This window comes from Cajanus cajan, chromosome 4 (genome assembly GCF_000230855.2).
Source record: "Cajanus cajan strain Asha chromosome 4, NIPB_CcT2T_4, whole genome shotgun sequence".
NCBI classification, from domain to species: Eukaryota; Viridiplantae; Streptophyta; class Magnoliopsida; order Fabales; family Fabaceae; genus Cajanus; species Cajanus cajan.
The window spans coordinates 33,747,256-33,891,434 of NC_138520.1; the positions used below are offsets into that span (position 1 = coordinate 33,747,256).

At 40.1% G+C, this 144,179-nt stretch overlaps 1 protein-coding gene and 1 pseudogene across 1 annotated transcript; both read left to right on the top strand.

Moving 5' to 3' along the window:
- Positions 1-10,983: 10,983 nt before the first annotated feature.
- LOC114915660 (uncharacterized protein At5g03900, chloroplastic-like) lies at positions 10,984-101,602 on the top strand (annotated as a pseudogene).
- A 27,310-nt stretch (positions 101,603-128,912) lies between these two features.
- Positions 128,913-132,949, top strand: LOC145956781 (uncharacterized). Its single transcript, XM_083072465.1, has 2 exons — positions 128,913-129,162; positions 130,588-132,949. The coding sequence occupies exon 2, from the start codon at positions 130,639-130,641 to the stop codon at positions 131,878-131,880; it is 1,242 nt and encodes a 413-aa protein (XP_082928591.1). The 5' UTR covers positions 128,913-129,162; positions 130,588-130,638; the 3' UTR covers positions 131,881-132,949.
- Positions 132,950-144,179: the final 11,230 nt, after the last annotated feature.

Sequence of the window (144,179 nt, forward strand, 5' to 3'; positions counted from 1 at the left end):
GTTAGTTTCGGCTAGCTTCCTTCATTCTCCACCCTTGGAGAGTGAAACCCTAGAGTGGCCTCCACCTACACTTGGAGTGAGCCAACTTGAGCAACCATTCACCAAACACTTCCGCCACCCTACATCCCTTCACGCCTAAAATCCTTTGTCCACCATAAACCTTCCTTTTATCCAACCTTTGGTGAGCCTAGATCAAGGGCAAACCCTTCTCCTTCATTTTCTACGTCAATCATGGAAGGAGGAAGCCATCAGGTTGGGTGAGTCTCCTCTAAGTCCTTAGCTAGTGTTGGAGCAGGGTATGAGGTCGAGGGTTATTCCCTTAACCAAGTACTCGAGAAGGTGTGTGGATCCTTGCGGATAGTCGGTGGGCAAACTCCACAATTGACTTGGTTAATGCATGCCAAGGTCGTGGTAAGCCCGTACCCAGCTGTGCTACACTTGACGGTGGATCTGGACTTCCTGTAGACCCCTAAAATTGTCCGGGTCAGAAATAAGACTCGAAGACTCTCGAAGACCAAAGGAAAGTCAGCCGGAAGGACTCCTGGAAGATCCTGGAAGACCCTAGGATGATTATCTGTAGGTTTAGAGGTCTTAGAGTAGCTTAAAATAAGGATGTGGGAGAATTGAAGCTCAATACGGCCTCCTAGAAGTTCAGTACGGCCGTACTGAACAATTTGAACTACAATACGGCCGTACTGAACCCAATACGGCCATACTGAAGTTTTTGAACTTCAGTACGGCCGTACTGAAACCAATACGGCCGTACTGAAGTTTTTGAAACTTCAGTACGGCCGTACTGAATTCAATACGGCCGTACTGTAGTTCAAATCTTCAGTACGGGCCGTATTGATGTCAGAGGCCGTACTGCGCCTCACTCCTATATATAGGACGTCATTTGGACGTCATTTCACACTTTTCCACACTTCTTGGACTCTCTTCTTGAGTATTCTGGGGTTTTTGAGCAGTGTTCTGCCCTAGAATTCTCTCCGAGAGCCGATCCGACGAAGTTCTTGAGTTCTGAGCATTTAGCTTGAGAATTCGAACTAGTCGAAGGGAAATCTTTTTGATTTCCATAGTAAAGATTAATTTTTAGGGAAGGAGCGAGCAAGCGTGTAGTGGGAAGGAGTGCCAAAAAGCCTCCTATTATTTGAATATATAAAAGCACGCTTCAAAGGTTTCTTCTTCAAAATCCTTCCTTTTACTACTTTCTGATTGTTGCATCGCATGTTTAAATTATTCATCATGTAAATACTCCGCTTATAATTGTTTCTAATAAATAGGGGTAATTTAGTAATTTTACACTGTTATTTATGAAATAATCCGTCATAGGGAACCCGAAAGGGGCGTTGTGGGGTGCTAACACCTTCCTCACACGTAACCGACTCCCTTACCCGACTCTGGTTGTAATGGCCAAAGTTGATTTGTGAAATCAATTGCCTTATCCCTTTTTCCAATGTTTTGAGTAAAACATTGGTGGCGACTCCAAGAACCCTTCTTTTTGCGAAAACCACTAATCCATGGAGGGTCCCGCTTGGGATTAACATGGATTAGTGACTCATTTAATAAAATTGTTAGTTCGACGAGGTCTCAGTTTTGGGAATAAGTCGTTCTAACAATCCATCATTTTCCAAACCATTAAAAAGAGTCCGACCATCGTCGCGAATGCCAAGGTCCGTTTCGGCGGGTGGCGACAGATGGCGACTCTGCTGGGGAAGCCTCGAGAGTCAGTCCCATTTAGTGATGGATTATTTCTAAAATAATAGTTTAAAATTACTTCATTACCCCTCGCTTGTATGATAACATGTTTTATTTATTTGGCTTTAATAACTGTTGTATGTTTAAATTTTGCAATTGTTTGAAATACAAACTGCACACAAACCTTTGCACACAACAGTTCCCTCTATACCCGGGGGCATGAGTGGAAAGCCATAGGGAGTGGATGTTAGTACGGCCGGTTGTCGAATGGGTCTATAGGTGCCCGTAGACCGTTGTCGGAAAGCATCACTCAAGGTGAAAACCATGAACTCAAGTCCGACAGTGCGTTGGAACTTTCCATCGACTTACGACGAGAGGAATTGGGTCCCTATAATGGGGGCACCTTGGGGGCCTCAGACCAGTGAGAACAGTTAGAACCACCTTGAATATGCACTTTTCTGCAGGATACCCCTACCTCGTGATTCGCTCGTGACTGTTCGTGGATGAGTGAATTGTTTGTGCATTGTTTATGTGACATTGTTTGAGCATACATTGCATTCTTTAAACATACAACATTCCCTTTTTAAATAAGAATAAATGGGAATAAGAATCTTCCATTACATGGTGTTAACATCTACCATCATCACATTCATGTAGGTAATTTCCCTTTTCACCCAAAAAAAATAATAATACAAAAAACAAAATACCCAAAAAAAGAAAAAAGGGTTATTTATCCAAACCAAGCAATATCATGCATCATCTTAGGGACATCCTAAAAACATGATAATGCTTAGTTGAATAAACACAATGCATGCATATTCATCGCCATCATCTCATATCATGCATTCTTATCAAAGATCATGGAGGGATCTAGTTTTGCATTTCATACATCCCTCCTAGTAATTCATTAAAAAACATTAATAAAAAGAAAGGATCAATCGATGCGTATGTTCAAAGAATGGATCGCACGCCGTTCGCCAACAACCGTGCCAAGCGAACACACGTCAACTCCGTTGTTGGTAATCAAGACGAACAAAGGGGAAGGTCCAACACCGTTAAGGATCACTACTCCAAGGCCTTTTCCCTACGAATCAAATAAGGCTGTGCCATGGATATACGACATCCATTCTTCTGCCGACAGCGATATCTCTAACATCGCTGGACTTGGGGGCATGACTAGGAGTGGCAGGATCTACACTCCCGAAGATCTTCATGATAAAGCTCCCAAGAATAAAGGGAAAGAAAAAGAAGAGAAAACCGAGGAAAACAAAGAATCCGACGAGGAGACTGATGAGCTGTTAAAGTTTATCCGACAGAGCGAGTACTCCATTGTGGATCAAGACGCCATCAAAGATTACTCTGTTGTCGTTGATCCTATGCCCCGAACCGCATCGGCAAGCTCTGTTAAAAGTCTTGAACGAGGCATATGTGTCGCACACTATCTCCCAAGACAAATTTGACGGGATTGTTAGTCACATCACGGCTAATGATCACCTCACTTTCACCGATGAAGAAATCCCCGCTGGGGGACCAAATCATAACAAGCCCTTGCACATCTCTGTAAAGTGCAAGGAATACCACATCGCTAAAGTCTTGGTGGATAATGGATCTTCCTTGAATATGCCAAAAAGAACGTTCGATCAAATGGCAATCAAGGGAGTCCAAATGCGCCCGAGCAACATGATCGTTCGAGCTTTCGACGGTTCTAAAAGAGAAGTGGTGGGAGAGATCAATCTTCCAATCCAAATTGGACCCACCATCTTTAATGTCGAATTCCAAGTGATGGACATTACTCCCGCATACAGCTGTCTCCTCGACCGACCTTGGATTCATGATGCGAAAGCTGTTCCTTCTACGCTCCACCAGAAAGTCAAATTCATAGTGGGTGACAAGCTGGTGACTGTACAAGCTGAAGATGACATACTCATCAGCAAGCCATCCACCATACCTTACGTGGATGCAGCAGAGGAAGCTCTAGAAACCGCCTTCCAAGCATTGGAGATTGCCAATGTCGAAACGTTTCCCCGAGAAATGAAGAAGGTAGCCTCCATGCTCACCAAGAACGGATACTTGCCGGGACAAGGACTTGGCAAGGATTCCCAAGGAATTCCCGAGCTACCTACTATCAAGGATAATCCGGGGAAACAAGGGTTAGGATACAACCCTAATAAAGATTAAAGAACGAAGAGGAACCAAGATCCTTCTCGACGTTCTTTAAGCCAGATCTTTAGGAAGGCCGGTTCACAAGCGTCAAGGCCGGTCGTCGTCATCAAGTGCTCTTCTCCTTCCGATAGGGACGTATAGACCTGATGACTATTAGAGATTACTCCTCGGGGACAGCCCGACCCCCGAGCCTCGATAGGGCACATCTTTCCATTATGATTATAATAAAATCGTTCTTTATTCTTTCTCATTGCTTCTTTTCTTGCTTGCAATAAAATTCTAGACCACATTATTTTAACCCTGTTTGAATAAGCATGAATGAGGTTAAAATCGTCTTAATAATAATAAACCCGCATCATTTTTATGTGGAAGTGTGTGTGACAACTTGGAGCACCTTTCCTTGGCCTCGACAAGTGCCATCATGGATAAAAAGAAATCCTTTAAAATAAAAGAAGCTCGGCAGGAAACCCAAAAAGGGGGCTGCGCAAAAATAAGAGCAAAAGACCCGCTAGGAATCCCACAAAAGGGTGACCTAGGCAAAAGTTAGGGTTACAAAAATGAACAAAAACAAAAGTCCGCTAAAACGCCACAAAAGGGTGTTTTAGGCAAAAATAAGGACAATCAAAAAACAAAAGAAATCCATGATGGTACCATGAGCCGAATTCAAAAAGAAGGGTTCAAGGGAAGCTATCTAAGTTGTGAAAATCACAACGTCAATAACAAGATTTTCTTAACTTCATAAGTGTTTAATCAAACAAGCCTAAACACATGAGCCTACCTCGGCCAGCCATTCTTACAAAAACCATTTTCAATAAATAATCCCCTCTAAAACACAAACTTCTGAACAAAAAATATCTTTCTTTTCTTTTCTCTCTTGTCCCAAACGATTTTAGAATAATCTAGTGGAAACATGGAGATATAGTGGTCAATAGGAGGGTTGACACGTTTTCTAAAGGAAGGAAAGGATCACTTGGTTGATGACGCCAATCTCGATATCTCACGCATCATTCCTCGGTTACAGAAATCGGCAGCGCACAGCCCGTCTAGAGGAATGGCAAGATCCAAACAAAGAAACGCATCGGTTAATTCTTTTGAAAAAATAAATCAAATAGAATTAGGTGCATCATACCGCATACATGCATACAGATGATAGGTGTACTGGAAGATCACTTATTCTCTGTTTATTGAAAAAACCAAAAAAATCAAAAAAATCTAACTTCAAAAAAAAAAAAAAAAAAAAAACAATGCGCCCGTACCATGTTCAGTACACCCGTACTAAAATCAGGGTTATGAACAAATTTTCAACTCAATACGGGCGTACCGAAATGAATACGGCAGCATTGGCCATAACGTCCACACCAATACGGGCGTATTGAATTCAATACGGCCCGTATTGGCCCATTCTCATTCATCACAACATCTTCATTCCTCTGCATACTTCATCTGTGAGTGTGTTTGAGATCCCTCCAACAGAATAATTGAGCCTGGAGAGGCTTGCCGAAATAATACTCCCTCATCATACAGAATAACTGAGCCTGGAGAGGCTTGCCGAAATAATACTCCCCCATCATACAGAATAACTGAGCCTGGAGAGGCTTGCCGAAATAATACTCCCTCATCATACAGAATAACTGAGCCTGGAGAGGCTTGCCGAAATAATACTCCCCAATTGTACAGAATAACTGAGCCTGGAGAGGCTTGCCGAAATAATACTCCCCAAGAGACATCTCAACTTGCACTCTTGGGCTGAAGAGAAAATCCAAAAATTATACAGAATAATTGAGCCTGGAGAGGCTTGCCGAAATAATACTCCCCAGAGACTTCTCAGCTCACACTCTTGGACCAAATCCCCAGTAAGAGCTATCAAAGCAAGATCAGTAAAATTCCCCAATGGAAGCAATGATCCCCCAAATGAAATATCCGAGTCAAAAGACTCAGACTTCCTCAGTGGAAGGTAGCTTTCCAACTCAAGCGATGCGTGAAGCTGAGCCTACAGAGGCTTCCTAAATAATACTCTGGGATACATAAAATCCTCAATCCACATTTGCCTACTCAGAGGCACTCCTTCAAAAAGAAGAAAAATCAAAAAGATTAATAATCATTCCCCAAGCGGAATCCGGCACTCGGAACATCAAGATCATTCGCCTACTCAGAGGCACTCTTTCAAAAAAGAGAAAAATCGAAAAGATCAATAATCATTCCCCAAGCGGAATTCGGCATCGAGCCAATCATACCGAACGTCAAGATGATCCGCCTAACAGAAGAGGCCAGTCAAAACCAATACGACAGAATCCCTCAGCGGATAATAGCCTACACAGAGGCAACAAAAATCAGAAAATCAAAAAGAGTCACCCGAATAAGGATAACCGGGATACTCCACCAACGTCGAAAAGACGTCAGCCAATCATAAGGCATCGCTCACCTCAGGAAGAGCATCTTTGTGTCTGCATCCCCACGGAAACAGAATTTCCCAATGGGCACCAACTACACAATGAAAAGTTGGGACACAAGAACCTATGAGTAACTGCACATCCCCTAGACGGATCCCTGCGTTATCCAGCCCTCAGCGGCATCAAAATAAAAAAACAACCGTCGAAGCAGCATCGTGGACTGTGGAGACAAAATCATACGACAGAATCCCCTAGTGGATAACAGCCTACGCAGAGGCAATAAAACCAGAAAATCAAAAAGAGTCACCCGAATAAGGATAACCGGGATACTCCACCACCGTCGAAAGGACGTCAGCCAACCATAAGGCACCGCTCACATCAGAAAGAGCATCTTTGTGTCTGCACCCCCAAGGAATCAGAAATTCCCCAGTGGGCACCAACTACGCAATGGAAAGTTGGGACACAAGAACCTATGAGTAACTGCACATCCCCTAGACGGATCCCTACGTTATCCAGCCCTCAGTGGCACAAAAATCAAAAACAATCGTCGAAGCAGCATCGTGGACTGTGGAGACAAAATCATCACAAATCCCTGGAGAGGGCAAACTCACACTGCCACCGTCGTCACAAACACGGAGGTATGCAGCTTCTGGCTCGGGCGTCGAGCGAAGCTAACCCTGGAGAGGGCAAACTCACACTGCCACTGTCGTCACAAACACGGAGGTATGCAGCTTCTGGCTCGGGCGTCGAGCGAAGCTAACCCTGGAGAGGGCAAACTCACACTGCCACCGTCGTCACAAACACGGAGGTATGCAGCTTCTGGCTCGGGCGTCGAGCGAAGCTAAGCCTGGAGAGGTGGTACTCACGCTACCCCGTCGTCACAAACTCGGAGGTATGCAGCTTCTGGCTCGGGCGTCGAGCAAAGCTAAGCCTGGAGAGGCAGTACTCACGCTACCCCCGTCGTCACAAACACGGAGGTATGCATGAGCCTGGAGAGGCGACGACTAATACTCAACCTGGAGAGGCTACTCAACAATTTTCCACCGGAAGACACTGCAAGTCAGAAGGATGGCCTACTCCCCGGACAATTGGGTCAACTCCTTTACTTGTCAACCGGTACACCAAAAAGCTGTTTGACTAAGTAAAGGGGGGGCAGCTGTAGACCCCTAAAATTGTCCGGGTCGGAAATAAGACTCGAAGACTCTCGAAGACCAAAGGAAAGTCAGCCGGAAGGACTCCTGGAAGATCCTGGAAGACCCTAGGATGATTATCTGTAGGTTTAGAGGTCTTAGAGTAGCTTAAAATAAGGATGTGGGAGAATTGAAGCTCAATACGGCCTCCTAGAAGTTCAGTACGGCCGTACTGAACAATTTGAACTACAATACGGCCGTACTGAACCCAATACGGCCATACTGAAGTTTTTGAACTTCAGTACGGTCGTACTGAAACCAATACGGCCGTACTGAAGTTTTTGAAACTTCAGTACGGCCGTACTGAATTCAATACGGCCGTACTGAATTCAATACGGCCGTACTGTAGTTCAAATCTTCACTACGGGCCGTATTGATGTCAGAGGCCGTACTGCGCCTCACTCCTATATATAGGACGTCATTTGGACGTCATTTCACACTTTTCCACACTTCTTGGACTCTCTTCTTGAGTATTCTGGGGTTTTTGAGCAGTGTTCTGCCCTAGAATTCTCTCCGAGAGCCGATCCGATGAAGTTCTTGAGTTCTGAGCATTTAGCTTGAGAATTCGAACTAGTCGAAGGGAAATCTTTTTGATTTCCATAGTAAAGATTAATTTTTAGGGAAAGAGCGAGCAAGCGTGTAGTGGGAAGGAGTGCCAAAAAGCCTCCTATTATTTGAATATATAAAAGCACGCTTCAAAGGTTTCTTCTTCAAAATCCTTCCTTTTACTGCTTTCTGATTGTTGCATCGCATGTTTAAATTATTCATCATGTAAATACTCCGCTTATAATCGTTTCTAATAAATAGGGGTAATTTAGTAATTTTACACTGTTATTTATGAAATAATCCGTCATAGGGAACCCGAAAGGGGCGTTGTGGGGTGCTAACACCTTCCTCACACGTAACCGACTCCCTTACCCGACTCTGGTTGTAATGGCCAAAGTTGATTTGTGAAATCAATTGCCTTATCCATTTTTCCAATGTTTTGAGTAAAACATTGGTGGCGACTCCAAGAACCCTTCTTTTTGCGAAAACCACTAATCCATGGAGGGTCCCGCTTGGGATTAACATGGATTAGTGACTCATTTAATAAAATTGTTAGTTCGACGAGGTCTCAGTTTTGGGAATAAGTCGTTCTAACAATCCATCATTTTCCAAACCATTAAAAAGAGTCCGACCATCGTCGCGAATGCCAAGGTCCGTTTCGGCGGGTGGCGACACTTCCAAGTGTGTAAGTGACATCATCCGAGTAAACCCGAGTGAGGATTATATATCCTGTTTAGCTGTGACCGAGCGGGCGCATTGGGCGTGAAAACGGTTGGGGTGGTTCCGGTAGGATGTAATGTCACTTATACAACTCTATGGTTACGGAGATCTCCTGGGTGTATGCGTGACGATGCATTAGATGATTGATATGCATTGATATCTGTCATGAGATGCATTTATTGCATGATTATTAATATGATGAAGTGTGATGTTTGACTTCATGATTTGTGAGTTGTGTTTTATGCATGAGTAGTATTGGATAGAGTGTATGGTGTGACTCTATGAGTATGATTGATGGTTGGATGATTGTGTAGTATAGATTATTGTTCTATACTTGTATGACTGATTTGTGAATTCTAGCTTACCCTTCTGTTTTCATGTGGTGGAACTGCGATGATCATACTTGGTATGGGAGCAGGTCAGGGCTAGCTTGGAGTTGAGGTGACCGCTGCGAGACGGGGAGTTCGATCCTCGTGTTAGGGTTACCATTGTAGGTAACGGTTTTGTCCGTGCTTGACCGGCACTAGGGACTAGGGAATATTATTTTTGGGATGACTGTACATATATGACTTTTTATTTTGTATTTAAGAAATTTAGTTATTTTTTTTATTCTTATATATACTTATATGTATGAGTTATCCAACTTAATATTTTTCTTAGTTCACTAGTAGTAGTGCGATTCCATCAAGTGTAGAGACCATGGCGGGTCGTTACACTTTTATGGTATTAGAGCCGGTCGAGTCTTTTGGGATACTCTGTGGGGAATGATCCTTCTAGGTTTTTATTATGTCATATCTCTTATATGTATTAGTTGTGATATATGGTGGTATAGTGTTAGTAAAAGAATGTTTGAATTCTTTTAGTATGGTGAGGCCTCAGTTTGATCAGATCGCTAAGGCTATGGAGATGATGGCCATGGCGATGCAGCAACAGAGTGCTCACTTTGCTCAGATGGAGGCAGGTAGAGCTGTGGCTGAGGTAGTTAGACTGGTGGTCTCTCAGGATGAGAGAGATTTAGCAGAGTTCAGGAGATGTTAGCCTTCTCCATTCAGGGGGGATTCAGATTTTGATGTGGCAGATTAGTGGTTGTGTAAAATGGAGAAGATCTTCAATGTTTTGAGGTCTTCTGAGGAGAGAAAGTTGGCCTATGCATTTTACATGCTAGTAGGCGAGGTTGAATACTGGTGAAGAGACACCAGGCAGATGATGGAGAGCAGAGGTGTGGTTGTAGATTGGGATTGCTTCAATAGAATTTTCTTGGAGAATTATTTCTTGGACAACATTAGATATGCTAAGGAGGCTGAGTTTTTGAGACTACATCAGGGGAGCTTATCTGTTTCTGAGTATGTTATGAGGTTTGAGCGTCTGGCTCGTTTCTACTCTCAGGGCGTATCTAAGGCTTGGAGATGTAGGAGGTTTGCAGAGGGATTGAGGCATGAGCTGAAGAGGGTCATACTCCCTATGTCCATAGTGGAGTTTCGTGCCTTGGTTGAGAAGGCAAAGACTGTTGAGAGATTGGAGGGTGGTGGTAGCAACGGTAAGGCTACTAGAGTTCAAGAGGGATCATCTAGATCTAGGAGGGGAGGTCAGCAGAGGGGTCCCTATGACGGGCTTGTTCAGTCCCAAAGAGAAGCTGTTAGTAAGGGACCTTGTCCTGCTACTCCTTAAGGTGGAACACAGTTGGTGCAGTGTTATAGATGTGGAGGAGCACATGTTTTTTTTAGAGATTGATTCCATCCGGGGAATGTTTGTTTCAGATGTGGCAAGCCAGGCCACCTTTCCAGAGATTGTCAGATGCCATCGACTTCATCTAGGAGTGCCCCGGCCAGTCAGGCCTACGATTGAGGGGAGAGTAATTTTACTTTATCAGGTGTAGAGACTTCCACTTCATCAGATTTGGTGAAGAGGAAGGGGAAAGTAGTAGGTGAGGATGTTTTGTTCCTATTTGATTCTGGTGCCACACATTCATTTATTTTTCTGTTGAATTGTGTGGGGAGATTGGGTTGTCGGTGTCTGCATGGCACGTTGATTTGTATGTATCTACTCCAGCTTTAATTTCTTTGGTGACATCGGAGATGTGTGAGAGATGCCCGATAGGGGTGTTTAGTAAGAGGTTTCGAGTGAACCTGATTGTGTTGCTCAAGGTGGATATCGATATAATTTTAGGGATGGATTGGTTATCTGCCCATCACATCCTTATAGACTGTGCTCGAAGAGAGTTGGTATTTCCTCAATTGTAGGATGAGGTGTTGTTGTCAGCAGGTCAGGCTGAGTAGTTGATGAGAGATGGAGCTGAGTGTTTCATGTTGTTTGTCGCCTTGAATGTTGAGACGGAGAGGGCCATCACTGGGATTGAGATTGTCAGTAAGTTTCCTGAGGTGTTCCCAGATGATGTGTTAGGATTATCACTTGTGCGTGATGTTGTGTTTAGCATTGATCTGGTACTAGGTGTAAAACCGGTATTAGTGGTTCCTTATAGGATGGCTCTAGTTGAGTTGGTAGAGCTGAAGAGACAGATTGATGATTTGTTGGAGAAACAGGTGGTCAGGCCTAGTGTTTCTTCTTGGGGTGCCCGATATTGTTAGTAAAAAAGAAGGATGGTGGGGCCGTTTGTGTGTTGATTATTGGCAACTGAATAAGTTGACGATAAAGAATAAGTATCCACTTCCAAGGATTGATGGTTTGATGGATCAACTGAGGGGAGCTTCGATGTTTTTGATGATTGATTTGAGATCCAGATACCATCAGATCAGGATAAAGGAGAGTGACATACCGAAGATTACTTTCAGGACTAGGTATGGTCGCTGTGAGTACGTAGTGATGCGTTTCGGTGTCACTAATGCTCCAACAGTGTTCATGGATTACATGAACAGGATTTTTTTTGGTCATTCTTGGACAGGTTGTGGACAGGTTTGTGGTGGTCTTCATTGATGATATATTGGTGTATTCTAGATCTTTGGAGGATCACCGTGAGCATCTGAGGTTGGTTTTAGAGGTGCTGAGGGAGAGGTAGTTGTATGCCAAGTTGTCCAAGTATGAGTTTTAGTTGTCTGAGGTGAAGTTTTTGGGCATGTGATATCGACAGAGGGGATTGCAGTGGATCCAGCCAAGGTAGAGGCTGTGATTCAGTGGGAGCGTTCGAGGACTGTTACGAAGATTCTGAGTTTTGTTGGGTTAACGGGTTACTATCAAAGATTCATAGAGGGTTTCTCTCGAATAGTAATGCCTTTAACTTAACTGATTCGGAAGGATCAACTTTTTGTTTGGGTGAACGCTTGTGAACAGAGTTTTCAGGAATTAAAGAGGTGATTGACTACTTCTCCAATTTTGGTGTTACCTGACATTGGTGAGTATTTTGATGTTCTGTTATGCTTCTCACCAGGGGTTGGACTGTGTGTTGATGCAGGAAGGGAGAGTAGTGTCGCCACCCGCCGAAACGGACCTTGGCATTCGCGACGATGGTTGGACTTTTTTTAAGTTTTGAAAAATGATGGATTGTTAGAACGACTTATTCTCAAACTGAGACCTCATCGAACTAACAATTTTATTAAATGATTTCACCAATCCATGTTAATCCCAAGCGGGACCCTCCATGGATTAGTGGTTTTCGCAAAAAGAAGGGTTCTTGGAGTCGCCACCAATGTTTTACTCAAAACATTGGAAAAAGGGATAAGGCAATTGATTTTCGCAAATCAACCTTGGCCATTACAACCAGAGTTGGGTAAGGGAGTCGGTTACGTGCGGGGAAGGTGTTAGCACCCCACAACGCCCCTTTCGGGTTCCCTATGACGGATTATTTCATAAATAACAGTGTAAAATTACTAAATTACCCCTATTTATTAGAAACGATTATAAGCGGAATATTTACATGATGAAAATTCTAAATATGCAATGCAACAATCAGAAAGCGGTAAAAGAAGGGATTTGGAAAAGAAACCTTTGAAGCGTGCTTTTATATATTTAAACAGACGTTAGGAGGCTTTTTGGCGCTCCTTCCCACTACACGCTTGCTCGTTCCTTCCCTAAAAATTAATTTTTACTATGGAAATCAAAAAGATTTCCCTTCGACTAGTTCGAATCCTCAAGCTAAATACTCAGAACTCAAGAACTTTGTCGGATCGGCTCTCGGAGAGACTTCTAGGGCAGAACACTGCTCAAAAACCCCAGAATACTCAGCAAGAAGGTCCAAAAGTATGGAAAAAGTGTCCAAATGTGTGGAAATGTGTGGAATGACGTCCAAATGACGTCCTATATATAGGAGTGAGGCGCAGTACGACCTCTGACATCAATACGGCCCGTACTGAAGATTTGAACTACAGTACAGCCGTATTGAATTCAGTACGGCCGTACTGAAGTTTCAAAAACTTCAGTACGGCCGTATTGGTTTCAGTACGGCCGTACTGAAGTTCAAAAACTTCAGTATGGCCGTATTGGTTTCAGTACGGCCGTATTGTAGTTTAAATTGTTCAGTACGGCCGTACTGAACTTCTAGGAGGCCGTATTGAGCTTCAATCCTCCCACATCTTTATTTTAAGCTACTCTAAGACTTCTAAACCTACGAATAATCATCCTAGAGTCTTCCAGGGTCTTCTAGGAGTCCTTCCGGCTGACTTTCCTTCGGTCTTTGAGAGTCTTCGAGTCTTATTTCCGACCCGGACAATTTTAGGGGTCTACAGCTGCCCCCCCTTTACTTAGTCAAACGGCTTTTTGGTGTACCGGTTGACAAGTAAAGGAGTTGACCCAATTGTCCGGGGAATAAGCCATCCTTCCGACTTGTAGTGTCTTCCGGTGGAAAATTGTTGAGTAGCCTCTCCAGGTTGAGTATTAGTCGTCGCCTCTCCACGCTCGTGCATACCTCGGTGTTTCTGACAACCTCGGTAGCTGAGTACCACCTCTCCAGGCTCTGCCTCCGTGTTTCTGACGACGTTAGCAGTTGCACACCTCCGTGTTTCTGACGACGTTGGTGGCTGAGTACCGCCTCTCCAGGCTCTGCCTCTGTGTTTCTGACGACATTGGCAGTTGCATACCTCCGTTGTTTCTGACGACGGGGTAGCTGAGTATTAGTCGTCGCCTCTCCAGGCTCGTCGCGTACCTCGGTGTTTCTGACAACCTTGGTAGCGTGAGTTTGCCCTCTCCAGGGTCTGCGGTTACCGTGTTTCTGACGACGTTGGCCGCTGCATACCTCCGTGTTTCTGACGACGGGGTAGCTGAGTACCGCCTCTCCAGGCTCTGCCTCTGTGTTTCTGACGACATTGGCAGTTGCATACCTCCGTTGTTTCTGACGATGGGGTAGCTGAGTATTAGTCGTCGCCTCTCCAGGCTCGTTGCATACCTCAGTGTTTCTGATCACAGTTTGCCCTCTCCAGGGTCTGCGGTTTGCCCTCCCCAGGGTTGCATACCTCCGTGCTTCTGGTCACTTTGGTAGCGTGAGTTTGCCCTCTCCAGGGTCTGTCTCGGTGTTTCTGACAACCTTGACAGCTGAGTTTGCCCTCTCCAGGGTCTGCGGTTTGCCCTCCCCAGGGTTGCTTACCTCCGTGCTTCTAGTCACTTTGGTAGCGTGAGTTTGCCCTCTCCAGGGTCTGCGGTTTGCCCTCCCCAGGGTTGCGTACCTCCGTGCTTCTGGTCACTTTGGTAGAGTGAGTTTGCCCTCTCCAGGGTCTGCGGTTTGCCCTCCCTAGGGATGCATACCTCCGTGCTTCTGGTCACTTTGGTAGCGTGAGTTTGCCCTCTCCAGGGTCTGCGGTTTGCCCTCCCCAGGGTTGCGTACCTCCGTGCTTCTGGTCACTTTTGTAGCGTGAGTTTGCCCTCTCCAGGGTCTGCGGTTTGCCCTCCCCAGGGTTGCGTACCTCCGTGCTTCTGGTCACTTTGGTAGCGTGAGTTTGCCCTCTCCAGGGTCTATGGTTTGCCCTCCCCAGGGTCTGCCTCTGTGTTTCTGACGACGTTGGCAGTGGGAGTTTGCCCTCTCCAGGGTCTGTGGTTTGCCCCCCCCAGGGTTTGCCTCCGTGTTTCTGACGACGTTGGCAGTGTGAGTTTGCCCTCTCCAGGGATTTGTGATGATTTTGTCTCCATAGTCCACGATGCTGCTTCGACAATTGTTTTTGATTTTTGTGCCACTGAGGGCTGGATAACGCAGGGATCCGTCTATGGGATGTGCAGTTACTCATAGGTTCTTGTGTCCCAACTTTCCATTGCGTAGTTGGTGCCCACTGGGGAATTTCTGATTCCTTAGGGACGCAGACACAAAAATGCTCTTTCCGAAGTGAGCGGTGCCTTATGATTGGCTGACGTCCTTTCGACGTTGGTGGAGTATCCCGGTTATCCTTATTCGGGTGACTCTTTTTGATTTTCTTGGTTTTGTTACCTCTGCGTAGGCTGTTATCCGCTGGGGGATTCTGTCGTTAATTTTGATTAGCCTCTTCTGTTAGGCGGATCATCTTGACGTTCAATGATTGGCTGAATGCCGAATTCCGCTTGGGGAATGATTATTGATCTTTTTGGATTTTCTCTTTTTGAAGGAGTGCCTCTGAGTAGGCGAATTATCTTGATGTTTGGTGTTCGGCTGAGTGCCGGATTCCGCTTGGGGAATGGTTGTTGATGTTTTTTATTTTTTCTCTTTTTGAAGGAGTGCCTCTGAGTAGGCGAATGATCTTGATGTTCAGTGTTCGGCTGAGTGCCGGATTCTGCTTGGGGAATGGTTATTGATCTTTTTGATTTTTCTCTTTTTGAAGGGGTGCCTCTGAGTAGGCGAATGGGGATTGAGGATCTTATGTATCCCAGAGTATTATTTAGAAAGCCTCTTCAGGCTTAGCTTCACTCGTCGCTCAAGTTGGAAAGCTATCTTCCACTGAGGAAGTCAAAGTCCTTTGACTCGGATATTCTGTTCGGATGATCATGCTTCCATTGGGGAATCTTACTGATCTTACTTTGATAGCTCTTACTGGGGATTTGGTCCAAGAGTGTGAGCTGAGAAGTCTCTGGGGAGTATTATTTCAGCAAGCCTCTCCAGGCTCAATTATTCTGTACGATTTATTGATTTTCTGTTCAGCCCAAGAGTGCAAGCTGAGATGTCTCTTGGGGAGTATTATTTCGGCAAGCCTCTCCAGGCTCAGTTATTCTGTATGATTGGGGAGTATTATTTCGGCAAGCCTCTCCAGGCTCAGTTATTCTGTATGACGAGGGAGTATTATTTCGGCAAGCCTCTCCAGGCTTAGTTATTCTGTATGATGAGGGAGTATTATTTCGGCAAGCCTCTCCAGGCTCAGTTATTCTGTACGATGGGGGAGTATTATTTCGGCAAGCCTCTCCAGGCTCAGTTATTCTGTATGATGAGGTAGTATTATTTCGGCAAGCCTCTCCAGGCTCAGTTATTCTGTATGATGCGGTTGATTTTCTGAATTTTTGCCTTTTTTGTCGTTTTTTGGCTTTTTCTGTTGGCTGCTGTCATACACAAGCAATTTTTTTGCTATTTTTCTATTTTATGCGATTGCCTCATGATAAGGTCTTTAAATGTGTAACTAAAGGCCAATACGGCTGTATCCATTTCAGTACGCCTGTATTGAGTTAAAAATTTGTTCATAACCCTAATTTTAGTACGGGCGTACTGAACATGGTACGGGCGCATTGTTTTTTCTGAAGTTTATATTTTTTTTGTTTTTTGTTTTTTTGTTTGTTTTTTCAATAAACAGAGAATAAGTGATCTTCCAGTACACCTATCATCTGTATGCATGTATGCGGTATGATGCACCTAATTCTATTTGATTTATTTTTCAAAAGAATTAACCGATGCGTTTCTTTGCTTGGATTTTTGCCATTCCTCTAGACGGGCTGTGCGCTGCCGATTTCTGTAACCGAGGAATGATGCGCGTTATATTGAGATGGGAGTCATCAACCCAGTGATCCTTTCCTTCCTTTAGAAAACGTGTCAACCCTCCTATTGACCACTATATCTCCATGTTTCCACTAGATTACTCTAAAATCTTTTGGGACAAGAGAAAAGAAAGGAAAGATATTCTTTTTTCAAAAGTTTGTGTTTTAGAGGGGATTATTTATTGAAAATTGTTTTTGTAAGAATGGCTGGCCAAGGTAGGCTCATGTGTTTAGGCTTGTTTGATTAAACACTTATGAAGTTAAGAAAGTCCTGTTATTGACGTTGTGATTTGACAACTTAGATAACTTCCCTTGAACCTTTCTTTTTGAATTCGGCTCATGGTACCATCATGGATTTATTTTCGCTTTTTGATTGTCCTTATTTTTGCCTAAAACACCCTTTCGTGGCGTCTTAGCAGACCTTTGTTTTTGTTTATTTTTGTAACCCTAACTTTTGCCTAGGTCACCCTTTTGTGGGATTCCTAGCGGGTTCTTTGCTCTTATTTTTGCGCAGCCCCCTTTTTGGGTTTCCTGCCGAGCTTTTTGTTTTTAGGATTTCTTTTTTATCCATGATGGCACCTGTCGAGGCCAAGGAAAGGTGCTCCAAGTTGTCACACACTTCCACATAAAAAATGATGCGGGTTTATTGTTATTAAGACGATTTTAACCTCATTTATGCTTATTCAAACAGGGTTAAAAAATAATGTGGCTTAGAGATTTATTGTAAGCAAGAAAAGAAGCAATAAGAAATAATAAAGAATGATTTTATTATAATCATAATGGAAACATGTGCCCTATCGAGGCTCGGGGGTCGGGCTGTCCCCGAGGAGTAATCTCTAATAGTCATCAGGTCTATACATCCCTATCGGAAGGAGAAGAGCACTTGATGACGACGACCGGCCTTAACGCTTGTGAACCGGCCTTCCTAAAGATCTGGCTTAAAGAACGTCGAGAAGGATCTTGGTTCCTCTTCGTCCTTTGATCTTTATTAGGGTTGTATCCTAACCCTTGTTTCCCCGGATTATTCTTGATAACGGGTAGCTCGGGAATTCCTTGGGAAACCTTGCCAAGTCCTTGTCCTGGCAAGTATCCGTTCTTGGTGAGCATGGAGGCTACCTTTTTCATTTCTCGGGGAAACGTTTCAACATTGGCAATCTCCAATGCTTGGAAGGCGGTTTCTAAAGCTTCCTCTGCTGCATCCACGTAAGGTATGGTGGATGGCTTGCTGATGAGTATGTCATCTTCAGCTTGTACAGTCACCAGCTTGTCACCCACTATGAATTTGACTTTCTGGTGGAGCGTAGAAGGAACAGCTTTCGCATCATGAATCCAAGGTCGGCCGAGGAGACAGCTGTATGCGGGAGTAATGTCCATCACTTGAAATTCGACGTTGAAGATGGTGGGTCCAATTTGGATTGGGAGATTGACTTCTCCCACCACTTCTCTTTTAGAACCGTCGAAAGCTCGAACGATCATGTTGCTCGGGCGCATTTGGATTCCCTTGATTGCCACTTGCTCGAGCGTTCTTTTTGGCATCACATTCAAGGAAGATCCATTATCTACCAAGACTTTAGCGATCTGATACTCCTTGCACTTTACAGAGATGTGCAAGGGCTTGTTGTGATTTGGTCCCCCAGCGGGGATTTCTTCATCGGTGAAAGTGAGGTGATCATTAGCCGTGATGTGACTAACAATCCCCTCAAATTTGTCTTGGGAGATAGTGTGCGACACATATGCCTCGTTCAAGACTTTCAACAGAGCTTGTCGATGCGGTTCGGAGCTTAGGATCAACGACAATAGGGTAATCTTTGCTGGCATCCTATGAAGTTGATCCACGATGGAGTACTCGCTCTGTTGGATATATTTTAACAGCTCGTCTGTCTCCTCCTCGGATTCTTTATTTTCCTCGGTTTTCTCCTTTTCTTTTTCTTTTCCTTTATTCTTGGGAGCTTTATCATGAAGATCTTCGGGAGTGTAGATCCTGCCACTCCTAGTCATGCCCCCAAGTCCAGCGATGTTGGAGATATCGCTGTCGGCAGAAAAATGGATGTCGTATATCCATGGCACAGCCTTATTTGATTCGTAGGGAAAAGGCCTTGGAGTAGTGATCCTTAACGGTGTTGGACCTTCCCCTTTGTTTGTCTTGATTACCAACAACGGAGTTGACGTGTGTTCGCTTGACGCGGTTGTTGGCTTGCATTTAATAACAAATGGCGTGCGATCCATTCTGAACATACGCATCGGTTAATCCTTTCTTTTTATTACTATTATTAATGAATTACTAGGAGGGATGTATGAAATGCAAACCTAGATCCCTCCATGATCTTTGATAAGAATGCATGATATGAGATGATGACGTTGAATATGCATGCATTGTGTTTATTCAACTAAGCATTATCATGTTTTCGGGATGCTCCTAAGATGATGCATGATATTGCTTGGTTTGGATAAATAATTTTTTTTTTTTTTTGGGTATTTTGTTTTTGTATTTTTTGGGTGAAAAGGGAAACTACCTATATGAATGTGATGAAGGTAGATGTTAACACCATGTAATGGAAGATTCTTATTCCTATTTATTCTTATTTTAAAAGGAAATGTTGTATGTTTAAAGAATGCAATGTATGCTTAAACAATGTCACATAAACAATGCACAAACAATTCACTCATCCACGAACAGTCACGAGCGAATCACGAGGTAGGGGTATCCTGCAGAAAAGTGCATATTCAAGGAGGTTCTAACTGTTCTCACTGGTCTGAGGCCCCCAAGGTGCCCCCATTATAGGGACCCAATCCCTCTCGTCGTAAGTCGATGGAAAGTTCCAACGCATTGTCGGACTTGAGTTCATGGTTATCACCTTGAGTGATGCTTTCCGACAACGGTCTACGGGCACCTATAGACCCATTCGACAACCGGCCGTACTAACATCCACTCCCTATGGCTTTCCACTCATGCCCCCGGGTATAGAGGGAACTGTTGTGTGCAAAGGTTTGTGTGCAGTTTTTATTTCAAACAATTGCAAAAATTTAAACATTCAACAGTTATTAAAAGCCACATAGATAAAACATATTATCATACAAGCGAGGGGTAATGAAGTAATTTTAAACTATTATTTTAGAAATAATCCATCACTAAATGGGACTGACTCTCGAGGCTTCCCCAGTGGAGTCGCCATCTGTCGCCACCCACCGAAACGGACCTTGGCATTCGCGACGATGGTTGGACTCTTTTTAAGTTTTGAAAAATGATGGATTGTTAGAACGACTTATTCTCAAACTGAGACCTCATCGAACTAACAATTTTATTAAATGATTTCACCAATCCATGTTAATCCCAAGCGGGACCCTCCATGGATTAGTGGTTTTCGCAAAAAGAAGGGTTCTTGGAGTCGCTACCAATGTTTTACTCAAAACATTGGAAAAAGGGATAAGGCAATTGATTTTCGCAAATCAACCTTGGCCATTACAACCAGAGTTGGGTAAGGGAGTCGGTTATGTGCGGGGAAGGTGTTAGCACCCCACAACGCCCCTTTCGGGTTCCCTATGACGGATTATTTCATAAATAACAGTGTAAAATTACTAAATTACCCCTATTTATTAGAAACGATTATAAGCGGAATATTTACATGATGAAAATTCTAAATATGCAATGCAACAATCAGAAAGCGGTAAAAGAAGGGATTTGGAAAAGAAACCTTTGAAGCGTGCTTTTATATATTTAAATAGACGTTAGGAGGCTTTTTGGCGCTCCTTCCCACTACACGCTCGCTCGTTCCTTCCCTAAAAATTAATTTTTACTATGGAAATCAAAAAGATTTCCCTTCGACTAGTTCGAATCCTCAAGCTAAATACTCAGAACTCAAGAACTTTGTCGGATCGGCTCTCGGAGAGACTTCTAGGGCAGAACACTGCTCAAAAACCCCAGAATACTCAGCAAGAGGGTCCAAAAGTATGGAAAAAGTGTCCAAATGTGTGGAAATGTGTGGAATGACGTCCAAATGACGTCCTATATATAGGAGTGAGGCGCAGTACGGCCTCTGACATCAATACTGCCCGTACTGAAGATTTGAACTACAGTACGGCCGTATTGAATTCAGTACGGCCGTACTGAAGTTTCAAAAACTTCAGTACGGCCGTATTGGTTTCAGTACGGCCGTACTGAAGTTCAAAAACTTCAGTATGGCCGTATTGGTTTCAGTACGGCCGTATTGTAGTTTAAATTGTTCAGTACGGCCGTACTGAACTTCTAGGAGGCCGTATTGAGCTTCAATCCTCCCACATCTTTATTTTAAGCTACTCTAAGACTTCTAAACCTACGAATAATCATCCTAGGGTCTTCCAGGGTCTTCCAGGAGTCCTTTCGGCTGACTTTCCTTCGGTCTTTGAGAGTCTTCGAGTCTTATTTCTGACCCGGACAATTTTAGGGGTCTACAAGTAGTAGCATATGTTTCAAGGCAACTTAAGACTTATGAGAGGAATTATCCTACTCATGATTTGGAGCTTGCAGTTGTGGTGTTTGCCTTGAAGTCGTGGAGGCACTATCTGTATGGTGCGAGATTCAGTGTATTTAGTAATCAGAAGGAGTTGAATATGAGACAGAGAAGGTGGATGGAATTCCTAAAGAACTTTGATTTCCAGTTGATGTATCATCCTGGGAAGGCGAGTGTGGTAGCAGATGTATTGAGTAGGAAATCCATTCATGTGTCGGTTATGATGATTAGGGAGTTGCAACTGATTAAGCAGTACAGAGATTTGAGACTAGAGGTGGAGGTTGTGCAAGACCACATTAGTTGTGGTATGATCACCATAACTAATGAGTTCTTGAGACAGATGGGAACTAAGCAATTACAGGATCCAAATTTGTTGAGGATTTTGGGGTTGCTTGGTACCGAGAGGGCAGTTGGTTTTGAGCTTCATGCTGATGAAGATTCTCGAGTAGAAGTGTGATAGTGTCACTAAGGACTTTGTGGTTGGGTTGCCTAGGACAGCTAGGAACATTGACTCTATTTGGGTGATTGTTGTTAGGTTGACAAAGTGTGCGCACTTTCTTCCTGTCAAGAGGTGGTCCTTGGAGAGGCTTGCACAGTTGTATATTAGAGAGATAGTACGGTTGCATGGAGTGTTTTCTAGTATTATCTTTGACAGAGATCCAAGGTTTACGTCCAGGTTGGCAGACTCTGCATCAGGCTTTGAGGATGAGGTTGAGGTTAAGCTCCGCTTATCATCCACAAACAGATGATCAGTCGGAGAGGTCAATTCAGTCATTGGAGAATCTCTTGAGAATTTGTGTGTTGGATCATCTGGGTAGCTGGGAGGAGGTGTTACCATTGGTAAAGTTCACTTATAATAACAGTTATCATTTGAGTATTGGCATGGCTCCTTTTGAGGCTTTGTATGGTAAGAGGTGTATGACTCCATTATGTTGGAATCAGGAGGGTGAGTCAGTAGTGGTTGGTCCAGAGTTAGTTCTTTAGACTACTGAGATGGTGAGATAGATTCAGGAAAGGTTGAGGGCTACCCAGAGTTGATGAAAGTCCTATGCTGATAGGAGGAGGAGACCTCTAGAATTTGAAGAGGGAGAGCATGTGTTTCACGTTTCACAGTTGAGGAACTACATTAGAGACCAGAGTCATGTGGTAGAGTTGGATGAGGTGCAAGTTAGAGAAAAATTGACCTATGATAAGAGACCGGTAGCTGTGGTTGATCACAAGTTGAAAAAGCTTCGTGGCAAGTCCATCAGCTTGGTGAGAATTGTTTGGGATGCAACTACTGGTGAGGTTACCTAGGAGGTGGAGAGTCAGTTCAAGGAACAGTATCCATTCCACTTTTCAGGTAGACCTATTTTCGGGGACAAAAATTGATGGCAACCCTCCTTGCATGGATTGAGTTAAGAGCTTGAAAGAGGGATGACCGGACTCCTTGGATCATGGAACTCCAGGTTTCTAGCCTTGGAGATGGAGATGGGCGAATGGTGTTTATGGAGGCTAGGTGTTTGATGAAATGCTAAGGTGGTACTCTAGGGTTTTGGCTCACTTCATTGATGGATGAAGGCCACTCCTAAAGGTGAGAACACTCACGGTGAAGATGAGAAGGATAGGTGGCCGAAATGACCAAGGGGACTAAGGAAGAATATTAAGGCACAAAGGCTCTCTTAATATCATAAATTCCAAAGTATTTACAAGGTGTGGGGTGTTGGATATTTATAGGAGGGGAGGCATCTAGGGTTGCATTTGGAGTAGGCAAATGAATTCCAAATGAAATGCAAATGAACCCTAGATGCAACTTGGTGGCCAAGGATGGAATCTTTGGGTTTAGATTGGCTATATCTAGGTGCATGATAAGACCATGCAACCTTTGCCCTCCACTTGGGCCTAAGCCTTTCTAACACCAAAAATAGACCCAATGACACCAAAAACATGCGTCACCCTCTAATTAACACCCTAGCCCAAAATTAAAAACCTAATTATCTAGAGCACCCCATAATACAAGGGAAAAATGGGAAATACAAGGGAAAATAAATTCTAAGTCCTAAGCACCCCAAAATACAAGGGTAAAATTGGAAAATAAAATAAAAATAAATGCTATAAAAACTTAGGAGCTAAGGCCCAAAAGTAGGCTTACTCCTCCTATGATTTTTCAACACTAACCCATTCCTCTTGCCTCCTTCAATATATCACCTCTTAGACTTCTCGGGCTTAGTGTTATTTCATCAAAAATTCCTGTTTGTTGGGGAGTATTGTAAAGTATATAAAAAAATAAAATAAAATAAAATAAAATAAAAAAAATTCAATAGCAAGAACGGGCCGTTCCCAAATTGGAACGGGCCGTTCCAAACTACTAAAGGAGAACGGGCCGTTCCGAAGGGAGAACGGGTCGTTTTGGATGAGTCCCGGAACGGGCCGTTCTGCTTTCAGAACGGGTCATTCTGGGCGTGAATTTTGTGCGTGATTTGGGAGTTCGGAACGGGCCGTTCCGAACTTGGTACAGGCCGTTCTGGGGCAATCCGAAAGTCTATAAATAGGGGTTGGGGGCCTTCAGGAAAATGTGAGTTTTTAGAGAGAAGCTTTGGAGAGAAGGTCTCTGGGTTAGTGAGCTCCTTTCTTTCCCAAATTTCTCTGTTTGACTCCTTTTCTCCTCTAGATCACTAACTCCTTCTGACTTTTCTTGAAATTCAGATTAGAAAGCTTACTTTGGGAGGATTGAAGTTCCGGGTTGAGCTTTGGAAAGGAATTCTGTTTCGTCACAATTGTTGGCTTTTTGAGCCGATCTTCAGGTAAGGGAAGCTAGAATGTTTGTTATTTAAGTTGCATGTGAGATTAGAAATTCAATTGATGCATGAAAGTTGAGGATCCATGGCTGGATTGGAGAATTCACTCATTTTTCGAGGTTTTGGAAAGAAATGGGATTTTCGGGTGGAATTGATGCATCGGATGGGTGCATGTAGATTTGGAGTTTGTTTTTGAGTCGTATGGAGTCTATGCATTGTGTTTTGTGTTTGCATGTGGTTGAATTTGTTAGTTTGGATGAGAGTTTTGAACTCTCTGACTGGGATTTAGGCCGAGCGCAGGTTGAGCGCACCGGGCATGGAAGAGCTTAGGGCTCTCGGGTTGGATGTTGGGCCAGGCGTAATTTGGCTGTGTCAGGCGTGGAGACTCTTAGGAGTCTCTGTCTAAAGGAAACCGAGCGTGAGTTGAACGCACCGGGTATGGATGATTTTTAGGACTCTCAGGTTGGGATTAGGCTGGGCGAACTCAGGCTGCGCCGAGCGTGAATATGTTTATAAATAATTGATGCTTATGCATGTTTAAAGTTGAAGATTTGGATCATGTATGTATGATATATGGTGTATGGTGAGGTGTGATTCATATGTTTGAATATGATATGACATGTGTATATGTTCATATGGTATGTTTATTGATCATAATGGTGGTAAACCATGTATGATGTATGATGCATTATTGCATGTGATGTCTTATGACATGTGTATGATTATTGATCATTATGGTGGGCAGACCATATATGATGTATGATGCATAATTGCATGTGATGCCTTATGGCATGAGTCTAGCCTAGGACTTGAGGAGAGGAAAAATCTTTTCGAACTGGAAGAGCTCACATAGAGTCTCTTGAGAGTGGTGCTTGGATAGGCCAGTTATATATGAGAGTGGTGCTCAGGGAGGCCACTGGATTTGGGATAGTGGTGCTTAGATAGGCCACTGGGTTGGGTGAGTCTCCTCTAAGTCCTTAGCTAGTGTTGGAGCAGGGTATGAGGTCGAGGGTTATTCCCTTAACCAAGTACTCGGGAAGATACGTGGATCCTTGCGGATAGTCGGTGGGCGAACTCCACAATTGACTTGGTTAATGCATGCCAAGGTCGTGGTAAGCCCGTACCCAGCTGTGCTATACCTGACGGTGGATCTGGACTTCCAAGTGTGTAAGTGACATCATCCGAGTAAACCCGAGTGAGGATTATATATTCTGTTTAGTTGTGACCGAGCGGACATATTAGGCGTGAAAACGGTTGGGGTGATTTCGGTAGGATGTAATGTCACTTATACAGCTCTATGGTTACGGAGATCTCCTAGGTGTATGCGTGAAGATGCATTAGATGATTGATATGCATTGATATCTGTCATGAGATATATTTATTGCATGATTATTAATATGATGAAGTGTGATGTTTGACTTCATGATTTGTGAATTGTGTTTTATGCATGAGTAGTATTGGATAGAGTGTATGGTGTGACTCTATGAGTATGATTGATGGTTGGATGATTGTGTAGTATAGATTATTGTTCTATACTTGTATGACTAATTTGTGAATTCTAGCTTACCCTTCTGTTTTCATGTGGTGGAACTGCGATGATCATACTTGGTATGGGAGCAGGTCAGGGCTAGCTTGGTGTTGAGGTGACCACTGCGAGACGGGGAGTTCGATCCTCGTGTTAGCGTTACCATTTTAGGTAATGGTTTTGTCCGTGCTTGACCGGCACTAAGGACTAGGGAATATTATTTTTGGGATGACTATACATATATGACGTTTTATTTTGTATTTAAGAAATTTAGTTATTTTTTTTATTCTTATATATACTTGTATGTATGAGTTATCCAACTTAATATTTTTCTTAGTTCACTAGTAGTAGTGCGATTCCATCAAGTGTAGAGACCATGGCGAGTCGTTACACAAAAAAAAGTTACAAAAAGAATCACAAAGAAAGAGTACAAGAAAAAGAAGGAGTAGAAAATTGTGTTTGAATTGCTCTCGGTTTTTGACCTTGTGTATGCTTGCCTTTTTTTAATTTTCTGTCCAGCTGCACATTGATTGCTTTGAGTCTTATTTTGTTTTGTAATCTTAGGTTTTATTTTGTAATCTACTCTAGTGTCATTGATAGGTTTTCCTTTGTGTGCTAGCCTTTCTTTGATACCTTAATTTTTGCTTGTTATTTTATTGGAATTCTTTCTAGTCTTGTCTCATCTCTTTCCACCATTTGGTGTAGCTTCTCCTAATTGTTCCTTTTCAATTTTAGCATTAATATTCCAGCAACTTAAGGTGTGTTGAGTGCTTCTTGAAGGATTGGAAGGCCAAGTTACAAAGAAAGCCAACATTGGAAGGTTTTGTGGTGGCCTAGGAAGCTTGCTTCTCCATTGGAGGAATGCTTTGGAAGTCCAAACACCTAGGAATAACCAACATCAAGGTTATTCCTAAGAGAGGAGTGACACACTTGTGAGGGCTGCAAGGATTGGTGGCTGAAATTGGAGATAAAGGAGCAACAAAATTTTTAGAAAATTTTTGTGAAAAACTAGTGACTAGTTTAGAGACGGAAATTTGTTTGTCACAAAATTTTCCTTGATAAATCTGTCTCTAAATTTGTCACTAATTTAGTGGCTGAATTTTGTTTTCTAAAATTTGGTGCAGCCACTACATTTCATTTAGTGTGAATTTACATTTCATTTGAGTGTGAATTTACATTTCATTTGGTGTGAATTTACATTTCATTTTGTGTAAATTTACATTTCATTTCTTATAATTTTCATTACTTTCATTTCTTGTACAAGGCCTTTTTAGGAGTGTCTTGGAGTGCCTTTGGTGCATTTCCATCTCTCCTTAGTGTTTTCAAGTTAGGGTAATATGTATAGTACTTGTGAGAGTGGTCCTTGGAAGTCTTTGGTACTTTCCAAGCTCTCACCTAGGTTTATAGCTTTATATGCCTAGTTTATATTTTCTTGTCTTTAAGTTTTCATGCAATTTATGTTTTAAGCAATTTATGTCTTCATGCCATTTATGTTTTCAAGTCTTGATTGCATTGCTTGATTATACACATTAGGCACTTGCTTATTATTTTCTTTTTGAAAGGATCTTTGTGAAAATTGCTTTGTGCAAGACAAAAGTACAAGGGGGTTTAGAGATTTTTACTTGAAGAGGCTTGGTTATTAAGTGGCTCTTTGTAGCTCACCTCCCTCCATAGTTCAATTTGTACTCTTAGACCTCTAAGTGCCAAGTCTAGTACTTTACAAAAATATTATTTTATTAAAAACTATTTTTGTGTGAAAATACCTTTTTGTTTAAAATGTCTCAAGACTCTGACCCTAGTGAAAGTGATGGCTCTCCAAAAAGTTTTTCTTACTTAAACAAAGAGCTTAAATCACTTAAACTATGGAGAAAACAAGAGGCCTTTCAAAGAGAGAAGGACAAAATTAAAAGAGAAGGTCAACTTTCTTATCTTGAAGAGGAATTGAGGCTTCTTAAACAAGAAGAGGAAAAACTCAAAGAAAGCATGAAAAAGAATAAAAGAAGGAGTAAAAGCTAACACTCCCAATACACATCCCCAAATGAAAGCATGAATCTAGGGGATCACTACCAACCCGCACCTAAGAGAACTATTAAGCCTAGCGAAGTCAAAGTTGACCTCCCACAATTCTTTGGAAATGATGATGTGGAGTTATACTTAGATTGGGAGATGAAGGTTGAGCAACTCTTTGCTTGTCATAAGGTGAGCGGAGAGAGGAAAGTCCCTCTAACTACCCTTAGCTTCCAAGGGCATGTCATGTATTGGTGGACTGCCTTAAAAAGGGAAAGGCGCCTCTGTAACACCCCAGTTTTCAATAAAGTTATTATTATTATTATTATAATTATTATTATTATTATATGGTATTTGGTCATAATTATTTTAATAATTATAGAAGAATATTATTTTCTACGTTTTAAATAATTATTGTTTTGGACAATTATTTTGTACGTATTAAATAAGTATTTTTTATTAGCATATTTAAATAAATATTTATATGTTTTAAGAGAAGGTTGATTTTATATGATATTTTGTTATTGAAATTATATTATTATATTTTGGGTCAGAAATATATTATTATTATAGAGGAAAAATATTTTATAATATACATGTATTTATTTTATTTAATTATTTTGAGGAAAAAGAGAAATGGGTTAGAAGAGAAGGAAAATGGGTTGGGTTGACCTGGCCCAATGGATTAATTTTAAGGAGTCACGTAGCCTATCTACCTCATTTGCGTTCTGAAGGGTTAGGAAAAAAATAAGGAGAAACAAAGAGCTCTAAGGAAGAGTACTCAGGAACGACCTTAGATCACACCTTTGTCTTCTGCTCATCCAGGTAAGGGGGGAGTGAGAAACCTCGCTCTGGGTGTGGGATTGTATGTTGGGTAGTGGGATTGGCCCCCAATCCTGTGTTTGCTGTATTTTTATGTATGCTCATGTATGAGGGATTTCTCCCAATTGTATCTGTTTTGCTTATTATTTTTCTTATATGCAATTAATTGTAAGACTTGAGATCTCTATGGGTTCCTATGGGAAACCCTATGAGAAAACGGGCAAAATATGAATGTTTTCTATTTTGCCTTCTGATTACTTTGTTGTGTTCCTTGTTGGATGTGATGCATGAGTATGTGGTTAATTTTGAAAATAAATATGTTTTAATATGATCTAGAGTGCTCTATGGGTTTCTGCGGGAAACCCTATGAGAAATAGGCAAAATATGAAATATTTTCTGTTTTGATTTCTGATTTTTCTGTTATATTCCTTGTTTGATGAGATATAAAAATATGTATTTAATTTTATAAATAAACGAGTTTTGATATAAATTAAAGTGCTCTGTGGAAGCTTTGTGAATATGATGATGTAAAGTGAAATGTGATTGAGACATGGGATATGAAATGTGATAATGAAATATGATGACGAAATGTGATATGTGATATGACCATGGGAAATGATAATGTGATATGAGAATGCATAGAGTCTTGATTGACATGCATCATTTGCATAAGTGTTTTAAGGGTACGATATGGAATACACCGCCAGAGAAGGCCCCCTAGTGTAAAAGCTTTGGGGATTAGTCCTTGGGGATAGCTCGGTTTGGAAGTCCCAGTCTCGCCCATTGTGTGCATGGGATGTATCTTGCGCAGCTTAGCTACCCTGACGAGACTTTGGTAGTATATCCTTCTAGTGAGAGTGCGCAGAGGGTGTGACCCGGCATGTACTCCTAGACTACTCTTCGTGTATTGCTAGCGGCAATATGCCATGTGATGTTTTACTGGCGCCACATGCATGATAATGTGAAGTCCGTGTCCATGCATGTGCATCCTTATTATTAAATGATGATAAATTACTAGTGATATAAAATGTTTCAAGTGTCTAGGGAGAGGCCACATTTCTTCTCAATGCCCTACAAAGAAAGTCATGATCTTAAGGGGGCATGACACCTATAGTAGTCAAGAAGAGACTACTACCTCTTCTTCAAGTGAGAGTGAGGATGAAACAAAGCTTCAAGTGTCCAAAGTGGAGTCAGTTTATCCTTATGAAGGAGAACTCCTATTGCTTAGGAGAATCCTTAATAGTCAACCTAGGGGTACCCTATCACAAAGAGATAACATTTTTCATACAAGATGTAATGTTTTAAATAATGCTTGTTATCTCATTGTTGATAGTGGTTCATGGTGCAATTGTTATAGCACTATGTTGGTTAACAAGTTGAGTTTAATTACTATGTCACATCGTCAACCTTATCACTTACAATGGCTCAATAAGGATGGAGACATAGTAGTTAACCAACAAGTGAAAGTTAAGTTTTCCATTGGAAAGTATGAGGATCAAGTTTTATGTGATATAGTACCAAAGGAAGCTTGTCATATTTTGTTAGGAAGACCATGGCAATTTGAAAAGAAAATTACACACAATGGTCTTACTAATGAAATCACCTTCACTCATAAGGAAAAGAAATTTGTTCTTTATCCTCTCTCACCTCAACAAGTGGTTGAGAATCAAGCACAAATGAAAATCAAAAGAAAAGAAGAAAAAGAAAAAAAGAAATCACTTTTAGGGAAGAGTAAAGAGGAAGATGTATCCTCTAAGGGAGTTATGACTAAAGAGAATTGTTTTATCACTAAAACTCCTATGAAAAATATTCTCTTTATTCATAAAGACCTTAACTCTTTCCCTCATGCTGCCACTAGTCTTGAAGAGGAGATTCATAAGTCCATTATTTTTAAAGAAAAAGAATCTCTACTTCAAGATTTAGTAAAGAAGAAGTGGACTTCACTTAGTCCTACTTCTTGTGCTACTTCTTTGGTGGTGCCCAAGGTAGATAGCCCTCCTTTGTGTAGGACTCTTCCTACCTTAGTTGTTTTAATAAAACACCCAATTCTTGGAATATATTATTTGTTGGATACAACATATGAACCTTCAAGGTTCCTTATGACAAATCCTTTTCATAACTATCCAACAAATAATATAATCCAAAATTGCTTAGGAAATTTTTTAGTTGTAATTTTCTTATTTTCTAGGAAATGCCTAGGTTACCACTTACGGTATTTTAGGCAAGATGTTCTAGTTTTTAGGATTAAGTTTTTAGTGTGTTATAGTCTTAGTTTTAGCACTATTTTTAGGATTTAGTAATATACATAGACTATGTTTAGGAGAGGATCCTATTCATTATTTTAGAAGGTCTAGTATCATTAATTTCTTTAGGTTCTATGAAAGGATTCCTCTTAGGATATACCTTTCACATTTATTGATTGACAATATCAGCTCTAATGAATGGTATTATATATTTGTAGGTGTGGATAACTATCATGAAGACCCTCGAGATTTGAGGTCAAATCCTTTTCAAGAGGGAGGGGATGATAGAAACATGCTAAGGCCAAGGAATCCAAGAGGTGATACTTTAAAAGAACCAAGAGGAATGGGATGATTTTGAAGACCTTTTCTTATATTGTATATAAACTTGTACATATTTCCCTTGTATAGGCTTATTTTTGTCTTTATATTTGTGAGGCACTTTGTTTCCTTTTATTAGTCATTGTATATTGTTTTTAGGGTGGGTTACTTGGAGACTTTAACTCCATTTAACCTCATCTTTTGATACACTCATTTTTTTATTTTTTCAGTAGTAGAAGTGGGGTGGCATTTAGCGATGCTTGAGGGTGTGACTAGTAATTGGGCTAAAATTGGGCCTAGGCAAAATTTTACATATTGGACTCATTTTGCTCCTAATTTTTCATAGATTTGATTTAGCTAGGTCTCATCATTTTTGGATGAACCTAACTAAACCAAATCAAACATTTTTGAAAATAATTCATGGAGTCAAAATGACCAAGGTCGCCTAGCTCCCATCCATGGCCGGAATTTCTTTCACACTTGGAAGCTTTGAGAAGCTTGTGCTACAAGCTTCTCCTTAGCTTTCTTCCCAAGCAAGATAAGTGAGAAGCTTGCTCCACAAGCCTCTTAATTAGCTTGGATGGTCAAGCCAACCAAATCATGGTTCACTTGAACCATGGTTAAGGTTAGCTTGCTCCATAACCTACCTACTTCTATAAATTTGTAAACCTTTCATTTTCCCTCACTTTGGATGAATGAAATCAGAATTTCTAAAAGAATTCTCTCTTCTCAAAGTCTCAAAACCGTGGAGAACAAGTTCTCCCTAGTTCCTTCACAAAGGTTTCCACCTTTGTGCCTTAGAGCCTCCATCTTCTACTTCTTCAAAGAGTAACCGAGCTCCTTAGTGATGGGTTCCTTCTCCATGAAATGATGTAGGGATGAAGGAGAGGAAGCCTTGCCCTTGATCTAGGTTCAACAAGGTGGACAAAAGGAGGATATATGGTGAAGGAAAGGAGGTTGGCGTGAAAAGGGAGGTGTTTGGGCGGAAGCTATTTAGGAGATGGTGTTTGGTGATTTAGGTTGGCTCACTCCAAGGTAGGTGGAGGCCACTCTAGGTATCACTCTCCAAGGGTGGAGAATGAAGGAAGGCTAGCCGAAGCAACCTAGGGACTAAGGATAGGATTTGAGGCAAAGAAATGCTCTGTCAAATTCATATAATCCAAAGTGTTTACAAGTGGTGGGGTGTGGGGTTTTTATAGGAGGAGTTGCATTTAGGGTTGCATTTAGGGTTGCATGGCCGAAAATGCCAAGGCCAAATGCACTCCAAATGCAATCCCAAATTAACCCTAGATGCAACTTGGTGGCCAAGTTTGGAATCTATGGGTTTAGATTGGCTATAACAAGGTGCATGATAAGACCATGCAACCTTTGCCCTCCACTTGGGCCTAAGCCTTTCTAACACCAAAAATAGGTCCAAACTTTGCCAAAAATTGCGTCACCTCCTCTAAAACACCCTAGCCCAAAAATTGAAAACCCTAATTATCTAAAGCACCCCATAATACAAGGGTAAAATAGGAAATACAAAGAAAATAAATCCTATGACTAAAATACCCCAAAATACAAGGGTAAAATTGGAATAAACCAAATAAATCCTACACTACTCAAAATTAGTCATAGCATTGGACCATGTGATGGGTTTCACATGAAGTACCATGGATGGTCCTCCATCATACCCTCCTTCTTGAGAAGGATTTGACCACAAATCTTCAAGCTCTTCCACTCTATTGATCCTTCAAAAGAAGTGAAACCACAATTAGGGGAGTAAAATATTAAAACTTAACTATGCAATCCTTAAGTACACAATTTGTTGAATGAAAGTGCTTAGGGCAAAGGGGAGAGCCAAAGAGGCATCACCATTTAAATTATTGGCCCCATGCAATTCATTAACCAAATTATCGATCTTAGGGATTGGGTGCCTTTTATGCAATGATGGCTTTTAAAAAGGTGCTCATCCTCCATTGCCATCTTTCTTTGGCACCAAAAGAAGGAGGATGGCACAAGGGTTAAGGTTCACTTGAACCTAGCCCTTTTTCTTCAAAGGAAAAATTCTTTTTTTCTTTTCTTTTCTTTTTGTTTTTGTTTTTGCTTTTCTCTTCATCATCTTTCTTAGCCTTTAGTTTGAGTTGGTCCTCATTCACTCGAGAGGGTGATAGAGGACACCACACAAACTTCTTACCTAAGTGTTGGAAACTTATTTTATTGGTGAGGCCATCATGGATTATGTGCTTGTCAAATTGCCATGGCCTCCCAAGCAAGACATGACTAACCTCTAATGGCACTATGTCACACAAAACATTTTCTTTATAGTTGCCAATAGAGATTGGTATGCTTGCTTGTTGGTTAACTACAACACCTCTTTCTTCATTGATCCATTGCATTTTGTAAGGTTTAGGATGAGGTTTTGTAGTTAAGGCTAGCTTATCAACCAATCTAGTACTACAACAATTAGAAGTAGACCCACTATCGACAATGAGAGAACAAGTACTTTTTAAGACCTTGCATTTTGTTTGAAACAAGTTCTCTCTTTGTGATTGATCAATTTCACTAGATTGATTGTTAAGGAGCCTTCTGACCAACAATAGGTCTCCTTCACAAGGTAAAATTTCTTCCTCGGAATCTATGGCTTCTCCTTCACTACTAGAGGAAGAAGAAGTAGCTTCATCAAGGCTACTATAGTGGTCTTGGGCTTTTAAAACCATATTTTTCTTTGTAGGACATTGGGAAGCAATATGTCCTCTTCCAAGACACTTGAAGCACTTGATTTCACTTGACTTAGACTCTTTGGAAGGTGCTTTAAAAGATGATTTTTCTTTTTCTTTTTCTTTTTCTTTTTCTTCCTTGGGATAAGGTAGGGAAGAGTAGCCCTCCTTCTTAAAATTCTTGGAATAAGAGGGAGTGGATTCTTTTCGAAAAGTTTTTCTTGTAAGTTGATGCTCCACTCTTGAACAAAGTTGAACTAGTTCGTTTAAATCCCTATAAGGTAAAAGTTCAACTTTGTCTCTTATCTCAAGATTAAGACCACTTTGAAATCTAGAGATTGTGGTCCTCTCTTCCTCCCTAATCCCAGCCCTCATCATTAGCAACTCCACAGATTGCCTATATTCTTCCACACTAGAGGACCCTTGTTTCAATCTTTGAAGCTTATCCATAAGCTCTCGGTCATAGTATGGAGGAATATGCCTCCTTCTTAAGGCACTACGGAGCTCATTCCAATATTGGATTGGGGGCTCATGATTTATTCTCCTTTCTTTTTCTAAGGAGGTCCACCAATACATAGCATGCCCTTGGAAGCTAAGGGTTGCTAAAGAAACCTTCCTATCTTCACTTATTCCATGGCAAGAGAAAAGTTGCTCAACTTTCATTTCCCAATCTAAATAATTTTCAACATTATCCTTGCCATGAAATGGGGGAAGATTGATGTTAGGTTCCCTATTGGAGGACTCCCTATTTCTATGATGTCTTGGGGGCCTTTGATAGTAATCATCATTGTGATGACTACTAAAGAAGATATCACTTGGAGGTTGGGTATGATGCCCTTCCTCCTCATGAGCACTTGCATACATGTGCCCCTTTCCTCTTGAGGGTTGAGGAGAAGTGACTTTTGGTCTTGAACCACTAGCCTCTCCTCCCACAACTAATCTTTCAAGTAATCTTTTTATTTCCTCATTGTTTCTTTCAAACTCTTTTTCTTTCCTTTTCAATTCTTCTTCTCTTTTTATATTTTCCTCTTCTTTTTTTCTTAGGTACTCTTTCAATTCCCTAAGTTCATCCCTAACACTAGACCTAGTGCTACGAGAATTATGACCATGGACACTAGAATGATCACTCATCTTTGATCAAGAAAAAGGTTTTCACAAATTGTTTTTCAAAAAAAAGGATTGAAAATGGTTTTCACAAAGAGTGAGTGATAAAAGGTTTTCACAAAAAGGTTTTTCAAGGTGCAAGATAGGTAGGAAAGGCCTAAGTGCACAAAGTGAACTTTCAAGGGGAGGTGGACTACAATGAATCACTTAATAACCAAGCCCTATCAAGTAAAAATCACTAAGCCTTTTGCTACTTTTCTTACAAAAACGAATTGGCACAATCAAAGGTGAGTGTGTGCACGTTACCCCTAGTAGGCAAAACAAGCCTTCTAAACGTAATTGCACAAAGATAAAGTCCTAAGTAATTATACTACTAAAAGCTTTAAAACATGCAAAAGGAAAGCACTTAAAACATGTTCTAGTCGAGGTCCTAGGTGAAGGTTTTCAAATCACCTTCAACTACACGAACTAAAACCAAGTTGAAGAGGTTTAATAATGGCCAAATTACAAACCAAAATAAAGAAGCTAAGGCCAAAAACACAAAGAGGCCGAGAGAGAAAAATTAAGCAAAAATCAAGTAAAACAAAGATTCAAGTCTTCAAACTCCTCCAAATGGGTTCCTTCACAATGAACAAACGTGTTAGACCTCTCCAAGTGTTTGTTCACTCCTTTATGTGTGGTGTAAGTCCCTCCAAAGGCTAGGCTTGGATTAGGTTCACCCCTCCACTCAAATCCACCAAAGGTGTGAAAAATGACTAGAGTGGGTTTTGACCTACAATGAAATTAAAACCAACCCAAAGCAAGAGTCCAAGAAATAAAAAAATGAAAAGCACAATTAAGAAAGGCTAAACTCAAAGAGAATTTAAGATGACAAAACAAAAGAGGCCAAGAAAGACAAGCAAAAAATTAAGACTCAATCAAAGAAAGGAAGCACACAAAGAGTAATCCTAGAAAGGCACTAGAATTAGGTTAGTGTTTAGTCCACTTGATTAAGTTCTTTTTGTTTTTCGGTCCAGCCAAAGGAAAGTCCCAAAAATAAGGTCAAATTGTCATAAGTCCAACTCCCAAATGCATAGGTATTTGTCCAAGTCCACAAGTCTAGCAACAAGTCCTTTTTGGTCCAAGAATTTTTTTTTTTGTTCTAGTCTTTTTCTTTCTTTTCACGGCAATTTTTCTTTTATATGTCTTGGGTCCGAATTTTTTTTTGTTAAATTAAGCCCAAATGTTGCTTAGGTTTTGCACTTGTGGATGGTCAAAAATTAGGTTAAACTTTAGGAGAGAAAGAGTAGGACAAGTGGCGTGAATTTAGAGGTCCTTAGGGAATATTTTTGAGTGGAATTGGTTTTGTTCTTTTTAGCACAAGTTGTTATACACCAAATTTCATCACACCTCTTAAATTCTTTTAGGGTTTCTTTTGGCATAGAAAGACAACCAAATCAAGTGAGAATGCAAGGGAGAGTGGGCGGTTATGCATGTGCAAGGAAATGTTTACACATGGAAATCACAAAATCACTTAGAACATGCTAGGACTAAATAGCATGCATGAATGACTCCTAGATGGTTCATATATGTCACGCCCACTATGTAATGCAAGATGGCATATTTTGTTGATGTGTTTCATGCAAAGTGTTTGGCACATACATAGAATTTATATGGACAAAATATAGGAAACATACAAAGACAAAACTTTAGGTGGATTCAAAAATCAAAAAGCATGTTCATGGCATTTTCATATGAGACTCAAGAAAAATGAAAAACATGGCAACCCTAAAAACATGGAAACCTAAAATTGCAAGGAAGGCTCACAAAGAACAAGGTGTGAACCCCAAAGCTATTCGGCCACACAAAGAAAGCAAGGAGGAAGAAAGTGACCGAAAGCAAAAATAACAAAGAGAAGACTCAAAGAAGACACAAAAAGATTAGATGTTACCCTTTGTAGACCCCTAAAATTGTCCGGGTCGGAAATAAAGCTTGAAGACTCTCGAAGACTGAAGGAAGATCAGCCAGAAGGACTCCTGGAAGGCCCTAGGAGGGTTCTCTGTAGGTCTAGAGGTCTTAGAATAGCTCAAAATAAGGAAGTGGAGGGAATGAAGCCCAATACGGCCGTACTGAACTTAATACGGCCGTATTGAAGCTTCAATACGGCCGCAGTGAACTCAATACGGCGTATTGAAGTTTCTGAAACTTCAATACGGCCGTACTGAAATCAATACGGCCGTATTGAAGCTTCAATACAGCCGTATTGAATTTAATACGGCCGTATTGAAATTTCTGAATTTCAATACGGCCGTATTGAACTCAATACGGCCGTATTGAAGTTCAAAAATTTCAATACGGCCGTATTGCTTCTGTAGGCCGTATTGCGCCTATTCCCTATAAATATGACGTCAATTGGACGTCATTCCACACTTTCACACTCAGTTTTGACTCCCTCCTTGAGTATTCTGGGGTTTTTGAGCAGTGTTCTGCCCTAGAAATCACTCGGAGAGTTGATCCGACAAAGTTCTGGAATTCCGAGCACTTAGCTTGGAGATTCGAACCTAGTCGAAGGGAAATCCTCCGGATTTCCATAGTCAAAATTTTATAGGAAGGAGTGAGCGAGCTTGTAGAGCGAGGGAACGCCAAAAAGCTTCCCAGTTTTACTCAATATATAAAAGCACGCTTCAAGAGGTTTCTTCTTAAATCCATCCTTTTACTGCTTTCTGTGTGCATATTTAAACTGTCATCATGTAGATAGTTAATTTATAATTGCTTAGAATAAATAGGGGTAATTTAGTAATTTTACGCTGTTATTTTAGAAAATAATCTGTCATAGGGAACCCGAAAGGGGCGCTGTGGGGTGCTAACACCTTCCCCACGCGTAACCGACTCCCTTACCCAACTCTGGTTGTAATGGTCAAAGTTGATTTATAAAATCAATTGCCTTATCCCTTTTTCCAATGTTTTGAGTAAAACATTGGTGGCGACTCCACGAACCCTCTTTTTGCGAAAACCACTAATCCATGGAGGGTCCCGCTTGGGATTAATATGGATTGGTGAGATATTCAATAAATAAATTGGATAAGATCGACAAGGTCTCAGTTTGAGAACAAGTCGTTCTAAAAATCCAATACATTTTCAAAACCAAAATAATAAGCGAGCTCGACCGTCTTCGCGACCGCCGAGGCCCGTTTGGGCCGGTGGCGACAGATGGCGACTCCACTGGGGAAGCTTCGAGAGTCAGTCCCATTTAGTGACAGATTGTTTTTAACAAATAATAGTTAAAAATTACTTCATTACCCCTTGATTGTATGATAATATGATTTATTTTGTGGCTTTAAATAACTGTTGTATGTTTAAATTCCGCAATTGTTTGAAATACAAACTGTACACAAACCTTTGCACACAACAGTTCCCTCTATACCCGGGGGCATGAGTGATTAACCATAGGGAGTGGATGTTAGTACGGCCGGTTGTCGAATGGGTCTATAGGTGCCCGTAGACCGTTGTCGGAAAACATCACTCAAGGTGATAACCATGAACTTGAGTCCGACGGTGCGTTGGAGCTTTCCATCGACCTACGATGAGAGGAATTGGGTCCCTATAATGGGGGCACCTTGGGGGCCTTTGACCAAGTGAGAACAGTTAGATCCTCCTTGAATATGCACTTTTCTGCAGGAGACCCCTACCTCGTGATTCGCTCGTGACTGTTCGTGGATGAGTGAATTGTTTGTGCATTCGTTATGTGACATTGTTTGTGCATTAATAAATAACCTCGTGATAAGGTCTAAAGAATAATCCCCATGCATGAAAAAACCATGACATGAGAGGAAAGACCATGTGTAAAAATATAATAAAAATGAGGAGCATGTGCATCATTACCAATAAAGATATCATGCATCCTCATAAACCATGCATTTTAGGTTCACCAATACCTCTTGACATGAGTAAAAGTGACCCATAATTATCGAGATTCTCCGTTGAGGAGAGATCATAAGTCAAGGAGGGTGGTAACACTCTGTTTTAAAAAGGCAGCGCCTTAAAAATGGAGGGTTATCAAGCTCATGTCAAGAGCGTATTCATTCCATAAATTAATTAGATTAAATATTCATTTTTAGAAAGTGGCTGGTCATCTCTCTGTCCTCACACGCGCAAAGAAGATCAAGAAAATGGAAGCATTGGAGGAGCAAAACAAAAAGCTCACAACCGAGCTTTCACAACTTAAAGACCAAATGGCGCAAATGATGGAACTCATGCGTCATCACAACATCCATGAATCTCATCACAGTGATCATGGGTCCCATCATGAGGGAGAGGAGGAAGAGCATGAAAAAGATCCTCCACACGCTGTACACCTTGGGGCTGGAATTATGATTAAAGAGCCCGAAGTATCAAAGGAACAATTCCACGCCCTCGAGGATCGGCTAAGGGCTATGGAGGGGCATGATTTTGACATCAAAGATGCCGCCGACATGTGCTTAGTGAGGGACATTCAATTCCCTCCTAAATTTAAAGTGCCAGATTTCCCGAAATATGTGGGATCGACTTGCCCCAAGAGTCATCTCACCATGTACTGTCGCAAGATGGCTGCATATGCCACCAATGAAAAGCTCTTAATTCATTGCTTTCAAGAGAGCTTGGCTGAAACTGCACTCAACTGGTATATGCAGCTAGATGGAAATCTAGTACACACATGGAGGCAGTTGGCTGACGCCTTTCTCAAGCGCTACAAATACAACATCGACCTAACACCTGATAGGTCAGATCTTCAAGCCTTGAGTAAGAAAAATGATGAATCTTTCAAGGCGTACGCCCAACGATGGAGGGAGTTGGCGGCACAGATAGAGCCCCCGCTGTCAGATAAGGAGATGGTGTCCTTATTCATCAACTCGTTGACTGGTCCCTATTACGATAAAATGATAGGGAACACAACGACACTCTTCTCAGACATCATCACCATTGGGGAGAGAGTGGAACAAGGACTTAAAAGTGGGAAGCTGGCTAAGCCTTCCCAATCATATGAAGCTAAGAAGGTCTTCGGGAAGAAGAAAGAGGGAGAAGTCAATGCTATAACCATACCCTCGGCTACTTCCACTTCGAAGTCGGGAAGATCGCAATTCACCCCTGTGAAGAAGTTTGATAAACTTCCGACCACTTATAGCGATCTCCTGCTGAAGCTAGTAGAAGCCAAACTTCTAGCTCATGTTCCACCAAGGAAGATCGACCCACCTTACCCCGATTGGTACAAGCCACAAGACAAATGTTTATACCATTCAGGGGCACCAGGGCATTCAACAGAGAAATGCCTAGCTCTCAAATACAAGGTCCAAAACCTTATTGATGCCGGGTGGGTCACCTTCGATTCGACAGCGCCCGACGTGAGCAAGAATCCTCTGCCAAAGCAGGAGTAGAGAGAAGAACAAGCCACGATAGGGCCCCTTCATATTTCTCTTTTAGGGACTCATGATCAGTACCCGAGATCATGAGAACCTTTTCATGTAAATAAGGGTTTTTGTACAGTTTTAATACATATCAATAAAGAGGCATTTTTCACATTATTCTCTTTTTTGTTCTTTTCTCTCTTTCCTCATTAACATTAATAATTCTAAACCTAAACAGAACCAATAAAATAATTATGTCTGTAATTGTTCGCTCTGACCGGGATCCAAAAGTTGAGGATGAATGGGTTGAGTTGGACAGTGATGAGGAAACCATTTCTCCGGATCTGCAAAGATTGCTAGATCAAGAAGCTCGTCAAGAGAAATTGGAGACTATAAATTTGGGGCATGGCCGAGAGATAAAAGAGGTCAACATTAGGACCCATACCAGTGATGAAATAAGGACACATGTTTCCGCTATGATTATAATAAAATCATTCTTCATTGCTTCTTTTCTTGCTTATAATAAAATTCTAAACCACATTATCTTTAACCCTGTTTGAATAAACATGAATGAGGTTAAAATCATCTTAATAATAATAAACCCACATCATTTTTATGTGGAGGTGTGTGTGACGACTTGGAGCACCTTCCATTGGCCTCGACAAGTGCCATCATGGGTAAAAAGAAATCTTTCAAAATAAAAGAAGCTCGGCAGGAAACCCAAAAAGGGGACTGCGCAAAAATAAGAGCAAAAGACCCGCTAGGAATCCCACGAAAGGGTGACCTAGGCAAAAGTTAGGGTTACAAAAATAAACAAAATCAAAGGTCCGCTAAAACGCCACAAAAGGGTGTTTTAGGCAAAAATAAGGACAATCAAAAAACAAAATAAATCCATGATGGTACCATCAATTGAATTCAACAAGGGGCTCAAGAAAAGCTATCCAAGTTGTCAAAGCACAATCATTAATAACAAAGATGTGCTTAACCTCATAAGTGTTTAATCGAACAAGCCTAAACACATAAGCCTACCTTGGCCATCCATTCTTACAAAAACCATTTTTGAAAAATAATCCCCTCTAAAACACAAACTTTTGAAAAATATACCCTTTCCTTCTTTTCTCTCTTATCCCAACGATTTTAGAATAATCTAGTGGAAGCATGGAGAAATAAATCATCACTGATAATGGATCTAATCTGAACAACAAAATGGTGGAAGAACTGTGCCAAGAATTCAAGATCCAACACCACAACTGTAATACCCATTTTATTATTATGGCATTTTCGTAAATTTTCAAAGGTATAGGGGTATTTTTGTAATCTTATTATTGGATGGCATTTTAGTAATTATCGGTGGCATTTTCGTAATTTTATTAAAATTTTTTTGGGTATTTTCGGATTTTGGAACGGGCTGTTCCAAAAGCGGAACGGGCCGTTCCAAAAGAGAAAAATATGTGTTCTGTGTTTGTGCAGAACAGGACCGGAACGGGCCGTTCTCCAAAGGAGAACGGGCCGTTCTGCTTGGAGAACGGGGCGTTCCCCTTGCAGAACGGGCCGTTCTGCTTGGAGAACGGGGCGTTCTCCTTGCAGAACGGGCCGTTCCGAAAGGAGAACGGGCCGTTCTGCTGGGTTTCGAAACGGGCCGTTCCGGGGCCGTTCCAGTCGAAAATTTTACGTTGTTCTGAAGGGTTCAGAACGGGCGTTCCGTTTTCGGAACGGGCCGTTCTAGGTTAGGTGGCGAAAATTGCTATAAATAGGGGCCTTGGGGTGTTGGAAATGCATGCCTTGAGAGAGAAGAATTCCTAGAGAGAGAAAGAGAGAAGAGGGGAAAGAAAAGAGGAAAGAGAGGAAGAGGAATCCAGTAGAGGAGGTTCTGCCAGGAGAAAGAAAAGAGGAGAGAGAGGAGGAGGTTCTGCCCGAGTTTCAGTTCAGGTTTATACAAGTAAGGGTGGCATTTATAAAATTAATCTAGTATGCTAAGTAAGGGTAGTGCTTATAAAATTAATCTAGTGCGTATGACCATGATAGGAATAGTATAATTTTAATATGCTATTTTATGTGGAGATTTTCATTTCATATAGTATAATTTGGATCAATTGATGGTTGTTTTGGATATTTATATTATTATTATATTGACAAATTGGCATGGTTATGGTTATGTTTGATTATGGAATATGCTGTGTATGTGGTTTGGAAAAGTAAATAGGACTTAAAGGAGTAAGGTTATGGTATGGATTAGATCTCTTGGTGAGATCAGGATATAATCTTTGGAAAAATATGAAATTGGGAATCCCATGGTAAGGATTCCAATGTGGAATTTTTCCAAAGGTTATATGATAAACCACTTCAGATGTTAGGTGGATTCTGAAGTACTCCTTTAAGTATTCTATTTGCTACCGGTATGGGGGCCAGGCCGAGTCATACCGATGGATGAAGTGGCCATGATCACCAGGGTTACGTGACGACGTAATTCCAGCTGTATAATTCCATGAGAGGTCAGGTGTGATTCCTGGGTTGCTGATATGTTTCAGCGTGCGTGTCAACACTTGGTGGATGGTGTTGAGGCCAACATTGTGAGGATATGTTGGTGTGAGATCATGGAATAATTATACAGTGGTGTGACTTTGTTTCTGGATGTGGAATATGTATACAAATGGTGTGGATTGTATGCATTGGATTTTAGATTTGATTTATATTTGGCATGGAAATAACTATTTATAAGGTTTATTTCCTTGGTGCGGATATATATATATATTGGATAAATATCTGTTTAATGATATTTTATCATGTACTATGGTTGGTTTTATATGTGCTAACCCTTGCATGTTTCCATGTGGTTTGGACTGTGATGATCTCACTTTGTGGGGGAGCAGATCAGGTGTGAGGCTTTGGGTTAGCAAGGAGTCTTTTGGATAGCTACTTTGAGGAGTGGCTAGGTTTAGAGCTTGACCAGCACCTAGGGTGTCTTATTTTAATGTTTTCATGACATTGTAATTATATTATCTTTTGGATTACTGTATAACTTTACTAAGGATGATGACTCTGCTATAGCAGATTATATTATATATTTTGGAAACAATTTATATGTTATTGTATAATTACACTCTAGCGTAGCTGGCTTATGCTCTATTTTTTTTATTATAAATGCTCTTTTATTTTGGTTGGTTATTGATGTGACGGCCTAGGGTGGGTCGTTACAATTTTGGTATCAGAGCTGGTCAAGTCTCTTTAGGGTTTGTGGGAAATGGTCTTGTTGCATTTCCGTTGTGTGGAAATGAAAGGAACTTCATGAGTAACTCATGAGTTTCTTAATCTTGATTAGGAATTTCTTATGAGTTTCGTGTAAACTCATAAAGTTCTTTGACCTTTTTAGGATGGTTGGTAGGGGAAACAATTCTAATCCTTCTTCAGGCGTGGATGCGCAACAGATTGCTCAAGCTATGGAGCAAATTGCTGCTGCTATTGGACAACAGAATACCTTGTTGGCTCAGATGGAGACTAACCGGGCTGCAGCTGAAGCAGCTAGGACTGAGGTACCTGATGAGTATAGGGGCTTGTCAGAATTCAGAAAAGGGAATCCTCCTCAATTTACAGGTGTTGATGGACCTGAAGTTGCTGACCAGTGGATTGAGGAGATGGAGAAAATCTTCATGGTGATGCAGTGTCCAGAGGAGAGGAAGCTAAATTATGCTGTTTATATGTTGGTGGGTGAGGCTAGTTTCTGGTGGAAAGGTGCTCAAGCTATGATGGAAGCTAGAGGGGAGGTGATAAATTGGAAAAATTTCAAAAAGGTATTTCTAGAGAAATATTTTCCAGATAGCGCCAGATATGCTAAGGAAGCTGAATTTTTGAGATTGCAACAAGGAAATATGTCAGTACAAGAGTATGTGGTCAAGTTTGAACATTTGGCTAGGTATTATTCTCAAGCTATCACTGAAGCCTGGAGATGCAGGAAGTTTAGTGAGGGTTTAAGATTTAAGCTGAAAAAGACTATTGTCCCTATGGGAATTATGGAGTTTCCAATTTTAGTTGAAAAGGCAAAAACAGTTGAGAGATTTGAAGGAGGAAATAAAATGGCAAAGGGTTCAGAGGGATCATCTGGATTTGGTAGGGGAAAACATCCTCAAAAGAGACCATCTCAGTTTCAAATTGGAAATGCTAATAAGAAACCGATGGGGACTACTACCACAAGAGATGTTCAGAGTATTAGATGTTATAGATGTGGAGGTCCACATATGATAAGGGATTGTCCTACAAAGAATTATGCTTGTTTTAAATGTGGCAAGGTGGGTCACATGGCTAAAGATTGCAATGTCAAAAATATTCCAGCTAGAGAGAACCAGAAAGTGGATCGGCCTACTGCAGCAGGTCGTGTCTTTGCTTTAACAGGTGCTGAAGCTGAAACGTCATCTGAACTGGTAAAAGGAAAGGGCAAAGCTAATGGTAATGATATTTTTATTCTATTTGATTCTGGTGCTTCACATTCTTTTATTTCTTATGAATGTGTGAGAAGGTTAAATTTGGTTGTGAGTTTCTTGTGTGTGGATCTAGTTGTTTCTACCCCAGCTTCAGGGTCTGTTTTGACTTCTGAAGTTTGTTTGAGATGTCCAGTGGAGGTGGAAGGGCGTTGTTATAAAGTGAATTTGTTTTGTTTACCTCTATCCGATTTGGATGTGATTTTAGGGATGGATTGGCTTTCTGCCAATAGGATTTTGATAGATTGTTCAGAGAAGAAATTAATCTTTCCTACTGATGAACAGGAGAGATTTATTTCTAATAGACAGGTGGATGGGTTGTTGAAGAATGGAGCTCTTGGGTTTATGATCTTATCTTTTATTAGTATAGAGAATGAAAAGTTGTTGAATAGTATTGATGTTGTTAGAGAATTTCCAGAGGTTTTTCCGGATGATGTTCCGGGATTACCACCAAAGCGAGAGTTAGAGTTTAGTATTGATCTTATACCAGGGGCGGGACCAGTGTCCATTTCTCCTTATAGAATGGCACCAGCGGAGTTGTTTGAATTGAAAAAGCAGGTTGAGGAGCTTTTGGAGAAGCAGATGATCAGACCAAGTGTCTCTCCGTGGGGAGCACCAGTGTTATTGGTAAAGAAGAAGGATGGTGGTGTGAGGTTATGTGTGGATTACAGGCAGTTAAATAAATTGACAATCAAGAATAAGTATCCTTTGCCAAGGATAGATGATTTGATGGACCAATTGAGGGGAGCTTCTGTTTTCTCCAAGATTGATTTGAGGTCTGGGTATCACCAGATACGGGTTAAGGAGGAGGACATACCGAAGACTGCTTTTAGGACTCGGTATGGTCATTATGAGTATGTTGTCATGCCTTTTGGAGTGACGAATGCTCCAGCTATTTTCATGGATTATATGAACAGGATTTTCAGACCCTTTCTGGATAAGTTTGTGGTGGTGTTCATTGATGATATTCTGGTTTATTCTAAATCTATGGAAGAACATAGAGAACATTTGAGGGTAGTTTTGCAGGTATTGAAAGAGAAACAATTATTTGCAAAGTTGTCAAAATGTGAGTTTTGGCTATCTAAAGTTAAGTTCTTGGGTCATGTGATTTCTGCACAAGGAATTGCAGTTGATCCTACTAAGGTGGAAGCGATTTTGAGGTGGGAGCGTCCAAAATCAGTTACTGAAATTAGAGGTTTTGTGGGATTGGCTGGCTATTATAGAAGATTTATAGAAGGATTTTCTAAAATAGTTATGCCTTTGACACAGCTGACCAGGAAGGATCATCCTTTTATATGGACGGAGGAGTGTGAAAGGAGTTTTCAAGAGTTAAAGGAAAAGTTGACTTCGTCTCCAGTGTTGATTCTGCCAGATCCTAATAAATCTTTTGAGGTTTATTGTGATGCATCTCATCAAGGTTTAGGATGTGTTCTTATGCAAGATAGGCAGGTTGTGGCCTATGCATCTAGGCAGTTAAAGACTCATGAACGAAATTATCCTACGCATGATCTAGAGTTGGCTGCGGTGGTTTTTGCTTTGAAAATTTGGAGACATTATCTCTATGGAGCAAAGTTTGATGTGTTCAGTGATCATAAGAGTTTGAAATATTTGTTTGATCAGAAAGAGTTAAATATGAGGCAAAGGAGGTGGATTGAGTTTTTGAAAGATTATGATTTTCAGTTAATGTACCATCCAGGTAAAGCAAATGTGGTGGCAGATGCTTTGAGTAGAAAATCTCTTCATATGTCTTACATGATGATTAAAGAGATGGAGTTGGTAGAGAAATTCAGGGATATGAATTTTAATGTTGTGGTTGCCTCAGATTTTATTAGTTGTGGTATGACTACCATTACTAGTGATTTCTTGGAGATGGTGAAACAAAAACAAGTTCAGGATGCTGGTTTGAATAAGGTTAGAGAGTTGTTGGGTTCTGAGAAAGCTGAAGGATTTGAACAAGATATGGATGGAGTTTTGAGATACAAGGGCAGAATTTGTATTCCACAAGATGAGGAGTTGAAGAAATTAATACTTGAGGAAGGTCATAAGAGCAAGTTGAGTGTACATCCAGGTATGACAAAAATGTATCAAGATTTGAAGAAAATGTTTTGGTGGAATGGTATGAAGAGGGAGGTAACCGAGTATGTCGCATCTTGCATTGTATGTCAGAAAGCTAAGGTAGAACATCAAAAACTAGGAGGTTTGTTACAGATGATGGAAGTGCCAGAATGGAAATGGGATAGTATAACCATGGATTTTGTTGTTGGATTACCAAGGTCTGCTAAGAATTGTGATTCTATTTGGGTGATCGTGGATAGATTAACTAAGTGTGCTCATTTTCTTCCGGTGAATATAAAGTGGTCCTTAGAAAGGTTAACTCAATTGTATATTAAGGAGATTGTTAGATTACATGGTGTGCCCTCCAGTATCATCTCTGATAGGGATCCTCGTTTTACATCCCGATTTTGGCAGAGTTTGCATCAGGCGTTAGGAACTAAGTTGAGACTCAGTTCTGCTTATCACCCACAAACTGATGGGCAGTCTGAGAGGACTATCCAATCTTTGGAGGACTTGTTGAGGGCTTGTATTTTGGATCATCTAGGGAATTGGGAAGAGATGTTGCCTTTGGTCGAGTTCACTTATAATAACAGTTTTCATGCAAGTATAGGAATGGCACCGTTTGAGGCTCTGTATGGGAGGAAATGTCGAACACCTTTGTGTTGGTTTAAAGAGGGAGAATCAGTGATGGTGGGGCCAGAGATTATCTTACAGACTACTGAAAAGGTGAAACAAATTCAGGAAAGAATGAGAGCTGCTCAGAGTCGGCAAAAGTCTTATGCAGACAAAAGGAGGAAACCTTTGGAATTTTCAGAAGGAGAACATGTGTTTTTGAAAGTAACTCCTACCACAGGTGTGGGAAGAGCTATCAAAGCTAAGAAATTGAATCCTAAGTTTATTGGACCGTATCAAATTCTCAAGAGGATTGGACTAGTGGCATATCAGATTGCATTACCTCCATTCCTTTCTAATCTGCATGATGTGTTCCATGTTTCACAGTTGAGAAAGTATATTCACGATCCGAGTCATGTCTTGGAATCAGAGGCAGTACAAGTTAAGGAAAATTTAACTTTTGAGAAACAGCCAGTTTCAGTGGCAGATAAGAAAGTTAAACAGTTGCGAGGTAAATCTATCAATTTGGTGAAAGTTATTTGGGATGAGATTACTAATGAAGCTACTTGGGAGTTGGAAGAAAGGATGAAGGATCAATACCCATATCTCTTTTAGAGTAAGTGAATTTTCGAGGACGAAAATTTTTGTTGTTGGAGAGAATTGTAATACCCATTTTATTATTATGGCATTTTCGTAAATTTTCAAAGGTATAGGGGTATTTTTGTAATCTTATTATTGGATGGCATTTTAGTAATTATCGGTGGCATTTTCGTAATTTTATTAAAATTTTTTTGGGTATTTTCGGATTTTGGAACGGGCTGTTCCAAAAGCGGAACGGGCCGTTCCAAAAGAGAAAAATATGTGTTCTGTGTTTGTGCAGAACAGGACCGGAACGGGCCGTTCTCCAAAGGAGAACGGGCCGTTCTGCTTGGAGAACGGGGCGTTCCCCTTGCAGAACGGGCCGTTCTGCTTGGAGAACGGGGCGTTCTCCTTGCAGAACGGGCCGTTCCGAAAGGAGAACGGGCCGTTCTGCTGGGTTTCGAAACGGGCCGTTCCGGGGCCGTTCCAGTCGAAAATTTTACGTTGTTCTGAAGGGTTCAGAACGGGCGTTCCGTTTTCGGAACGGGCCGTTCTGGGTTAGGTGGCGAAAATTGCTATAAATAGGGGCCTTGGGGTGTTGGAAATGCATGCCTTGAGAGAGAAGAATTCCTAGAGAGAGAAAGAGAGAAGAGGGGAAAGAAAAGAGGAAAGAGAGGAAGAGGAATCCAGTAGAGGAGGTTCTGCCAGGAGAAAGAAAAGAGGAGAGAGAGGAGGAGGTTCTGCCCGAGTTTCAGTTCAGGTTTATACAAGTAAGGGTGGCATTTATAAAATTAATCTAGTATGCTAAGTAAGGGTAGTGCTTATAAAATTAATCTAGTGCGTATGACCATGATAGGAATAGTATAATTTTAATATGCTATTTTATGTGGAGATTTTCATTTCATATAGTATAATTTGGATCAATTGATGGTTGTTTTGGATATTTATATTATTATTATATTGACAAATTGGCATGGTTATGGTTATGTTTGATTATGGAATATGCTGTGTATGTGGTTTGGAAAAGTAAATAGGACTTAAAGGAGTAAGGTTATATGGATTAGATCTCTTGGTGAGATCAGGATATAATCTTTGGAAAAATATGAAATTGGGAATCCCATGGTGAGGATTCCAATGTGGAATTTTTCCAAAGGTTATATGATAAACCACTTCAGATGTTAGGTGGATTCTGAAGTACTCCTTTAAGTATTCTATTTGCTACCGGTATGGGGGCCAGGCCGAGTCATACCGATGGATGAAGTGGCCATGATCACCAGGGTTACGTGACGACGTAATTCCAGCTGTATAATTCCATGAGAGGTCAGGTGTGATTCCTGGGTTGCTGATATGTTTCAGCGTGCGTGTCAACACTTGGTGGATGGTGTTGAGGCCAACATTGTGAGGATATGTTGGTGTGAGATCATGGAATAATTATACAGTGGTGTGACTTTGTTTCTGGATGTGGAATATGTATACAAATGGTGTGGATTGTATGCATTGGATTTTAGATTTGATTTATATTTGGCATGGAAATAACTATTTATAAGGTTTATTTCCTTGGTGCGGATATATATATATATTGGATAAATATCTGTTTAATGATATTTTATCATGTACTATGGTTGGTTTTATATGTGCTAACCCTTGCATGTTTCCATGTGGTTTGGACTGTGATGATCTCACTTTGTGGGGGAGCAGATCAGGTGTGAGGCTTTGGGTTAGCAAGGAGTCTTTTGGATAGCTACTTTGAGGAGTGGCTAGGTTTAGAGCTTGACCAGCACCTAGGGTGTCTTATTTTAATGTTTTCATGACATTGTAATTATATTATCTTTTGGATTACTGTATAACTTTACTAAGGATGATGACTCTGCTATAGCAGATTATATTATATATTTTGGAAACAATTTATATGTTATTGTATAATTACACTCTAGCGTAGCTGGCTTATGCTCTATTTTTTTTATTATAAATGCTCTTTTATTTTGGTTGGTTATTGATGTGACGGCCTAGGGTGGGTCGTTACAACAACTCTTCCCCATATCGGCCAAAGATGAATGGGGCAGTCGAGGCAACCAATAAGAACATCAAAAAATAGTGCAAAAGACGGTTGTCTCATTTAAAGACTGACACGAGATGTTACCCTTCGCTCCTCATGGCTATAGGACTTCAGTACGTCCATTTACAGGAGCTATTCCATTCTCACTCGTTTATGGGGTGGAGGCAGTTCTACCCATCGAAGTCGAGATATTCTATCTAAGGGTAATCATGGAAACAAAACTTTCCGAGGCAGAATGGGTTCAAAGCCAATATGACCAGTTGAACCCTATCAAAAAGAAACGGCTGAACGCCATATGCCATGGTCAAGCCTATCAGAGGAAGATCAAAAAGGCTTTTGACAAGAAAGTCCACCCTCGAGTCTACCATGAGGGAGAGTTGGTAATGAAGAAATTACTACCAACTCAAAAAGGGCAAAATCGGAAAGTGTGCCCCAAATCACGGAGGACCATACGTGGTAAAACGAGCCTTCTCAGGAGAAGCATTGATTCTCACAAACATGGACGGAGAAGAACTTCGATACCCAGTCAACGCTGACGTGGTAAAGAAGTATTATGCTTGAAGACGTTGCTTGCATCAGCCCGTTAGGATGAAAACCCAAAAAGGGCATCCTAGGCAAAAGTTAGGGCAAAACAAAAAGCCCGCCAGTACAAGGGTACTAGGCAAAACAAAGGCAAAATTATCCCCGCTAGGACATGTCCTAGGCAAAAATTAGGGGCAAAAGAATAAGATGCAAAAAGTAAAGCAAGCAACGATCACTTGAACCGAAAACCGAAAGGCGGTTCAAGTGATAATCTTCTAGAAGCAAGCGTCTTGCAGTATCTACACTCCTGGCTCAGGCATCTCACCCGAAACAACTAGGGAAACGGGAAGAGCAGCAATCACAGATATAATTGTTTAAGCCAAAAATGTATAGCCCACCTCGGCCAGCCATTCTTCAGAAATTCCCTTTGTAAACCTTTCTGTAAAAAACACTTGTGAATATCAATAAAATATCCATTTGTTTCTTTTCTTTCTTGACCATGTGATTATGCCTCTGAATTGGTTTTTCATAAATTGTACGAAATTCCATTAATAATCGGTCAATAAAAGAAAATTGGAAGGGTTCCTGTAAAATCCATAATCTCCTGCATAAAGGCTCACAAAAATACTCCCTCGCGTCAATGACAGAAAGTCCTCCAAGAAGAAGAGGATAGGGAGAGCCACTCACTTTTCTAAATAAATGAACAAAAATAAAAAATTGTATTGCATTTGTGCATCACACACACATTAGTTGTACATTCAAAGACCTTATCATGAGGCAACCGCATAAAATAGAAAAATAGAAAATTGCTTGTGTATGACAGCAGCAAGCAAAATGCAAAGATTCAGAAAATCAACAGCATCATACAGAATAACTGAGCCTGGAGAGGCTTGCCGAAAGAATACTCTCAGAATAACTGAGCCTGGAGAGGCTTGCCGAAAGAATACTCTCAGAATAACTGAGCCTGGAGAGGCTTGCCGAAAGAATACTCTCAGAATAACTGAGCCTGGAGAGGCTTGCCGAAAAAAATATACTCTTAGAATAATTGAGCCTGGAGAGGCTTGCCGAAAGAATACTCTCAGAATAACTGAGCCTGGAGAGGCTTGCCGAAATAATACTCTCTCATAATAACTGAATTTAATTTCTTTAGCACTTTTAATTTCTGTACAGCAAAAGCCAAAAACATAAAAAAGGCAAAATACAGAAAAAGCCAAATCAGAAGAAAAGGCAAAATACAGAAAAAGCCGAAAATAAAAAAGGCAAGGATACAGAAAATCCAACAAACAGTTTGTACAGAATAACTGAGCCTGGAGAGGCTTACCAAAATACTCCTCATCCCCCAACTGTACAGAGTAAATGAGCCTGGAGAGGCTCGCAGAAATAATACTCCCCAGAGAAAACCTCAACTCAAGCTCATGGAACGAATCCCCAGCAAGAGCTATCAAAGCAAAATCGACGCAATCCCCAATGGAAGTGCGATCATCCAAACAGTATATACAAGTCAAAGGACTTAACACTTCCTTAGTGGAAGATAGCTCTCCGACTCAAAGCGCTGAGTGAGGCTAAGCCTGCAGAGGCTTCCTAAATAATACTCTGGGATACATAAGATCCCTCATTCCCCAATCGCCTACTCAGAGGCATCCCTGCAAAAGGAAAAAAAATCAAAAAAAATCAATAAATATTTCCCAAGCGGAATTCGGCATTCAGCCAATCATCAAACATCAAGATAATTCGCCTACTCAGAGGCATCCCTGCAAAAGGAGAAAAATCAAAAAAAAAACATCAATAACTATTCCCCAAGCGGAATTTGGCACTCAGCCGAACACTGAACTCCAATTCCTCAGTCGCCTACATAAGAGGCACTCCTTCAAAAGGAAAAATCATAAAAAGATCAATAATCATTCCCCAAGCGGAATCCGGCTCTCAGCCTATCATTGAATATCAAGATGATCTGCCTAACAGAAGAGGCCAATCACAACCAATGACAAAATCCCCTGGCGGATAACAGCCTACACAGAGGCAACAAAATCCAAAAATTAAAAAGAGTTACCCGAATAAGGATAACCGGGATACTCCACCAACGTCAAAAGGACGTCAGCCAAACATAAGGCATCGCTCAACTCAGAGAGAAAGAGCATCTGTGTCTATACCCCAAGGAGTCAGAAATTCCCCAAGGGTACCAACAATGCAATGCAAGTTGGGGCACAGGAACCTGTGAATGACTGCACATCCCCTAGATGGATCCCTGCGTTATCCAGCCCTCAGTGGCACAAAATCAAAAAACAACCGTCGAAGCAGCATCGTGGACTGTGGAGACAAAATCATCACAAATCCCTGAAAAGGAGATATTCACACTACCCCGTCGTCACAAACACGGAGGTACACAGCTTCCGGCTCGAGCAATGAGCGAAGCTATCTCTGGAAAGGAGGCACTCACTGCTTACCGTCGTCACAAAGGTACTTAGCTTCCGGCTCGAACAAAGAGTGAAGCTAAGCCTGGAGAGGCGGTACTCACAGCTTCCAGCTTGGGCAGCAAGCAAAGCAAAGCCTGGAGAGGCGAAACTCACACTGCTCACCGTCGTCACAAAGGTGCTTAGTTTCCGGCTCGAACAAAGAGCGAGACTAAGCCTGGAGAGGCGAAACTCACACTGCTACCGTTGTCACAAGGGTACTTAGCTTCCGGCTCGAACAAAGAGTGAAGCTAAGCCTGGAGAGGCGGTATTCACAGCTTCCAGCTTGGGCAGCAAGCAAAGCAAAACCTGGAGAGGCTACTCGACAATTTTCCACCGGAAGACACTACAAGTCAGAAGGTTGGCTTATTACCCGGACAATTGGGTCAACTCCTTTACTTGTCAATCGATGCACTAAAAAGACCGTTTGACTAAGTAAAGGGGGGGCAGCTGTAGACCCCTAAAATTGTCCGGGTCGGAAATAAAGCTTGAAGACTCTCGAAGACTGAAGGAAGATCAGCCAGAAGGACTCCTGGAAGGCCCTAGGAGGGTTCTCTGTAGGTCTAGAGGTCTTAGAATAGCTCAAAATAAGGAAGTGGAGGGAATGAAGCCCAATACGGCCATACTGAACTTAATACGGCCGTATTGAAGCTTCAATATGGCCGCAGTGAACTCAATACGGCGTATTGAAGTTTCTGAAACTTCAATACGGCCGTACTGAAATCAATACGGCCGTATTGAAGCTTCAATACAGCCGTATTGAATTTAATACGGCCGTATTGAAATTTCTGAATTTCAATACGGCCGTATTGAACTCAATACGGCCGTATTGAAGTTCAAAAATTTCAATACGGCCGTATTGCTTCTGTAGGCCGTATTGCGCCTATTCCCTATAAATATGACGTCAATTGGACGTCATTCCACACTTTCACACTCAGTTTTGACTCCCTCCTTGAGTATTCTGGGGTTTTTGAGCAGTGTTCTGCCCTAGAAATCACTCGGAGAGTTGATCCGACAAAGTTCTGGAATTCCGAGCACTTAGCTTGGAGATTCGAACCTAGTCGAAGGGAAATCCTCCGGATTTCCATAGTCAAAATTTTATAGGAAGGAGTGAGCGAGCTTGTAGAGCGAGGGAACGCCAAAAAGCTTCCCAGTTTTACTCAATATATAAAAGCACGCTTCAAGAGGTTTCTTCTTAAATCCATCCTTTTACTGCTTTCTGTGTGCATATTTAAACTGTCATCATGTAGATAGTTAATTTATAATTGCTTAGAATAAATAGGGGTAATTTAGTAATTTTACGCTGTTATTTTAGAAAATAATCTGTCATAGGGAACCCGAAAGGGGCGCTGTGGGGTGCTAACACCTTCCCCACGCGTAACCGACTCCCTTACCCAACTCTGGTTGTAATGGCCAAAGTTGATTTATAAAATCAATTGCCTTATCCCTTTTTCCAATGTTTTGAGTAAAACATTGGTGGCGACTCCACGAACCCTCTTTTTGCGAAAACCACTAATCCATGGAGGGTCCCGCTTGGGATTAATATGGATTGGTGAGATATTCAATAAATAAATTGGATAAGATCGACAAGGTCTCAGTTTGAGAACAAGTCGTTCTAAAAATCCAATACATTTTCAAAACCAAAATAATAAGCGAGCTCGACCGTCTTCGCGACCGCCGAGGCCCGTTTGGGCCGGTGGCGACACCCTTGTAGAACCTTGGCTCTTGATACCACTTGATGGGTTCCTTCTCCATGAAATGATGTAGGGATGAAGAAGAGGAAGCCTTGCCCTTGATCTAGGTTCAACAAGGTGGACAAAAGGAGGATATATGGTGAAGGAAAGGAGGTTGGCGTCAAAAGGGAGGTGTTTGGGCGGAAGCTATTTAGGAGATGGTGTTTGGTGATTTAGGTTGGCTCACTCCAAGGTAGGTGGAGGCCACTCTAGGTATCACTCTCCAAGGGTGGAGAATGAAGGAAGGCTAGCCGAAGCAACCTAGGGACTAAGGATAGGATTTGAGGCAAAGAAATGCTCTGTCAAATTCATATAATCCAAAGTGTTTACAAGTGGTGGGGTGTGGGGTTTTTATAGGAGGAGTTGCATTTAGGGTTGCATTTAGGGTTGCATGGCCGAAAATGCCAAGGCCAAATGCACTCCAAATGCAATGCCAAATTAACCCTAGATGCAACTTGGTGGCCAAGTTTGGAATCTATGGGTTTAGATTGGCTATAACAAGGTGCATGATAAGACCATGCAACCTTTGCCCTCCACTTGGGCCTAAGCCTTTCTAACACCAAAAATAGGTCCAAACTTTGCCAAAAATTGCGTCACCTCCTCTAAAACACCCTAGCCCAAAAATTGAAAACCCTAATTATCTAAAGCACCCCATAATACAAGGGTAAAATAGGAAATACAAAGAAAATAAATCCTATGACTAAAATACCCCAAAATACAAGGGTAAAATTGGAATAAACCAAATAAATCCTACACTACTCAAAATTAGTCATAGCATTGGACCATGTGATGGGTTTCACATGAAGTACCATGGATGGTCCTCCATCACTTAGTGCTGCTTCACCATTGGAGCTTCTTCAAAGGTGATTCTTCATCATTGGCGTGTCTAACCTCAAGAGAAGAAAAGGATTGAAGGTGGAACTTGAAGAATCATCAACCGTTCTTCAAGCTTGTTCCATCAGCATACAACCCAACACTCAGTTGCTCTAAGGGGCAAGGATACCAGTAAACAAGATCTACCCGAAGGAAACAACGTGGAGGTATCTAATGTCAAAACAAGAGAGAAGACCCAAATCTCCACCTCACTATCATAAGAGAAACAATGAAGCATCAGCACCAAAGAGATGAGGAGAAGACCCAAATGAAATTTCTACATCTTTACTTGCCTTTGGAAAAGTAACACATCTATTCCAAAGGGAAAGTAAAGAAGAGCAACTGTAGACACCCAATTTCGTCCGGGGGCATACAAACAAGGAAATGGAATTTCATTATCAAAGAAATGGAGCTCCCAAGCATGGAAATAACAGGACATGACATCAGAAGGCCTAAAAGCCCAAACAAACTAGTTTTAGTAGCCAAGAAAGGGCTGTTGCAAAACCAGAACAATTTGTTCCCAATTTGGAACGGATCGTTCCAAGTTCCTAAAGGGGCCTAAAACCCTATTTTGGAATGGGCCATTCCTAAACTAGAACGGGTTGTTCCAAGTTCCTAAAAAGGGGCTAAAACCTAAGTTTGGAACGGTTCGTTCCTAAACTGGAACAAGCCGTTCTAAGTTATTCAAAAGGCCTAAAAACCCTTGTTTGAAATGATCGTTCCAATGTAGTCTGTTATGTGTTAAACTCATCTCTGGAATGGGCCGTTTTAGTTTAAGAACGGGTCATTCCAGTTACAAAATTAACACATAACAGTCAGATCCAAAATGGGCCGTTCCAATTTTGGAATGGGTTGTTCTGGCCACTTTCTGATGTCTATAAATAAAAGACTTAGTCATTGTTATCAGGGCCACAAAATTTCGTCCAAGACTCCTTAGAGCTTGAAATTTCTCTCTCTCTCCCTCCTATTGTATTTCTTGAGTTTTATGAGGCATATTGTAGTGTGAAAGGTAGCCAAAAAGCACCTAAAAGTCTCCATAGTGGAAGATCTAATAAAGCTTGCTACGAGGTATTGTTCATCAATCTCTTGCTCCATCTTTCACTTCTTTTATTTTAAATAGTTATAATAAAAGTAGCCATGTAGACATTTTAGGGTCAATCGCTTAATTTAAATTTAAGCATGTAAATAAAAATTCATAAAGGGGACTAAATATTTAAATTATTAATTCTTATTGTGTTATCTTCATCATAGGGTACAGATTTAGGGCGTTGTAGGGGTGCTTAATACCTTCCCTACACGTAACCAACCCCCGAACCCAATTCTGGTTATCAAGGCCATTATTGGACTTTTAAAAAAACCTTTTCTTTTTCCAATGTTTTGAGTAAAACATTGGTAGTGACTCCATGAATCTATTTTCAAAACCATTAATTAAGGATTAGTCTGATGTCTGGGCATTCCTTAATTGATGAGATTTTCAAAAAGGATGTTTAAACCATAGATCGCAAGATCAGAAATTTTTGGGTTGCGACAATTTCCCCCAAAAATCTTCTTATACCCTTGGCTTTTGGGAGATTTTCCTATCTTCCCACTTTTTAGACCTTGCTCGACTCTTTCCCCGATAGTGACTATGTCGGTAAAGAGAGTCGAAGTGTTCCCTATCATCTTGTCATAATAAGGTCCACTTAAGGAGTTGATGAACATTGTCACCATCTCCTTATCAGATAATGAAGGCTCTACTTGCGCAACCATTTATCTCCATCTCTATGCATAGGTTTTGAAGGACTCGTCGCCCTTCTTGCTCATGCTTTGTAAATCAGACCTATTAGGAATTAGGTCGATGTTGTACTTGTACCGACGGAAAAAAGCGTCGGCTAACTGTTTCCATGTCTGAATCTTTCCTTCATTCAGTTGCATGTACCAGTTGAGAGCAACATCTAAATTATGATATTTAAGTATATAAGTTGATATTATGTTGCTTTTAATTTAGTTTTGTTGCTTGTTATTTTTTTTTTCTGTTTTCTTTGTATATAATATATATAAATACTTTTTTATTATTTTTTTTTGGCCGCCATGACGTCTGCCATAGGCCGCCATGGCATCCGCCATAGAGTTATAAAGGATTTTTAGCCTCACCGCCATAGACCGTTATCCTCCATCGATAACCTTGTTCCCATGAATGCTCACAAGAAGGAATATGCTCCCATCGGATGAGGACTTCTACTGCTCCCACATTGATGGAGGCCCATGGGCCAAAGGCCCAACTACTAGGGCTATGGCCAAGAGGATGCATGAAGAATGGGCCAATGCTCAAGAGAATCCCATAGTACTCTTTAGTTGGGCTTTAACTCAAGCCCAAGTAGAATAGGTTGTAGTATAGGTTTGGGCCTTTGGGTTTGTATTGTGTTTTTGGGCCTTGTATTTTGGCCACCTAGATTAGGAATTTCATTTCATTACCATGTGAATTTAGGGTTAATTTAGGTTAGCATGTGCATTTCAATTTGCATGTAATTAGTATTCCATTTAGTAGGCATTTCGGCCATATGCACAGATGCACATAGTGTGACCGAAATGATTCCTAAATGAATACCAAATTACATGTAGATGTGAGGCACACATGGTGGTGACCGGATTTGGCACCAAAATTTGAATTTAAACATTCAAATTTTGGCGCCTAAGGTTAGTTAAACCATGGTATGGTTTAACTTAACCTTGGGTCAAGCCAAACTTGCTCACTACACTTTCTTCCCTATAAGTTCACCTTGGCCGGATTTGTAGTCACTCTTGGAAATATATGAGAATTCATTCTTGCAAATTCTCTCCCACCGAAAGTCACCTCTATGATCCTTTCTCCTTCTCTACTTGAGCTTCTCTCTTTGTAGAGCTAGGTTAGCTTTGCTTCTAATAGGAATTGGAAGCTCACTCTCGGCTACACTTGCTTCTCTTCATTGCTTTCTACTCCTTGCATCAACCACAAGGAACCGAGGAGAAGTTTTTGAAGCATTCATGGAGCTTTCTCACTTGAAGGTTCCATCAAGTGGTATCTAGAGCCGGATCATCAAGAGACAAGTCCTCCATCTTTTGGTGATTGGTTGTTTTGTGGTCCGTTCAAATTTTTGTGTCATTTTGCCTTGATTGAAGTCTCCTTTTCTAGATCTAATTTCTTGTGACTTAAAATTGAGAGATCTAGTTTCGGTTGCTTCTATGATTCATAAATGCTTTTGATCTTATTGTTATCCTATGAATCATGCTTCTAAATGTGCCTTAGGAATTCAGCTTATGTGTTTCTTCTTTCTTTGAGTCTTGATTAAAATTTTCGGTCATATGCTTGTTTGAGTCTTTTAAATTTTTGAATCCATATGTCTAGTGTCATGTTTAGTCATTTGTATGTCATAATTCCCTAGCTATGCTTGTTTTACTTTTAATTTTGTATCATTTGAATTGCATATTGGACTTGGCCGAATCCATTAAGTTTGGTAGTGCTTCCTATTTTTGATTTTAAATTGAGTTCATGAATTGCTATTAGTTCATTAGTAATTCTCTTAGATTTAAGTTTCCTTTGTGTCAACTTGTCTCCTAAATTTTCTTTTGAAATTCCGTGATGAATCTTTGAAAGTGTAAGAAAACTAGTTGCTGGAAATTTGATTGAAAATTTGAATTCAAATTTTGGGAACGAAAACTGTGACATGTGGTGGGAGTAAAAACAAATGAGAAAAACATGATCTAGTGATTTTTCATTTCAGCATAATTTGCATCTCATTTGTTTCAATTTGTTCAAACCGGTTTTGGTGCAATATTAAGAATGACCGAGAGTTATGATTTCAAAATTCAAAAGAAAAGAAAAAAAAAGGCATCTCCTAAAAAGAAAATGATATATATATAAAAAAAAGAATCAAATCAAAATCAAAAGAAAAATTCAAAAAGAACTTTGATTAAAAAAAATACATACATAATTTCAAGCAAAAGCCAAAAGGAGATTGAATTGTATTTGAATGCTTCTCGGTTTAAATGTGTGGCATGAAATATGTGAGATGATTTTTTAGCCTTACTCCTTGAGTTTATTTTGATTTGTAATTCTAAATCTAGAACCTATCTAGGAGAATTCTTTCTTGAGCTAGCCTTATTGTCATCATTGATCATCTATCTCTTCAACTCTATTCCCTGTCTTTGAGTTCACTAAAATGTCTTGATTGTTTGTGCTTGAAATTGAACTCTAAGTGTGGCCTAGTGTTGATCTAACACATTTCTTTAGAAGCTAGTTCTACAAGGGTCATCAAAAGAGAACTAAGAAAGATTTGTGGAAAGGTGACAAGTGGAGGGGACTTTTGGCTAGTTACAAAGCAAAACCATCAAACACTTCAAACACCTGGATTTTTGGCTGCTGCATCTCCTTCAAATCTGTGGACTTCAACTTGGAAGAAACATTCAAAATTGTGTTATTTTTTTTTTATAAAAAAAAGAGTACTAGAGACAGAATTAGAGACGGAATTTCCGTCACAAAATTTGTTTCCCTTACAAAATCAGTCTCTAATTCCCTCACTAGTTTCGGTGGCTGTTTTATTTTAATTGCTAAGCCACTTTGAATTCATTTTCTGTTTTAGCATTTGTTCATTAATTGTAATTGGCCATTTGGAGTGTCTTGGAAGTGTCTTTGGTACACAACCATCTCTCCATAGAACCTTAATTGCGTTAGACTTGGTGAAAGTGGTCCTTGAAGGTCTTTGGTACCTATCAAGCTTTCACCTTAGGAATCCGTTTACTTAGCTTTAAAATTCTGCCATTTACTTTGTCTTTAATTACTTGTTCGTCTAGATAAGTCACTACATCAAAACAACAAAAATATTTTCATTAAAAATGATTTTAGGTGAAGATTAATTACAAGGGGATTAATAATTTTTACTTGAAGAGGCTTGGTTATTAAGTGGCTCTTAGTAGTTCATCTCCCTCCAAAGTTTAATTTGTATACTTAGTCTTCCAAGTACTTAGTCTAAACCTTCAAAAATTGCTTTCAAAAAGTCTTTTATTAAAGAAAAACTTTCGCCTATAATGGAAGAATATTCTCCTCATCAAAGTGATACTGATTCAAGTGCCTACAAAGATCTTTCAAAGGTGGCACATGAATTGAAATCACTAAAACTTTGGAGAGAGCAAGAGGCCAAACAAAGACTTAAAGAGAAAATTGAAAGAGAGGCCCAACTTGCACTCTTAGAGGAGGAAATTTGGATATTAAAGCAAAAGGAAGAAAATCTACACAACAAGCACCGAAGTAGACATAGTAGTTCTCAATTCCATAGTTCAGCCCTAGGAGAGTCTATGCATGATGATAGCCTAGCTTTAGGAGATCATTATCAACCATCTCCTAGAAGAACTCATAGGACCCCCAAAAATAGGGAACCCAACTCCCTTATTTACATGGAAAAGATGATGTGGAGGGGGGGTACCTTGATTGGGAAATGAAGGTTGAACAAATCTTCACTTGCCATCAAGTGTGTGAAGATAGAAAAGTGTCTCTTGCTACCCTAAGTTTTCAAAGCCACGCCATGTATTGGTGGACATCCCTTGTTAGGGATAGGCGTCTTCATAATGATCCTCCAATTCAGTATTGGAATAAGTTAAGGAGTGCCTTAAGTAGGAGACACATACTCTCATATTATACTAGGGAGCTTATGAATAAGCTCCAAAGACTCCATCAAAGAAACATGAGTGTTGAGGAATATAGACAAACAATGAAGTTATATTTGATGAGGGCTGGAATTAGAGAAGAGGAAGACATTACCATTTCTAGGTTTTTGAGTGGTCTTAATTTGGAAATAAGAGATAAAGTTGAGCTTTTACCATACAGAGATTTAAATGATTTGGTTCAACTTTGTATCAAGGTTGAACAACAAGTTTTGAGAAAAAGTTTCAAGAAAGAAAGTTCATTTTCATCTTCTTATTCCAAGAAAGACTACAAGAGGGAAGGTAAAAATTTTGAAAAGAAAAACACTTTTGATTCCTCCAAAAACCTAGACAAAGGTAAGGAAAAAGAAAGAGAAAAAAAATACACCTCACACGCTAGCACCAAGTCTAGTGAGATAAAGTGTTTTAAATGTCTTGGGAGAGGCCATATTGCTTCTCAATGCCCTAACAAGAAGGTCATGATATTAAGGGGCCAAGACATTTATAGTAGCCAAGATGAAGCTACTACTTCTTCATCTTCAAGTGAAGATAAAGAGGAAGCAAGTGAGGAAGAACAATGTGAGGTCACTTACCCTTACAATGGTGAACTTCTTATGATGAGAAGGGTCCTCAATAACCAATCTAGTGATACACAATCCCGAAGAGAGAACATTTTCCACACAAGGTGTAATATTTCAAATAAAGCTTGTTCTCTAATTGTGGATAGTGGATCTTAGTGCAATTGTTGTAGCACTAGGATGATTGAAAAGTTGGGATTAACTACCACACCCCATCCAAAACCTTATCAACTTCATTGGCTCAATGATGATGGGGACATGGTGGTTAACCAACAAGTGGAAGTAGAGTTTTCCATTGGGAACTATCAAGATAAAGTTAAATGTGATGTAGTTTCCATGGAAGCTTGTCATATTTTGTTGGGAAGGCCATGACAATTTGATAAACAAACACATCATGATGGCTTCTCTAACAAGATAACTTTCACTCATAAGGGTAAAAAGTTTGTACTTCATCCTCTTACACCTTCACAAGTAGTAGAGGATCAAGTACAAATGAAGACCAAACATGATCAAGAAAAAGAAAACAAAAAAATGTCGCCACCGGCCCGAACGGGCTTTCGGCATTCGCGAAGGATGGTTGGACTCGTTTATTTTGTTTAAAAAATAGTGGATTGCTAGAATGACTTATTCTCAAACTGAGACCTCGTCAAACGAGCAATTTTTATTAAAAGGCTCACTAATCCATATTAATCCCAAGCGGGACCCTCCATGGATTAGTGGTTTTCATGAAAGGAGGGTTCGTGGAGTCGCCACCAATGTTTTACTCAAAACATTGGAAAAAGGGATAAGGCAATTGATTTAAAAATCAACTTTGGCCACTACAACCAGAGTTGGGTAAGGGAGTCGGTTACGCGTGGGGAAGGTGTTAGCACCCCACAGCGCCCCTTTCGGGTTCCCTATGACAGATTATTTTCTAAAATAACAGCGTAAAATTACTAAATTACCCCTATTTATTCTAAACAATTATGATTTGACTATCTACATGATGACAGTTTAAATATGCACACAGAAAGCAGTAAAAGGAAGGATTGAAGGGAAACCTCTTGAAGCGTGCTTTTTATAAAAAATGAACTGGGAAGCGTTTTGGCGTTCCCTCGCTCTACAAGCCCGCTCCTCGCTCTCCTAGAACAAAATTTTAACTAAGGGAATCAAAGAGATTTCCCCTCGACTAGGTTCGGATCTCCAAGCTAAGTGCTCGGAATTCCAGAACTTCGTCGGATCGACTCCCAGAGAGATTTCTAGGGCAGAACACTGCTCAAAAACCCCAGAATACTCAAGGAGGGAGTCAAAACTGAGTGAAAAAGTGTGGAATGACGTCCAATTGACGTCATATTTATAGGGAATAGGCGCAGTACGGCCTATAGGGCCAATACGGCCGTATTGAAATTTTTGAACTTCAATACGGTCGTATTGGGGTTCAATACGGTCGTATTGAAAGTCAGAAATTTCAATACGCCCGTATTGAGTTCGCAGCGGTCGTATTGAAGTGTCAATACGGTCGTACTGACTTCAGTATGACCGTATTGAAGCTTCAATACGGCCGTATTGAGTTCAGTACGGCCGTATTGGGCTTTTTCCCTCCACTTCCTTATTTTTTAGCTATTCTAAGACCTCTAGACCTACAGAGAACCCTCCTAGGGCTTTCCAGGAGTCCTTCTGGCTGGTTATCCTTCAGTCTTCGAGAATCTTCAAGCTTTTATTTCCGACCCGGACAATTTTAGGGGTCTACAGCTGCCCCCCCTTTACTTAGTCGGACGGCCTTTTGGTGTATCGGCTGACAAGTAAAGGAGTTGACCCAATAGTCCGGGTATTGTGCCGACCTTCTGACTTGTAGCGTCTTCCGGTGGAAAAATGTTGAGTAGCCTCTCCAGGTGGGTGCATACCTCGGCGCTTTTGACATCCTCGGTAGCTGAGTTTACCTTCTCCAAGGTCAACTTCACTCGACGCCCGAGCCGGAAGTTGGACATCAACGCGCCTCTGATGACGCTGATGGTTGAGTACCGCCTCTCCAGGCTTAGCTTCACTCTTTGTTCGAGCCGGAAGCTAAGTATCCTTGTGACGACGGTGAGCAGTGCGAGTTTCGCCTCTCCAGGCTTAGTCTCGCTCTTTGTTCGAGCCGGAAACCAAGCACCTTTGGGACGACAGTGAGCAGTGTGAGTTTTGCCTCTCCAGGCCTTGCTTTGCTTGTTGCCCAAGCTGGAAGCTGTGAGTACCGTCTCTCCAGGCTTAACTTCACTCTTTGTTCGAGCCGGAAGCTAAGTACCCTTGTGACGACGGTGAGCAGTATGAGTTTTGCCTCTCCAGGCCTTGCTTTGCTTGTTGCCCAAGCTGGAAGCTGTGAGTACCGTCTCTCCAGGCTTAACTTCACTCTTTGTTCGAGCCGGAAGCTAAGTACCCTTGTGACAACGGTAAGCAGTGTGAGTTTTGCCTCTCCAGGCCTTGCTTTGCTTGTTGCCCAAGCTGGAAGCTGTAAGTACCGTCTCTCCAGGCTTAACTTCACTCTTTGTTCGAGCCGGAAGCTAAACACCTTTGTGACGACGGTAGGCGGTGAGTACCCTTTTTCAGAGATAGCTTCGCTCATTGTCCGAGCCGGAAGCTGCATACCTCCGTGTTTGTGACGACAGGGTAGCGTGAATATCTCCTTTCCAGGGATTCGTGATGATTTTGTCTCCACAGTCCACGATGCTGCTTCGACGGTTGTTTTTTGATTTTGTGCCACTAAGGGCTGGATAACGCAGGGATCCGTCTAGGGGATGTGCAGTCATTCACAGGTTCCTGTGCCCCAACTTGCATTGCATTGTTGGTACCCTTGAGGAATTTCTGACTCCTTGGGGTATAGACACAAAGATGCTCTTTCTGATGTGAGCGGTGCCTTATGATTGGCTGACGTCCTTTCGACGTTGGTGGAGTATCCCGGTTATCCTTGTTCGGGTGTCTCTTTTGGTTTTCTGATTTTGCTGCCTCTGTGTAGGCTGTTATCCACTGGGGGATATTGTCGTTGATTTTGATTAGCCTCTTCTGTTAGGCATATCAGCTTGTCGTTCAATGATTGGCTGAGAGCCAGATTCCACTTGGGGAATGATCATTGATTTTTATTTTCTTCTCCTTCTGCAGGGATGCCTCTTGAGTAGGCGACTGGGGATTTGGGGATCTTATGTATCCCAGAGTATTATTTAGGAAGCCTCTACAGGCTTAGCCTCACTCGACACTCGAGTTGGAGAGCTATCTTCACTGAGGAAGTTTAAGTCCTTTGACTTGGATATTCTGCTTGGGTGATCGTACTTCCATTGGGAATGTCGTCGATCTTGTTTTGATAGCTCTTGCTGGGGATTTTGAGTCCAAGAGCGTGAGTTGAGGTTTCTCTGGGGAGTATTATTTCTGCGAGCCTCTCCAGGCTCAATTATTTTGAGATGTGGGGGATGAGGAGTATTGTTTCGGCGAGCCTCTCCAGGCTCAGTTATTTTGAGAGTATTCTTTCGGCAAGCCTCTCCAGGCTCAATTATTCTGTATGATGCTGCTGATTTTCTGAATCTTTGTATTTTGCTTGCTGCTGTCATACACAAGCAATTTTCTATTTTTCTATTTTATGCAGTTGCCTCATGATAAGGTCTTGGAATGTGCAACTCATGTGTGTGATGCACAAATGTAATACAATTTTTATTTTTGTTCATTTATTTAGAAAAGTGAGTGGCTCTCCCTATCCTCTTCTTCTTGGAGGACTTTCTGTCATTGACGCGAGGGAGTATTTTTGTGAGCCTTTATGCAGGAGATTATGGATTTTACGGGAACCCCTCCAATTTTCTTTTATTGGCCGATTATTAAGAGTTTCGTACAATTTTTAGAAACATCAATTTAAAGGCATAATCACATGGTCAAGAGAGAAAAGAAACAAATGGATATTTTATTGATATTCACAAATGTTCATACAGAAAGATTTACAAGAGGAATTTCTGAAGAATGGCTGGCCAAGGTAGGCTATACATTTTTGGCTTAAACAATTATATCTGTAATTGTTGCTTTTCTCGTTCCCCTAATCGTTTTGGGTGAGATGCCTAAGCCAGGAGTGTAGATACTGCAAGACGCTTGCTTCTAGAAGATTATCACTTGAACCGCCTTTCGGTTTTCGGTTCAAGTGATCGTTGCTTGCTTTGTTTTTATATCTTATTCTTTTGCCCCTAATTTTTGCCTAGGACATGTCCTAGCGGGGATAATTTTGCCTTTGTTTTGCCTAGTACCCTTGTACTGGCGGGCTTTTTGTCTTGCCCTAACTTTTGCCTAGGATGCCCTTTTTGGGTTTTCATCCTAGCGGGCTGATGCAAGCAACGTCTTCAAGCATAATACTTCTTTACCACGTCAGCGTTGACTGGGTATCGAAGTTCTTCTCCATCCATGTCTGTGAGAATCAATGCTCCTCCGGAGAAAGCTCGTTTCACCACATATGGTCCTTCGTAATTTGGGGCCCACTTTCCGATTTTGTCCTTTTGAGCTGGTAGCAATTTCTTCATCACCAGCTCTCCCTCATGGTAGATTCGAGGATGGACTTTTTTGTCGAAAGCCTTTTTGATCTTCCTTTGATAGGCTTGACCGTGGCATATGGCGTTCAGTCGTTTTTCTTCGATAAGGTTCAATTGGTTGTATCGACTTTGAACCCATTCTGCCTCGGAAAGTTTTGCTTCCATGATTACTCTCAGAGACGGTATCTCGACTTCAACCGGCAGAACTGCCTCCATTCCATAAACAAGGGAGAATGGAGTAGCTCCTGTGGATGTACGTACTGAAGTCCTATAACCATGGAGAGCGAAGGGTAGCATCTCATGCCAGTCTTTGAATGAGACAACCATCTTTTGTACTATCTTCTTGATATTCTTATTGGCTGCCTCGACTGCCCCATTCATCTTTGGTCGATATGGGGAAGAGTTATGGTGCTGGATTTTGAACTCTTTGCACAACTCTTCCACCATCTTATTGTTCAAATTGGATCCATTATCAGTGATGATTTTTTCGGGAATACCGTATCTGCATATGATATTTTTTCTGATGAAGGATGTTACCACCTTTCGGGTCACATGAGCATACGATGCCGCTTCTACCCATTTGGTGAAATAGTCAATGGCCACAAGGATGAACCTATGTCCATTGGATGCCTTTGGCTCGATGGGTCCAATAACATCCATGCCCCACATTGCAAATGGCCATGGTGAAGCCAGAACATTGAGTGGCGTTGGTGGGACATGAATATTGTCGGCATATGCTTGACACTTGTGGCATTTCCGGACGTATTGGTAACAATCCTTTTCAATGGTCGACCAATAATATCCTGCTCTGAGGATTTTCTTAGCCATTGCAGGCCCGGGAATATGGGTACCAAAAACCCCCTCATGTATTTCTTTGATTACATTTTGAGCTTCGACTTGGTCTATACATCTCAACAAGACCGAGTCATAATTCTTTTTGTAGAGGGTTTCTCCAATCAACAGAAATCCCATGGCCCTTCTTCGGATATGCTTTTTATCATTATCGCTGGCCATATCAGGATATTCCCCTTTTGACAGATATTGTTTGATGTCATGGAACCATGGATGATCGTCAACAGTTTCATCTATCAGTAGGCAAAACGCTTGCTTATCGTGCCGCCGGATATTGATGATGGGCATTTCATGCTCCTTATCCAAGGCGAACATCGATGATAGTGTAGCAAGGGCGTCAGCGAACTGATTCTCCTCCCTTGGAATGTATTCAAAGATGACACTTTGGAAGAATTGTGTCAAATCTTTGATATGCTCAACATATGGTATCAGTTTAGGATTTCGGACTTCCCAGTCTCCTCGTAGCTGATGGATGACTAAAGCCGAATCTCCAAATACTTTGAGTTTGAGGATACCATTATTGATAGCCGCTTGGATTCCTAACGCGCAAGCCTCGTATTCGGCCATATTATTTGTACAGTCGAAATTGAGTCTTGCTGTTAGAGGGATATGCTTTCCTTGTGGGGAGATTAATACTGTTCCAATCCCCTGTCCAAGCATGTTGGAGGCTCCATCAAAATACATGGTCCACGCATCGTCCTTAGGATCTTCATGTTGTATACTCATTATATGTTCATCGGGGAAATCGTCCTGAAGGGATTGATAGTCATTGGTCGGCCCGTGTGCTAGGTAATCAGCTAAGGTACTACCCTTGATGGCCTTTTGTGTGACATGTATGATGTCAAATTCTGATAATTGCACTTGCCATCGGGCAATCTTCCCAGTGATTATTGGTTTGTCGAACACGTACTTAATTGGGTCCATTTTGGAAACCAACCAAGTAGTATGCCTTATCATGTACTGCCTGAGCCTTTGTGTTGCCCACGCTAACGCACAGCAAGTCTTTTCTAATGGCGTGTAGCGGGTTTCATAATCAAGGAACTTTTTGCTCAGGTAGTAGATGGCTTGTTCTTTCTTTCCAGTTTCGTCCTGTTGCCCTAGCACGGCTCCCATGGACTCATCAAGCACTGTTAGATAGAGGATTAATGGCCTTCCCTCGACAGGTGGCACCAATACTGGTGGATTGGCCAAGCACTGTTTGATTTTGTCAAAAGCTCGTTGACAATTCTCGTCCCAAGTTTCGGAATGATTCTTGCGCAACAGCTTGAATATTGGTTTGCACGTGTCAGTCAACTGTGCGATGAACCTTGCGACGTAGTTCACCCTGCCGAGGAATCCTCTAATTTCTTTCTCAGTTTTAGGAGGAGGCATTTCCATTATTGCCTTTATTTTATCGGGGTCCACCTCTATGCCTTTTTCACTGACGATGAACCCAAGAAGCTTACCCGACCGAACTCCGAAAGTACACTTAGCCGGGTTTAGCTTAAGCTGATACTTACGAAGCCGATTGAATAATTTTCTCAAATATTGGATGTGGTCCATTTCGTCTTTTGACTTTGCGATCATGTCATCCACGTATACTTCAATTTCTTTGTGGATCATATCGTGGAATAGAGTCACCATCGCTCGTTGGTAGGTGGCCCCCGCATTTTTAAGTCCGAAAGGCATCACCCTGTAGCAGAAAGTTCCCCAGGGTGTAATGAAAGAAGTTTTCTCGCGGTCTTCTATATTCATCTTGATTTGATTATACCCCGAGTATCCATCCATAAAGGAATAGAGTGTGTTTGTGGCGGTGTGATCCACAAGTGTATCGATGTGGGGCAAGGGAAAATCGTCCTTTGGACTGGCACGATTCAAATCCCTATAATCAACACACACTCTAACCTTCCCATTCTTTTTGACGACTGGCACAATGTTAGCCAGCCATTCGGGATACTGGGATACAACCAAGAATCCCGCGTCCAATTGTTTTTCTACCTCCTCCTTAATCTTTAACGACCACTCGGGCTTGATTCGTCGAAGCTTTTGCTTAATAGGTCGAAACCCCTCTTTTAAGGGCAACTTGTGTTCGACAATGTTGGAGTCCAACCCGGGCATATCATGGTACGACCATGCAAATACGTCCTTGTATTCCCTCAATAATTGAATTAATTGCGTTTTTATTCCATCACTGATACGGGTCCCAATGTTGACCTCTTTCAATTCTTGACCCTGCCCCAAATTCACGGTCTCCAATTCTTCTTGATTTGGTTGGAGTAGACGAGCTTCTTGATCTAGCAATCTTTGCAGATCCGGAGAGATGGTCTCCTCATCACTGTCCAACTCAACCCATTCACCCTCGGCTTTCGGATCCCGGTCAGAGCGAGCAATCACAGACATAATTATTTATTGGTTCTGTTTAGGTTTAGAATTTATTAATATTTATGAGAGAGAGAGAATAGAACAAAATGAGAGAATAATGTGTGAAAAATGCCTTTTTATTGATATATGAGTGTAAAACTGTACAAAACCCTTTATTTACATGAAAAGGTCCTCATGATCTCGGGTACTGATCATGAGTCCCTAAAAGAAAAATGTGGAGGGGCCCTATCATGGCTTGCCCTTCTCTCTACTCCTGCTGCGGTAGAGGATTCTTGCTCACGTCGGGCGCCGTCGAATCGAAAGTGACCCACCCAGCGTCGATAAGGTCTTGGACCTTGTACTTGAGAGCTCGGCAGTTCTCCGTTGAGTGCCCCTGTGCCCCCGAATGGTATAGACATTTGTCTTGTGGATTGTACCAATCGGGGTAGGGTGGATTCACCTTCTTTGGTGGAATGTAAGCTATAAGGCGCGCCTCCACTAGCTTCGGCAGGAGATCGCTGTAAGTGGTCGGAAGTCTATCAAACTTCTTCACAGAGTTGTTTTGCGATTTGCCTGACTTCGAAGCGGAAGAAGACGGAGCAATGGTTACAGCGTTGACTCCTCCTTCTTTCTTCTTCCCAAAGGCCTTCTTAGCTTCATATGATTGGGAAGGCTTAGCCAGCTTCCCACTTTTAAGTCCTTGTTCCACCCTTTCTCCTATGGTGATGATGTCCGAGAAGAGTGTCGTTGTGTTCCCTATCATTTTATCGTAATAGGGACCAGTCAACGAGTTGATGAATAAGGACACCGTCTCCTTATCCGACAGCGGGGGCTCTATCTGTGCCGCCAACTCCCTCCAACGTTGGGCGTACGCCTTGAAGGATTCATCGTTCTTTTTACTCAAGGCTTGAAGATCAGACCTATCGGGTGTTAGGTCGATGTTGTATTTGTAGCGCTTGAGGAAGGCGTCAGCCAACTGCCTCCATGTGTGTACTAGATTTCCATCTAGCTGCATATACCAGTTGAGTGCAGTTTCAGCTAAGCTCTCTTGAAAGCAGTGGATCAAGAGCTTTTCATTTGTGGCATATGCAGCCATCTTGCGACAGTACATGGTGAGATGACTTTTAGGGCAAGTCGATCCCACGTACTTTGGGAAATCTGGCACTTTAAATTTAGGAGGGAATTGAATATCCCTCACCAAACACATGTCGGCGGCATCTTTAATGTCAAAGTCATGCCCCTCCATAGCCCTTAGCCGATCCTCGAGGGCATGGAATTGTTCCTTTGAGACCTCGGGCTCTTTTATTATAATTCCTGCCCCAAGGGGTACGGCGTTTGGAGGATCTTTTTCATGCTCTTCCTCCTCTCCCTCATGATGGGACCCATGATCACTATGATGAGAATCATGGATGTTGTGATGACGCATGAGTTCCATCATTTGCGCCATCTGCTCTTTAAGCTGTGAAAGCTCGGTTGTGAGCTTCTTGTTTTGCTCCTCCAATGCTTCCATTTTCTTGATTTTCCGTGCGCGCGTAAGGATAGAGAGATGACCAGCCACTTTCTAAAATGAATGTTTAGTTAGTTTATTTTATGGAATGAATACACTCTTTAACACGAGCTTGATAAACCTCCATCTTTAAGGCGCTGCCTTTTTAAGACGGAAGTTTACCACCCTTCTTTATCTATGATTTCTCCCCAACGGAGAATCTCTATAGTCATGGGTCTCTTTCACTCATGTCAAGAGGTATTGGTGATCCTAAAATGTATGTTTTCATGAGGATGCATGATGTCTTATTGGTAATGATGTACATGCTCCTCACTTTTATTATATTTTCACACATGGTCTTTCCTCTCATGTCATGGTTTTTTATGCATGGGGATTATTTTTAGACCTTATCACGAGGTTATTTATTAATGCACAAACAATGTCACATAACGAATGCACAAACAATTCACTCATCCACGAACAGTCACGAGCGAATTACGAGGTAGGGGTCTCCTGCAGAAAAGTGCATATTCAAGGAGGATCTAACTGTTCTCACTTGGTCAAAGGCCCCCAAGGTGCCCCCATTATAGGGACCCAATTCCTCTCGTCGTAGGTCGATGGAAAGCTCCAACGCACCGTCGGACTCAAGTTCATGGTTATCACCTTGAGTGATGCTTTTCGACAACGGTCTCATAGGCTCCTATAAACCCATCAACCGGCCGTACTAACATCCACTCCCTATGGATTACCACTCATGCCCCCGGGTATAGAGGGAACTGTTGTGTGCAAAGGTTTGTGTGCAGTTTTTATTTCAAACAATTGCGGAATTTAAGCATACAACAGTTATTTAAAGCCATATAATAAAACATATTATAATACAAGCAAGGGGTAATGAAGTAATTTTAACTATTATTTGTTAAAAATAATCTGTCACTAAATGGGACTGACTCTCAAGGCTTCCCCAGTGAAGTCGCCATCTGTCGCCACCGGCCCGAACGGGCTTTCGGCATTCGCGAAGGATGGTTGGACTCGTTTATTTTGTTTAAAAAATAGTGGATTGCTAGAATGACTTATTCTCAAACTGAGACCTCGTCAAACGAGCAATTTTTATTAAAAGGCTCACTAATCCATATTAATCCCAAGCGGGACCCTCCATGGATTAGTGGTTTTCATGAAAGGAGGGTTCGTGGAGTCGCCACCAATGTTTTACTCAAAACATTGGAAAAAGGGATAAGGCAATTGATTTAAAAATCAACTTTGGCCACTACAACCAGAGTTGGGTAAGGGAGTCGGTTACGCGTGGGGAAGGTGTTAGCACCCCACAGCGCCCCTTTCGGGTTCCCTATGACAGATTATTTTCTAAAATAACAGCGTAAAATTACTAAATTACCCCTATTTATTCTAAACAATTATGATTTGACTATCTACATGATGACAGTTTAAATATGCACACAGAAAGCAGTAAAAGGAAGGATTGAAGGGAAACCTCTTGAAGCGTGCTTTTTATAAAAAATGAACTGGGAAGCGTTTTGGCGTTCCCTCGCTCTACAAGCCCGCTCCTCGCTCTCCTAGAACAAAATTTTAACTAAGGGAATCAAAGAGATTTCCCCTCGACTAGGTTCGGATCTCCAAGCTAAGTGCTCGGAATTCCAGAACTTCGTCGGATCGACTCCCAGAGAGATTTCTAGGGCAGAACACTGCTCAAAAACCCCAGAATACTCAAGGAGGGAGTCAAAACTGAGTGAAAAAGTGTGGAATGACGTCCAATTGACGTCATATTTATAGGGAATAGGCGCAGTACGGCCTATAGGGCCAATACGGCCGTATTGAAATTTTTGAACTTCAATACGGTCGTATTGGGGTTCAATACGGTCGTATTGAAAGTCAGAAATTTCAATACGCCCGTATTGAGTTCGCAGCGGTCGTATTGAAGTGTCAATACGGTCGTACTGACTTCAGTATGACCGTATTGAAGCTTCAATACGGCCGTATTGAGTTCAGTACGGCCGTATTGGGCTTTTTCCCTCCACTTCCTTATTTTTTAGCTATTCTAAGACCTCTAGACCTACAGAGAACCCTCCTAGGGCTTTCCAGGAGTCCTTCTGGCTGGTTATCCTTCAGTCTTCGAGAATCTTCAAGCTTTTATTTCCGACCCGGACAATTTTAGGGGTCTACAAAAAAAAGGAAAGTAAAAAAAAAAATCTCAAAAAATTTGGAAACAAGAGGAATCTAGAGAGACTAGTGTTCCCTCTCTAGAGATAGTTCAAGAAGAGAAGCTTGAAACAAAAACCTTGCAAAAAACATCTCTCTTACTTGAACCATCTTCTTATATCCTCATGTGTAGAGGAACACTCACATGCACTGCCACAAAATTTATGGAACTTTCTCTACCTCTTGAGATTCAAAATCTTTTGATAGAATTTGATGATGTATTTCCCAGTGAAGGCCCTATGGGACTTCCACCTTTTAGGGGAATAGAGCATCAAATAGATTTTGTACCTGGAGCTAGTCTACCCAATAGACCAGCTTATAGAATAAATCCTCAAGAAACAAAAGAGATAGAGAAACAAGTACAATATTTGTTGGATAAGGGTTGGATTCAAAAGAGTTTAAGCTCTTGTGCTGTGCCTGTTTTATTGGTGCCCAAAAAGGATGGAAAATGGAGGATGTGTTGTGACTGTAAAGCCATCAACATCACCATTAATTATAGGCACCCAATTCCTAGGCTTGATGACATTCCTGATGAATTGCATGGGTCATCCATATTTTCCAAAATAGATTTTAAAAGTGAATATCACCAAATTCGGATTAAGGAAGGTGATGAGTGGAAGATTGCTTTTAAGACTAAGTTTGGATTATATGAATAGTTAGTAATGCCATTTGGGCTTACTAATGCACCTAGTACATTCATGAGGTTAATGAATCATGTCCTTAGGGATTGCATTGGTAGGTTTGTAGTTGTTTATTTTGATGATATATTAATCTATAGCAAAAGTTTAAGTGATCATGTGGATCACCTAAGACAAGTGTTGCTTGTATTTAGAGACAATCACTTGTTTGCTAATGTAGACAAGTGCACCTTTTGTGTTGATAATGTTATATTCTTAGGATTTGTGGTGAGCAAACAAGGGGTTCATGTGGACCCCGAGAAAATCAAAGCCATTCAAAAATGTCCTATTCCTACTAATGTAAGTGAAGTTAGGAGCTTCCATGGATTGACAAGCTTTTATAGACGTTTTGTTCCTAACTTCTCTACATTAGCTTCATCTCTCAATGAGCTGGTGAAGAAGGATGTGGTCTTTCTTTAAAGAAAACAAACTTTGTATTCCCCAATGATCTATTAGGAAACTTTTGGTAAAGGAGAGCCATGAGAGTGGGCTCATGGGGCATTTTTGAATTGAGAAAACTCTTACTTTTAAAAGAGAAATTCTTTTGGCCTCATATGAAAAGAGATGATCAAAGATTTTGTACTAGATGCATAGCTTGTCTTCAAGCTAAATCTACAACAAAACCTCATGGACTATACACTCCCTTGCCCATATCCAATGCTCCTTGGGTTGTTTAGAACCCAAAGAGGAAAGGATTTCATCTTTGTGGTAGTGGACCGTTTTAGTAAAATGGCACATTTTATCCCATGCCACAAAGTGGATGATGCAAGCAAAATTGCTAAGTTATTCTTTGAAGAAGTAGTGAGACTTCATGGGTTACCTAAAACTATAGTCTCTGATAGAGATGTTAAGTTCCTTAGCCACTTTTGGAAAACCTTGTGGGCAAGGCTAGGAACTAAACTTCTATTTTCTACCACATGTCACCCACAAACTGATGGGCAAACTGAGGTAGTGGTCCAGGTTTTGTTTAAGTTGCTGCAACATATTATCTCTTTCCAGTTTCCAATTGAAGTCGAATAACATCTACCTTTGAGGGAAAAGTGTCTCCCTTAAATAATACCGGAGGGGTGCGACCATATAAAATTTGATAATGTGACATCTTTTGTTTTAAAAGTTTAATCCAAGTAAATTGAGTATAAACATCTACAAAAGTAATATAATATAACAAACCAGAAGTAGATTTGATGGTCTGGATCCCCATAAGTCGCTGACCATGCCCAACTAATCATCTTCTCTTCATCAGAGCCAATCAGTGAATATTCCCAAATAATGGTTTTGTTTCCTAAAATATTCATGCCATCCTTCTCTACCCCCGGTCCTTGTGGCTGCTTCTAAACACCAAGCAGACAAAAGGCACTGAGCAGTATAACATATGCAGAAGCAGGGTTAAGTGGTGGTCCCTTCTAGTAACTGTTTTTTGGTTCTTCCTTTTCTATATAATGATCTAAAAATTGGAACGCTACTAAAGAGCGTGTTGGGGTCACAAACAACCCACAATTGGAAATGAATGTTTCAAAATGTGGTATGGGAGATATATTATTAACGAACAATGTAACACTGTTATATACCGTAAAAGCTTAACATTTTTCTGAGCCTATGTAATTGATGTGGGAAGTGTAGGGGAAGTTGAATTTCTTTTAATTTTTAATTGAATTACATATATTTTCATTCCTCTAGTTTCATGCAACTTAAAAAAAACACATTGCTTTGAGAGAAATGTTTGGTGACATCATTTATTCTTATACCATGGAAGGTACTGGGATCCATATTATTATAGGAGGCGAAGGCGACAAGCTGATGATGACAAGATGAACTTCATTGAATCGGTGTGTGATGCAAATGATATTTTTTGCTCCCTTTTTTTTTTTTTTTACTGTTTCTAATAAAGATAAGGCTTTTTACCTTTGGTAGGTCTTCTCCTTTGTATTTGGAGATGGTGATCCCAATCAAGGAATTGAAGAAGAGAGATGGAAGTTGGTAATAATTGAGGACTGAATTCAGTGGTCCGTTGCCTTTGATGATTTTTTAGTTTGTTTCATATTTGGTACCATTTTTCACATTGCTGGTTAAAATGCTGTGCGTCTTTCTTCTTTTAAACTTTCCATTATCTTCACACGTCTTTTTTCCTTTGACCCACTTATATTGTCTTATGTACAGATTGGACAATACATAGCATCTAATGGTGGTGTTGTTGCAGCTGAAGAACTTGCTCCATATCTTGATATAGATTCTACTGAGGGACTTAAGGTAATTTATTTGTTTAAGGTGGGGTATTTATCAAATTAAAGAAATTGTATTTTTCTTTGCTATTAAAAAAGTTTGTTGTTGTGCCCATGGATTTGTCCAACCTACTTATTTGTAGCACATTTCGGTAGGTATTGAACTTCCATTACATATTTTACGTACATTTTCTTTGGCTTTTATTCTATTATTTCTCAGTTCCTTGCTTCATTGGTAGCTATCAATAATATAAATAAAGAAAATATTTATCTATTTTTAGCTTGTGGATACTGAATTAGCAGCTTAATATCAAATTGCTGTTTTATCAACTGATGTTCACTTGAAGAAATTATTGAATTCCTGGGTAAATGTTGCCTTTACAGGGTAATGGTTTTAGTTTAGTTTTAAAGTAATTCATGAAAATTTCTGTTTTCATTGTTAGATTTAATTTATGGGAAATTACATTAATGTCAAGCATTATTTCTCTGCGTGCCATCTTTCAGGCCACTGCACTCCAAATCCAATTGACCATGTAGACTAATGGCATTAACAGAATCAAAGTTTGAACTAACTGTAACTAAACATTGCAAACTCCTCTCTCTCTCTCTCTCTCTCTCCCCCTTTTACACTCAAATCAAAACCAGCAAAAATGATCCTATCACTCCCATAAAGTGTGGACACATAATTTTGGTGCTTTCTATTTGTGTTTTGGACTTTCGGTCACATTTCAAACACACTGACAATGCCTGTCTGACATGCTCTTTTGGCTCCAAATTTTAAAATTATTTTTCAGCTCAGGCTTGAGACATGACAACATACTTTAGCTTGGAATATCAAGTCAGGATTGGTACATTCATAGTTTAACATGATCATTTATGGGTTTGGATGACCTATTTTTGATGATGTTCATATGTTGGAAGGTCCCATATCACCTACCTCAACTCTTGGGGTGCAACTTATATATCTGTTGTGCAATTTCATTTAATGTCAATTGGTTTAAGATGAAATTTTGCATGGTATCATAGCTTAAGTCCAGGTTGGCAAATTGCCTATTGATAGAGCTAGAATTCAAGGATATGGAAGCCTCCTACTACTAATGAAAAAAAAGAAATATATTCTGAATTCTTCTGCCATTCTTATTTATTGTAATGGTATTTATAAGGATTACAATTGCTGCAAATGATGGAAACAGAAAATGGAATCTAATAACCAAAAGCAAAAGCAGTAATAGTGAATGGCAATCCTAACAAACTCTTGCAATGATATCTATCAATGACACCTAAGAGTGCAGCAAAATAATCCTCTAAATGTGATTCACAATAGCTACTCAAAGTCATTCATATAATTAGGCCTCCTTGTGTTTTCTCTTGGGCCGAGCATCTTGGGCTGGGGTGGCACTAAGGATTGGGTTGCTATCATTGCCCTTTGCTAGGAAAAGCAACTTGTCCTCAAGTTGAAAAGTGGATTGGAGGTCATCCCATTTTTCCCAACTTGTATCCTCCGAGGCCAAACCAAACCATTGAATATCAACACCAACTTGGTCGGAGGAAAAGTGGAGGTCTCCATTTTACTGTCTAGTATGGAGAGGGGTTCCTCCAAAGGGTGATTGTCTGTAGCATATGGAGGGAGAGGAACAAGTTGAAGCGTTATAGGACCCTTGTGTGTAGAAAAACTAAGAGAGACGAGTAACACTAAAATTGTGGGTGATCGTAGCAACTCACTGTGATTTTTATTGAATAAGAGATGGCCTTTAAATAGCCATTGTACAACGTACTGAATTAACAAGAAGATAATAAAATATCTTATCAAATCAAAACTTACCAAAAAAACTATCTTATCTAATCTGAAACCAAATAACTCAAAATCAAATAATTCCAGATAACTAAATCGGATATCCCGGATATCTTGGATATCTCGAATATCTCGGATATCTCGGATATCTCTAGAAATTTAAGATTATCCAACAAAACTCCCCCATAATCTTAAATTTCTCCTTCTTCTTTCATTTCGATGCTTCTTCCACCAGAGCGCGATACTCCTCTGTGTACCATGGCCCCGCGAGCCATGCAACGTCCAGCACCCCCTGCGTCGAGGTGGCCGATGCCTCTTTTGGGACACAAAAATACCCGTTGCTCTTTGGTCCACCTTTAAACCCAGAAAGTACTTCATGATGTCCAAATCGGTCATCACAAACTCCCTCTTCACTTCTTTAAACTCCTCAACTAGCTCAGCTTTACTTCCCATCTCACTCTTCTCAATTGATCCGATCTCCTCATCCGTTGCTTTCTTCCATCTTTCATCAAGTACCACCTCTTTAGATTTTATGTCTTCTGTTCTTGTCAATAGACATACTACATGTAACTCGTCAGTGGAGTTGTAGATGTCTTGCAAGCTCCGAGTTCTAAGTTGCTCAGGTTCATCATCTTCCTCGGAATGCTCATTGGTCCTATCCGAGCTTCTCCCTATTATCTCCGAGTTCTCCCTTTCAGAGTTCGAGCTCCCCGAGGTCGTTTCCGAGTTACTCCAACTCCACTCACTTTCCTCATCTACTTGGACATCTCGGCTTACCAGAATTTTACCTGTAACAGGGTTATACAATTTGTAGGCTTTTGCCTTTTCATCATACCCGATCAAAATGTACTTCTTGCTCCTATCATCAAGCTTCGTTCTGAGCTGAGCTGGAACATGACCGTAAGCAAGGCTTCCAAAGATCCTGAAGTGACGTATACTCGGTTTTTGTCCACTCCATGCTTCTTGAGGTGTCACATCATCCAATTTTGAATGTGGGCACCTGTTCTGTATATATATAGCACACTGTACTGCCTCTGCCCAAAACTTCTCAGGCATATTCTTCCCTTTAAGCATGGTTCGGACCATTTCAAGAATAGTACGATTCTTTCTTTCAGCTACTCCATTTTGTTGTGGTGAATATGGAGCTGTGAGAAGACGCTTTATACCTTGCTCTTCACAGTATTCCATAAACTCTGCCGATGTGAATTCTCCACCTCTGTCCGACCTCGAAGCACTGAAAGATGCTGGAGAGATTGGTCCACACAAGTCAGTGTGTATCAGCCCAAGTTGCTCCTTCGCTTTGTGCTCGGACGAGCTCGGAAAACTTGTCCTTGTATGCTTTCCAAGTACACACGCTTCACAAAACTTCTTGTCAAACTCAACACCACGTAGTCCGAGTACCAACTCCTTCCTTGATAGCTCGGCCAAGCCTCCAAAGTTTAAATGCCCAAAACGAAAATGCCACATCATGGCTTCATCCTTCACGTCTAGCTTTAAGCACTTATTTTGAATGATGTTCAGCCCCAGTTTATACATCCTATTCTTTTTCATCTCCACTCGGGCTATCAAACGATCATGCTTGTCCTTCAAATAAAGCACTCGATCCTTCATCAGAACCGAGTTTCCTTTCTCCATCATCTGCCCCATGCTTAAGATGTTATTCTTAAGCTCGGGAACGTAGTAGACATTCCTTATTTCTCCAACTCGTCCATCCTTCTGCATAAACTTGATGGTTCCACGCCCTTTTACTGCCACCTTGGAATCATCCCCAAATGACACGAATCCAGCCTTTACCTTGATGAGTTCATTGAAGAAACTTTCTTCTCCACACATATGATTGCTCGCTCCAGTGTCCAAATACCAGACCGAGTTGTTTAGGCAACTTGAATCAAGCTCGGCTTCTGACTTCTCATATGAGCTTGGAGGCTCAATTATTGATCTCTCGACGCAACTCAAGTTTAGCTGGACCTCGGAGGCAGAACTCGGACGTAGCTTGGTCTCCGAGCTCTGCGTCATCATCAAAATTCCTGCTTCCTCGTCCTCTTCTTCTGTGAGAAGATTCTTCCCTTTTTCTTCACTTCGGCTTTTAGCTCGGCAATACTTTGCTATGTGACCGTATTTGCCACAGTTGTAGCAATTTGCCGATCTGCATTCCTTTGCGTAGTGGCCGAGTTTGCCACACTTATAACATTCCACCTCGGACCTCGGCTGACTTCCTTGGCTACGATCACCTCGTCCTTGTCCACCTCCATGGTCACCTCGTCCTCGACCTCGTCCTTGATCACCTCCATGATCACCTCGTCCTTTGCCTCGTCCTCCATGATCACCTCGTCCTTGTCCTCCTGATCTTCGGCCTTGAGTGTTCCGAGTTTCATTCAAATCAAGTTGCGCCTGTAATGCTTGATCAAGTGTATTCTTCATCTTCCTCCTCCTTTGTTCGTGGGCTTCGAGTGACCCAGCGAGCTCTTCCACTGAGAGAACTGACAAGTCCTTTGACTCCTCAATTACGCATGCAATACTCTCGAAATCATCTGTTAATGATCTCAAGATTTTCTCCACAATTCTACTTGCTGGCATTGGCTCCCCATTCCTTCCTAGTTGGTTAGCCACCTTCTCCACCCGAGTTATGTACTCGGATACTTGTTCCTTATCCTCCATCTTCAAACTCTCAAACTCTCCTCGGAGAGTTTGAAGTCGGATCTGTCTGACACGGTGGTTACCTCTGTGCGCAACCTCTAAGATCTTCCATGCTTCCTTTGAAGATGCAGCGTTTGCAATCTTCTCGAAACCTGACTCATCCACGGCATTGTACAAAAAATACAAAGCCGATTTGTCCTTCACTCGTGTCTTTTCCAATGTGGCAATCTGAGCCACAGATTGGTCTTCGTCCTCCTCGGGTTCTTGGAACCCCTTCTCCACTATGTCCCATAGACTTTGGGAACCCAACAGGGTCTTCATTTGTAAACACCAATTATCATAATTGGTTTTCTTTGACAGTTGTGGTACGGTCATTCCATTCACAACCTTTGCCATTACTCTCTCTTTCTTCTTTCTTCCCCCTTCACAGGCGCACACTGTTTTCCCCTCACACTCGGCACTCAGAGCATATAGCTCTGATACCAATTTGTAGAAAAACTAAGAGAGACGAGTAACACTAAAATTGTGGGTGATCGTAGCAACTCACTGTGATTTTTATTGAATAAGAGATGGCCTTTAAATAGCCATTGTACAACGTACTGAATTAACAAGAAGATAATAAAATATCTTATCAAATCAAAACTTACCAAAAAACTATCTTATCTAATCTGAAACCAAATAACTCAAAATCAAATAATTCCAGATAACTAAATCGGATATCCCGGATATCTTGGATATCTCGAATATCTCGGATATCTCGGATATCTCTAGAAATTTAAGATTATCCAACATTGTGAGGTTTGAGTAAAGAGCAATGGAACACTGGGTTAATTTTGGAGGACATTGGTAATTGAAGGCGATAAGCAACAACTCCAATGCGCTTGAGAATTTAAAACAGACCATAAAAATGCTTGGATAATTTGTGAAAATGAGAGCCCGAAATAGAATGTTGGCGATAAGGTTGAAGTTTGACATAGACCCAATCACCCACAGAGTAAGATACATCACGCCTCTTGGTATAAGCAATGAGCTTCATGGCAGTTTGAGCCTTAGTAAGGCGACACTACAATAAAGAATGGATCGCCTCTCACGTTGCAAGGAGAGTATCCACTGCTTCCATTGAAGATGAGCCCAAAAGATAATGGGGAATAGTAGGTGGTGGCTTGCCATAGGTGACTTCATATGGAGTGAGACCTGTGCTCGAATGTACAGAGGTGTTATATGACCATTCTGCAAATGCAAGGAAATTAGACCATTGGGAGGGGTGGTCATGCACAAATAAATTAAGATATTGTTCCAGCACACAATTGATCACTTTGGTCTGCTCTTGAGTCTCAAGGTGATAGGAAGTACTCATTCAAAGCAAAATAATCCTCTAAATGTGATTCACAATAGCTACTCAAAGTCATTCATATAATTAGGCCTCCTTGTGTTTCTCTTGGGCTGGGGTGGCACTAAGGACTAGGTTGCTATCACCTATTCTGGTAGGTTCACATATTCTGGCCAGGCATATGTGATGTTAGAAGGTCCCACGCCACCTGTCTCAACTCTTGGGGTGCATATTATATATCTGTTAGGAAACTTCACTTAATGTCGATTACTGTTAAGATGAAATCTAACATGCTATCATAGCCTATAGCCCATCTCAGTAATTATCTATTTTGGTAGGCTCACCTGTTTTGGCAGACATCAATGGAGGGGGGTATTGGAAGGTCCTACATCGCCTACCTCAACTCTTGGGGTTCCCCTTATAATCTGCTGGGCAACTTCACTTAATGTCAATTGGTTTTAAGATGAAATCTAACGAGATAAATTCTTAGATGTATTTTTCACTTTTTTTAAGCCTATCTTCAAGTAGTGCACCATAATGATTATTTTGTAGTCTATTTTTCAATTGCAATATCATTAAGATTAAATTAAAAATTTGGTCCCTACATGGAAAAACTCTACATTTTAGTTCCTACATGGAAAAATATTTACATATTGATCCCTGCTATTTCCAAAGTTAATAACAGCATTGAATTTGGTACTTATACTTGACACTTTTTCATTTTAGTCCCACTCAAATATTTTTCACTTTGTTATGGTTATTACATAAAAACTTGTCCATTTTATTTCTGCTGTCTACACTTGACATATTGTTTTCTGTTTTAGTCCTTGTGTGATGAAAAGTTCTAACATCATTATAACTTTAATAAATGGTATGGACTAACTTGTTAACAATTTTTCATGTAGGCACCAAAATATAGAGTTTTTTTTTTTCATGTAGGGACTAAATCACAAACAAAAAAGTCAGACATAGGGACTGAATTTATAATTTAGTCTTATAAAAACAAAAAATAGCAGTCCATCTGAGTATTTGGGGGCTGGTGTATTAATTGCTTCAGTAGTGTTGAATCTGTTGATAATTTATTGTCTCATTTGGGATGTTTTATGAATGAGCTATTTGGCTATTTTTTAAGTGAATTCACGGGTCTTGTTGAAATTATAGGGATTTAGGTGGAAAAGAGAGGACAAACTCTAAATAAGAATGCACTATCCCTTATTTATCTTAATACTAGACACCTATTCCTAATTATGTAGGGGCACGAATCATGAAATATAAAAATCACCCCGTAGGTAGTCAAAATTCAGATCCTATAGATCCAGAGGGGGGTGAAAATCGAAATTAATTAGATTATAACATGGATTGTAAGATCCTGAACTACAAATTATTTTCAAACATGTATGCATAAAATATAACATAAATAAGGCTCTTAAAATCACTACAAAATTTTTGTAAACTTAGATTGAAAATACATATGAAGGTCAATACAACTCATAAACTTACAAGTCACTACTTAACAATTCCAAATATGAAATGCATCCTCATTACCCTTGGCAGCACTATCCAGTTTGAAGACATTTTGAACCAACACAACTCTGCAAACCAAAATACAGGAGTTGTTTTAACAGAGTAATTGGAACACAGCAAACTAGAAGGCTGAAACTGAGCAGAAAAACCACCCAAAGGCAGTCAAACATAAACAGAGAAGCAGAACAAGAAAGAAAAATCTGAGGAATATTCTGTTATATTAGAGTTGCTACTGACTAGCACAATTATCGAAGTGTAATATCTATCAAAGAATTGGTACAATGTTATATTGCAACAGCTTAAGAGGGGGAGACTGTAAGTTACCCTTTAGTTATGAATTGTAATCAAAATTCATGTCCTGATGTCCCTGATTGATACTTTTAAACTGTAAACCCTATTATTTTGTATTAAGAACCAGAGAATAGAGAAGAATAATTGACTGAAACCATGTGTCTCAATACACACTGGATGAATGTTAATATTGATTTATTTCATAGATTATACATGAATATAAAAGATATGATTTTCTATAATCTCTAAGATATTATCTCTACATACTATATTTAAAATCAAGATAAGATAATATCAAGATAAGATGATATCTAAGATTCTTAACATTTTTTTTTTAAAATTAGCTAATTTTATTTGTAAACTGCTCATAATGAATCTTGCATGAGGGTGCCAAAATTATGTGTTGTGTTTGGCTAAATTAAACTAAATGAAGGCATAAATTATTGTCCTTGTGGTTTACTGTATTTTCTTATTCATTATTTGATACTTTCCGATATTGTTTACAGAGTGCTTCTCTCATCTTTTGGGGTTAAATATGTTTTTGGTCTTTGTAAAATGAGCTATTTTGGTTTTGATTCCTAGAACATTTTATTCTTTATTTTTCATACCTTTAAAATTCAAAATCATAGTTCATAGTCCTTGTAAAATGAGCAAAGTTTTGGTTTTAGTCCTTGTAATTTTTTTCTGTAGTTTTCACCCCTCCAAAGTTTGAAATAATATTTTTTATTTCCTAGCATTCATTGTAGGACAGATAAATAACATTTATTTTAGGGTCCAATTTTTTTTGTCACATATGGACATGGCACCACATGCGCATTATTGGGTGCTATTTGAGATGATCACATGACTTGCCAATAAGACACAAGCAATTAATTGATGGCATATGATGGCATGGGCTAGAAGTATTGGATTTAGATTTTAGAGTGAAAACCTAAGAAAATATTATAAGGAGCAAAACCAAAATTTGTTCATTTTATATGAACTAGAAACATATTTAACCCATTTTTTTAAAATATTATTTTATCTTCTGCTTTTATATCTACTTTTAAACCTTATGTTTTTGGATGGTTATAGGATGATGAATCCTATATCTTACCTGTGCTTTTACGATTTGATGGTCAGCCTGAAGTTGATGAGGAGGTATATTGAGACAATAACTTCTGCCCTTGTTTCCTCTCAAATGGTATTTTATGAGATGATCTTGTATTTTAGTCCTTAGAAATGCTTTGTTGCCACTCTGTAGTTGGCATATATAACTTACCTAATTTCTTTAAGGATATAACATACAATTGTTACCAGTTGCTTTGTTTTTGGGAAAGGCTTTAATTTCTTGCACATACATAATAATGCCTTCTGCCATGAATTTTCCTTGGTTTCAGCTATGAATTATTTTGTTTCCCCTTATTTCCCTCTTTTTATATATACTTGCAGATTGCTTGTTATGCAGGGAAATATTTTGTATAGGTTTCCATCTCTGCAGAGAACAGCTTCTCAAAAGACTAAGAGGAAAGAATATGTTGGAAGGAGATGGTGATGGAAGTAAGTAGGGAGAAGTGATGGATGTTCTTCTCCTTAGCTCCTCCTAGCCACGGATCCTCTTGAAGGAGATAACACCGAATGGAAATGAAGCTTGAAGGATGATTGAACACGGATGATGAAGGCTAAAGCCTTGGATGGAAGTATCCAAGCTCAAGTTGCAAGAGAAAGCTCACACTCAAAGAGAAGGAAAATTCTAATGAATTCCTAAAGGTGAAGCTCACTCTCTCTCTAGAAGACTTTGAAGAAACTCGGCACTTGGCTCTCAAATTTCAATAATGTTCAAAGTGAATACAAATGGTGAATGAAACACTTAAGTAAGCATGGTCTTGCACACTTTGGGCGCCTAAATCAAAAGGTGACATGTGGCGCCCAAAATTTGAATTCAAATTTGAAATTTGAATTCAAATTTTGGCTTCCATGTGCTACTCCGAAAATTCAGGTACCTAAGGTGCATCTAAGTGTAATTTGGAGTGTCATTTAGGGTTAATTTGAGGTCACATGCTCAGCCACCAAAGGTGCAAAACATGTGACTCAAATGTAACTTAAATGGCTTCCAAATTAAACCTAATTTAACCTAATTAGCCTACTTTAGTATTCCTTGTATTTTCCTAATCTAATGACCTAAATACAATGGTCAAACAAATACAATGGAAAGGAAAAATTACAAGAATGAAAATGAGCCCAATATTGGGTACCAAAAGCCCAAAGGCCCATGAAGCCCAAAACTAGGCCCAATAAGCCTAAAACCTAAAATGCTACTCTATGTGGTCCAAAATACAAGACCAAAATATATGATACCTATACTAACATGATGTATACAAAACATATGAAAATAGCTATAACAAAATATGGCCCATGAAAAGTTCAACTTGGGCTTTCCTAGGCCCAATGGGCCCGATGGGCCCTGACAGGCCCAAACCTTCATGTCTAGCCAACTCCTCTTGGATCTTTGAGTATGTCACCTCTTGCACTCCAAAGCATGATTCCATCATCCCCTCCCTCTTGAAAAGGATTTGTCCTCAAATCTCGAGGATGAATGGAAGAAAAATTAACACCTACATATAAAACATGCAAGGAATAAGAAGTAACATGGTAAGAGAAAAGATCATGGATCCTAAGAGGAGTCCTAGTATCTAACCTAACAAAGAAAGATAAAATATTAGACTCTCTAAAAATAGGCTCCTCTTCTAAGCATAACCTAGAAGTAAAACCTAAAAATGTAAGAACACTATGGCTAAGACAATGAAAAAAACTGATTTTTAAACACTACAAAATCTTGCCTAAAGTACCCTAAATGGTATCCTAGGCTTTTCCTAAAAAATAAAGAAAATACTACTAAAAAACGTCCTAAACAATTTTGGATTTGATTGTTTATTAGATACTCATAGTCATATATTCTATTTTTGTCTTGTAGGGAAGGAAACATATTAAGTTCAAAAAAATAAGAACTTCCCATAAGATCAAACATAGAATATAGATTATTACAAGTTAGATCTACTAAACAATGTAAACAGAAAATTGGGTGCTTTAGAAAATCCAAAGAAATACTTCCTTCCTTGTGCACCTTCAAGGAAGTAGTATAAGGAGTAACACTAGGAATAGTCCACTCCTTCTTCACTATATCTCTAAGTTGAGAATTCTTGGTTTGAAATTTATTTTGTTTTTCATTCTCAACTCTAAGATAAGTGGCAGCATTAGGACAAGAGTCAAAACTTTTATGAATAAAGAGAGTTCTTTTCAAGTCTTGTTTGGTCATAAAATAACTATCTTTTGTCACAAATGTCTTAGTGGAGTCCCCTTTTTCCACACTCTGTCCTTCTTTCTTTTCTTTGTTTCTTTTCTTTTTCATTTGCTTTTGATCCTCAAACACTTGGGGTGGTGTTAAAGGATTAAAAACAATTTCCTTATTTTTATGAATGAAGGATATTTTGTTAGTGAGACCATCATGTATAGTTTGTTTATCAAATTGCCATGGCCTACCAAGCAAAATATGACAAGCTTCCATAGGGATCACATCACATAAAACTTTATCTTTATAATCCTCTATAGAAAACTTGACCTTCACTTGTTGATTCACCTCCAATTCCTCACCTTCATTGAGCCAATGAAGTTTGTAAGGGTGAGGGTGAGGAATGGTGGTAAGGGCTAACTTGTTAATCAACCTTGTACTACAACAATTTGAACATGATCCACTATCAACAATGAGAGAACAAGTTCTTTTGGAAACTAAACATCTTGTGTGAAAGATGTTCTCTCTTTGTAATAGTGAAGTGGGACAAGGTTGACTTCCAAGAAGCCTTTTGACCATAAGAAGATCACCATCAACAGGATATAGCTTTTCAATTTGAGGATCTTCCTTACTAGTCTCACTATCACTTGAAGTGGTAGAACTAGATTCATGAAGACTACTATAAATGTCTTGTCCTCTCAAAATCATGACCTTTTTAGTTGGACATTCAGAAGCTATATGGCCTCTCCCAAGACATTTAAAGCATTTGATGTCACTAGTTTTACTACTAGAAGTGACAACATTTTTATTTTCTTTTTCTTTTTCTTGACCCTTACTAGAGCTTTTAGAAGAGTCATATTGACCCTCCCTCTTGTAGTCATTCTTGATATAAGAGTTAGCTTGAGTTTTTCCTTTTAAAGAATTTTTCCTTAAATTTTGTTGTTCCACCCTTATACAAAGTTGGACCAAATCATCAAGGTCCCTATAAGGGAGTAACTCAACTCTATCTCTTATATCAAAATTTAGACCACTTAAAAACCTAGCAATGGTCAATCTTTCCTCTTCCCTTATGCCAGCCCTCATGAGATACAACTCCATCTTTTGTCTATACTCCTCAACACTCATATTCTTTTGTTGGAGTCTTTGGAGCTTATCCATAAGTTCCCTACTATAATAAGAAGGTATGTGCCTTCTTCTCATAGCACTCCTCAACTCATTCCAATAAGTGATTGGAGGGTCATTGTGAAGTCTTCTCTCTCTCTCTAAGGAGGTCCACCAATACATAGCTTGTCCTTGGAAAGCTAAGGTGGCCAATGGAACTTTTCTTTCTTCACCTACTTGGTGACAAGTGAAAATTTGCTCCACTTTCATTTCCCAATCCAAGTAGGCATCCACATCTTCTTTTCCATGAAAGTAAGGGAGATCAACCCTTGATTCCCTCACTTTGTGTTCTTTAATGACTCTCCTAGGTGTTGGTTGATAGTAAGCATCCATATGCATACTACCATCATTATCTTGGCTTTGAGAATCATTGGAGCTCTTGGTTGAGCTCCTAGAAGAACCTTTTGGACTTTTATTTTTATTTAATCTTTTTAAAAGTTTTTCTTCCCTTTGCTTAATCTTTTGGATTTCTTGTTCCAAAGCCATGATTTGTACTTCTTTTTCAAGTTTCTCTTTTTGTTTTTGAAGCATCTCATCATTTTTCCAAAGTTTTAGTGCTTCAACCTCCTTGACAATTCTTTCAAAACTTTTAGGAGTATCAAAGTCACTACTACCTTGAGTATGATGACTCATGGTTAAGCAAAAAGAATTTGTATGCTATGCAAAAAGTTATAAAATGTTTTTGGTATTTTCTAGGAATGAAAATAGCACTTGGAAGTCTAAGTGTACAAGTTGCACTATCAAGGGAGGTGAGCTACAAAGAGCCACTTAATAACCAAGCCTTTTCAAGTGGAAATCACTAAACTCCTTTGTGGTATTTCCAATTCCCCAAAACTTTTCACAAAAATTTTGTATGCTTTTTACAACTTTGTTTGTTTTTGACACTTAACTAAGCGTGAGCAAATAAAACTACACAATTCTAGACGTTTATAGGCAACAAAGTAAAGCAATTAAGTACAAGAAAACTTAAAAAGAAGCAAGTTAAGCAACTAGTCGGATATCCTAAGTGGAAGCTTGAAACATATGAAATTTCCAAGCCACTTCCACTAGTACTACACGTGAGAGTCTATCAAGGATGTAGATATACCTGACCAGCTTCTTAATACTCCCTCCAAGCTTTACAAATTGGTTTAAAAATACAAGAGAATTGACAAAAATTAAACTAGCCTAAAAAGCAATAAAGTGGCGGCTTTGGTGACCAATTAGTGACGGATTGCTATGCAAATTTTCCAACACTTAATCAAGTGTTTAATCCGCCACTAATCCTTCAATATGATGCTACTGGACCTGCAAAAGAAACACAACAAAGAAGTTAATGGTGGCTGCCTCACAAGGTGAAAGGAATGGTCACTTAAGTGAAGGAAGTTTAGGAGAAGTTTTGGTCACTAAATTAGGTCAAATTTTTAGGTCTTAGTGTCCAAACTTTTCCTACTCTTTGTTGAGCAATGCTTGATCCTTGAGCAAGGATTTAAGGCCACTTCCAGCACAGGAAATTATTGAAAGAAAACTAGACAAGCAACAAAGCACAATTTGGAAAGCTTATACCAAAATTAAGAGTAATATGTGTATATGACAAGACTCAAAGAAGTTCAACAAGTAAAACTGGAAAATTAAGACTCCAAAATGAAGCTAGCACTCAGTTAGAATGAATCCTAGATAGGTACTAGAGTAGATTAAGAAAACAAAAAAAATTTGAAAGCAATTGGACAAGTATAGTAAAAGTAGTAGCCAAAACAATAACAAGGAACCAAATGAATTTTCACCAATGTACACCTCTCGACTTTTGTATTTTAAATTGTATTATATATATATTTTTTTTAATTCTTTCTTTTTCCAGTATCAAATTAAGATTCCAGAGAGTGTTTTTGCCTTTTATTTCAATTTTTTCTAAGGTTCCAAGCTATAGAAACCGAGAATACAAATCAGCCAAAAAAATTAGGTCAAATTTCAAGTAACTTGAATAACTAGTGCACTAGTCTTTAGGTTTTTGGTTTGGATTCCTTTTGAACTCTTTTCTTTTTGATCTTTTGAACACTTTAGGCTCTGTTTTATCTCTGTTTTCAGCCTCTAATTTTTTTAAAATTTGAATCCACAAGAAGAGTGCACTAGAAGTAGGTTTACACTGGAAATTTTTTTGAGTCACAAAAATTTTTATAAGATTTTCAATGGAATGTGATTTGAAAACTTAAGAACATAATAGAAACCTAACTCTAAAGAAACTTGCTAGGACTAATAGCAAATTATGAACACAATAAGGTAAAGAAAAAGCACATATAGGTAGGCACAAATGAGCAATGACCGAGACCAATATGTAAACACAAAAATCAAAATAAAACTAGGTTAAACATGCTATTCAAGGAATTGGCAACATGTAAGGATTAAACACAAACTTCTAAGACAAAACATAGATTCAAAACCAAAATCTAAATGCAATGCATGAGGTCCAATCACGGACACATACAAGAATGGAGAGACTCAAAATAAAATCAAAAATAGCACAAGCAAATAGTTCCTAAACAAGTTGATTGAGGAAGAAATTCAAAGACAATCAACCAATGGATCTATGAACACAAGAACTTCAAAATATAGATCCGAAAATTGAAAAACTCAAACAAGACAAGACAAGAACACACAAACACAAAACGGACACAAAATTTTGAAGAACACTTATCTCCTTGAAGACCTTGCTCTTGATACCAAAATTGATGGAAGTAAGTAGGGAGAAGTGATGGATGTTCTTCTCCTTAGCTCCTCCTAGCCACGGATCCTCTTGAAGGAGATAACACCGAATGGAAATGAAGCTTGAAGGATGATTGAACACGGATGATGAAGGCTAAAGCCTTGGATGGAAGTATCCAAGCTCAAGTTGCAAGAGAAAGCTCACACTCAAAGAGAAGGAAAATTCTAATGAATTCCTAAAGGTGAAGCTCACTCTCTCTCTAGAAGACTTTGAAGAAACTCGGCACTTGGCTCTCAAATTTCAATAATGTTCAAAGTGAATACAAATGGTGAATGAAACACTTAAGTAAGCATGGTCTTGCACACTTTGGGCGCCTAAATCAAAAGGTGACATGTGGCGCCCAAAATTTGAATTCAAATTTGAAATTTGAATTCAAATTTTGGCTTCCATGTGCTACTCCGAAAACTCAGGTACCTAAGGTGCATCTAAGTGTAATTTGGAGTGTCATTTAGGGTTAATTTGAGGTCACATGTTCAGCCACCAAAGGTGCAAAACATGTGACTCAAATGTAACTTAAATGGCTTCCAAATTAAACCTAATTTAACCTAATTAGCCTACTTTAGTATTCCTTGTATTTTCCTAATCTAATGACCTAAATACAATGGTCAAACAAATACAATGGAAAGGAAAAATTACAAGAATGAAAATGAGCCCAATATTGGGTACCAAAAGCCCAAAGGCCCATGAAGCCCAAAACTAGGTCCAACAAGCCTAAAACCTAAAATGCTACTCTATGTGGTCCAAAATACAAGACCAAAATATATGATACCTATACTAACATGATGTATACAAAACATATGAAAATAGCTATAACAAAATATGGCCCATGAAAAGTTCAACTTGGGCCTTCCTAGGCCCAATGGGCCCTGACAGGCCCAAACCTTCATGTCTAGCCAACTCCTCTTGGATCTTTGAGTATGTCACCTCTTGCACTCCAAAGCATGATTCCATCAGATGGGCAGATTGGGTTGGAGTGGAGAAGTTTTTCAAGGAAAAAAAATGGCAATTCAGGTTTGTTTTTTTGTTTTTTTCTTAGTCATAGTTATGGTATTTATTACACCATATAACATTTGTGCTTGTTCTATTGCAGTAAAACTGGCATGTCAGAGAGAGCAATGGTCATTGGCCTGGGTGGCCTTAATCTGTTTGGAGTTATTATTCTTGGAACCATGTTGAAGTATGCTCTTCATATGATGCACTAGACCATTAGTTTTTCTCTTATGTTGTTTCAGTGCCATCACTTCTGTTTTTCATTGATCCAGAGATATGGCAGTTGCACCCAGTAGCTTCATTAAATTTGTAGCTGACATATTTCCTATTCTTCAGGTAATGACCAGTATTTCTGTTTCCAAATAACTAAGTTGTTCAATATTGGAAAAGGAGTTGCAAATTAGCTTTTTTGATGTAAGATGATATTGCTAATTTTGAGAATTTGATGGCAATTTGTTGCTGCATATTTAAGATAAGTTCATGATTTGGTTGGCAGTTCTTATCTGGGTTTATCTTGAGTTTTCTCCAATGATATACTGTGTATGGTTGTGGTCACTTTCTTGATATCTCTTTAATTTGTGAAGGAAAAGAAAATAGATAGATGGAGAAAACTGTACGAAGAATGATAAATAAAGCGACCAAGAAATGCATTACTGGAATTATATCAAATACAAACCTTACTCCTTTTTAAAAACTTTAACCCATTAGATAATGTATATACATTACAGCCATAAGGCCCATAACTCAACCTCTGTATAATAGAAAGGCTAGGGCCTCACATATACAGCATCGTAGTAATTTTTGTGACAAAGCTACACTCCATGATCCTATAAAGTGGGTTTGATCAATAGGAAGTTTAACGGATGAGATGACAAAAAGTGAGTAAATAAAAACGGGTTGATCAGCATCTCATTTTATGGATGCTTCTCTTGCCTTGCCTTGAGTTAAGGCCATTAAATTAAATTTGAGATAAAATGAAAGCATTGATAAATATAAATATTATTACTTTAGCAACTGTTTGCAATTCAATGTTAAATATTTTATTTTTCCTTGAGGAAGGTAAATCTTATAATTGTTTTTATTAGCATTGGTTTAGCATCACTTTCTCATACATTATATGGTGATATTTGCAGATTTATGCTGGTTCCTTCTTCGCAATTCCTCTTGTTCGGTGGTTTTTAATTCAGAAAAAGAATGCCGATATTGAAAAGAGAAACACAGCTAGGAAGCAGTGCGCACAAGTTCTAGAATTGCCTGACACTTCACTAAGGCAGAAGGTATGATTTATGAAACAATCATTTGTCTCCTTAAATTTATATTTACTATCATATTCAAGAGAATGTTCCCTTAAAATTTATGAAGGAAACGTTGGCCTTGTGTTTGGAATTGGAAAAAATAAATAAGGAGTCAGAATATGATCTTGTTTGGACAAACTAGAAGAAGCTATTGAAAGCTTCTCTGTTGGAAATAAGAGCTTCTCTCCTGATCATTTTCAGTAGAGAAGTTCTTAAAAACACTTCTAGCTTCTATCTAAACAGGGGTCTATGTTAGATCTGTTTTAGATCTTCATTTCTTGCTTTATATACTTCTACAACTTGGCTATTTTTTTTTTTTTTATAAAATAAAAACGTTACCACTTTTTTAGTTTATAAGTATTCCTAACAAATTGAGTGACCATGTAAAATGTGAGTGAATTTTGGAAATGATTCCTTGAATGAATTTCCATCATTATGTTAGTGCCTTCAATGTCGTTTCTACACTGTTTTGGATGGTTAGTCGCTGCTTACTTAATTACATCCGATAAGTGTTTATCACCTCAGCTATGGAACTTTTATTTGTTTTCTCTGGCCCTGCTTTGGTCTGGTTTGAGGGTGGGGTGTAGACCCCTAAAATTTTCCGGGTCGGAAATAAAGCTAGAAGACTCTCAAAGACTGAAGGAAGATCAGCCAGAAGGACTCCTGGAAGGCCCTAGGAGGGTTCTCTGTAGGTCTAGAGGTCTTAGGTTAGCAAAAATAAGAAAAGTGGGAGGAATGAAGCTCAATACGGCCTCCCAGAGGTTCACTACGGCCGTATTGAGTATTTTGAACTGCAATACGGCCGCGGCGAACTCAGTACGCCCGTATTGAAGTCTTTGAACTTCAATACGGCCGTACTGAATTCAATACGGCCGTATTGAAGTTCAAAAACTTCAATACGCCCGTATTGACCCCAGGGGGCGTACTGCGCCTCATTCCTATAAATATGACGTCAATTTGACGTCATTTGACACTTTTCCACTGAGTTTTGACTCCCTCCTTGAGTATTCTGGGGTTTTTGAGCAGTGTTCTGCCCTAGAAATCTCTTTGGGAGTCGATCCGACGAAGTTCTGTAATTCCGAGCATTTAGCTTGGAGATTCGAACTTAGTCGAAGGGAAATCCTCCGGATTTCCATAGTCAAAAATTATTTTTAGGAAGGAGTGAGCGGGCTTGTAGAGCGAGGGAACGCCAAAAAGCTTCCCAGTTTTACTTGAATATAAAAGCACGCTTCAAAGGTTTCTTCTTAAGACCTTCCTTTTACTGCTTTCTGTGTGTATATTTAACTGTCATCATGTAGATAGTTAAGTTATAATTGTTTAGAATAAATAGGGGTAATTTAGTAATTTCGCACTATTATTTTTAGAAATAATCTGTCATAGGGAACCCGAAAGGGGCGCTGTGGGGTGCTAACACCTTCCCCACGCGTAACCGACTCCCTTACCCGACTCTGGTTGTCATGGCCGAAGTCGATTTTTGAATCGATTGCCTTAAACTTCTTTTTCCAATGTTTTGAGTAAAACATTGGTGGCGACTCCATGAACCCTTCCTTTTTATGAAAACCGCTAATCCATGGAGGGTCCCGCTTGGGATTAACATGGATTGGTGAGCCTTTTAATAAAATTGCTCGTTTGACAAGGTCTCAGTTTGAGAATAAGTCATTCTAGCAATCCATATTTTTAAACAAATAAAAGAGTCCAACCATCCTTCGCGAATGCCGAAAGCCCGTTTCGGGCCGGTGGCGACAGATGGCGACTCCGCTGGGGAAGCCTCGAGAGTCAGTCCCATTTAGTGACAGATTATTTTTAACAAATAAAAGTTAAAATTACTTCATTACCCCTTGCTTGTATGATAACATGTTTATCTATTTGGCTTTAATAACTGTTGTATGTTTAAATTCTCGCAATTGTTTGAAATATAAATTGCACACAAACCTTTGCACGCAACAGTTCCCTCTATACCCGGGGGCATGAGTGGTAAGCCATAGGGAGTGGATGTTAGTACGGCCGGTTGTCGAATGGGTCTATAGGTGCCCGTAGACCGTTGTCGGAAAGCATCACTCAAGGTGATAACCATGAACTCGAGTCCGACAGTGCGTTGGAGCTTTCCATCGACTTACGACGAGAGGAATTGGGTCCCTATAATGGGGGCACCTTGGGGGCCTCAGACCGGTGAGAACAGTTAGAACCACCTTGAATATGCACTTTTCTGCAGGATACCCCTACCTCGTGATTCGCTCGTGACTGTTCGTGGATGAGTGAATTGTTTGTGCATTTTTATGTGACATTGTATGAGCATACATTGCACCTTTTAAACATACAACATTCTTTTTTAAATAAAAAGAATAAATAGAAATAAAGATCTTCTAGTACATGGTGTTAACATCTACCTTCATTGCATTCATATAGGTAGTTTCCCTTTTCACCCAAAAAATACAAAAAAGATACAAATTAAATATCCAAAAGAAAAATGATATTTACCCAAAACCAAGCAATATCATGCATCATCTTAGGGACATCCCGAAAACATGATAATGCTTAGTTCAATAAACACAATGCATGCATATTCAACATCATCATCTCATATCATGCATATAGATCATGGAGGGATCTAGGAGTCATTCATTTCATACATCCCTCCTAGTAATTCATTAATAAACATTAATAAAAAGAAAGAAATAATCGATGCGTATGTTCAAGATGGATCGCACGCCATTTGTTATTAAGTGTAAGCCAACAACCGCGCCAAGCGAGCGCACGTCAACTCCGTTGTTGGTAATCAAGACAGACGAAGGGAAAGGTCCAACGCCATTAAGGATCATCGCTCCAAGGCCTTTTCCCTACGAATCAAATAAGGCTGTGCCATGGATATACGACATCCATTCTTCTGTCGACAGCGATATTTCCAACATCGCTGGACTTGGGGGCATGACTAGGAGTGGCAGGATCTACACTCCCGAAGATCTTCATGATAAAGCCCCCAAGAATAACGAAAAAGAAGAAAAGAAAACCGAGGAAAAAGAATCCGAGGAGGAGACAGACGAGCTGTTAAAATATATCTGACAGAGCGAGTACTCCATCGTGGATCAACTTCATAAGACGCCAGCAAAGATTACGCTGTTGTCTTTGATCCTAAGCTCCGAACCGCATCGGCAAGCTCTGTTAAAAGTCTTGAACGAGGCATATGTGTCGCACACTATCTCCCAAGACAAGTTTGAGGGGATTGTTAGTCACATCACGGCTAGTGATCACCTCACCTTCACCGATGAAGAGATCCCCGCTGAGGGACCAAATCACAACAAGCCCTTGCACACCTCTGTAAAGTGCAAGGAGTATCACATCGTTAAAGTCTTGGTAGATAATGGATCTCCCTTGAATGTGATGCCAAAAAGAACGCTCAAGCAATTGGCAATCAAGGGAGTCCAAATGCGCCCGAGCAACATGATCGTTCGAGCTTTCGACGGTTCTAAAAGAGAAGTAGTGGGAGAAATCAATCTTCCAATCCAAATTGGACCCACTATCTTCAACGTCGAATTTCAAGTGATGGACATTACTCCGGCATACAGCTGTCTCCTTGGCCGACCTTGGATTCATGATGCGAAAGCTGTACCCTCTACGCTCCACCAGAAAGTCAAGTTCATAGTGGGTGACAAACTGGTGACCGTACAAGCTGAAGATGACATACTCATCAGCAAGCCATCCACCATACCTTATGTGGATGCAGCAGAGGAAGCTTTGGAAACCGCCTTCCAAGCATTGGAAATTGCCAATGTTGAGACGTTTCCCCGAGAAATGAAGAAAGTAGCCCATATGCTCACTAAGAACGGATACTTGCCAGGACAAGGATTAGGCAAGGACTCCCAAGGAATCCCGGAGCTACCCATTATCAAGGACAATCCGGGGAAACAAGGGTTAGGATACAACCCTGTTAATGATCAAAGAACGAAGAGGAATCAAGATCCTTCTCGACGTTCTTTAAGCCAGATCTTTAGGAAGGCTGGTTCACAAACGTCAAGGCCAGCTGTCGTCATCAAGTGTCCTTTTCCTTCTAATAGGGATGTGTAAATTCAGTGACTATTAGAGATCACTCCTCGGGGACAGCCCGACCCCCGAGCCTCGATAGGGCACATGTTTTCCACTATGATTATAATAAAATCATTCTTTCTTATTGCTTCTTTTCTTGCTTGCAATAAAATTCTAAACCACATTATTTAACCCTGTTTGAATGAACATAAGTGAGGTTAAAATCGTCTTAATAATCAATAAACCCGCATCATTTTTATGTGGAAGTGTGTGTGACAACTTGGAGCACCTTTCCTTGGCCTCAATAAGTGCCGTCATGGATAAAAAGAAATCCATTTAGGACAAAAATCCTAAAAAACAAAAAGCTCGGCAGGAAACCCAAAAAGGGGACTGCGCAAAAATAAGAGCAAAAGACCCGCTAGGAATCCCACAAAAGGGTGACCTAGGCAAAAATTAGGGTTACAAAATAATGAACAAAAACAAAAGCCCGCTAAAACTCCACAAATGGGTGTTTTAGGCAAAAGTTAGGGCAATCGAAAAACAGAATAAATCCATGATGGTACCACCAACTGAATTCAACAAAGGGGCTCAAGAAAAGCTATCCAAGTTGTCAAATCACAAATGTTAATAACCAAGACGTGCTTAACTTCATAAGTGTTTAATCAAACAAGTCTAAACACTTAAGCCTACCATTGGCCAAGCCATTCTTACAAAATCCATTTTTCAAAAAATAAATAATCCCCTCTAAAACACAAACTTTCAAAAAAGAATATACCTTTCCTTTCTTTTCTCTCTTGTCCCAAACGATTTTAGGATAATCTAGTGGAAACATGGAGATATAGTGGTCAATAGGAGGGTTGACATATCTTTTAAAGGAAGGGAAGGATCATTTGGTTGATGACACCAAATCTCAATATAACATGCATCATTCCTCGGTTACAGAAATCGGCAGCACACAGCCCGTCTAGAGGAATGGCAAAAATCCAAACAGAGAAACGCATCGGTTAATTCTTTTGAAAAGTGAATCAAATAGAATTAGGTGCATCATACTGCATACATGCATACAGATGATAGGTGTAATGGAAGATCACTTATTCTTTGTTTATTGAAAAAAACAAAAAAAATATATATAAACTTCAGAAAAACAATACGCCCGTATCATGTTCAGTATGCCCGTACCAAAATTAGGGTTATGAACAAATTTTCAATTCAATACGGGCATACTAAAATGAATAACGGCCGTATTGGCAATAACAGAAATCCTCCCTCACATCAATGACAAAATTCCTCCAAGAAGAAGAGGATAGGGGGAGCCATTCATTTTTTCCAAAAATAAAATAATTAAACTTGCATTTTGTGCATCGCGCACATTAATTGCACATTCAAAGACCTCATCATGAGGCAATTGCATAAAATAGAAAAAATAGAAAATTGCTTGTGTATGACAGCAGTCAACAAAAGCCGAAAACGAAAAAAGGCAAGGATACAAACAATACTCCTCAGTTTGTACAGAATGATTGAGCCTGGAGAGGCTTGCTGAAAAAATACTTCCTCAGAATAATTAAGCCTGGAGAGGCTTGCAGAAACAATACTCTCTCACCATACAGAATAACTGAGCCTGGAGAGGCTCGCCGAAATAATACTCTCAGAATAACTGAGCCTGGAGAGGCTTGCCGAAATAATACTCTCTTAGAATAATTGAGCCTGGAGAGGCTCGCCGAAATAATACTCTCACAGAATAATTGAGCCTGGAGAGGCTCGCCGAAATAATACTCTCTCAGAATAACTGAGCCTGAAGAGGCTTACCAAAATAATACTTCTCAGAGACATTTCTGTACAGAAAAAGCCGAAATCAACCAAAAAAGGCAAAAACACAGAAAAAGCCAAAATCAACAAAAAAAGGCGAAAACACAGAAAAAGCCAAAATCAACAAAAAGGCAAAATACAGAAAATCCAACAAATTATACAGAATAACTGAGCCTGGAGAGGCTTGCCAAAATAATACTCTCCAAAAGACATCTCAGCTTGCATTCTTGGGCTGAACAAAAAACCAATTCATCATACAGAATAATTAAGCCTGGAGAGGCTTGCCGAAACAATACTCTCTCAGAATAACTGAGCCTGGAGAGGCTCGCCTAAATAATACTCTATCAGAATAATTGAGCCTGGAGAGGCTCGCCGAAATAATACTCTCCAGAGATATCTCAGCTTCCACTCACGGGCCAAATTCCCCAGTGAAAGCTATCAAAGCAAGATCAGCAAAATTCCCCAACGGAAGCACGATCTAAACAAAATATCCAAGTCAAAGGACTTAGACATCCTCAGTGGAAGGTAGCTTTCCAACTCAAGCGATGAGTGAAGCTAAGCCTGAAGAGGCTTTCTAAATAATACTCTGGGATATATAAACTTTAAATCCCCACTCGCCTACTCAGAGGCATTCCTACAAAAAGCAAAAATCCAAAAGATCAATAACAATTCCCCAAGCGGAATCTGGCTTTTCAGCCAAACATCAAGCATCAAGGTGATCTGCCTAACAGAAGAGGCTAATCAAAATCAATGAAAAAATCCCCAGCGGATAATAGCCTACACAGAGGCGACAAAAATCAGAAAACCCAAAAGAGATACCCGAAAAAGGATAACCGGGATACTCCACCAACGTCAAAGGACGTCAGCCAAACATAAGGCATCGCTCAATTCAAGAAGAGCATCTGTGTCTACACCCCAAGGAAACAGAAATTCCCCATGGGTACCAACTAAGCAATGCAAGTTGGGGCACAAAAACCTATGAATGACTGCACATCCCCTAGACGGATCCCTGCGTTATCTAGCCCTCAGTGGCACCAAAATTAAAATCAAACCGTCGAAGCAGCATCGTGGACTGTGGAGACAAAATCATCTCAAAGCCTAAGAGGCAATACTTAGCTACCCAGATGTCCAGAGCACCGAGGTATGCACAAGCCTGGAGAGGCAATACTCAGCTACCCAGATGTCCAGAGCACCGAGGTATGCACAAGCCTGGAGAGGCAATACTCAGCTACCCAGATGTCCAGAGCACCGAGGTATGCACAAGCCTGGAGAGGCAATACTCAGCTACCCAGATGTCCAGAGCACCGAGGTATGCACAAGCCTGGAGAGGCAATACTCAGCTACCCAGATGTCCAGAGCACCGAGGTATGCAATGAGCCTGGAGAGGCGACGACTAATACTCACCCTGGAGAGGGCAAACTCAACCTGGAGAGGTCACTCAACAATTTTCCACCGGAAGACGCTACAAGTCAGAAGGTTGGCACATCACCCGGACAATTGGGTCAACTCCTTTACTTGTCAGCCGGTACACCAAAAGGCCGTCCGACTAAGTAAAGGGGGGGCAGCTGTAGACCCCTAAAATTGTCCGGGTCGGAAATAAAGCTAGAAGACTCTCAAAGACTGAAGGAAGATCAGCCAGAAGGACTCCTGGAAGGCCCTAGGAGGGTTCTCTGTAGGTCTAGAGGTCTTAGGATAGCAAAAATAAGAAAAGTGGGAGGAATGAAGCTCAATACGGCCTCCTAGAGGTTCACTACGGCCGTATTGAGTATTTTGAACTGCAATACGGCCGCGGCGAACTCAGTACGCCCGTATTGAAGTCTTTGAACTTCAATACGGCCGTACTGAATTCAATACGGCCGTATTGAAGTTCAAAAACTTCAATACGCCCGTATTGACCCCAGGGGGCGTACTGCGCCTCATTCCTATAAATATGACGTCAATTTGACGTCATTTGACACTTTTCCACTGAGTTTTGACTCCCTCCTTGAGTATTCTGGGGTTTTTGAGCAGTGTTCTGCCCTAGAAATCTCTTTGGGAGTCGATCCGACGAAGTTCTGTAATTCCGAGCATTTAGCTTGGAGATTCGAACTTAGTCGAAGGGAAATCCTCCGGATTTCCATAGTCAAAAATTATTTTTAGGAAGGAGTGAGCGGGCTTGTAGAGCGAGGGAACGCCAAAAAGCTTCCCAGTTTTACTTGAATATAAAAGCACGCTTCAAAGGTTTCTTCTTAAGACCTTCCTTTTACTGCTTTCTGTGTGTATATTTAACTGTCATCATGTAGATAGTTAAGTTATAATTGTTTAGAATAAATAGGGGTAATTTAGTAATTTCGCACTATTATTTTTAGAAATAATCTGTCATAGGGAACCCGAAAGGGGCGCTGTGGGGTGCTAACACCTTCCCCACGCGTAACCGACTCCCTTACCCGACTCTGGTTGTCATGGCCGAAGTCGATTTTTGAATCGATTGCCTTAAACTTCTTTTTCCAATGTTTTGAGTAAAACATTGGTGGCGACTCCATGAACCCTTCCTTTTTATGAAAACCGCTAATCCATGGAGGGTCCCGCTTGGGATTAACATGGATTGGTGAGCCTTTTAATAAAATTGCTCGTTTGACAAGGTCTCAGTTTGAGAATAAGTCATTCTAGCAATCCATATTTTTAAACAAATAAAAGAGTCCAACCATCCTTCGCGAATGCCGAAAGCCCGTTTCAGGCCGGTGGCGACATGGGGAAGGAAAGGTAGGATAGGAGTTTGCTTTTACTAGGGATAATCTCCCTGAGACAATTCTTTGTTCTGGCTTTCAGCTTTTCAGTGCTCGGGACATGGCCCAAAAGACAGTCATAGGACAGGATCAAATTGTATATAGTACTGACAAGGACTTACTAGACCAAGAGTATGAAGCTCGCGAATGGGATAAAAAATTTCGGGAGCTAGAGAGGTTTGATTGAGAAGCGTCAACTGTCATACTGTTTTTACTTCCAGTTGAATGATTTGATGTGCAAGTTTAATCGCAATTGCATCGCAGGGTTTGTTTGGAAAAAAATATAAGTTGAAAAGTTAATTTTTAGGTAAGTTAAACAAACGATGTTAAAGACACCTTATTGAATTAAGTGTTTTTGTAAAATTAGTTTAATAAAATATAAAATGATATAAAAAAACTTGTTTAAATGTATGATTTTTTTGTTTAAATTTTATTTGTTTTGTAGTCAATATATTTTTAATATTTGTTTTAGTTAATTTGAATTCTTATTTTTTTGTTTAAATATAAGATATTTTATTAAAATTAAAATAAATGTAAATAGTGTAATAAAATAATACTGTTTTTTTTTGTTTAAAGATCCGATAAAGGATTTTTTTTTAATCATTGAGGATAGAAAAAAAGCTATATGTTACAAGTTCGAGCACCTTGAAGTTGCCCACGAAGTAATGAGATAAGCTCATTATTGAAATGTCTTTGTTTTGGTCAAACTATAAGCTAGGGAAATAAAACAGTATAATATAATTTCTTTGCTTCACTGAGTCGATCTTAGTTTCATTAAAACTTCAGGGCGTTGAGCTCACATTTTTCCATCCATGTATTGTGAAAGCATTGGATGTAGCCCTAATATGTTGCAGCATTTCTCTGTTCATGTATTAGTCTTGCTTCTTTTCTCTTAGATCCATTAATTTGATTGATAAAATTTGTAATGTGAAGCGCTATTTGGTGGTTGGAATTAGGTAAGATGATATGAAAGTGAGATAAATTTTAATCATGTTCAATGTTAGTAAACTATCATGATAACAAACTAAACAATATTATAATGTTATATATGTAATATTTACTATATATCCATAAGATAATATAAAAATTATATTTAAGAATTTTTTTATATTAAAATTACATAACTTTTTAAAATAAGCATTAATTTAATCTTTCAAAATTTTCAAATTGAAAAAAAATGACTATAACATAAGTATTTTTTATTTATGAAATTACTTTTGTTAAAATTATAACTATTTAAAAAATATTTTTATTTCAACATTTTAGTTAATAATATATTTTATATTTAATGTCAAAATATTATAATTATATATAAAATAGTGTTTCAAAAAAATTGGTTCAATCATCAAATTGATAAGAATACTGACTTAGTGGGTCAGAGATCCAATCAGTGAGTCATTAATTAAATTACATGACTCAGTTTCTATTATTATTATTTTTTTAAAAAGAATATTCATGTTATTTATACTTTATACTTATAAATTTTAATAAAATTCGTATTGTGTATTAAAAAAATTTTAAAAAATGTAATTTATTCTATATATAAAGGGAATAATTCCTTTTGATTTTCATATTCTTTTAGACATTGATACTCATTTATTATATACTAACTTTTTCCCTACCATCACATCTCTTAAGGACAAAAGATAAAGTATATATTCAAAAACATAATTGTAGATTGTTAAAAATAACTATTCACTTATTTTGTCATCACATTTAATCTTCATTTATTTTAAAATTATTTTACACTTTTCTAATTATACATGACTCACTTGATTTACATGTAAGCCTTACTGTTTTTATTTTATATTATTTTTAAACAAAATTCATAGGGTACAAAGAGCCTTTTTCACTTATAAATATAGTACTAATTGTAGACACCTAATTTCGTCCGGATCCACCAAAGTAATGAAATGGATGTCTATTATCAAGGAAAGGAGCTCCCAAAGCCTGGAAACAACAGGACATGACATTAGAAGGCCTAAAGCCTAACAAAGGGTGACTTAGTAGCTCAGAACGGGCTGTTCGAAAAACGGAACGTTGGGCTGTTCTCAAGCTGAAACGACCTACTCTAAAAAGTGGAACGAACTATTTGTGGTTTGGAACGGGCTGTTCCAACGTGGTAGTTATGTGTTAAAACTCAATTTTAGAACGGACCGTTCTGATTTAAAAAGTTACTAGAATGAAAACCTGAAAAGGGTATTCTAGGAAAAAAAAGTAATGTTTGTTCGAGCTGAAAATCGATAGACAGCTTGAATGTTCCTCTTGAAAAGAAGACTCCATGGAAAGCTCTATCATCGCTTCTACCCATTCCTACTTCTTAGGAAAGGCTCAAGATATGGATTGACAACACTTCATGAGAGAAGAAGCCAAAGGACCTCCCTCTATACGAGATCATCTAAAATGCCACATCCAAGCAAGTGGAGGATTAGCTTTGTAGCCAGACCACCTAGGTCTCTCTAAGGGGCAACCTCCTTCAACTTCTCTGTGTATAAATCACAAACTCAGGGCATGCTCGAGCCCTCGAGCTACATTAAAGGGCACATGTAAATTGAAAATTTTATTTTAATGCCATACATTTTTCTACTTCATATCTCTTTTCCGTTTTATCTACTCTAAGCCTCGTTAACGAACCTTAAATGAACAAGTACATTTGAAATATGGATGTCATTAGAAACAATGGCTTAATACGCGATAAGGAACATATAAAGACCAATCAAATTCGGCATGACTTGTGGATAAAAGTCCAAACGAATTCAGTACAAGGGGCATCTCCCTTTAATGAAGGAATGAAAGATGATCACAAACGTTGCAAAGACAAAAGCCCGGCAAGAAACCCACTGAGGGGCAGTGCAAAAATTAGGGCAAGATCTGTTAGGAGACCCACAAACAAAAGGGTAGCCAAGGAAAAAGTGAGAATCAAAAAGAAAATGTCCGTTAAGGAACACACCTCAAGTAACCTAGGCAAAAGTTAGGACAAAGCAGCATCTCGAGCTGAAAATTGAAAGGCGGTTCGGGAAGATCATTTAATCAATATGCAATCCTAAGTCATTGCTTAACTTTGAAAGAAATAATGAGCTAACATGGAAAATGATTTCTTCACTTTGAATGTGCTTGTTCATCAGCCTAAACCACTAGCCTACCTCGACCAACCATTCTTCTAAAAACCATTTTTGAAAAAAATCCTTTCTAACAAAACTTTTGCAAAAATTATATGAATATATTCCCTTCCTCTCTTTCCTCTTGACCTATATGGCATTAAGATAAATTTGAGAGATACACGAATATGTACAGCGAACACTCACAAGGAAAAGATGGAGGTGTCCTAGAATAGAGTTTAGGTACACTTGATCTAAGGGCTAACATATCATATCCAGTACAAGCGAAGGGCCGAACTACACAAACCTTAGGTTCAAGAAGCAACACTGAATTCGACAAGGATAAAGGCTAACAATCCACATCATTGATCAATGCGCATAGATTAATTTCGTGAAAGTAAAAATAAATTTGCATTTTAAGCATTAACATAGAAACATCATTGCATAACATGCATATGGCACAAGTGTGCACAAAAGGGTATAAGTTCACTTAAAAAAATTTTGAAAAAAATCCAATCCATTCCTGCTTTGCATTTTCTTTTGCATTCTTGCATTTTTTGTGTGTGTCTATCCATCACTTGTTGGAGGAATCAAGAGGCCGAAGCACTCGTAAAAAAAATCAACAGCTAGATAGTGCCTTAAGAGCCAAGATCATGTCAAAAAGCCTAACCCCAACAAGGGCATTCCATACAAGTGGTTTCATATAGCCACCAAGAAAAGAAAGACACATCAACAACAATACGGGATAGAACCGGACGAGGAAGAATAATCAAGACTATAAGCATGAAGAGGCCATCACGTCTTACTTCTTCACCAAATGAAGGATAATCCAAGAGAATGTCAAAACCAGGAATGGTTTCCTCACCAAAGCCAAGAGTGGCTTCCAAAATAATACTCATCAATAAAGATTCAGCGAATAATATCATGGGAATAGATCCTTCCACCAATGATGACAATAAAGAGCAAAAGCAACAACATGAGAAAAAGGCAAGCTTAGTAAATGTTGAAGAAGCCGAAGCATTTAAAAAAATAGTAGAAAAAGGCAAGCTTCAACCATGAAAAAGTTGAAGCTAAAAAATAAAATTCAGAAGAACCCTACCACAAGCTGATGCTTGGAGAGACATTACAATACTCGCATGGAAGGGGCAACACCAGAATCCTTTTCATCCATCTATTTCTTCCCACCAACATAAGGGCACATCAAGCGTCTCCTACCCATCTTCCTTAGGGCAGTTTTTCACCCTACAACACCAATGAGAAGACATCAAGTACAAGCTCAGAAAGGGTTGCTAGATCCCCAAAACTAGTACAAGATCGAAAAGGATTGCTAGATCCTTAAAACTAGTATCGAAAAGGGTTTCTAGATCCCCAAAATTAGTACAAGATCGGTAAGGGTTGCTAAATCTCCAAAACTAGTACAAGATCGGTAAAGGTTGCTAGATCCTCAAAACTAGTACAAGATTGGTAAAAGTTGCTAGATCCCTAAAACTAGTACAAGATCGGTAAGGGTTGCTAGATCTTCAAAACTAGTACAAGATCGGTAAGGGTTGCTAGATCCCCAAAACTAGTACAAGATCGGTAAGGGTTGTTATATCCCCAAAACTAGTACAAGATCGGTAAGGGTTGCTAGACCCTAAAACTAGCATTGGGCCGACTGAAGCCCTAAATATCAGTCCAGCTTGGAGAGGCTGAACTCAAAATATACTCACTCTTTAACAAGCTACAAATAAAAGAACTCACTACATGAGACAAGCAGAAGCAGCAGGAAACTTATACATCAAGACCTGAAGCTTAGATGTTTCGGTTTACCATCCTTGAACACACAATGGGGCATATAAGCCAACACTTAGTTGCTCCAAAGGGCAAGGATATATGAAAGCACCATCTACCCTAAGGAAATGATGTGGGGGCATCTACACTATTGAAGCAAAGGGAAAGATTCAGACACAACAACAAAAGAAGCGACATGAAACATTCACATGGATCTTGAAGCCTAGATGATTCAGTTTACCATCCTTGACACCCAACAGAGCATACAACCTCAGTTGCTCCAGGGGGCAAGGATACAGGTAAGCACCGTCTATCCGAAGGAAATAGCGTGAAGGTATCTATTGTCAAAACAAAAGCGAAGACCCGGATCTCCACCTCACTATCACAAGAGAAGCAAATGGCATGGAGCATCTACTCGAAGACTAAAGATCAGGTGTATAGTTTGTCACCCTTGTTACCCGATAGAGTACGCAACCAACACTCAACTACTCTAAAGGGCATGGATACAAGCAAATACACCTATCCAAGGGAAACAACACATAAGCTTCTGTTGAGATTCATGGAGTGGTGAATCAACTCAAACTTGGAGAATGAAGGTTTTGATGATAACAAAAGGTGGATTATGAGAATCAAAGCTGACCAAGGACATCAACAAGTCAAAAACAAAGTCAAGAAGAAAATATGGCTATTATGATGTGTAATAGGGATAGCTCATAAGTTGTATTGTTTTGTTTAGCTTATTTTGCATGTGTGTGCTTTGTGCATGAGTCAATCTTTATCTAATCTGACTAAGAATGAGTATGATGATGAGTTAGATACTTGAAAAATTATTTTGGGATATAAAATAGAGTTTTTGAAAACTGACTCAAAATAATCGATTATCATTAAATATAATCGATTATTCCAGCAACAAGTGAAAATGATGCCTTGTTGTAATAATCGATTATTTGTGAAATAATGGATTATCCTAGGAATCACTCTCTGGAATAATCGATTATCCTGCAAAATAATCGATTAATCTATTCTTGGTTGATTTCCAGAAATTATGAAGAACAAAATAATTGATTATCCTTTAAAATAATCGATTATCTGGTTCTGAAAATGTTATAAATAGTTTTCATACTTTGAAACTTCAGAACAGAGAATGATTTAAAAATCAAAAAGAGAAAAATGTTATTGTGAAGTCTTTGTGACCTTCTTGGAGTATTTTCTTTGTGAAACCAAGAAGTAAAACGTTTTTTTGAAATTCTTTGAAAAAGATCATCATTATCATCACATTCTTGGAAGAGAAAGATTGAGATTTGCTTCTGAATTCACAGTCTGATTTGTTCAGCTTCCAGGTGAATTCGTTCCTTTAATCCTTTGTGAATAATTGTAAATCTTGAGTAGGTGTCTCAAGTGGTAAGGAATTCTTGTAGTGGGTTTCTACAAGAGGTGCTTTCTTGGGGTCAAGAAAGTGGTTATCTTGAATGTAGGAGTATATGCATGTGTGGTATGCTTGTAAAACTTCTTCATTGAGATAGTGGAATAAATCTTGATCAGGTTATGATTGAGGACTAGATGTAGGTCACATGTGGAGTGGCTGAACCAGGATAAAAGACTTGTGCAATCTTCTCTTACCCTTATCTTTTACTTTGAGTAATATCTTGGGTGTGTGTTAAAGGGAATAATCTTGATTAACATGTTTGTATGCACAACATTGCTTTAAAATGAATCAAAGAATTTCATATTGATTGTTCTTGTCGCCACCGGCCCGAAACGGGCTTTCGGCATTCGCGAAGGATGGTTGTACTCGTTTATTTGTTTAAAAATATGGATTGCTAGAATGAAGTATTCTCAAACTGAGACCTTGTCAAACGAGCAATTTTATTAAATGATTCACCAATCCATATTAATCCCAAGCGGGACCCTCCATGGATTAGTGGTTTTCGTAGTAAAAGGGTTCGTGGAGTCGCCACCAATGTTTTACTCAAAACATTGGAAAAAGGGATAAGGCAATTGATTTTATAAATCAACTTTGGCCATTACAACCAGAGTTGGGTAAGGGAGTCGGTTACGCGTGGGGAAGGTGTTAGCACCCCACAGCGCCCCTTTCGGGTTCCCTATGACAGATTATTTCTAAAATAACAGTGTAAAATTACTAGATTACCCCTATTTATTCTAAGCAATTATAAATTAACTATCTACATGATAACAGTTTAAATATGCACACAGAAAGCAGTAAAAGGAAGGACTTTAAGAAGAAACCTTTGAAGCGTGCTTTTATATATTTCGTAAAACTGGGAAGCTTTTTGGCGTTCCCTCGCTCTACAAGCTCGCTCGCTCCTTCCTAAAAACTTTTGACTACGGAAATCCGGAGGATTTCCCTTCGACTAGGTTCGACCCTCAAGCAAAATGGCTCGAGGCTCAAGAACTTCGTCGGATCAACTCTCCGAGTGATTTCTAGGGCAGAACACTGCTCAAAAACCCCAGAATACTCAAGGAGAGGGTTGAAACTATGTGTAAAAGTGTGGAATGACGTCCAATTGACGTCATATTTATAGGGAACAGGCCCAATACGGGCTACAGAATCAATACGGCCGTATTGAAATTTTTGAACTTCAATACGGCCGTATTGAGTTCAATACGGCCGTATTGAAGCTCAGAAATTTCAATACGGCCGTATTGAGTTCACTGCGGCTGTATTGAAGCTTCAATACGGCCGTATTGATTTCAGTACGGCCGTATTGAAGTTTCAGAAACTTCAATACGCCGTATTGAGTTCACTGCGGCCATATTGAAGCTTCAATACGGCCGTATTAAGTTTAGTACGACCGTATTGGGCTTCATTCCCTCCACTTCCTTATTTTAAGCTATTCTAAGACCTCTAGACCTACAGAGAACCCTCCTAGGGCCTTCCAGGAGTCCTTCTGGCTGATCTTCCTTCAGTCTTCGAGAGTCTTCAAGCTTTATTTCCGACCCGGACAATTTTAGGGGTCTACAGCTGCCCCCCCTTTACTTAGTCAAACGGTCTTTTGGTGTACCGGCTGACAAGTAAAGGAGTTGACCCAATTGTCCGGGTGATGTGCCAACCTTCTGACTTGTAGCGTCTTCCGGTAGAAAATTGTTGAGTAGCCTCTCCAGGTTGTTGCATACCTCGGCGCTTCTGACAACCTCGGTAGCTAAGTTTAACACCAACGTGCCTCTGACGACGCTGATGGCTGAGTATTGTCTCTCCAGACCTTGAGTATTGTCTCTCCAGACCTTGAGTACTGTCTCTCCAGACCTTGAGTACTGTCTCTCCAGACCTTGAGTACCGTCTCTCCAGACTTTGTTTGAGTGCTGTCTCTCCAGACTTTGAGTACCGTCTCTCCAGACTTTGTTTGAGTGCTGTCTCTCCAGACTTTGTTTGAGTACCGTCTCTCCAGACCTTGTTTGAGTACCGTCTCTCCAGACTTTGTTTGAGTATCGTCTCTCCAGACTTTCTTTGAGTACCGTCTCTCCAGACTTTCTTTGAGTACCGTCTCTCCAGACCTTGTTTGAGTACCGTCTCTCCAGACTTTGTTTGAGTACCGTCTCTCCAGACTTCGTTTGAGTACTGTCTCTCCAGACTTCGTTTGAGTACTGTCTCTCCAGACTTCGTCTGAGTACTGTCTCTCCAGACTTCGTTTGAGTACTGTCTCTCCAGACTTCGTTTGAGTACTGTCTCTCCAGACTTCGTTTGAGTACCGTCTCTCCAGACTTCGTTTGAGTACCGTCTCTCCAGACTTTGCCTCTCAAAATGAGGTAGTTGAGTATAATTTGTCTCCACAGTCCACAATGCTGCTTCGACGGTTTGTTTTTCTGATTTTGTGCCGCTGAGGGCTGGATAACGCAGGGATCCGTCTAAGGGATGTGCAGTCATTCATAGGTTCTTGTGTCCCAACTTGCATTGCTTAGTTGGTACCCATGGGAATTTTTGACTCCTTGGGGTGTAGACACAGATGCTCTCTCTCTGAGTTGAGCGATGCCTTATGTTTGGCTGACGTCCTTTTGACGTGAGTGGAGTATCCCGGTTGTCCTTATTCGGGTGTCTCTCTTTGATTTTCTGATTTTTACTGCCTCTGTGTAGGCTGTTATCCGCTGGGGATTCTGGATGTTGATTTTGTCTCCACAGTCCACGATGCTGCTTCGACGATTGTTTTTGATTTTTGTGCCACTGAGGGCTGGATAACGCAGGGATCCGTCTAGGGGATGTGCAGTTACTCATAGGTTCTTGTGTCCCAACTTTCCATTGAGTAGTTGGCGCCCATTGAGGAATTTCTGTTTCCTTGGGGTGTAGACACGAAGATGCTCTTTCTGAGATGAGCAGTGCCTTATGATTGGCTGACGTCCTTTGGACGTTGGTGGAGTATCCCGGTTATCCTTATTCGGGTAACTCTTTTTAATTTTTGGATTTTGTTGCCTCTGTGTAGGCTGTTATCCGCCAGGGGATTTTGTCATTGGTTGTGATTGGCCTCTTCTGTTAGGCAGATCATCTTGATGTTCAATGATAGGCTGAGAGCCGGATTCCGCTTGGGGAATGATTATTGATCTTTTCGATTTATTTCTCTTTTTTGAAAGAGTGCCTCTGAATAGGCGAATTATCTTGATGTTTGATGATTGGCTGAATGCCGAATTCCTCTTGGGGAATGGTTATTGATCTTTTTGATTTTTTCTCTTTTTGTAGGAATGTCTCTTGAGTAGGCGACTGGGGATTTGGGGATCTTATGTATCCCAGAGTATTATTTAGGAAGCCTCTGCAGGCTTAGCCTCACTCAATGCTTGAGCTGGAGAGCTATCTTCACTGAGGAAGTTTTAAGTCCTTTGACTAGATATACTGCTTGGGTGATCGTGCTTCCATTGGGAATGTCGTCGATCTTGCTTTGATAGCTCTCGCTGGGGATTTTGAGTCCAAGAGCGTGAGTTGAGATTTCCTCTGGGGAGTATTATTTCTGCGAGCCTCTCCATGCTCAATTATTCTTTGATGTGGAGTATTATTTTGGCGAGCCTCTCCAGGCTCAATTATTCTGAATGAGTATTGTTTCGGCAAGCCTCTCCAGGCTCAGTTATTTCTGAGAGAGTATTATTTCAGTAAGCCTCTCCAGGCTCAGTTATTCTGATGAGAGTATTATTTCAGCAAGCCTCTCCAGGCTCAATTATTCTGTACAGTTGGGGGAGTATTATTTCTGCAAGCCTCTCCAGGCTTTAGTTATTCTGAGGAAGTATTATTTCTGCAAGCCTCTCCAGGCTCAATTATTCTGAAAGAGTATTATTTTCGCAAGCCTCTCCAGGCTCAATTATTCTGAGAGTATTATTTCTGCAAGCCTCTCCAGGCTTTAGTTATGATGAAAGAGTATTATTTCGGCGAGCCTCTCCAGGCTCAATTATTCTGAAGGAGTATTATTTCGGCAAGCCTCTCCAGGCTCAATTATTCTGCGGGAGTATTATTTAGGCAAGCCTCTCCAGGCTCAATTATTTTGCGGGAGTATTATTTCGGCAAATGATGGAATATCAATAAGGCCACGAAGCCCAAGGGGTGACATTTTGAAGGAGGCAAGAGGAATGGGTTAGACTTGAAAACCCATGAAGAGGAATAAGCCTACTTTTTGGGCCTTAACTATGTTTACTTCCAAATTTTACCTTAGGGGTATTTTAGGTATAGAATTTATTTTCTTTGTATTTCCAATTTTACCCTTGTATTTTGGGGTATTTTAGTCCTAGGGTTTATTTCTTTGTATTTCCCATTTTTGCCCTTGTATTTTGGGGTAATTTAGATGCTTAGGATTTTAATTGGGCTAGGGTGCATCCATTAAGGAGGTGACGCACACTTAGTGGTGTTGTTTGGTCATTTTTTTGGTGTTAGGTAGGCTTAGGCCCAATTGGAGGGCCAAGGATGCATGGACTTATCATGCACCTTGTTGTAGCCAACCTAAACCCTTAAAGATGCCAAACTTGGCCACCAAGTAGCATCTAGGGTTGCATTTGGCATTTCATTTAGGGTGCATTTCTCCCTAGTGAAATTCGGCCACTCACCTAAATGCAACCCTAAATGCAAGCCTTCCTATATATTCCCCTAGTCTAGCTCCTTGTAGACACTTTGGACATTAATGATAATGAGTGAGCTATTTGCCTCTTTGTCATTCTCCTTAGTCTAGGGACTCCACGGCCTCCCATCCCTTCTCCTCCTCTTAAACCACCTTGAGAGAGTAGAGTTAGGCCTTCCTTGGTTGGCCTTCCCACCTTAGGAAGTGAGCTAGCCAAAAGGAGCATCACCTCCACCAAACACATCCACCTCCACCTTGAGCGTCACCCTCCTTTACCCTAAACACCCATTCCTTTCCTTAGCACTAGGTTGCCTTTGGCTAACCTCCTCCCCTCTCCACCATAAAAGCAAAACCCTACTTAGGTTTCATCCTACACTTGGATGAGACTACCTTGAGCAAACCATCTTCACCTTCATTTCTTTGTGCTTCCGCCAACCATCCCTCCATTTTCTTCATCATTTTGGAGTCTCCTTGTTGAACCAAGATCAAGGGCGTGCATGGAACTAAGCCACATTCCATCAAGTGGTATCTAGAGCCATGGTTCTTCAAGGGTAAAAGTTTCCTTTCCTTGTCTTTATTTGAGTCATTTTTGGTTCTCTCTTATTGTTTCGGTCATTTTCTCTTCTTCTCCTTGTGACCGAAACTTTTCTTTGTGTTGTGGTTCATATTTGCTTCCTTGAACCTTCCATGCTTTAGGTTTCCTTGTTTTAGGGTTGTCATTTTCCATGTTAGGTTGAGTATAACATGATCATGCATTTTTCTTTTTGAATCTACCTATTGTTTTGTCATTTTTTACTTCCTATATTTGTCTTCCATTATATCCTTGTATGTGCCCAAACACTTTGCATGAAAACATGAAAAATACCATGATGCATACATCTTAAGTGGGCGTGCCATATAGAATGCTATCTAGGTCATTCATGCATGCTATTAGTTTCTAGCATGTTCCATGTTACCATGATTTTCCATGTGTGAATTTCCTTGCACATGCTATACAAACCGCCCATCCTTACCTTGCATTTTTCACTTGTTTAAGTTTATTTCTTGTTTGCCAAGAACCCTAAAAAGAATCTAAGAGGTGCTGGACTTTTGTGCTAAACAACTTGACCTAAATAGTACAAAACAAAATCCACTCAAAATATTCCTTAAGGACCTCTAAATTCACGCCACTTGTCTTGCTCCTATGCTACACATTTTGACCTAATTTTTGTGCCACCACAAGTGCAAAACCTAAGCAACTAATTGGGCTGAAAATTAAAAAAAAATTGGACCCAAGGACAATTTAAAATCAAAAGGCCGTGACCAAAAGAGAACAAGAACAAAAAAAATATATACCTTGGACAAAAAGGACTTGTTGCTTGACTTGTGGACTTGGACCATTCCCTTTGCATTTGGAGTTGGACATATGACATTTTGGACTTATTTTGGGACTTATACCTTGGCTGGACCGAAATTACTAAAGGACTTAATCAAGTGAAACTTAAACACAAACCATTCTAGTGCCATTCTAGGTTTAATTCTTTTGAGTGCTAGCTTTTATTGATTGAGTCTTAATTTTTTTTTGCTTGTCTTTCCTTTGATCTCTTTTGTTTTGTCTCATCTTAATCAATTTGAGTTTAGCCTTTCATAATTAGCCTTTTCAGTTTTTATTCTTTGGAACTCTTGCTCTTGGTTGTTCTCATTGACTTGTAGGTGAAGCACCTAACTAGCAAAGTAGCAATCCTTTGGTGGATTGAGTGGAGGAGTGAACCAAAACCCAACCTAGCCTTTGGAAGGGTTTTCACTAAATCAAAAGGAGAGCAAACACTTTGGGGAGAGGTGCTAACCGTTTGCTTCTTGTGAAGGAACCCAAGTGAAGGAGTTTTGAAGACTTGAATTTTGTGTTACTTGTTTTCTTTGCTTAATTTTTTCGTTCTCGGCCACTTTGTGTTTTTGGCCTTGGTTTCTTTCTCTTGGTTTGTATTTGGCCATTATTAAACCTCTACAACTTGGTTTTTAGTTCGTGTAGAGAAGGTGATTTGAAAACCTTCATTAGGACCTCGACTAGTATATGCTTTTAATTGCTTTCCATTGCATGCTTTATAGCTTTACTAGTATAATTGTTTAGGTTTCTTTCCTTTGTTTCCAAAAACGTTTAGAAGGCTTATTTTGCCTACTAGGGGTGCGTGCACACACACACTTGGTAGTGTCAAAATTGTTTTGTAAGAGAAGTGGTAAGGGCTTAGTGATTCCTACTTGAGAGGGCTTGGTTATTAAGTGATTCTTTGTAGTCCACCTCCCCTTGAAGGTTCAATTTGTGCATTTAGGCCTTTCCTACTTATCTTGCACCTTTAAAAACTTTTTGTGAAAATCTTTTATCACTCAATCTTTGTGAAAACCTTTTTAGCTCTTTGTGAAAATTTTGTGAAAACCTTTTTGATCAAAGATGAGTGAGCATTCTAGTGTTCATAGTCATAATTCGCGTAGTTCTAGATCTAGTTCTAGGGATGAACTTAGGCAAATAAAAGAGTACCTAAAAAGAAGTATAAAAAGAGAGGAAGAAGCAAGAAGAAAAGAAAAAGAGTTAGAAAAGAATAGTGAAGAAATAAAAGGGTTGCTTATTACCTTAGTTGAGAGGAAAGAAAATAGTGAATCCAAACATAGGGTTAACTCAACTAGGTATCAAAATCAAGAAAAGGAACTTAGAAAGAAAGAAAAGGTAAAGAAACGTGTAGAAATAGTTAAAGAATGGTTAGAAAAAGAAACACAACCAACACCCTTAGAGAAGAGTAAGGAGGATAATATTTCCTCCAAAGGCCTTATGCTTGAAGAAAGTCATTTTCCCATTGAAAATGATTTAACAAAGACTTTCTTCATTCATCAAAACCTTAACTCTTTTTCTTATGATGCCACTAATCATGAAGTAGAGAATCAAAAACAAACTCTTTTTAAAGCAAACAAATCTCAACTTCAAGATTTGGTGAAGAAGAAGTGGACTTCACTTAATCTCACTTCTTGTGCTACTTCCTTGGTGGTGCCCAAGGAAAATAGCATTCCTTTGTGTAGGATTTTTCCTACCTTGGTTGTGTCAATAATGCACCCAACTTCAAAATTGAATAATTTGTTGGATACATCTCATGGTGTCTTATCTTCTAATTTTGATCTTGAAGGAAGTTCAAACTTATTTACACTTAACTTGGCTACTTCCCTACAAGACAAATTTAGATTATATGATTTTTCTAAACACATCTTAACACCTTTTTCTCTTACATATCCAACAAATAATGCAATAAAAAGTTGTCTAGGAAATTTTTTAGTGGTACTTTCTTTGTTTCCTAGCACATCTCTAGGACATTACCTTGTACACTTTAGGCAAGATATTTTAGTTTTTAGGACTCATATGTTAGTGTGCCATAGTTTTAGTCTTTTTACCTTTTTAGGTTTTAGTTATACACCTAGACTTCACTATGGGAAGGATCCTATCCTTGACATTAGTGCGTCTAGTCCTTTTAGTTTAGACAAGAATTTTAGGAGAATGTGTTATAGTTTTAGTGTTTCTACCTTTTTAGGTCTCATTTATCCATTTAGACTTTACAATAGAGAGGATCTTATCCTTACTATTGGGGAGTCTAATCCTTTTCATTTAGACCATCTTTTTCGTAGGATACATTTTCCATTACTATCATATATTTTTACATCTAACGCTTATTTTTATGTTTTTGTTAATCAAAAAGCCCATCATGACGAACCTCTTGATTTGAGGTCAAATCCTTTTCAAGAGGGAGGGAATGATGGAATATCAATAAGGCCACGAAGCCCAAGGGGTGACATTTTGAAGGAGGCAAGAGGAATGGGTTAGACTTGAAAACCCATGAAGAGGAATAAGCCTACTTTTTGGGCCTTAACTATGTTTACTTCCAAATTTTACCTTAGGGGTATTTTAGGTATAGAATTTATTTTCTTTGTATTTCCAATTTTACCCTTGTATTTTGGGGTATTTTAGTCCTAGGGTTTATTTCTTTGTATTTCCCATTTTTGCCCTTGTATTTTGGGGTAATTTAGATGCTTAGGATTTTAATTGGGCTAGGGTGCATCCATTAAGGAGGTGACGCACACTTAGTGGTGTTGTTTGGTCATTTTTTTGGTGTTAGGTAGGCTTAGGCCCAATTGGAGGGCCAAGGATGCATGGACTTATCATGCACCTTGTTGTAGCCAACCTAAACCCTTAAAGATGCCAAACTTGGCCACCAAGTAGCATCTAGGGTTGCATTTGGCATTTCATTTAGGGTGCATTTCTCCCTAGTGAAATTCGGCCACTCACCTAAATGCAACCCTAAATGCAAGCCTTCCTATATATTCCCCTAGTCTAGCTCCTTGTAGACACTTTGGACATTAATGATAATGAGTGAGCTATTTGCCTCTTTGTCATTCTCCTTAGTCTAGGGACTCCACGGCCTCCCATCCCTTCTCCTCCTCTTAAACCACCTTGAGAGAGTAGAGTTAGGCCTTCCTTGGTTGGCCTTCCCACCTTAGGAAGTGAGCTAGCCAAAAGGAGCATCACCTCCACCAAACACATCCACCTCCACCTTGAGCGTCACCCTCCTTTACCCTAAACACCCATTCCTTTCCTTAGCACTAGGTTGCCTTTGGCTAACCTCCTCCCCTCTCCACCATAAAAGCAAAACCCTACTTAGGTTTCATCCTACACTTGGATGAGACTACCTTGAGCAAACCATCTTCACCTTCATTTCTTTGTGCTTCCGCCAACCATCCCTCCATTTTCTTCATCATTTTGGAGTCTCCTTGTTGAACCAAGATCAAGGGCGTGCATGGAACTAAGCCACATTCCATCAGCAAGCCTCTCCAGGCTCAATTATTTTGAGAGAGTATTATTTCGGCAAGCCTCTCCAGGCTCAGTTATTTTGAGAGAGTATTATTTCGGCGAGCCTCTCCAGGCTCAATTATTCTGTACGAGTATTTTTTCGGCAAACCTCTCCAGGCTCAGTTATTCTGTATGATTTGTTGGATTTTCTGTATTTTGCCCTTTTTTCGATTTTGGCTTTTTCTGTGTTTTTGCCTTTTTTGTTGATTTTGGCTTTTTCTGTATTTTTGTTGATTTTGCCTTTTTTGTTGGTTTTGGCTTTTTCTGTACAGAAATGTCTCAGTTATTCTGAGAGAGTATTATTTCGGCGAGCCTCTCCAGGCTCAATTATTCTGAGAGTATTATTTCGGCGAGCCTCTCCAGGCTCAATTATTCTGTATGAGTATTATTTCGGCAAGCCTCTCCAGGCTCAGTTATTTTGAGAGTATTCTTTCGGCAAGCCTCTCCAGGCTCAGTTATTCTGTATGACGCTGTTGATTTTCTGAATCTTTGCATTTTGTTTGCTGCTGTCATACACAAGCAATTTTTCTATTTTTCTATTTTATGTGGTTGCCTCATGACGAGGTCTTTGAAAATTTCTTTATGGCCAATACGGCCGCATCCATTTCAATACGCCCAATGTTTGAGTTAAAAATTTGTTCATAACCCCAATTTTAGTACGGGTGTACTGAACATGGTACGGGCGCATTGTTTTTTCTGAAGTTTATATATATTTTTTGTTTTTTTTTTTTTTTTTGTTTTTGTTTTTTTTTTGTTTTTTTTTTCAATAAACAGAGAATAAGTGATCTTCCAGTACACCTATCATCTGTATGCATGTATGCGGTATGATGCACCTAATTCTATTTGACTCTTTTTTCAAAAGAATTAACCGATGCGTTTTTGTGTTTGGATTTTGCCATTCCTCCAGACAGGCTGTGCATTGCCGATTTCTGTAATCGAGGAATGATGCGTGTTATTTTGGTGTCATCAACCAAATGATCCTTCCCTTCCTTTAAAAGATATGTCAACCCTCCTATTGACCACTATATCTCCATGTTTCCACTAGATTATTCAAAAATCGTTGGGACAAGAGAGAAAAGAAGGAAAGGATATATTTTCAAAAGTTTGTGTTTTAGAGGGGATTATTTTATTTTTGAAAAATTGTTTTTGTAAGCATGGATGGCCAAGGTAGGCTTATTGTGTTTAGGTTTGTTTGTTTAAACACTTATGAGGTTAAGCACATCTTTGTTATTAATGATTGTGCTTTGACAACTTGGATAGCTTTTCTTGAGCCCCTTTGTTGAATTCAATTGATGGTACCATCATGGATTTATTCTGTTTTTTCCTTTTTTGATGGCTCTTACTTTTGCCTAAAACACCCATTTGTGGTGTCTTAGCGGGCTTTTGTTTTTATTCATTATTTTGTAACCCTAATTTTTGCCTAGGTCACCCTTTTGTGGGATTCCTAGCGGGTCTTTTGCTCTTATTTTGTAACCCTAACTTTTGCCTAGGTCACCCTTTTGTGGGATTCCTAGCGGGTCTTTTGCTCTTATTTTGTAACCCTAACTTTTGCCTAGGTCACCCTTTTGTGGGATTCCTAGCGGGTCTTTTGCTCTTTAGGATTTCTTTATCCATGATGGCACTTATTGAGGCCAAGAAAAGGTGCTCCAAGTTGACACACACACTTCCACATAAAAATGATGTGGGTTTATTATTATTAAGATGATTTTAACCTCATTCATGTTTATTCAAACAAGGTTAAATAACGTGGTTTAGATTTTTATTGCAAGCGAGAAAAGAAGCAATAAAGAATTAATGAAGAATGATTTTATTATAATCATAATGGAAACATGTGCCCTATCGAGGCTCGGGGGTCGGGCTGTCCCCGAGGAGTGATCTCTAATAGTCACTGAATTTACACATCCCTATTAGAAGGACAAGGACACTTGATGACGACAGCTGGCCTTGACGTTTGTGAACCAGCCTTCCTAAAGATCTGACTTAAAGAACGTCGAGAAGGATCTTGATTCCTCTTCGTTCTTTGATCTTTAACAGGGTTGTATCCTAACCCTTGTTTCCCCGGATTGTCGTTGATAATGGGTAGCTCCGGGATTCCTTGGGAGTCCTTGCCTAATCCTTGTCCTGGCAAGTATCCGTTCTTTGTGAGCATATGAGCTACCTTCTTCATTTCTCGGGGAAACGTTTCAACATTGGCAATTTCCAATGCTTGGAAGGCGGTTTCCAAAGCTTCCTCTGTTGCATCCACATAAGGTATGTTGGATGGCTTGCTGATGAGTATGTCATCTTCAGCTTGCACGGTCACCAGTTTGTCACCCACTATGAACTTGACTTTCTGGAGGAGCGTAGAGGGTACAGCTTTCGCATCATGAATCCAAGGTCGGCCGAGGAGACAGCTGTATGCGGGAGTAATGTCCATCACTTGGAATTCGACATTAAAGACGGTGGGTCCAATTTGGATTGGAAGATTGACTTCTCCCACCACTTCTCTTTTAGAACCGTCGAAGGCTCGAATGATCATGTTGCTCGGGCGCATTTGGATTCCCTTGATTGCCACTTGCTCGAGCGCTCTTTTTGGCATTACGTTCAAGGAAGATCCATTATCTACCAAGACTTTAGCGATGTGATACTCCTTGCACTTTATAGAGATGTGCAAGGGCTTGTTGTGGTTTGATCCCTCGGCGGGGATTTCTTCATCGATGAAGGTGAGGTGATCATTAGCCTTGATGTGACTAATAATCCCCTCAAACTCGTCTTGGGATATAGTGTACGACACGTATGCCTCGTTCAAGACTTTCAACAGAGCTTGCCGATGCGGTTCGGAGCATAGGATCAACGACAACAGCGTAATCTTTGCTGGCGTCCTATGAAGTTGATCCACGATGGAGTACTCGCTCTGTCGGATAAATTTTAACAGCTTGTCAGTCTCCTCCTCGGATTCTTTTTCCTCGGTTTTCTTTTCTTCTTTTTCTTTATTCTTGGGGGCTTTATTATGAAGATCATCGGGAGTGTAGATCCTACCACTCCTAGTCATGCCCCCAAGTCCAGCGATGTTGGAGATATCGCTGTCGGCAGAAGAGTGGATGTCGTATATCCACGGCACAGCCTTATTTGATTTGTAAGGGAAAGGCCTTGGAGCTATGATCCTTAATGGTGTCGGACCTTCCCCTTTATTCGTCTTGATTACCAACAACGGAGTTGATGTGCGCTCGCTTGGCGCGGTTGTTGGCTTACGCTTAATAACAAATGGCGTGCGATCCATCTTGAACATACGCATCGATTATTTCTTTCTTTTTATTAACGTTTATTAATGAATTACTAGGAGGGATGTATGAAATGCAAACCTAGATCCCTCCATGATCTTTGATAAGAATGCATGATATGAGATGATGGTGGTAAATATGCATGCATTGTGTTTATTCAACTAAGCATTATCATGTTTTTAGGATGTCCCTAAGATGATGCATGATATTGCTTGGTTTGGATAAATAACCCTTTTTTCCTTTTTTTTTGGGTATTTTGTTTTTTGTATTTTTTTTGGGTGAAAAGGGAAACTACCTATATGAATGTGATGAAGGTAGATGTTAACACCATGTAATGGAAGATTCTTATTCCCATTTATTCTTATTTTAAAAAAGGGAATGTTGTATGTTTAAATAATGCAATGTATGCTCATACAATGTCACATAATCAATGCACAAACAATTCACTCATCCACGAACAGTCACGAGCGAATCACGAGGTAGGGGTATCCTGCAGAAAAGTGCATATTCAAGGTGGATCTAACTGTTCTCACCGGTCTGAGGCCCCCAAGGTGCCCCCATTATAGGGACCCAATTCCTCTCATCGTAGGTCGATGGAAAGCTCCAACGCACCGTCGGACTCGAGTTCATGGTTATCACCTTGAGTGATGTTTTCCGACAACGGTCTACGGGCACCTATAGACCCATTCGACAACCGGCCGTACTAACATCCACTCCCTATGGTTAATCACTCATGCCCCCGGGTATAGAGGGAACTGTTGTGTGCAAAGGTTTGTGTGCAGTTTTTATTTCAAACAATTGCGTAAATTTAAAAATACAACAGTTATTAAAGCCAAATAGATAAACATGTTATCATACAAGTGAGGGGTAACGAAGTAATTTTTAACTATTATTTGTTAAAAACAATCTGTCACTAAATGGGACTGACTCTCGAAGCTTCCTCAGTGGAGTCGCCATCTGTCGCCACCGGCCCGAAACGGGCTTTCGACATTCGCGAAGGATGGTTGGACTCGTTTATTTGTTTAAAAATATGGATTGCTAGAATGACGTATTCTCAAACTGAGACCTTGTCAAACGAGCAATTTTATTAAATGATTCACCAATCCATATTAATCCCAAGCGGGACCCTCCATGGATTAGTGGTTTTCGTAGTAAAAGGGTTCGTGGAGTCGCCACCAATGTTTTACTCAAAACATTGGAAAAAGGGATAAGGCAATTGATTTTATAAATCAACTTTGGCCATTACAACCAGAGTTGGGTAAGGGAGTCGGTTACGCGTGGGGAAGGTGTTAGCACCCCACAGCGCCCCTTTCGGGTTCCCTATGACAGATTATTTCTAAAATAACAGTGTAAAATTACTAGATTACCCCTATTTATTCTAAGCAATTATAAATTAACTATCTACATGATAACAGTTTAAATATGCACACAGAAAGCAGTAAAAGGAAGGACTTTAAGAAGAAACCTTTGAAGCGTGCTTTTATATATTTCGTAAAACTGGGAAGCTTTTTGGCGTTCCCTCGCTCTACAAGCTCGCTCGCTCCTTCCTAAAAACTTTTGACTACGGAAATCCGGAGGATTTCCCTTCGACTAGGTTCGATCCTCAAGCAAAATGGCTCGAGGCTCAAGAACTTCGTCGGATCAACTCTCCGAGTGATTTCTAGGGCAGAACACTGCTCAAAAACCCCAGAATACTCAAGGAAAGGGTTGAAACTATGTGTAAAAGTGTGGAATGACGTCCAATTGACGTCATATTTATAGGGAACAGGCCCAATACGGGCTACAGAATCAATACGGCCGTATTGAAATTTTTGAACTTCAATACGGCCGTATTGAGTTCAATATGGCCGTATTGAAGCTCAGAAATTTCAATACGGCCGTATTGAGTTCACTGCGGCTGTATTGAAGCTTCAATACGGCCGTATTGATTTCAGTACGGCCGTATTGAAGTTTCAGAAACTTCAATACGCCGTATTGAGTTCACTGCGGCCATATTGAAGCTTCAATACGGCCGTATTAAGTTTAGTACGGCCGTATTGGGCTTCATTCCCTCCACTTCCTTATTTTAAGCTATTCTAAGACCTCTAGACCTACAGAGAACCCTCCTAGGGCCTTCCAGGAGTCCTTCTGGCTGATCTTCCTTCAGTCTTCGAGAGTCTTCAAGCTTTATTTCCGACCCGGACAATTTTAGGGGTCTACAGTTCTTAACTTTGAAATTTATCAAAGATTAATCAAGAAAGCATATAGGACTCATTTTCATTAGTAAGTCTTTTAAGGAACTTCTTTGAAAATTCATATTAGAAAAGTTTGAATTGAAATAAAGATCCTAAGAACTCTGAAAATTTTTAAAGTGTCATAGAATCCAATTCACCCCTCCTCTTGGATTGAGCCATTCTTTTCTAACAATTGGTATCTAGAGCAAGGTTGTTGAGTGTTATTCAAGATTTCAAAAATGGCCAACAACAGCCTACCTTATGGTAAGGGTGTGTCTATTCATAGACCTCCTGTTTTCAATGGTGAAAACTATGTCTATTGGAAAATTAGGACGAGAATTTTCATTGAAGCAATTGACATTGCTGTGTGGGATGTAATTGAAAATGGACCCTATATCCCTATGACCAAAGATGATGATGGGAAGAGAGAAAAACATTGGAGTGAGTGGAGTGATGATGAGAGAAAAATAGCCCAATATGACTATAGAGCAAAAAGCATCATTACATCTGTATTGTCTATTGATGAGTTTTTTAGAATTTCTCAATGCAAATTCGCTAAAGAAATGTGGGACACTTTGCAAGTCACTCATGAAGGAAAATGTGATGTAAAGAGATCTAGAATGCACACTCTTATAAGAGAATATGAATTGTTGAGAATGAATAATGGTGAATCAATTTCTAATTTTCAAAAGAGGTTTACACACTTGATAAATCACCTTGTTGATCTTGCAGGAAATTTGAAGAAGAAGAATTAAATTTGAAAGTGTTGCAATGCTTGGATAGATCATGGCAAGCAAAGGTTACTGCCATAGAAGAATCAAAGGACTTTCCTTTATTGACCCTTGCTACTCTCTTTGGAAAGCTAAGAGAGCATGAGTAAAAGCTGCATATATTTGAGGAAAATGAACAACAAGACAAAAAGGGCAAAGGAGTGTCACTAAGAGCCTTGAAATCAGTCAAAGGCAAAGAAGTGTGTGAAGAATCAAGCTTCGAAAATTCTGAAACAAAGAACTTCAAGTTGCTGGTGAAGAAGTTCAAAAAATTCCTAAGAAAGAAGAGGAATTCCCCCTACAATTGCAACAAGAAGGCCAATAAGAAAGAGGAAGCAAGTACATCCTCTTACAATTATTTTGAGTGTGGAAAACTAGGACACATAAAAGCTGAATGTCCAAACCTCTTAAATAAGCAAAAAGAGGAAAAAAAAGTGAAGAAAAATGTCAAAGGAAAAAGAGCCTACATTGCTTGGGAAGACAATGACTCAAGCACAACAAGTGATGAATCTGAATTTGAAGAGAACAATTTATGTTTGATGGCTGGAGCTGATCAAGACACAATAGAATGCTTGAGAGCCAAAAGCTTATTATGGTATCTTGATAGTGGCTGCTCAAGGCATATCACTGGAGATCCTTCAAAATTCTCAAGTCTGAAATTAAAGAATGAAAGGTTTGTTACTTATGGTGACAACAACAAAGGGAGAATTCTTGGTCATGGAAACATGGGTAACTCTTCCTCCTTAACATTGATTGAGAATGTATTGCTTGTTGAAAGGCTGAAACATAACTTGCTTAGCATAAGTCAACTTAGTGACAAAGGTTTTAAAATTGAATTTGATAACACTTGTTGCTTGATCTGTGATAAATTGACAAAAGAAATTAGATTCATTGGAAAAAGAATTGACAACATATACATGCTAGATTTAGAACACTCAATAGCAATTTCCAACAACAAGTGTTTAATAACCAAAGAAGACAATATTTGGCTTTGGCATAGAAGAGCTGCACATATTCACATGAATCACTTAAACAAACTTAGTAGAAAAGAGTTAGTGATAGGATTACCTAAACTCAAGTTTAGTAAGGACAAACTATGTGATGCTTGTCAAAAGGGCAAGCAAGTGTAGGCTAGCTTTAAAAGCAAAAATCAGATTTCAACTACTTGACCTTTACAATTAATTCATATGGATTTGTTTGGTCCTTCAAGAACCATGAGTCTAGGTGGGAACTACTATGGGTTAGTTATTGTAGATGACTATTCCATATTCACTTGGGTTATGTTTCTTGCAAATAAAAGTTAAGCTTTTAATGCTTTTAAGAAATTTGCCAAGCTTGTTCAAAATGAAAAGAACACAAATATCACCTCAATTAGAAGTGACCATGGAGGTGAATTCTAAAATATTTTGTCCCAAAAATTCTGTGAGGAGCATGGTATTAATCATAATTTTTCAGCACCTAGGACACCTCAACAAAATGGGGTTGTTGAAAGGAAAAATAGGTTTCTTGAGAAATTAGCTAGGACTATGTTGAATGAGACCAAATTACCAAAATATTTTTGGGCTGATGCTATTAATACAGCTTGTCATGTGTTAAACAAGGTTCTAATTAGGCCTATTCTAAAGAAAACACCCTATGAGATTTATAATGGGAGGAAGCCAATTATATCTCTTACTTTAGAGTATTTGGGTGTAAGTGTTTTGTGCTGAACAATGGCATAGAGCAACTTGGAAAATTTGATGCAAAAGCTGATGAGGCAATCTTCTTAGGATATTCTACAAATAGCAAAGTCTATAGAGTATATAACAAGAGAACTCTAATTGTTGAAGAATCAGTTCATGTTGTGTTTGATGAGACTAACAAACAAGAGACAAAGCAAACTGAAATAAAGGACTTGACTGATTTGCTTGATCAACCACCATTAGAAAGTGAACCAAATGAAAAGCCTAAAGAAAGTGAAATGAATGAAACCACTGAAAAGATAAGTGAACAATTGCCTAAGGAATGGAAAACTTCTAAGGACTTATCATTGGAAAATATAATTGGAAATATTAGTAAAGGAGTGTCAACTAGAAGATCCATCAAGAATATTTGTAATACTATGACTTTTGTTTCACAAGTTGAACCTAAGACAAAAGATGAATCACTACAAGATCAACATTGGTTAATGGCTATGCAAGAGGAACTAAATCAATTTGAAAGAAATGAAGTATGGGATTTAGTGCCATTACCAAATGATTATCCAATTATAGGAACCAAGTGGATTTTTAGAAATAAGCTTGATGAATCTAGAATCATTATAAGAAATAAGGCAAGGTTAGTGGCTAAGGGGTATAATCAAGAAGAGGGAATTGATTATGATGAGATTTTTGCCCCTGTAGCAAGAATAGAAGCCATTAGATTACTTCTTGCTTATGCTTCAATAATGAATTTCAAGCTTTATCAAATGGATGTGAAAAGTTCTTTTCTTAATGGTTTAATACAAGAAGAAGTGTATGTGGAGCAACCACTAGGTTTTGTTGATTTTAAGTATCCTAATCATGTGTACAAACTTAAAAAGGCACTCTATGGCTTGAAACAAGCTCCAAGATCATGGTATGACAGGTTGAGCAAATTTTTGATTGAGGATGACTATGTAAGAGGGAAAGTAGATAATACATTGTTTGTGAAGAAGTTTAAAAATGATACAATGTATGTTCAAATCTATGTGGATGACATTGTTTTTGGATCTAATAATGTCTCTCTATGCCAAGAATTTGCTAAGACCATGTAAGGTGAATTTGAAATGTCAATGATGGGAGAGCTTACATTCTTTTTGGGGTTGCAAATCAAACAAATGAGTGATGGAATCTTTATAACTCAAAGAAAGTATTGCAATGAACTTTGGAAGAATTTTGGTATGGAAGGGTGTAAGGAGGCTGCAACACCAATATCAAACACATGCAATCTTGACTTGGATGAGAAAGGTATAGCTGTTAACAACTCAAAATATAGAGGTATCATTGGATCACTTTTATATTTGACAGCTAGTAGGCCTGATATAATGTTTGTTGTGCTCTTGTGTGCAAGATTTCAGGCAAATCCAAAAGAATCTCACATGAAATCTGTAAAGAGAATTCTTAAATATCTAAAAGGAACAACTAATGTAGGTTTATGGTATCCAAAAGGAGTCTCACTAAGTATGATAGGTTACTCGGATTCAGACTATGCTGAGTGCAGACTTGATAGGAAAAGCACAAGTGGTACTTGTCACCTACTTGGAAGTGCACTACTCTCATGGCATAGTTAAAAGCAAGCTTGTGTTGCTTTAAGTACAGCTGAGGCTGAGTATATAGCTGTCAGAAGTTGTTGTGCACAAATTCTCTGGATGAAACAACAACTAAGAGATTATGGAACTGATTTGAACAAAATTCCTTTGAGATGTGATAATACAAGTGATGGAGAAGACTAGGAGAAGTGAAGTAAGGCCTCCTCCTTGAATCCACCAATGCTAGGATCTTCTTCAAAGGAGATTAGAAACCGTGATGAAGAACACCTCTAGAAGATGATGAATGTTCTTCTCCTTAGCTCTCCTTATGCTCGGATCAACTTCAATGGAGATAAACCGAATGTAGAACACCTCTAGAAGATGTAGAACCTGCGGATTAGGATTCCTAATCCATAGAAGGAAGCATCCAAGCTCAAGCCTCAAGGGATTGCACACTTCAAAGAGAAGGAAAATAGGTTTTCCTAGGGTATTTTGAAGGCACTCTCTAAGACTTTCTCTCTTGGAATTTCGGTGACTTTGAGGGAGAAACTTGGCTCAATGGCTCTCAAATTTCCGAATATTCAAAGTGAATACAAATGGTGAATGAAACACTTAAGTAAGCATGGTTTTGCACACTTTGGGCGCCTAAATCAAAAGGTGACATGTGGCGCCCAAAATTTGAATTCAAATTTGAAATTTGAATTCAAATTTTGGCTCCCATGTGCTACTCCGAAAATTCAGGTACCTAAGGTGCATCTAAGTGTAATTTGGAGTGTCATTTAGGGTTAATTTGAGGTCACATGTTCAGCCACCAAAGGTGCAAAACATGTGACTCAAATGTAACTTAAATGGCTTCCAAATTAAACCTAATTTAACCTAATTAGCCTACTTTAGTATTCCTTGTATTTTCCTAATCTAATGACCTAAATACAATGGTCAAACAAATACAATGGAAAGGAAAAATTACAAGAATGAAAATGAGCCCAATATTGGGTACCAAAAGCCCAAAGGCCAGCCCAAAACTAGGCCCAACAAGCCTAAAACCTAAAATGCTACTCTATGTGGTCCAAAATACAAGACCAAAATATATGATACCTATACTAACATGATGTATACAAAACATATGAAAATAGCTATAACAAAATATGGCCCATGAAAAGTTCAACTTGGGCCTTCCCAGGCCCATCAGGCCCATTGGGCCCTGACTGGCCCAAACCTTCATGTCTAGCCAACTCCTCTTGGCTCCTTCAATATGTCACCTCTTGCCTTCCTAGGCATGATTCCATCAACAAGTGCTATAAATCTAACCAAAAATCCAATTTTGCACTCTAGGACAAAACATATAGAATTAAGGCATCATTTTTTAAGAGATCATGTTCAGAAAAATGATTGTGTTGTAGAGTTTGTTGAAACTAGTAAACAATTAGCTGATATATTTACAAAACCTCTACCAAGAGAAAGATTTAATCAATTGAGAATTAAACTAGGAATTATCAATGAGTCTTGTTTGAATTGATTGTGAATGTCTACTTGAGTTTGATTGCTTGATTGAAAGTTGATTGATGTATGTGTAAAACATTGATATATGATGCATAAAAGAGAAAGTTTAAGAGTTGAAATAGATTAGGAATGGGTTAAAAGGTTAGAAATAAGAGGAGCAAAACTTCTCTGGAATAATCGATTATTGTAAAATTTAATCGATTATTGTAAGTGAGCCTAGGAGAATAATCGATTATTTGGAAGAAAATCGATTATCTAGGAGAAGAGGAATTCTAGAAGTCTCTGGAATAATCGATTATTTGGGTAATAATCAATTATTTGGGTGTAGACCCCTAAAATTGTCCGGGTCGGAAATAAAGCTTGAAGACTCTCGAAGACTGAAGAAGGATCAGCCAGAAGGACTTCCAGAAGGCCCAAGGAGGGTTCTCTATAGGTCTAAGAGGTCTTAGGATAGCTAAAAATAGAAAATAGGAGGAATTGGGACCAATACGGGCTGCTTGGGGACCAGTACGGCCTGTATTGAAGTTTTGAACTTCAATACGGCCGTACTGGACTCAATACGGCCGTATTGAAGATTTGTGAACTTCAATACGGCCGTATTGAGTTCAATACGGCCGTATTGAAGAACAAATTCTCAATACGGGCCGTATTGACCCCAGCGCCCGTATTGCTCCTATTTCCTATAAATATGGCGTCATTTGACGTCAATACACACTTTTCAACCATTTCTTGACTCTCTTATTGAGTGTTCTGGGGTTTTTGAGCAGTGCTCTGCCTTAGGAACCTCTCTGGGAGTCAGGACCGGTTAAATCCTCGAGTTCTGAGCGCTTTGCTTGAGTCTCGGATTTAACCGAAGGGGAAATCTTTTTGATTCCCTTAGTCAAAAATTTTCTTCGAGGAGAGTGTCGAGCGAGCTTGTAGAGGGAAGGAGCGCCGCAAAGCCTCCTAGCATTTATTGAGATTTATAAAAGCACGCTCCAAGAGGTTTTCTTTAATTCCCTCCTTTTACTGCTTTCTGTGTGTTTAATTTAAGCATCATGTAGATATTTAAGATAATAATCGTTCATAAATAAAAGGGGTAATTTAGTAATTTTGTGCTATTATTTGTAAAATAATCCGTCATAGGGAACCCGTTAGGGGCGCTGTGGGGTGCTAACACCTTCCTCACGCGTAACCGACTCCCTTACCCGACTCTGGTTATAATGGCCGAAGTCGATTTTTGAAATCGATTGCCTTAACTTCTTTTTCCAATGTTTTGAGTAAAACATTGGTGGCGACTCCACGAACCCTCCCTTTTTACAAAAACCACTAATCCATGGAAGGTCCCGCTTGGGATTAAATTGGATTGGTGAGACTCTTTCAATAATAAATTGGATAAGATCGACGAGGTCTCAGTTTGAGAACAAGTCGTTCTAACAATCCAATACATTTTCAAACAAAAAATAAAAAGAGAGCTCGACCGTCTTCGCGACCGCCGAGGCCCGTTTGGGCCGGTGGCGACAGATGGCGACTTCACTGGGGACGCCTTGAGAGTCAGTCCCATTTAGTGATGGATTATTTTCAAAATAATAGTCTAAAATTACTTCACTACCCCTCACTTGTATGATAATATGATTTATTATATGGCTTTAATAACTGTTGTTTGTTTAATTTCCGCAATTGTTTGAAATACAAACTGTACACAAACCTTTGCACACAACAGTTCCCTCTATACCCGGGGGCATGAGTGATAATCCATAGGGAGTGGATGTTAGTACGGCCGGTTGATGGGTTTATAGGAGCCTATGAGACCGTTGTCGGAAAAACATCACTCAAGGTGATAACCATGAACTCAAGTCCGACAGTGCGTTGGAACTTTCCATCGGCTTACGACGAGAGGAATTGGGTCCCTATAATGGGGGCACCTTGGGGGCCTCAGACCGGTGAGAACAGTTAGAACCACCTTGAATATGCACTTTTCTGCAGGATACCCCTACCTCGTGATTCGCTCGTGACTGTTCGTGGATGAGTGAATTGTTTGTGTATAGGTTTATGTGACATTGTTTGTGCATTAATAAACCTCATGATAAGGTCTAAAGAATAATCCCCATGCATGGAAAATATCATGACATGAGAGAAAAAACCATGTGTGAGAATATAATAAAAGCAAGGAGCATGTACATCATTGTTAATAAGATCTCATGCATCCTCATCAGTCATTCATTTTAGGATCACCAATACCCTCTCGATGTGAGCAAAAGAGACCCATGACTATTGAGATTCTCCGTTATGGAGAGGTCATAGGCTAAGGAGGGTGATAAACCTTCATCTTAAAAAGGCAGCGCCTTAAAGATGGAGGGTTATCAAGCTCACTTCAAGGGTGTATTCATACCATGAATAAACTAATTAGCTTAAAAACATTCATTTTAGAAAGTGGCTGGTCATCTCTCTGTCCTCACACGTGCGCAGAAGATCAAGAAGATGGAAGCTCTGGAGGAGCAAAACAAGAAGCTCACAACCGAGCTTTCACAGCTTAAGGAGCAAATGGCGCAAATGATGGAACTCATGCGTCATCACAACGTCCATGGATCACACCACGGTGACCATGGGTCCCATCATGAGGGAGAGGAGGAAGAGTATGAAAAAGATCCTCCAAACGCTGTACCTCTTGGGGCTGGAATTATAATAAAAGAGCCCGAGGTTTCAAAGGAACAATTCCATGCCCTCGAGGATCGGCTAAGGGCTATGGAGGGGCATGATTTTGATATCAAGGACGCCGCCGACATGTGCTTGGTGAGGGACATTCAATTCCCTCCCAAATTCAAGGTGCCAGATTTTCCAAAGTACGTGGGATCGACTTGCCCTAAAAGTCATCTCACCATGTACTGTCGCAAGATGGCCGCATATGCCACAAATGAAAAGCTCTTGATTCATTGTTTCCAAGAGAGCTTAGCTGATACCGCGCTCAACTGGTATATGCAACTAGATGGAAATCTAGTACATACATGGAGACAGTTGGCCGACGCCTTTCTCAAGCGCTATAAATACAACATCGACCTAACACCCGATAGGTCCGATCTTCAAGCCTTGAGCAAAACAAATGATGAATCCTTCAAGGCGTACGCCCAACGATGGAGGGAGTTGGCGGCACAGATAGAGCCCCCGCTGTCAGATAAGGAGACGGTGTCCTTATTCATCAACTCGTTGACCGGTCCCTATTACGACAAAATGATAGGGAACACGACAACACTCTTCTCGGACATCATCACCATTGGAGAAAGGGTGGAACAAGGGCTCAAAAGTGGGAAGTTAGCTAAGCCTTCCCAATCATACGAAGCTAAGAAGACCTTCGGGAAGAAGAAAGAAGGAGGAGTCAATGCCATAACCATCTCTTCGTCTTCTTCCACTTCGAAGTCAGGAAGATCGCAGTCTACCCCTGTGAGGAAGCTTGATAAACTTCCGACCACATATAGCGACCTCCTGCCGAAGCTAGTAGAAGCCAAACTTCTAGCTTATGTTCCACCAAGGAAAATGGACCCACCCTACCCCGAGTGGTACAAACCTCAAGATACATGCTTATACCACTCGGGAGGACCAGGACATACAACGGAGAACTGCAGAGCTCTCAAACATAAGGTCCAAGACCTTATTGATGCTGGGTGGGTCACCTTTGATTCGACAGCGCCCGACGTGAGCAAGAATCCTTTGCCCAAGCAGGAGTAGAGAGAAGGGCAAGCCACGATAGGACCCCTCCATGTTTTTCTTTTCTTTTAGGGACTCATGATCAGTACCCGAGATCATGAGAACCCTTTTATGTAAATAAGGGTCTTGTACATTTTTACACATATCAATAAAAGGCATTTTTCACACATTACTCTCTCATTTTGTTCTTTTCTCTCTCTCTCATTAACATTAATAAATTCTAAACCTAAAACAGAACCAATAAATAATTATGTCTGTGATTGTTCGCTCCAATCGGGATCCGAAAGCTGAGGATGAATGGGTTGGGTCGGACAGTGATGAGGAGACCATCTCTCCGGATCTGCAAAGACTGCTAGACCAAGAAGCTCGTCTACTCCAACCGTATCAAGAAGAATTGGAGACTGTAAATTTGGGGCAGGGTCAAGAGTTGCAAGAGGTCAACATTGGGACCCATATCAGTGATGAAATAAAAGCACAATTGGTCCAATTATTAAGGGAATACAAAGATGTATTTGCGTGGTCATACCGTGATATGCCCGGTTTGGACTCCAAAATCGTCGAGCACAAGTTGCCATTGAAAGAAGGGTATCGACCCGTTAAGCAAAAGCTTCGACGAATCAAGCCCGAATGGTCTTTAAAGATCAAGGAGGAGGTGGAAAAACAATTAGACGCGGGATTCTTGGTCGTATCCCAATATCCCGAATGGCTGGCTAACATTGTGCCAGTTATCAAAAAGAATGGAAAGGTTAGAGTGTGTGTTGACTACAGGGATCTAAATCGTGCCAGTCCAAAGGACGATTTTCCCTTGCCACATATTGATACACTCGTGGACCACACAGCCACAAACACACTCTATTCCTTTATGGATGGATACTCGGGGTATAACCAAATCAAGATGAACATGGAAGACCGCGAGAAGACTTCCTTCATTACACCTTGGGGCACGTTTTGCTACAGGGTAATGCCTTTTGGACTCAAGAATGCGGGTGCCACCTACCAACGAGCGATGGTGACATTATTCCACGATATGATCCACAAAGAAATTGAGGTCTACGTGGATGACATGATCGCAAAGTCAAAAGACGAAATGAACCATATCCGATATTTGAGAAAATTATTCAACCGGCTTCGCAAATATCAGCTTAAGCTAAATCCTGCTAAGTGTACTTTCGGAGTCCGGTCGGGTAAGCTTCTCGGGTTCATCGTCAGTGAAAAAGGCATAGAAGTGGACCCCGATAAAGTAAAGGCAATAATGGAAATGCCTCCTCCTAAAACTGAGAAAGAGATAAGAGGATTCCTTGGCAGGGTGAACTATGTTGCAAGGTTCATCGCACAATTGACTGACACGTGCAAGCCAATATTCAAGCTGTTGCGCAAGAATCATTCAAGAACTTGGGGTGAGGATTGTCAACAAGCTTTCAACAAAGTCAAACAGTGCTTGGCCAATCCACCAGTATTGGTGCCGCCTGTCGAGGGAAGGCCATTAATCCTCTATCTAACTGTGCTTGATGAGTCCATGGGAGCCGTGCTAGGGCAACAGGACGAAACAGGGAAAAAAGAACGAGCCATCTACTACTTGAGCAAGAAATTTCTAGATTATGAGACACGCTACACGCCATTAGAAAAGACATGCTGTGCGTTAGCGTGGGCAACACAAAGGCTCAGGCAGTACATGATTAGGCATACTACTTGGTTGGTTTCCAAAATGGATCCAATCAAGTACTTGTTCGATAAGCCAATAATCACTGGGAGAATTGCCCGATGGCAAGTACAATTATCAGAATTCGACATCATACATGTCACACAAAAGGCCATCAAGGGCAGTACCCTAGCTGATTACCTAGCACATGGGCCGACCAACGATTATCAATCCCTTCAGGATGATTTCCCCGATGAGCATATAATGAGTATACAACATGAAGAACCAAAAGATGATGCGTGGACCATGTATTTTGATGGAGCCTCCAACATGCTTGGACAAGGGATTGGGACAGTGTTAATCTCCCCACAAGGAAAGCATATCCCCTTAACGGCAAGACTCAACTTCGACTGTACAAATAACATGGCCGAATACGAGGCTTGCACGTTAGGGATTCAAGCGGCTATCAACAATGGTATCCTCAAACTCAAAGTATTTGGGGATTCGGCTCTAGTTATCCATCAGCTACGAGGTGACTGGGAAGTCCGAAATCCTAAACTAATACCATATGTTGAGCATATCAAAGATTTGACACAATTCTTTCAAAATGTCATCTTTGAATACATTCCAAGGGAGGAAAATCAGTTTGCCGACGCTCTTGCTACACTCTCATCAATGTTCGCCTTGGATAGTGAGCATGAAATGCCTGTTATAAATATCCGGCGGCATAATAAGCAAGCGTTCTGCTTTCTGATAGATGAAGCTATTGATGATCATCCATGGTTCCATGACATCAAACAGTATTTGACAAAGGGGAAATATCCTGATATGGCCAGTGATAATGACAAAAAAAATATCCGGAGAAGAGCCATGGGATTTCTGCTAATCGGCAAAACCCTCTACAAGAAAAATTATGACTCGGTCTTGTTAAGATGTGTAGACCAAGCCGAGGCTCAAAACTTGATCAAAGAAGTACATGAGGGGGTTTTCGGTACCCATATTCCCGGGCCCGCAATGGCTAAAAAGATCCTCAGAGCAGGATATTATTGGTCGACCATGGAAAAGGATTGCCACCAATACGTGCGAAAATGCCACAAATGTCAAGCATACGCCGATAACATCCATGTTCCGCCAACTCCACTCAACGTATTGGCTTCACCTTGGCCATTCTCAATATGGGGCATGGATGTTATTGGACCCATCGAGCCAAAGGCATCCAATGGACACAGATTCATCCTTGTGGCCATTGACTATTTCACCAAATGGGTAGAAGCGGCATCGTATGCTCACGTGACCCGAAAGGTGGTAACATCCTTCATCAGGAAAAATATTATATGCAGATACGGTATTCCCGACAAGATCATCACTGATAACGGATCCAATTTGAATAACAAGATGGTGGAAGAACTGTGCCAAGAGTTCAAAATCCAACACCATAACTCTTCCCCATATCGACCAAAGATGAATGGGGCAGTCGAGGCAGCCAACAAAAATATCAAGAAGATAGTACAAAAGATGGTTGTCTCATTCAAAGACTGGCATGAGATGCTACCCTTCGCTCTCCATGGATACAGGACTTCAGTGCGCACGTCCACAGGAGCTACTCCGTTCTCCCTTGTTTATGGGATGGAGGCAGTTCTACCCGTCGAGGTCGAAATACCTTCTCTAAGGGTAATCATGGAAGCGAAACTTTCCGAGGCAGAATGGGTTCAAAGCCGGTATGACCAATTGAACCTTATTGAAGAAAAGCGGCTGAACGCCATATGCCATGGTCAAGCCTATCAAAGGAAGATCAAAAAGGCTTTTGACAAGAAAGTCCACCCTCGAGTCTACCATGAGGGAGAGCTGGTGATGAAGAAATTACTACCAGCCCAAAAGGACAAAATCGGAAAGTGGGCCCCATATTACGAAGGACCATACGTGGTGAAACGAGCCTTCTCCGGAGGAGCATTGATCCTCACAAACATGGATGGAGAAGAACTTCGATACCCAGTCAACGCTGATGTGGTAAAGAAGTACTACGCTTGAAGACGTTGCTTGCACAGGCCCGCTAGGATGAAAACCCGAAAAGGGCGTCCTAGGCAAAAGTTAGGGCAAAATAAAAGCCCGCTAATACAAGGGTATTAGGCAAAACAAAGGCAAAATTATCCCCGCTAGGATACGTCCTAGGCAAAAATTAGGGGCAAAAGAATAAGATGTAAAAACGAAGCAAGCAACGGTCACTTGAACCGAAAACCGAAAGGCGGTTCAAGCAATTATCTTCTAGAAGCAAGCATCTTGCAGCATTTACACTCCTGGCTCAGGCATCTCACCCAAAGTAATTAGGGGAACGGGAAGAGCAGCAATCACAGATGTAATTGTTTAAGCCAAAATGTATATAGCCTACCCTGGCCAGCCATTCTTCAGAAAATCCCTCTGTAAATCTTTCTGTAAAAATATTTGAAAATCAATAAAATATCCATTTGTTTCTTTTCTCTCTTGACCATGTGATTATGCCTTTAAATTGATGTTTCAAAAATTGTATGAAACTCTGTTAATAATCGGTCAATAAAGAAAATTGGAGGGGTTCCTATGAAATCCGTAATCTCCTGCATAAAGGCTCATAAAAATACTCCCTCGCGTCAACGACAGAAAGTCCTCCAAAAAAGAGGAGGATAGGGAGAGCCATACACTTTTCTAAACAAAAGAATAAAAAATACAAACTTGCATCGCGTGCATCACACACATTAGTTGCACATTCAAAAGACCTTACCATGAGGCAATTGCATAAAATATAAAAAATAGAAAATTGCTTGTGTATGACAGCAGTCAACAAAAGCCGGAAACGAAAAAGGCGAGGATATAGAAAATCCAACAAACAGCTTGTACAGAATAATCGAGCCTGGAGAGGCTCGCAGAAATAATACTCCCCAAAGGGAACCTCAGCTCATGAAGCCAATATCCAACAAGAGCTTTCAAAGCAAGATCGTCAAAATCTCCCAAAGGAAGTACGATCATCCAAGTAATATCTCCAAGTCAAAGGACTTCAGACTTCCTCAGTGGAAAGTAGCTCTCCGACTCAGGCATTGAGTGAGGCTAAGCCTGTAGAGGCTTCCTAAATAATACTCTCCCGATCAGACAGAATAATTGAGCCTGGAGAGGCTCGCAGAAAGAATACTCCCTTCAGAATATCTGAGCCTGGAGAGGCTCGCAGAAAGAATACTCCCTCAGAATAATTGAGCCTGGAGAGGCTCGCAGAAACAATACTCTTCCTTCAGAATAGTTGAGCCTAGAAAGGCTCGATTCCCCAGAGATATCTCAAGCTTACACTCACGGGCCAAATTCCCCAGTGAAAGCTATCAGAATGCGATCAGCGAAATCCCCAAAGGAGGCCTGATCATCCAAGAAAAGTGTCTAAGGACTTTAAACTTCCCCAATGGAGGATAGTTTTCCAACTCAAAAGCGATGAGTGAAGCTAAGCCTGAAGAGGCTTTCTAAATAATACTCTAGGATGAATAAAAACTTCAAATCCCCAATCGCCTACTAAAGAGGCATCTCTTCAAAAGGAAGACCAATAAACTATTCCCCAAGTGGAATTTGGCCCTCAGCCTAACAAATGAACGTCAAGATGATCTGCCTAACAAAAGAGGCCAATCAACATCAATCCCCAGTGGATGATCGCCTATCCAAGAGGCATCCCCACAAAAGGGGAAGAAAATCAAAAAGATTAATAAAATTCCCCAAGCGGAATTTGGCATCCCGCCAAAACATCGAACATCAAGACTATCTGCCTAACAGAAGAGGCCAGTCAAAAAATCAACATGTCAACATCCCTAGCGGATAACAGCCTACACAGAGGCTACAAAACCAGAAAAGTCAAAAAGAGTCACCCGAATAAGGATAACCGGGATACTCCACCAATGTCGACAGGACGTCAGCCAAACATAAGGCATCGCTCATTTCAAAAAGAGCATCTTTGTGTCTACACCCCAAGGAAACAGAAATTCCTCAATGGGCACCAACCATACAATGCAAAGTTGGGACACAAGAACCTATGAGTAACTGCACATCCCCGAGACGGATCCCTGCGTTATCCAGCCCTCAGCGGCATCAAAATCAAAATCAAACCGTCGAAACAGCATCGTGGACTGTGGAGACAAATCAATCACAGATCCCTGGAGAGGGCAAACTCGCCATGCCGAAGTGAACAGAAACACGGAGGCAGACCCTGGAGAGGGCAAACTCACTTTGCCAAAGTGATCAGAAACACGGAGGCAGACCCTGGAGAGGGCAAACTCAGTACCGAAGTGTTCAGAAAGCACGGAGGTATGCAACTTTCGGCTCGGGCGGCGAGTAAAGTTGTATCTGGAGAGACAGTACTCACAGCTTCCGGCTAGGGCGTCTAGTGAAGCTACCCTGGAGAGGGCAAACTCAGTACCGAAGTGTTCAGAAAGCACGGAGGTATGCAACTTTCGGCTCGGGCGGCGAGTAAAGTTGTATCTGGAGAGACAGTACTCACAGCTTCCGGCTAGGGCGTCTAGTGAAGCTACCCTGGAGAGGGCAAACTCAGTACCGAAGTGTTCAGAAAGCACGGAGGTATGCAACTTTCGGCTCGGGCGGCGAGTAAAGTTGTATCTGGAGAGACGGTACTCACCCTGGAGAGGGCAAACTCAGTACCAAAGTGTTCAGAAAGCACGGAGGTATGCAACTTTCGGCTCGGGCGGCGAGTAAAGTTGTATCTGGAGAGACGGTACTCACCCTGGAGAGGGCAAACTCAGTACCAAAGTGTTCAGAAAGCACGGAGGTACGCAACTTCCGACTCGGGCAGCGAGTGAAGTTGTACTCACAACTTCCAGCTAGGGCGTCTAGCGAGGCTAACCTGGAGAGGCTACTCAACCAATTTTCCACCGGAAGACGCTACAAGTCAGAAGGTTGGCACATCACCCGGACAATTGGGTCAACTCCTTTACTTGTCAGCCGGTAAACTAAAAGGCCGTTTGACCAAGTAAAGGAGGGGGCAGCTGTAGACCCCTAAAATTGTCCGGGTCGGAAATAAAGCTTGAAGACTCTCGAAGACTGAAGAAGGATCAGCCAGAAGGACTTCCAGAAGGCCCAAGGAGGGTTCTCTATAGGTCTAAGAGGTCTTAGGATAGCTAAAAATAGAAAATAGGAGGAATTGGGACCAATACGGGCTGCTTGGGGACCAGTACGGCCTGTATTGAAGTTTTGAACTTCAATACGGCCGTACTGGACTCAATACGGCCGTATTGAAGATTTGTGAACTTCAATACGGCCGTATTGAGTTCAATACGGCCGTATTGAAGAACAAATTCTCAATACGGGCCGTATTGACCCCAGCGCCCGTATTGCTCCTATTTCCTATAAATATGGCGTCATTTGACGTCAATACACACTTTTCAACCATTTCTTGACTCTCTTATTGAGTGTTCTGGGGTTTTTGAGCAGTGCTCTGCCTTAGGAACCTCTCTGGGAGTCAGGACCGGTTAAATCCTCGAGTTCTGAGCGCTTTGCTTGAGTCTCGGATTTAACCGAAGGGGAAATCTTTTTGATTCCCTTAGTCAAAAATTTTCTTCGAGGAGAGTGTCGAGCGAGCTTGTAGAGGGAAGGAGCGCCGCAAAGCCTCCTAGCATTTATTGAGATTTATAAAAGCACGCTCCAAGAGGTTTTCTTTAATTCCCTCCTTTTACTGCTTTCTGTGTGTTTAATTTAAGCATCATGTAGATATTTAAGATAATAATCGTTCATAAATAAAAGGGGTAATTTAGTAATTTTGTGCTATTATTTGTAAAATAATCCGTCATAGGGAACCCGTTAGGGGCGCTGTGGGGTGCTAACACCTTCCTCACGCGTAACCGACTCCCTTACCCGACTCTGGTTATAATGGCCGAAGTCGATTTTTGAAATCGATTGCCTTAACTTCTTTTTCCAATGTTTTGAGTAAAACATTGGTGGCGACTCCACGAACCCTCCCTTTTTACAAAAACCACTAATCCATGGAAGGTCCCGCTTGGGATTAAATTGGATTGGTGAGACTCTTTCAATAATAAATTGGATAAGATCGACGAGGTCTCAGTTTGAGAACAAGTCGTTCTAACAATCCAATACATTTTCAAACAAAAAATAAAAAGAGAGCTCGACCGTCTTCGCGACCGCCGAGGCCCGTTTGGGCCGGTGGCGACATTGGGTAGCAAGAATACAAAGAGTCTTTGGAATAATCTTTTATTTGGGCAATAATCGGTTATCTAGGTGAGTGAGAGGAATTGACCCTATAGAATAATCGATTATTCCAAAAATAATTGATTATTTAGTGCAGAAAGGGTTTTTCAAAGGATTTTACTGATACAAATAATCGATTATTTGTATAGATAATCGATTATTTGCGCGACCCTTGGTTTTCCAGATGGTTTTTGAATGGTTTAATTCGCACCAACCCCCAACCTCCCACTTCTCTACATAAGTGGCACCTCTTCTCTACCCCAATCCGGTGCGATGGCTTTTATAACACCTAAACCTTCTTATTTTTCAAATTCCCACATTCTCTCAACTCTCACACAAACCCTAACACACTTTCTTCTTCATCTTCTTCATCTCCAACAAAGAACCTACCTTTAACCTCAAAATGGCCTCATCTTCCAAGAGACCAAAGAAGCTTGAAGTCAGGGGGAGCAAAAGACCTCTGCCCACAGGAGCTGAGCAACTCATCTCCAAGTGGTTTGCTGATGAGAAGACGCTAAATTACTATTTTGAATGGTATGCGGGTAGGAGAGTCATCCCTTCAAAGACCTTGAAGCTAAAATGGTTCAAGAATGAGGGTGTTTAGCTTTCCTCCTCTCTTGGAGCACCAGGAACCTGGGAAGTTCTTGGAGTTATAAGGACCGTATTACCCTAATCTTATAAGTCTGTTCTTATGTTTTGCCTCAAGCAATGAAGGGATAATGCAATCTGTGGTGAAGGGCAAGGTCATAAAGGTTGATGGTCCAACATTGAAGGAAGCAGCTAGGCTGAGCGGAGACGGGAGTACGAAGCCCCAACCCTTCAACTTTGGAGATTTTGAGGAGATGACAACGTTTAGAGATTATCAAAGGAACCCGACGACCACTAATTACCCAAAATTTCTGGCCGAAGGTATGAAGAAAAATTTAAGATTAATTTCTATTATTATAGCTTGGATGATTAAGCCTAGACTACATAATCATGCTCAAATGTCTAGGGATGACATTTTGCTGATGCATGTTATTAAGAAAAAGATTAAGATAGATTGGGTGCCAGTGGTGAATGATTGTATGTGGAAGGCTAGGAGAAATGAGGATGGTCCAATACCATACGCTTTGTTATTATCTAGGATTTTTGAGAAAGCTGGCGTGGATCTGAAAGGGGAGAAAAAAATCATTCTCCATGCCTCGAATAAAATTGAAAAATCTTCTTTGCATCATATGGGGATGCTGAAACAAGAAGACAAATGGGTATTCAAAGGGGATGTTCATCCGACTCCTGAACCTACAACTGATGAAGATGGTGTTCAATCTCATGATGAAGACCAGCCACCACAAGTGGAAATTGAACCTGAACGGGAATAAGAACCGGAGCCTAAAGCATTTTCTTCGTTTGAGCAAATTATGATTAACAAGATTGATGCGGTAATGGAGATCACCTCCCTTGATAGTGCAACTTGTACACTTAGACTTCCAAGTGCTATTTTGGTTCCTAGAAAATACCAAAAATATTTTTTTCTCTTTTGAATAGCATTTAAACTTCTTATTGCTTAATCATGAGTCATATTTCTCAAAGTGATAGTGATCTTGAATCTCCTAAAATTTTTTCTACAATTGTCAAGGAGGTTGAGGCACTAAAACTATGGAAGCAACAAGAGGTACTTCAAAAAGAAAAAGAAAAGATTGAAAGAGAAGTACAACTTATTGCTCTTGAGGAAGAGATAAACAAAATTAAGCAACAAGAAGAAAAACTTTTGAAAAAAATTAATAAAAGAAAAAGCCAAAAGAGTTCTACTAGAAGTTCCAATGCCTCTACAAGCCAAGAGGATGTAGGTAGTTTGAATGCTGATGCATATTACCAACCTACACCTAGAAGAGTCATTAAGGAACCCAAAGTGAGGGAATCAAGGGTTGATCTCCCTTACTTTCATGGAAAAGAGGATGTTGACACCTACTTGGATTGGGAAATGAAAGTGGATCAAATCTTCACTTGTCATCAAGTAGGTGAAGAAAGAAAAGTTCCCTTGGCCACCTTAGCTTTCCAAGGACAAGCTATGTATTGGTGGACATCCTTGGAGAGAGAGAGAAGACTTCACAATGACCCTCCTATTACTTATTGGAATGAATTGAGGAGTGCTATGAGAAGAAGGCACATACCTTCTTATTATAGTAGGGAGCTTATGGATAAGCTCCAAAGACTCCAACAAAAGAACATGAGTGTGGAGGAGTATAGACAAAAAATGGAGTTGTATCTCATGAGGGTTGGGATAAGGGAAGAGGAAAGATTGACCATTGCTAGATTTCTAAGTGGTCTTAATTTTGATATAAGAGATAGGGTTGAGTTACTCCCTTATAGGGACCTTGATGATTTGGTCCAACTTTGTATAAGGGTGGAACAACAAAATTTGAGGAAAAATTCTTTCAAAGGTAAAACTCAAACTAGCTCATATATCAAGAAGGACTACAAGAGGGAGGCTCAATATGATTCTTTTAAGAATTTTAGCAAGGGTCTAGAAAAAGAAAAAGAAAAGGAAAAAGATAAAAATAAAAATGTTGTCACTTCTAGTAGTAAAACTAGTGACATCAAATGCTTTAAATGTCTTGGGAGAGGCCACATAGCTTCTCAATGTCCAACTAAAAAGGTCATGATTTTGAGAGGACAAGAAATTTATAGTAGTGTTGATGAATCTAGTTCTACCACTTCAAGTGATAGTGAAACTAGTGAGGAAGACCATCCAATTGAAAGAGCATATCCTTATGATGGTCAACTTTTGATGATTAAAAGGCTTCTAGGAAGCCAACCTAATGAGTCTCACCTTTCACAAAGAGAGAATATTTTTCACACAAGGTGTAAAATTTCTGATAAAGCTTGTTCTCTCATTGTGGATAGTGGGTCTTGTTGCAATTGTTGTAGCACAAGGTTGGTGGAGAAGCTTGATCTTACTCCAATTCCCCATCCGAAACCATATCAACTTCATTGGCTTAATGAAGATGAGGATATCATTGTGGACAAGCAAGTGAAAGTCAAGTTTTCGATTAGTAACTATGAAGATCATGTGGTATGTGACATGCTTCCCATGGAAGCTTGTCATATTTTTTTGGGAAGTCCATGACAATTTGACAAGAAAACCATGCATAATGGCCTTACCAATGAAATTACTTTCACTCATAAAGAAAATAAGTTTTTACTTCATCCTTTGTCTCCTTCACAAGTGATAGAGGATCAAGTACAAATGAAAATGAAAAGAGAAGAAGAAGAAAAAAACGATAAAAAAAAAGAAAAGAAGCATAAATCTTAAAAGAAGAAGAAGGAAGAGAAACCTCTTCCAATAGAAGGAATTCAACAAGAAAACACTTTAAAACAAACTTTACTTGTTGAAAAGCCTTCTTTCATTCTTCTTTGTAGAGGTATGTTTAACTGTCATAATTTAAGTCTTGAACCTAGTTCTTTACCTCTTGAAGTTTCTCAATTATTAAAAGAATTTGATGATATATTCCCTAGTGAAGGTCCAAAGGGCCTTCCTCCTTTTAGGGGTATAGAACATCAAATTGGTTTTGTGCCTGGGGCTAGTCTACCCAATAGACCAGCCTATAGGACAAATCCACAAGAAACTAAGGAGATAGAGAACCAAGTTCAAGAATTATTGGACAAGGGGTGGGTGCAAAACAGTTTGAGTCCCTGTGCTGTGCCTGTATTGTTAGTGCCCAAGAAAGATGGAAAATAGAGAATGTGTAGTGATTGTAGGGCTATTAACAATATCACAATCAAGTACAGGCACCCAATCCCTAGACTTGATGATATGCTTGATGAGTTACATGGTGCTATTATTTTTTCTAAAATTGATCTTAAAAGTGGTTATCACCAAATAAGAATCAAAGAGGGTGATGAGTGGAAAACTGCTTTTAAGACCAAGTTTGGATTGTATGAGTGGTTAGTTATGCCTTTTGGTTTAACCAATGCACCAAGTACATTCATGTGGCTTATGAATCATGTCTTGAGAGAGTGTATAGGAAAATTTGTTGTTGTTTATTTTGATGACATTCTAATCTATAGTAGGTCTCAAGATGATCACATAGGACATCTTAGAGAAGTTTTGATGATTCTTAGGGAAAACCACTTATTTGCAAATATTGAAAAATGTACTTTTTGTGTGGATCATGTGGTTTTCCTAGGGTTCATTGTGAGTAAAGAAGGGGTTCGTGTGGACCCCGAGAAAATCAAAGCCATTCAAGAGTGGCCCAAACCAAAGAATGTTAGTGAAGTTAGGAGTTTTCATGGACTTGCAAGTTTTTATAGAAGATTTGTTCCTAACTTCTCTAGCATTGCGTCACCCTTGAATGAGCTTGTTAAAAAAGATATTTTATTTGAATGGACTTCAAAGCATGATCATGCATTTCAACTTCTTAAGGATCAACTTACAAATGCACCCATACTAGCTTTGCCAAATTTTGAAAAGACTTTTGAGCTA

What these genes read in the sequence shown, in the direction of transcription:
- LOC145956781 (XM_083072465.1), top strand. Translation starts at nt 130,639, where the DNA reads ATGGAAGCTCTGGAGGAGCAAAACAAGAAGCTCACAACCGAGCTTTCA.